The following is a 120,288-nucleotide window of genomic DNA, read 5'->3' on the forward strand; positions in this document are numbered from 1 at the left end:
CATACCCTTGATCGCAACTCATTTTTATGTAGGAAAAGTCAGGAATGAAACTTCACCAACGAGGAAGTTCGAGCTTGTTTCAGTAGTTGACATAGCGGAAATGTGTTTTCCGGCAGAAGCTCTTTTTTTTCGACTTTCCTGGAGTTAATAAGCGGAAGGTCATTATTAACACCAATAAAGTGGAGCACTACTAAAGATAATGAAGTGAAATTGGGAGAAATAAGAAATAATGACAATAATAATCATTATTTATTATTCACTGTGCTTCTATTATTTATTATCTTATTAATATTATTAGGAAATGGTGAATGAAGTGAAGACCAGAAGAAGAACCTAAAGCATTTTTCCGCTAGGTTACCTTAGCTGTTTGCTAATTATTTAAAAAAAATGATTTGAAAAGGTTTTACTCAGAAATAGAAAAGACTAACGAGCTCAAAACTGGCTGGATTTGATCAACCGAGAAAGACATTGGCCTAAAAAAGAGCTTATTTATATTCTCTCGTTCCCTGAACTTTTCAGGGATTTCTCAGTTTCTCTTCTGGAGATTTTCAGCGCGAAAAAAGGTTTTGAATTCTGAATTATCCACAGATTAGGTCCCAAATTTCACAGATTCTCATTCAGTGGTGCACATATTTCCGTGAAATGCTCACAGCTATTCTCACAGCTAGTTAAAATCCATGTTCAAGAATTTCTCCTTTCATTTCCTTGTTAAATTGAAAGGTGAAGTTGTTGATGGAAGATCATAGTTCGGATGTGATGTTCTCGAAGAAAACCAGAACACAAACACCATAATCGTGTAATCAAATTTTCCTGAAACCCACAAATTTCTCGTTGTTGTCACAGCATATTTATTGGATTCTAGGATACTATTATAGTTTTTTTTCTGCAAACGGTGAATAACTGCAAGGTTTAAGTTGTATGAATAAATTCTAGTCACCTATTTCCTGGAAATTTCCTTTAGTTGCTTTTTTTTTATATTTTGTCATTTTAAAAAAGAAGTGAAATATCACTAAAATAACTCGTAGAGGTAATTGTGAAGAGAATTTTTTTTCAATTACCGTATGACTACAATTTCTTGACTTTGGTGCACATGCGCGAAAGATTAGCAAAATAATTGGGTACTGATTTGCTTCTAATGATTTTTCCATCAATTTTTTTAAACGATTTTCTCTATATTTGGTTTTTACTTGTTTCATCCGGTATATAATTATAGATTACTTTTCTCCTGTCTTACATCAACTGTTACTTCAACTAATCCTTCCTTTGCCTAGAAATTTCGGGAGAAGACGCGATTAAAAATTTCTGGGACAATTTTTTTTCGGATTATTCGATGGTTTCCCATGCTTTCCCAAATATTTCTCAACTTAGAATCTTTAGAAGGCATTCTCGGATAAGTAGAGAGGATCTGTCTGCGTAAGTAGATCACGTCATTATCCTTTGCCCTGATTTTGACATTTATCAGCTGTTTATCGAATTCTGGATCTTTTCCAGATAAATAATGGACTGTTTTTGAATATCGTTTTTCCTGACCTGTCCACTGATTTGCGTTTATGTAGATCACATCATTTGCCTACGTCGAGATTTTGACCTACATGGATCGGCCGCCAGTTTCTTAAGTAGATATCGATTGGAGTCCACCCGGTTATGTTTGATTGATCACAACCCCCTTAAAATCTAACACTTCAATCCATACTTACTTATTGAATTCAAAACAAACTTCTCAGAGTTATTATTGGATCATTTTTTGAATATCGATTTTTCTGATCCTATCTTCTATTTAAAATTCTTTTTTAAAGATGCACTATCTCGATCAAATTCTCTTGGATATTTCCATTATTCTAATGATATTAAATTATATTATTATTAATAATATTCTAATATTTCCAACATTTTGCATCATTCAATTGCTTCGCTTTTTCCAGATTTTATTTATTCCAAAATCTATTTATTTTTCCAAATAATTCACTATTTCCCGTTTCAAGACGTGTTGATTCTGCAAATGGTAGGATGACTTCGATTTTGGGCAACTGGGACCTCAAATATGGTAAATATAGTAATAGTAAATAAAATATAGATAAAAGAAAATAAAATATAAAATAGAGTGATTCTAATGGTGATTGCATCGATTTATCCGACAATTTCTTGGATTTCGCTTTATCGAAATGTGAATGAAAATTATTTATTTCGATTTTCGCACATTTCCAAGCAGTACGGATGGTTTCCATTAGGATTTGTTCAAAATCACATGCACGCAAAAACACACACACACACACGTTTTTAGTCAATCGAATAATATGTATATACAGTCAGGTGGTTACGGTAATGCAGTCGTATTTTTAGATTGATATGCGCGATAATATGAGGGGGATCTTAGAGAAAAATCAATCAATAAATGCTTTTCTCCGCTTCTAGCTCCTTTTTCCACTGGTATTATTATTTTTTCCTTTTCAAAAATCATTAACGTCCTATAATGTGAAAGATTGGTAACTGGCGAAAATATCTTGTAGACAGTAAGATTTATTTTCGATTTATTGTTGATCTACTTCTTCTAGAAATTTCTCTTATCGCCTTAGTGTATCATCGTTTAACCATAACCATAGCCTAATATTTTTAATTTTGAATGAGTTGATTCTTTTTCCCCTCAAGAATCTCTTTTCTTCTGTGTTTATGCGTTCGAGGCCTTTTTTTAAAGCCGCACATCTTCACCGTTCCTTTGTGGGACCCCGATTGGATTTTCCGCATGATTTCTCTTCAAAAGTCTGTTTCCGCAGGTTTTCTTCTCACAAATTCACGGCGCGTGATGTTGCTGTGCGTAATTTTCTGCCTGAATTTCACTCACCAATCACCAACCACATATTTGTTCTGAGGATTTTTTTTTCTATGCTCGAACTTACAAGCTCTGTTTATTTTTCTGGAATGATTTTTTCCCCACATTACAGGACCTACAGCTACTTTTTTTCCTTGTGGTCACTTGAATTTTCAATTTTTTATCTAACATATCACATCTTCCCACTAACAACGATGTCGCATAGACTGAGGTCAAAACCACATGAAACTAGCTGCAGTTGCGTAGGCGGCTGCGCCCGAAGCGGCGCGGTCGCGCGTAGTGGCTGGACCGAGGTTGAGTCATCGCGAACTACAGCGAGAAGTGAATGAATGAGGAAAAAATTAGAAAAGAATGAATGGAGCAAAGAGAAAAGGAAGACGGGGTTGTCGATTTCAAATAAGCACATATTAAGGCGTACAATAGTATAATTTAGGATACAACATTCAGCAGAAAAATAGAAAAGAGGTGAAAACTGCTTTTTTTCAAACGTAGTGCTGTAACTTGAAGGAGGATCAGCAGTGATGTGGTGTCAGCAAGGGTCCCACGTCGGACCCACCCAGTTAGCTGCACCGCACCGCTTCGTACGCTGCCACTTACGCAACTACACCGTGTTTCATGTCGTTTTGACCCTACTGTACTTATAGTTTTGTAAATCTGTCGTAAATTCTGTGATATTGTCTGCAATGTTGCACCATTCGTGTGGTACTCCTCTTCCAAATCCGGTATAACCGAGACAGTTTTTTTTTACGTTTTTCCTTGATTTTCCCCCAAGTGTCTCTGGATTTCTTTGTTATTTTCATTTTTTATTCTATTTGAATTGTTCATGGTCTTAATTGGTCGCAATTATTGCCGTCATTATAAAATTATCTCCGGAATTTCATCAGCATTCACATTCCCCTCTACATCCTTGCTCTGACCTTCGTTTCCTACTTTTCGCTGAGTTTTCCTCTTTCGTATCAGTGGTGAAAAATAGAAAGGATAATTTTTAAGGAAAAAATCTTCCAGATGGTTGAACCAACCGCATCGCCATTCAACTTTCGTCGTACACAATCGTGCCGCGTACCAAACAAAGGTGGGTTTTGTTATTTTTTTTTTTATTTCTTAACATATTCTTCTACATTAAAAGCAAAAGATGGATATTTAAACAAATTATTGAGGGCAAGTAGACGTTTTGTACGAAATTTTTAAGTTATTACTCTGTTTTGTTAACTTACTATGTGTACTTATGTTCATCAACAAAACCGTTCTTTGACGTGCAAACTCCATTCCTTGTGCTGTCTGCGTCTCCAGAAATGCACTTTCTCTAATGCACGGTCAATGTGCGGTCCATAAACGAATATAAGACTTTTTTTATAGAGCGAGTATCCCGAAATTCACTTTTTCCAGTCTTTAACGTGGTTTTCCCAGTTTAAAAGCATCACCCCACGAATCTGAGGTGATACGGATTTCAGGTGGATTATTCGTATATGGGGTCGTAGATCAAGGAGAAAGGGGTGATTCCGTCCAATTCTTCCTAACTGCCGTAAAAAATGGCCCGGAAGATGCGGCGTGTGCACACGGCTGGCGCGCTCCAATCGAACTCCTCGCGGAAAATTGCGCGCCGGAACGCTCGAAGCCGTAGCCGTTCCGGGCCGTGTTTTAAGGCAAATAGGAAGAAATGGACGGGATCACCTCCTTCTCCATAGTTTCCTATCCCGTATACGAATACGAAATCCACCTGAAATCCGTACCACCTCAGATTCGTGGGGTGATGCCTTTAAGGTTTCTTTTTAAAGATCTACAACAGTGATGAGATTGTTATAAGTACAATTCTACACCAAATCATTAGTTTATTTACTGTTTTATATTTGATTTTATAGCTTTTTGTTGAGAGCGTCATAATCTATGAGTAAGCTGTTGAAAAGTCTATGAAAAAAGGGAATTTCGACTACGGTAGTCCTTGAGGGAGCAAGGATGGGTCCACTAAGGCCAAATTTATTTATGCGTTTGATCTTCGTCTATTTTCCTCTTTACAGACTCTAAGGATCCTACTAATCAGTTTCATTTCGGTCACTCAACTCAAAAAGTGCGCCTTTTCTGCAAATGCAGACGAAAGCTAGTTACAGTCGGGTGAAAACGTCATGAAGCTCGGTGAAGTTGTGGTTAGGATCGAGAGGGGACCTCTGCTATCATGACTCATCGCTGTTGTTCACGATGATCTCACCTGGATCCTAGCTTCACCGCATCGCTTCGAGCGCAGCTGCTTACGCAACTGCACCGAGCTTCATGTGGTTTTGAACCGACTGTAACTGGCTTTTGTCTGCAAATGCAGAAAAGGCGCACTTGTTCGTTTAGCGTTCTTCCATAACATGACTGTGAAATTCGTAAAGATCCAGGTTTCACTGCTATTCCTGATAGCGCTTACAAACTCGCGGAATTAAAAATTTTTCAATTTGAAAACTGGGTGGGAGGAGTTGGTTTTGAAAACGAGAATGATGTCCCGAAGAGTTTCCAGATAATAATCTTATTTAATCCAGAATCTAATGAGTTATCTTAACAACATAGGAACCAGCTGTACCTGCTTTAACGAATGTGTGGGTGTTTTGAAAGTTTTAAAGGTGAAAATAGTGAAAATGGGAGAAAATGGGAACGACGGATGTTTCGTAGCCGCTAAGCACTCACTCAAAGTCAATTCAACTTTTTTTTTTGCTCACTTGGGACCCGGAAAAAGTAAGCGGGAGATATTTTTGTTATTTGTTATATTTATTATTTTATTTTATATTATTTATCATATTCATATTTGTTTAGTCATCGTCCATCATATCATATTTGTTTTGAGTGTTGAAGGGAGTTACAAGGTTTCCCGAGAGCTCATTCACGTAGCGCTCTTTACGACGAATTCCCCAATCCGAGAGCGCCGATTTATTATTTATTGGTAGCACTCCGGAGAATTGAATGTGTTGCGTATCTCATGAAAAAGCGCAAAGGATAAAACCACACCTCTCTCGTCTAATTTCTCGTTGACGAATTTTTTGCGTATTTCCTAACAAAAAAAAATGACAGTAAACTTTCGAGTTAGGTGGCAGTTACTGTCAATTTTTCTTTAGGAAATGCATACTATAAAATAAAATAAATAGATTACCATAAAATACCCATAACGATCGAATGATTACAGTATTTTCCCAAAAAAGACTCGGTTTCATTGTAAGTTCAAGTTTGCCGAGGAAGGTGTACAATTAATAGGCTACTAAAATACAGTAGGATCGCTAATTCTTCGACAAAAGACGAAAAAAGAACAGAAACAGAACCTAGCAAATTAGGTTTGCCATCTCTCCGCACAAAACGATGGAGGACAGTCTTTGTCCTATGAACTTTTCCGATTTCTTCTTTATTTATTTATTTATTTATTCAAACACCTGCAGGTGTGCCATAAAACAGAAAAAAGGACAAGATGGAACAGAGTTCACTAGAGTTCCGCCTCAATTTTACACAACAAGGCTGACCCTTTAAAGCATGAGGAGTGATGGGTTGGCTGGTCATTCTCCCACTACAGAGGGTGGGAAATCCTCACGCGAGATCCTTTTCCCAGACCCAGAACTCTACGGTAGATAAACGGATACTAGGGTTTGGGTGACCAACTTAACATCGAACGGAACTTTAATGTGTTTCAGCTGCAGTCAGTTTTGAACCTGCAACGATACAGAACTTTTCGTGTATTTTTACAGAAAGCTTATTTTTTTGGCGATTTATTGGAAGTTTCTTCAAATATCAAGTGGATGTGTTTAATTAGGAAGAAGAGATCTATTGAATGGTGCTAATTTCAATAAATTCTGTATCATTCGAATTTTCATCAGAAACTCCTTCAGCCTCTATGGGAGGGTTATTGTCATCCGGGCATGCCGAACCACCAGATACCTTAGGACACACCATGAGCTACGGCTGTGTTGCCGCATTGATTACTTCATTTGAAAAAAAAATAGAACAACTACAGAGAAGAATGTTACACCTGCCCAGCGATATTCTTCAGGGATTATCTGTTTTATCTTTTTTTTATTCACATTATTTCTTTTTGTTTTATCTGCATTCTTTGTTCTTCAAAATTAAAGTCATAAATAAAGTCAAGGAAATAATTATATTAAAACGAATATTTCTACGACGACTGGAATGGAGCAATCGAATGACGAAGAAAATAGAAGAATTAGTGAAGTACAAATCTGAATAGACCTACCAAAATGATGGATTCAAAATTACGTCAAGGATTAGCAGCTCAGAAAGCCTTTGCTCATCTCCGAGAAAATCTTTGCAATTTCCACAAATAAACCGGACTATCTCGAAAAATTTCGTTTTGTATTAAAAACCTTCTTCTCTGTAGTTGTTCTATTTTTTTCAAATGTAGTAATCAATGCGGCAGCATACAGCCGTAGCTCGATGTGTGTCCTAAGGTATCTGGTGGTTCGGCATGCCCGGATGACAATGATCCCCCATAGAGGCTGAAGGAGTTTGTGATGAAAATTCGAATGATACAGAATTTCTTGAAACTAGCACCATTCAATAGATCTCTACTTTCTGATTAAACAAATTCACTTGATATTTGAAGAAACTTTCAATAAATCGTAAAAAATAAGCTTTCTGTAAAAATACATGAAAAGTTCTACATCTTTGCAGATTCAAGACTGACTGCAGCTAAAACACATTAAAGAAGAACTCGGAAAAGTTCATAGGACAAAGACTGTCCTCCATCGTATTGTGACGAGAGATGGCAAACCTAATTTGTTAGCGATTTACAAACTGTCAAAAATCAGAGTAAAATATGCAAAATACCAAAGTTGTATATTTAGCTGCAAGAAACAGAAAATCCTGTTCAGCTGGAAAACTAAGAGATGAGCTCCTCCTACAACAAACAGTTTTCTTGCTTATTTTGTAAGAAAACAATTTTTATGCTGGTAATGTCGGTCGTTCCTGAAGTTCAGATATTTCACTTTAGTCAAATTTATAAAATCTTCAGAGTCATGGAATTCTAGCTGTGAGAGATATCAGATTGTTCGCAAAATTATGTAGATTACGAATATGTAACTATCATTTCACTTTTCGAAAAAAAATGTTCATCTCAAAATTCGTATATCCTTGGGGCGTAATTATCTCGGACTCAGCCCTGTTAATGTGTACCCGCAGGCAATTTTTTCTAAAAACTGTTTCCTTGATAGGTTTTGAAAGTTCTAATTACATTCAATCGGTAAAGCTCGCGCTCACGAATGTACTGATTTGTAGATCTTATAATACAGATCAAATTGAGGCGAGTTATGAAAAAAAAGACGAAAAAATAACGCGGATTCGCCTCTTTTTCGCCTTCTGTCGAAGAATTAGCGATCCTTGATAAAGATTAATGGAGGATCTGATGAAGGACTGTTTTCCGTCATTTTTTGGGTCACAAAATACGAAATAATACGAAATATAATACATATTAATAAATACGAAATAATACAAAATATAATACTGTGTATTAATAAATATAATACAAAATATCTATTAATATCCAGGAAAAAATAAAATCTACAGTGATCGTTGTTTTTCCCCCCGTTTGTTTATGCAAGTGGATGTGATTAGGAAATGAGTTGATTTTGCTATCAACGGATCAAGTGACTCTTCGTTTATTTACCATTTTCACGTTCGCCTGATAAACAACCTCTTTGCGGAGAATTTCTACAATCAAGCTCTTATTAGTCTATTATTGTGGGATTTTTCATTGACTGTGCAGCTCAGTTTTTCTGGATATTTTTCCTCTATGGGTGTTTGGGATCGTGTGGGTATATAAGTGAAGATTTATTGACTACCCCTGTGTTAGTTTTATAACGATTGTCTAGATTTTTCGCGAATGCTTGAGTCTTTTTTAGCTCTTCGTGCTCTGTCCTGACCCTGAAAACCTTTATTTCCTTACTTTAAAACTTTTTAACTTTAACTTAGAAAAGGAGAGACATTAAAATTGAGGAAAGGAGGATATTATTCGCAAAGGGGGAAATTATTGTAAACTGACGACTAAAATACTGCACAAAAAGTGTTCTTATTTATATTCTTGTTTTTTTTTTGTAAATTATTAGTATCGGTATTATTTATTGTGTAGTATTTTTCCAGTAGTACAGGTCAGCAAAAAAAAACGCATTGAATTCTCATTCTCATACCGGCTTGAGGGTTTGTGCTTTTATTTTGTAATCGCTCAGAAGAACCGTGGTGTTTGTTGTGGTTTTGAATATTGTTTCAAGAAAAAAAAAGTTCAGAAAAACATACAAGTCATAGTCAAGTCATTTGGTGAGTTACTGTAAGATACCCTGCTATGGTTCGAGCTGTTGTTTTTTTTATTTTTTTTTTTAAAAATAAATATGGATAACTGTATCCTAACTTGGTAGAGAGGAAAATGTGAGGGAAGAGTTCTAGCAGTTTTGTTTTGTTCTTCCTCCCTTTCCTCAACTGCCACGTGTTTTCCCCGTAAAGAAGATTTTTTGTGTTTGTTTGTGTTGTTTCTGTGTTCTCTAAATTTCTTGGTTTTTTTTTGTTTTTTCTTCATTTTTCACCCGTTAGATCAACAATCATTCGGATAACCATGGGATTCCTGAAATGAACAATGGGTAACCCTTTTGGGTTTGCTTCATTTAAAGGAATCACCCCACGAATCTGAGGTGGTACGGATTTCATCCGGAGTATTCGTATACGGGATAGTAGATTATGGAGAGGGGGTGATTCCGTTCATTTCTTCCTAATTGCCGAAAAGAACGGCTCGCAAGATGCGACGCGTGCACACGGCTGGCGCGCTCCAATCGAACTCGTTGTGGAAAATAGCGCGCCGGAACGCCTGAAGCCGTATCTTCTGGGCCGTTTTTTACGGCTGTTAGGAAGAAATGGACGGTATCACCCCCTCTCCACAATCTACGATCCCCTATACGAACACTCCACCTGTAATCCGTACCACCTCAAATTCGTGGGGTGATGTCTTTAACCCTTAACCGAAGCCACTAGAAGCACGTCCCTCATATGCTGTCGGTCATAACTCATGGATCAGTCAACCAACCAACCACACATGGACAGCCGGTGCACCTAGCAATTTCCCGTCGAGACAACACGACACACGCAGCGCGATCCTGGACAGCGCTGCCGAATTTGTCATAGCTGTCAAATCAACCGCTGTGGATTAATCCTTGCCATCGCGTTGACAAACGAAATTTTCCTCTAGATTCTTCGAATTAATATTTGCCTGAGAAATATATGAAAAGTCATTTTTTTCCTGATTATTCGCATGCTTTTGTGAATTAGATTTCCCCTGCGTTGACAGCTACCGTAACCCTATAGTTTTTCAAAAGTTTTTTGCTCGAAAATTTCATCGAAAACCGTCGGCACTGAGTAATTTCATCATCTAGTAATTTCATTCCTTTTTCTTGCAAAATTTCTGGACTGACGCCACCGAATTTTCCTGGAAAATGTAGCGGGGGATTTGCTAAATCAGCTCTACGATCTCAATTCGCTGTTCGCTGTATTTTTCTCTATTGTTTCTATTTTTATCACAAACATTTCGAAATAAAATCCTTGAAATACGTAGAACTTAGAATTCTGGTTTTTTTTTGAATTTTTAAAGGATTCTTGCTGCTTATTCTCTTTTCTTTCTAGATTCTTCATAACTTTTTTTTTAGCCGATACCAATGTCCGCTATTTTTATTTCTATAGAAACTTTTTCTGGAAGTATCTTCCAATGGCAGTGTACCACGAAATTTACGATGTTGCGATCTCTCTACGAAAAAATAGGGTCGCCGAAAATGACCGCGATCGCGTCCAACCCTCCTTAACTGTCCTGAAAAATCGCGTGGGAAATGGCCCCGTCGATCGAATTTTCCTACGTGGCACACAAAAACGTATCACGTATGCGAGCGCAGGTTCGTGCGCTGAATCTTCCATCAAGCCGGGTAAGCAGCGTCTGCGGTCAGCGCTTCACCGTCCGCTCGCTCGCAGACGTAGTACGTATGCGTGTAGTTGCATACATAGGTGATACGTTGTTAGGTGCACTGTAGGGAAATTCGAACATGAAGGCCGTTTCCCACGCTGTTTTTCGGACGAAGGTGAGAGGGAATTGGACGTTATCGTGTTCGTATGCGCAATCTACACTCCTAAACTGTTCATTCCATGGTCGGATCCGAACAGGTCGGTTATTTCGTGGGTTGTTTTGGATTTTTTCGTGGGTTAACCCATCTTCCATGTTGAGTTAAGTAACACAGGACCTCACAGCTACCAGGCAGGTGCTATGATGTTTATTTAGTGCATTTTTCTAGTGTAGCATCTTCATACGTGAAATGGTACCTAAATCTGTCATTTTGTCGGGAAGAGTAAAACGATATTGTGGAAAATTGGAGATTTTCTAGTGTTCGATCTTTCGATCGTCTTCCAGAAACAAGATTTTTGAATATTAAGCAGCTTTGGCTAGTCGACACGGACTAAATAATTCGAATATTCGGTTAATCATTTTATTTGGTCCCAGATATAGAAACTTTTTGAAGTATGAATCGGTCAAAATATTTCCATATAGCAAACGATGAATTAATAATGAGGTTTTTTGGCTTTTTTTAAAATCTTTTTTAAGTCTTTGAAAGCCACTGCCTACCCTTTCCTTCAACGCTATTCTTGACGGGACCGGACCTAAAGTATTCATTAGTGAATTTATAAAGGTTGAAAGGTTTTAAAGAAACTTGGCTATTATTGCTAGCTGCATCTCGCATAATTTCCAATAATGGTGAAAGAAAAGTACAAAAGTAATGGAAATTTCGTTTGTTAAACAGGTGATCGCTTGCTAACAATTACTAATTACGGTACTATTCCAATCACCACCTTCGGTAAGATTTCTACTCAAAAAAATATTGATAGGTGAGGTTTATCGATTGACTTTTTGCGCGTCCTCGTCGCATATCATGAGCACATTTGATCGGTACGATGCTCTAGATGGGACCATGTAACCACGGTGCACATATGAATAGTGCTCGAAAGAATCATTGATATCAAAAACAACTAAACGGATAATATACCGGAACTTAAGTTGTGGGACCTTCACCTTTGGAGGTCCCAGATTTCTATTTCCTTCAACAATGACATTACTGATTAAGAGAATAATTGTAATTTTCAAGAAGATCATTTTGAAACTACTACTTTTATTTTTCTCTTATTGATAATTTTGGTCCCAATACTGTTTTTGAGGAGGTCAAACTCAACCTTACTGCTATCGGAGCTCTAGAAGTTTTAAAGTTTTTTTTTAAATGTCGTTCATGTCTTTTTCAAAACTGACTAAACAGGGAAGTTGCATGGGTTTTGCAGCTTTTCTGCATGTAATCTGCATGGTTTGGAAATGGATGAAGGGACCCCGAAAGTACCCCATATAGTAGGCCACTACCGACCGTTTTTGGCAACGCTATTCTTGGCGGGACCTGATGTGTTCGTTACTGAACTTGTAGAAGTTTTAAACGACCAGGCCGAAACCTCTTTGGCTCACGTCACTCCCAAATTCTTTCGCACTCGTCAACAACAAGACAGGATAAGAATTGAGAACAGATTCGATTACATAGTCAACTGAGCTTCCTCTTCCTCCTTCATCCAGGATCATTCGAGCAAAACAAAAATAGGCATCACTATCCGAGAAAGCCCACAGAGGCTGAGAAATTATTTGTCATCCGCCGAGTTGAAGCCGACCGAATCCCGCTAAGCAGCCGTGGGACGAGATTGCTGTCCGGCGACGAGATAACTGGCGTATTGAGTTGTCCTCTCTCTCTCTCTCTCTCTCTCTCTCTCTTTTTTTTTTTTTTTTTTTGTTTGGCTTCTAATTATCAGCGAACTTTGGAGGTTGTCTGAGATTTTCCGTCGATGTATGTCGGCGTCAACACGAATAATTTGCCTTCAAGCTATTCTCAGGCTAAGCGCAACTCACTTTCTCTCCGTCGTCTCGGCTGAGAGCTTATTTCTCGGAATGTCGGAGCTTCCTTTATTGTGTAGAGCTAGTTAAAAACACTTTCTCTGAAATTCAGCTTTTCCTATTTTTAGAAATAGCCAGCTAGTACATCTTTTTTTCCCGCCCTCAGCCATATTCCTTAAAACTTTTCAATAATTCATGTAAACTTTCTCGCAATCTCTCTCCGAACTCCGGCGTTCTGGAGGAAATCGGCCAATTCCGCCTAATAGAATGAATCTATCCGCTAACATGTTTCTTTCTCGATGCTTTTATTGGGAAAATTTACTTGGTTTTTTAGAGCACTTTCCCACAGGATTTCTTGGGTACTTCACTGACCGCCTCCAGTTTTTTTGAGGCTCTAAAGATCCGTGAATCGTAATTTTTTTTTAAGAAGACCTCTTTTCAATGCCAGTCCTCTTCCACATCATTCTCTAAAATTCCCGGCTTTTGCGGATTTTTTATGGACTGAATTCGGACGAGTTATCGTCTGTGCTCGTGTAGTGATTGAGAAATCTGCAGTTTTGAATTTTTTGGAATTTTGCAGAAATCTTCGAAGAAAAATGTGAAAAGTTCTGATTATTAAAAAAAACTTTTTTTTTTAACTCACACGAATTCCACTGATTCAGGCCACAGGGTCTCTATCCGGTCTCTTCTCACAGAGTCTTCTTTATTTCGTCACTGAGGGAGGTTTTTTTGGCGAGGAGAAGCTTTTGACCAACCACTGACGGATACATATTCAGTGAGTCCTCGAAAATCCCGGGGAAACTCGAGAATAATAAGTTTCTCCCTCATTTCTTTCCTGACAATTGCTTGAGTAATTAGTCTGTCCTACCTATTCTCATCGCGCCATGTATTTCTCCTTTCTAATCAACTTTTCCCCACTTTTTCTTAAAAAATGTGCTTCTTTCAGGGGAATTTCTAGAAAATTATATATAACTAATTCAAGGATACGGTACTTTTCATGTTCTCATGATGGTTTGATGCATGTAAATGGAGTTTTTTCCATAATTTATTTGCAATTCAGTAATATACATGTGCACTATGATGAAACATAGGGAAATAACGTTGAAACATTTTCAAAATTAATTAGAAGGCTGGGAAAAGATCCTCGAAAAAAATTGTTCGAGTGAATCCTATCTTAGAAGTAATTAGCCTTTCTTTTTGTTAGGAACGTAGATATTAAATCTGAGAATGTTTTTAGAACAGTTCGCTTCCTTGAAGTGAACGTTCCAGAAATCTGTATGTGGAATATTCTCAGAAGAATTTCCATTTTTCTTCTGAATATTTCATTCTCTTCTTCATGGATTTTATGTCGATGGTTGAAATTTGTTGACCTTCGAATCAATCCACGATGAAAATTTATTCTATTATTGATTTATTCTATCTCTTAAATTCGTTTCATCTAATTATTTTTTTTGAAAATTAATTTTGTGTTACTATTGTGAAAATTAATTTTGTGTTTTATTATTCGAAGTAATCCTTTTTTTTCCAAAAATATCCTTTTTTTGAATCCTGATTTTCCTGAATGTTACGGGAAACAGATGAGGATTTTTTTCTCAAATCCAAAAAGAAATCTTCGATGTGTCACTATTTAATCCCGTCTGTAGTCGATTTTTCTCCTTTTTTTGATTCGCGTCGCTTTTAAGGAGAGCTCATAAAATTTTTCCTTAATTTTTTGGAGAAATCTTTTTTTATTTGAACAGCAAATACATACATGAAAGAAGAAACACTTGTTAAACAATAAACGGCAAAAAATAACTATTCTTTTTACTTTATAAGTCTGTTGAAAGAAGCGAAGAATGTGGAATGTGGATGATGTTTATAGAAAGCGTAGAACAAGACAACAACACATATGTTCATGGGGACCAGTTCTCGCACACTATTTGCTATGCCATCTCACTGTCAGTTTTGCATTGAAAATGCTCGCTGACCTTATTTCCACCCACAGAAAATAACGCAGACGCGAACTCATGTATTATTTATGCTGGTTTTGTGACGTGATTTTAGTTAGTTCGGGTTTCGATCACTTGTTTCACGCGAAGCGTTAAAGGGAGTAAACATATCCCAAAAATAACGTTCAGTGCTTTGCGATCATTCACGCAATATTACAGACTTCGTTCGACTATTGTTGTTGCATTATTTTGTTGATTTGTAGGAAAAAGATAAAAATAATTTTTTTTAACTGAAAAATAGTAAGGTAACAAAATAACAATGTAATAATTACGGCAAAGATACTATGAGATTTGTTCATATGCTGGAGCAACATGAAAAATGTAAGTATTTGTTTTGGGGCGGGTGTAGCGCAGCCGGCAAGACGTTCTGATGTCTACACGATCGATCAGAAGTTCGGATCCGCCCTGGTGCTCACCAAAGCTTTCATCACCAAAAAGCAGAAGTCTTACCAAAATCTCGTTGGGACAACAAGAAAACAGAATTCTACTTCAGAATGCTGGCATTTCCAGAAGAGAGGAGTTGGAGATTATCTTAACACTGTCAATTTACGGTGTAGCGCAGTTAGTAAGAGGTTCCGCTGTGACGTCACGATCGATCGGTGGTTCGAATCCTCCCTAGTGCAAACCAAACCTTTCATTCCTCTGGGATCGATAAATTGGCGCCAGACTTGTCTGGGAGGATAAAAACAGTGACTTGACTAGCCACCGCAAGTCATTGTGTAGGCTAGTTACACGTAAATTACGTTTGAGATTCATTCGTTTCGGAATCGTTTGAGATTTACGTAAATCGTGAATCTCAAACGATCCCTGAATTGAAGTGAACGTGGTGGCGCATCCGGAAGCGGACTGATTCGCCAGTGACTTTATCTCTTAACAATTATTTGTTTTGAAATAACTGTTTGTAAAATCTCATGCGTCATTTCCTTCGAGGATTTTTGAAATTTCATGACTTCAGTAACTCGGAGCAGTTTGCTCCTGTATTATTATTACTTATTGCGCTATTAGCGAAACTGAGTATGGCGGCAAATGCATGAGAGAAATCAGAGTTGAGGAAGCCAAGAAAAAACTGCTGGCTGCACCAATAAGACTTGATTAGATGTGAAGGAATCGCAGGAACAGCACCCCTATCCTCAGCCCCAGTCATCGACCACAATTGTTGCTGGCTTCCGGAAAGAAAAGAACACAGTGTGAACATTGCTGAGAACTGTAAATGTAATGTAAATGAAAATGTGGAGAAAAAAATGCATACGGAAATTGTTCCCATTCTCTTCCGTTCTCAATTGTTTAAAATAAATCATATTCTTATTGACCTAAAGATAATCCATATAAGGATTTAAATACGAAGTTTTATGGGAACCTGCAAAGAATATGGTATTCGACGATAAATATGGCTGATTTATTTGAATCCTTTTTTTTCTTTAAACTTCTCTACAGAAATATTGAGAAGATATTTTTCTGCGTTTCTGCGTTGTTCTCGAAATTCTCGAAAACACGTGGCTCGAGTAATTGCGTCAAAAGATTACTTTGTTGCGGTACTCTGTTTGTTAATTGGTTTTTTCGTGAGCGGTGAGGTGATGAAGTAAGCCTAAGGTTAGGCCCTCAATACAAAACCTTTAATTTTTTTTAAAATTTTGTTTATGAGCGTTTTTCGAACCGATTTTCAAGCTAGGAGTACGAAGTGAGGGTATTTATTTATTTGTTTATTTATTCGCAAGCATCAGTGACGTTACTATAGAAGAGATAACCATATTATATCCCAGTCAGAACAAAAAAAAACAAAAACAAAAAAAATTTTCACTTAGTTTGTTTGGTGGTGAAACTTGCCGAAGTCTTTTCGCAGGTAAAATTTTGCACCTATTTTTTTGGTTGTAAAAATTGACGCGGTTCTCTTCGAGGCAGGTGAACAGGTTGTTTTTTTTTGCAGAAGGTGAAGGATCCTCTCAGGAGATATGTTCCTTAAAAATCTAAAAAAAATAAATAATAATAAATAATGATAAAGAAATAAATCAATAATAATAAATAATAATCTAAAAAATAAAAAAATAGAACGGTTCAATCAATAAGTCAATATGCCAAGGCTTGGATGCAAAAATCTTTATTTTAATAATAATATTATTGTTATTACTTAATATTATTGAAATATGAAATATTAATATGTTTGTTAATTGCTTCTTGCATGAACCATCATTAAAATTTTATTTTGTTTGTTACTACTTAATTTATTTATTCTGTTATTTTGAATTATTAATTTTTTTAAAATCTAAACAGAAGTGAGTTTTTATTGAGAGTGTAGCCTTAAAATATGTCATGTAGATCGTATTAATGAGAATTAGATAGTTAGAAAATAAAATTATTAGATAATAAAAGATAGTTAGATCTGCTATTATAATAGAATAGAATTAGTAAATAGAAAGTAGGTAAATAATAATAAATAGAATGGTAAAAAATAAATTCCATGATAAGGATAGTATTGGTAATATGTGGTACTGTAATATCATAGAATAGAATTAGTAGATAGAAAGTAGGTAAATAATAATAAATAGAATGGTAAAAAATAAATCCCATGATAAGGATAGTATTGGGAATGTGTGGTACCGTAGTATCATAGAATAGAATTAGTAGATAGAAATTAAGTAAATAATAATTAAATGGAAAGGTAAAAAAAAATAAATTCCATAGTGGGGATGATATTGGCAGTGTGCGGGAATTCCCCTGAATTTTCGGGAATATTCTTCGGCTACCTCACATCCTGCTGCGTTCTTCTCCATTAGACCTTTCGTTCATAGTGCTCGTAACGTTCGCTTTCAATGGTTATTTGTGACTTCTTCAACTATGCATTAGCAGCCACGCCCGCCACGCCCACTACGATGCGATGAGACGCAAGTTTTTCTACTCGATGTTATGGATGTGTTCTCCATCCATTGCTCGGTCGGCTTTCTGCAAAATTATTGAACTAATTTTCTTTTCTTTTTGCAAAGAAAAAAAAAACTGGCAACATTCTGCTGGTTGTTTACTTTCGATGCGCTTCATTCAGCAACCAACGGCTCTTTTTAGCGGTTGACGCGTAACTCGTTTCTCGTTTGCGCTAAGGCCTGCGGTAGTTCTGTCGTGCGTCAGATCCTCTGTATCCATCCTAATCCATAATTTCCCTAACTTAACTCTATCCATTTTATACAAACCTCTCCTACCTCATGCTAATTACGCTTTGTTTACCTAAGGCCCCTGCATAGTTAACGAATATTGAAGTGTCATTGAAACAGGAATTTTCTTCTTAAGAAATTATTTCTATCAAAATTATTCTTCGAAATAATCAAAATAATATTGATTATCTTTTTATTTTACAGATCAAATCAATCATACTGCTACCAAAATTGAACCATTTACTTTTCTAAAACTTATCGTTGCAAAAAAATGTTGTTTACGGAAAAAATTTCGAGAAAATCCCACGTCTTCTAGCCTTTAAACAGCGAATATTTGGTGTAAGAGTGAGAACGGTTTCGAATATTCGAACGACTATTCGCTAATGTATTCGAATCAGATCACCAGGCTGAAAATTACTCATAGATGATTTTTAAGCGTTGAAACATGCGTTCGGAGCGCTTGTGACTAGGTCGCGAGACATGGCGAGTCTCCGTTCCGGAAAATATTACTCACCACCTTAATTAACTTTTTCAAAGTTCTAATTCATGGAAAATTCTCAAGAACAGGGGCTGATTATGTCTTTTGGGATTCCAGTCGTCAGTTTTACTCTTCGTTTTCTGGATTGACTGAATTTTAACGTCTTCTCCGTGATTTATTGATGATGTCCAAGGCTAGAGATAGTTTTACGTTGGAAAATACATCAATTAGCAAGTTCTCTAACAGATTTGGCGCGGATTTGCTCCCACTACATAATGCTTCCAGCGTTTCATTCTTCACTACCGTTTTTTCGATAGAATAGTAATTAAATAAATAAATAAATAAAATACTACCATTATTTTTTTACTCACTTATTTGCTTTTTACTGTACTATTTTTCTTTTAAAATAGATCCCAAAAGATTTCCGCAATGACGGTCCCAATGGAATGAAACGCTCTCAGTTTCCATTTTTCTCATCATTCTTCCCAATTTTGCTCCGAAATATTCGATTATAAAGATGTCTCGTGTTGCTCCTGCGAGACGAACTCTTTCCTTTTCTGCTCAGGATCTACACTGCTTTAAATATTGTACCATGAAAAAGTCCTTTCTTTTCTCAACACGAGACAGAGTTGTGATTTTTGAAGTAAAAAAACAGCACAAAGAATGTGTTTAGTAAGTATTTCTGATTTTTTGGTGAGATTCATCCCAGAAGGAGAACCAAATACTCACCTCGTTTCCCGGACCGCTTCTTTTTGAAAGGAAACCGAATCTGACTCCGAAAACGGGCGGAAAAAGGGTTCAAACCCTTTCAATCTATCATTTTATTCATTCATGGCGGGTCATTGTCATTTTGAAGGTCCGGAAGGGAATCTTACTTTCGGAATTTTTTCCCCAGAAATTTTCCGTAAATTCAACCAACATGCTGTGTGTTATTGAGAAGTGCACGACCCTAATGGCGTATATCATTTTCCTCAGCTTTTTTTTCTTCTTTTCAGATTAAAATACTAAGTATCGAATTACTAGCTGCTTAAAAGGTTGGGGTTTTTAGTCTACAATCTGCTACCGTAGTGAGTTAAGTGTACTGTAGGAACTACATATAATGACAAATCCTGGGCTAAATTAACGCAGCTACATAATTCAGATATGGCCACCTTTCTGAAGTAGCAGCTGACGAAGAAAAATTGAAATATTTCTCTAAAAACTAGAATATTCATTAGAATATAGAATAACGATGTATTATTACATAGTTGAACTGTGATTTTATGTATTATTAGCGGACACGTAGAATTTTAAAAATCATTAAAAATTTTGAAACTTCATTAATTAATTAATTAATTAAAGTTTTTAAAAATTAAAAATTGTAGCATTTTCAACGCGTCTCTGTTAAACTGCTCTATTTTTCTTCTACTTTTCTTTTCTATTTTGTAGTTATCCTAATTTCCAATCTATCAGACTAATTTTATATGCATGGCGGGGCCTTATACGTGAGAGAAAAATATGTTCATTTTATAAGTTAGCTTAGGTAAATATGAGAAGAAATATAAACATGTTTATGTTTGCGTTGCATTATTTATACTGTTTTTTTACCACTAAAAACTATTAGTAAAAAAATTACCGGGTCCTCGAGAAAATCTAACATTTTTTCAATATCAGAAACTTCAGTGATCTTCCTGTCGCGATTCGGCGGACCTATACATAAGAAATTCGGATAATTTTGCCTTTATTTCTGTAGGAACCCTTTATTTCTATAGGAATAGATATCAGTTAGTCTTGGAAGATACTGGACGTCTGGAGCACTTCTGTTTATTTATGTTTATGTTTATGTGACTCGTAACAATAGTTGTGCAGAAGAACGCATTATCAAAAAAAGAAGAAAAAAAAACAGGAAGAAACCAACGAAGTGAAACTCTGAAGAACTTAAAGAACTGGATAACTGGAAAAAGAACAAAAAAACTTTTTGAAAAACCATATCCAGAAGGAATTGCGGTGATCCCACGGAGAATCTGATGATGATGAAACTAAAGAGCTGAGAATAACGGTAAAATGAGGATTCCGAATTATTTTCGGCACAATTTTGAATACTGTAGAGATCAACTGAAAAAAAGTAAAAATTAAGTATTTATTCCATATTTTGCTGTGAAATAAAGAATGGAATAAATTTGAGACGAACGCATCCGACAACATCGCCAGATATGTAGGATCTAAAAGATCTAGGCCAGAATCCTATTCGCGATATTATGGGGAAAGAAATTGAGGCAAAAACTAGATGATTGTTAACAATAAAATCTTTTTGGCGGTTTTTCCAGCACTAAGAGTTCTTAGAAGAAAAACGATGACCATCGCCACCACCTCGAAATCCTCATTTTCTTGTAAACAACCGCCGTTCCCGGTGGGATTCGAGCAATTCATAAAAATGTAGAAAAACTGGCGTTGTTTATTCTAAAAGCCGTGTCATCGTCGTATAGCTGTCCGAAGATCTGAGTTGGAAATCGCTGGAAATCTTCTATGCTGGGATATTTCGGGAAGCGGATGGGTTTTCGAACCTTAGAGGGAACGGGGCGTGGTAAGGTTGAAGCTCTTAAGCAAGTCATCATTTTGATGTCTTGTTTGGAACAGATGGCTCTTGTGCTTTGAACTCTTTTTAACCTTAGTAGTGCCTCATTTTTACTGTAGTTTTTAGGACTTTTTTTTTTCAAAATTGGGTCGATTTCATCCAAATCGTTTAAGGAACCCATTTTTAACACTTTCTGTTCCGAAGAAATCGGAAATAAATTAAGTGTTAGCATAAAATATCCACATCCAAAGAATTATAGCTGCATCTCAGTAACCTTCCGCTGACTTAGCGGACAATAATCCTGGTAGCAACTTTATCTGCTCATTTCTAGATACTTCTTATTATTTCTTTTTTTATTTGTTTTATTTTGTTTTTTATCTTACATAGAATTTTGTAGAAATTAGAAAAATTAATAATAAGAGGTTTTCTCCACCGTTCATCGTGCAATTTGTTATTTTTGTTGCTTTTGTGGAGCATTCGGGAATATTTACAGAGCGCGCTGGGTCATTTTTGAGTCTCTTCATTGTGGAAACAAAATTAATCCGGGATCCAGGATCGTGTAGAATTATTTGGCCTAAATTAACAATCGAAAAGTTACTAGAAACATATATAATCATATTTTCATGGATTTTTTCTATTCTGGATTCAAATTGAGGTCGGATAAAAACCCTCAATTTCCCTTAAATTAACCCCCCATCAAATTAAAAAATTAAAAATCAATAAAAATTTCGCTGAGAAACACTTATCTCGGGTCAACAAAGTGTACGAGTTCACGGTGCTGCCCTTCCATGTCACCTTCACACGTTATGTCTATGTGTACGTGTTGAGACGTGTATTACAGGTAAAAATTACAGCTGGAAACTCGTCCACGTACTTTAGAATTAGTTCTTGATCCAGATTAGCTCAATCTACCAGGAATCACAGAAAATTTGGAGATTATTATCATTATTTTAATGGGACGTAGCGCAGTCGGTAAGAGGTCCGCTGTGACTGCCCGATCGATCGATGGTTCGAAACCGCCCCGGTGTCAACCAAGGGTTTCATCCCTCCGGGACGATAAATTGGTGCGAGACTTGCCTGAGAGGATAAAAACACTGACCTGACGCATCGGTTGGCTACCGTAAGTCATTGCATAGGCTAGACCCAGGTTAGTAAACCCCAAATGATCCTGAATTAAAGTGAAGGAGTTGGCGCATCCCGAGAGGATTCATACTCCATTGACTTTGTACTTTTTAGTATTATTAAAACTTGTTTTATTTTAATTCTTCATTTTATCGACCTGATGACTTTACTTATACTTTTTATTATTATTAAAATATTTGTTTTATTTTTATTATTTTTTTATGCATGGTAGACGCCTGTTTGAAGGAGAATCATGTAAGTCATGTAAAGTTCGTGAATTTTCTAGGAATTCTATCATTTCTGATGCACTTCCATCCCATATTCTGGAATTTTCTTTTTCTCCTACGGACGAAAACAGTCGCACTCGCATTCTCATCGCACCTTTAACTAACTAGAACTTTAACGCCGTATAATTTTAGCGCAGAGTACAAATCCGTATGCGAACGCATGGATCCCAGGCGCTACTCAAGCGGCAACTCGCTTTGTATGCATGAATGAGTGAGAATGACTCGAATCTCAGGAATTCCGGAAGAGATGCGCGCCGCTCGGCTGAAATTCACCGCACAACCTATCACCTTTCCGGAGTGGCTGTCAATTCCCATCCGATTTGGACCGCTATCGTATGCTAACGTTGCTCTCCTGAAGAAAATAACGATTCTAAGATCCTTAGTGGGTCCAAACACTGGATACTGTAGGATAGAACTACTTCTACGCCACATTCCTTTCCACACTGCTTTTAAATTCCGTTATGTTTCTTTTAAATTATTTTTTGTCTTCTTTTTTTTAAACTTGAATTTGTTTTTTTTTAATTTTGTCTTTCTTCAATTATATTCCTTTTTGGTATTTCCGTCATCGTCAACAACGCTTTCGGGAAACAAAAAATCACAGAAAACGTTAACGAACCGTCAACGCCTATTGCCTCTCCAATCCACAATTTGGCAATTCCCGTGAAATTTCCTTATTCAGCTATTTGAAAATGTAATTGAAATCCTCGTAAAATTTTCATAGTCTGTTACTCATATGTTTCCCAATAAGAAGATATTAATTATTAATTTCCCAATAAGAAAGGAGGAACTTTGTCAAGAAAAGGACTTGCTTGAGTACATTCCGAGAATTTTTCTGAGCAGGGATTTTTTTTTGTTTTCATGCTTTATTTTCTCTATCATCGTTTTTGAATAGCCTGAGTTTTTTTTAGTTAAAATACTGTATAGTCGCGGAAAATCAAATATTACTAGAAAATTAGTTGCTCTCTTAACAATGTCCCGTTCAAAAATTATCTAAATTCAAAATTCTGCTCTTTAGCAAAAAAAAAATATTATTATTACTTGTTGAATTTATCATTCTAGCCATTAAATTACAATTCCAACATCTTTATCGATTTTTCAAATTCCACCACCTCCTTTGGTCCAACTCGTTTCCCTCCTTTTTTATCGTTGTTTGGAGGAAAATTTAAGGACTACAGTCACTGAAAAACACCTACGAGAAAATCCTAGGAAAGAAAGAATAAAGGACAAACAGCATACGATGTTGGTCAATCCCAATGGGAATGCGCCTATGCGTTCGACTTCGATTCAGAATCGTTTGTGGTTTATGGACGCGTGTGGAGCCTCATAAGGTGTTGAGGAAGGTAATACGAAGCCAATGTTTGTGTCCCCCCCCCCCAGACAGGTTCGGTTAGGCACCAGTTTATCGATCCCGAAGGGATCAAAGAGTTTGGTTAGCACCAGGGCGGCTTCGAACCAACGATCGATTGCGCAGTGACAACGGAACCTCTTACCAACTGCGCTACTCCCACGCCGACGATCGTGACGAGATTGTGTTCGATTGGGTTGCGAAGGAAAAGAAATACAGACCTCTGCTCTCGCTGTTTTTGTGTCCCTCTTTTTAAGACCTCACCGAGTCGAACTGAAATTCTTTAGAGTTTTTAGAGTGCCCGCATACATCGCTTGGCCCAGGAAATAGTCAACATTTTGATTCGGTGGATTGCTGCTGTTTTTTGTTCTCCGCTGATGGATGTTTCCTCCATAAATTTGTCTCTTTTAATGTTTAATCTATATTAATATGATTCTTTTGAGTTTTCTCGGCTGTCAATACAAAAATCCGGGTCACATCCTCATCATCGTCGCAAATCACATCAATTTTCCATGAATATAAAATTAAATCCGGGTCACATCTTCATCATCGTCGCAAATCACACCAATTTTTCATGAATATAAAATTAATCGTGCGTTTAAAAATTCTAAAATTTCATTTTCAGCAAAAGAAATTTTTTTTTACCACGATCATGAGTGTAATTTTTGTGAGATTCTTGTTCATTGCAGTATGATCCCTTTAATAACGTTAATTTGGTGGTTACGTAGCGTTAGCGTTCCCCGCATACGTAACGAACGCTTCCGCGTAATTGTGACCATCAAAATTTTGGAAAATTTAGAGCACTTTTCAAAAATTTCAGAGCACTTTTCCCCTCAATCGATTGTGTCGTCATTCTTTTTTCTTTTCGATAACACATCTTAAATCTTAAAAATTATCTTAAAAATTTTAAAAATCCCAAAAGTTAAGTTTATCTTAAAAAATTTTAAAATAATTTCTCAATTATTTCTGCTACCAGGCTTATCAGCTTTCCTCGGGAACGCTTACAACATTTCAATAGACGTTCTCAGTGTACTTTTGACGGATTAGTGGAGCGATTTCGAAAAGTTCCTCTCTTTTTTGACGCATATGTCGTTCAGAAAGAGGGATAGACACTCGAAACTGCATTCGCAACATTTATCGCCTTCTTTTTTCCATGCGTTTTTGAATTTCGTTTCATTTCGAAGGATTTTCGAGGCTCCAGAGACACCTATTGATCTGGTTTAACGTCGTTTTTCTTTACAATGACATCTTCAAAGTGATAAATATCCTACGACATTATCTTTGCCCCAGGAGGATTTCATTTCTTTTTTTTTGAAAAAAAGGGGAAAAATTGGGAGCAATAAAGGGGGAAGCGGGGGGAATTTCCAGTGTTTTCCTCAATGATAAGTGATAAACATTATTAAGGCTCATTAACTAAACCTTCTCCTTAAACATTGGTTTTAACGCGGAATAGGAAGCAAAGATTTAACATTTTAAGATTTTAATCAAAGATTTTTTTAAAACTCTATTTTAAGTAAAGATCTTTTAGATTTAATTCATTTAGCTGATGTGATTTTTAAAAATATTCGCTTTCCTTCTAATATTATTAACAATAAAAATTACTAATAGTGTTGATAAATAAAAATACCTTAGATGTTAATATTATAATAATATTAATAACATCCAAATATTACCAAATTTTTAAATATTAACATTCTTAACGATCGTTATTAATTTCCACTGAAATAATATTCTTTCTTTTTCTCTGGATCTTTTTAATTGATGACAAATTATTACTTTTGCCACTTTTTCTCGAAAATCAATTTTTTTAATGAATTTATAGAAAAGGTGGATTTTTTTTCTCATTCATATTCACCCTACCCTGTATATATTCCACGAAATGATCCATTTTCACACGCACGAAGGGCGTGATGTGAAGTGTCATTGAGTGGCGCTTTCGAATCTCGGGGTTAAAATCAAATAGGTGGGAATTTTTTCGTCATTCTCCTTGAACTTTGCTTTGCGATTTTATAACTTATTTAGACGGACGGAAATATTTTTATTATCTCCAATTTTTAAGCTCTGATAGTCAGAACAGCAAAATTCGCTCAAATCTCAAACATAAGAGCATACAGTGTGGAGAAAATACCTCAGTAAATTAACATTTATGAAAATAAATTAAATATAAATTATGAAAATAGATTCTAGAAGTTTCTACATTGAACTAATGTCGAATAAATTGGCTCTTTTTCTTCTTTTTTTTCTCGAATTCATAGTTTTTCGTAAAGAAAAAAATTGAAGCTTCTTTATCAATTGTCCCTGAACTGGTTTCACTTCTCTGATTCACAGAAAATATCATGGATGGTTTCTGTTTTTGTTTGTTGGATGATTTGTTTACGCAAAGTGTTTACTTCGAAAAAAAATAGTATAGGTTTCTATAATCAGCGTTTGCCTCTTGGCAAGAAGTAGTCAACAACATTCCTCCAGAAAAAAAATACACTTTTCGTTTCGGGAGTAGATCTGCGTGTGTATGTATGGCTCAGTGGATTATACTTGAAAGCTTTTATTTCTTTTATTTAATTACACTTATTTTTATTTTATCTGTATTAATTTATTTCTGTCCTATTATTTTTTATTTATATTACTTTTTTTATTTGTTTACATTATTTTTATAGTTACGTTACTTATACTATATACACTTATATTTTCTTGTACCTCTTTTTTTTCTTTTTTCTTAACGTGACGATTTTCCGGAACATCTTCCTAATAGCGAACTCATATGACTTGAGGTATGTATTTCCATACAGTCTTCTACTTCTGCTGCAGTTCGGCTTAGGTACAGTATCTGTACCGTATCAATCGATAAACTGAGGTCAACTCTGACCGTGCGACTTTTGGGCTCTCATCCAATTTCGGTTATTGACCGGATAAACAGGCATGGATTGGGTCCAGTGCTGCCTAATCAAAATTTCTCGGCAGAGACATTTATCAATACATTTGGGACTGGATGAGCCCATCAGGATGAGAACGGTTGGGTCCGGCAAAGATTTATCACTCATCGAACTTGCGCTAAGAAATCGCTATCGGATTAGGATTAATAACGGTAGCACGGCTGGAAAAGAGAGAAAAACGGTTTCGTTACCGTCATATGTTTGTCCTTGCAGGGAAAAATATATTATTTATAAAAAAAACCGGGGAGTTAGAGGCGGAGGTCCGCCATTTGGAATCATGTGACCCTACGATCGTTGATTGACAATGATGCCATTTCTAAATAAATCTTGTTTCTTTTCTTTAAAGTTAATGGTAGAATTGGTTATCAACTGGAAGCCCCTCCCACTTTGTGACAAACCGCATGCGATTTCGTGACTTTGAGCATTTCCGTTTTTCTGAAATGTGTCATTATGTGTTATTTCGTGCCGGCATGATCAAATGCCCTTCGTTTCGGCGCATGTGGATATCCACAGGTCCTCTACATGTACAATGTAAAACACAAGCCACGCCTCCTCCATTTTCCTCCGGGATTAGTCATTCCCAGGCTATAAGCTTGAATTTTTCCGTTCGAATTTTTATGGGGATTTTTTTGTGTGTTTGTGATAAATACCTTTCGAATTTTTTACAAGAATCAATTACAACCACAGAAAAGCGTAATTACGCTGTAATGTAGTACGATTATAACTTTCCCACATATTCAAAATTTCTGGTCCAACACTTGTATCCAATTTTTCCCGAGATCACCCAAACAATCTAAATTCCTCTCTTCACTGACCGAATCTTCATAGTTGATGAGCGGAAATACGTGGACTTTGCACCGGGTCAGATATTTCTAATGGATCACGTTTTTTCTCCACCTTCCAGACCAGACCCATTTACAGTAGTATTCGTGAACAAAACAACATTATACGTCATTTATGTGTACGTCTTATTATTCGCATGAGTAGCCAAGCGGCACGGCCGTTCACCGCTGTTTCCGGAGAAAAAGCTGCCACTGGACGTTCATAAATATTTCCTTCCTTGTACTCCCGGGAATTTCCACAAGAATAGGATCTCTTAAAGGCATCACCCCACGAATCTGAGGTGGTGCTGATTTCAGGTGGAGTATTCGTATACGGGATGGGAGACTTTGGAGAGGGGGGTGATTCCGCCCATTTCTTCCTAATTGCCGTAAAAAATGGCCCGGAAGATACGGCTTCAGGCGTTCTGGCGCACTATTTTCTACGAGGAGTTCGACTGGAGCGCGCCAGCCTTGTGCGGCGCCGCATCTTCTGGGCCGTTTTTACGGCAATTAGGAAGAAATGGACGAGATCGCCCCCTCTCCATAGTCTCCCATCCTGTACACGAATACTCCACCTGAAATCTGCACCACCTCAGATTCGTGGGGTGATGCCTTTAAATCTCACGACGATTGAGATATCTTGACGATTGAACGAGGATCGAGATGCAGTTAATGGGTGACGAGTGCGGTTCCCCATAGCAATCCAGAAATGTAGGGTGTTCAGTAGTCTTATGTGACTTCGTCTGTCCAACGATGCAACTTATTACTCGATAGAACGCAGGCAACTATGTCCTCGTCTACCGTCTGCAACTCCCAACTGTATCACTTCTCGCATAAGCAGCAGAAGCTACATCATGCATACAAATGCGTACGTGTTGCGGATTGCGACTGTTTTGTTAGCCGTAATAATTTGTATCGTAGGTATTAATTATGCGGGAGAAGCAGCTTTTGCTGCTTTTTTGAGCCATATTGTTCGGAACAGTAGGAACATCTGAAGGAATTGTCCTCCTTTCATCGCGTAATAAGTTGCATCGTAGGAAGATGGGATCACACACGGCTGTTGTAGATGTGTTCTCCTGGATTGTTAGGGAAATTGAACGTGATCACGCTCACGCTCGAGAAATAAATCCGACTGCCATCTAATAATGGAGGAATACCAAAATCGGTAGGTGTGGATTTAAGAATCGCGGACGCATTGCGCATTGCTCGTAATCTACCGCGTAATATGTTGCATCGTTGGTCAGAAAGTATTGCAAGAGGCTGATTCACATGTTTTCTTATAAACCATACTACAGCATAATTGAGGATGATCAAGCTCATATTCGTGGACTACACCCCCATTCCTCTTTCTTCGCGTAGGAATCCCAATTTCCTGCGCCACCTTTGAGAACTGTAGCTGTTGACTGAGTAGGTCGAAAATTCTTGTTCTCGTGTGAATTTGACTATTTTCAGGATCGTCGCCGATCCTCGTAAAGTTTATGGTTTCATCCTCATGTAAGAACTTGGCGAAAAAAAAAATGGAGGTCACAAATCTTCTTTGGGAACTACGAGTTTATTTTTGGGAGCAGCGCTTCTGACTTCCCAGTTTTTCGCTGGGAATTTTTTGCTGTACGCGCGTGCTTGGTTTTTCTTCTTTTATCTGGTTCCATAACATAATTGTCTGGCAATGACGTGGATCAAAACGTCACAGCACGAAACGGTTTTCGTGAGAACTGCTATGCATTTTCTATTAACCTCTAAATACCAACTTTTACATTTTTCTTCATTTCTGACCGACATATCAGCCGTTCTCGAGCAATTCCCAGCTTTTTCCGACCTTAATTTATCTCTCAAGAAATACTGAGATACTTGAATGCATGCGTTTCTAATGATCGATACGGTAACTGCTCGAATCATACGGTAGCTTAAGTTTTCGGCTCTAACCATGTACTAATGCTTCTTTGCCGACGGTTCTCGTTTGCTTAATGTCCAATTTCGTAGAGAAACAACATTGGGACTTGCAGTTTTCCTGAATCCTTGCCCAGCACTCAAAGTCTCCAATTTCTAAGCGTTTTCTTTCTCTTTCGATAGGGTCTAATTTCTTTTTCTCGGGAGGCTCTAAATGGAGTAAGCTGGCTATGCCCGAATTGTCTCCGTCTCCGTCACTCCCGTTTCCTTTTCTTAATGTTCTGGAATTTTCCTTCAGCAATTTAGGCCGATTCCCCGAAGAAAACGCCCTGTAACTTTGATTTCTGCATAACTTTTCCTCATAACTATTAAAATAATCCTTTTTATTCTTTTTTCTGGAACCCTGGTGGTGGTTGTGCGGTTCTGCTCTATGGATCGCATGGAAATTTAGAAAACCTCAATTTTTCTGTGGTGAAGACTCATTTTCCCTTTCCAGGAATTGTTTTCTGGAAAGGGAAAATGAGTCTAATAGAATCAATTTGTCTGAGAAAATTTCCATGGTAAATTTGGCAGATTTGTTTTTTTTTTATTTTCAACTTAATGTCTTGAATAATTTTTCTAATTTCTTAAGGTATTTAATTTGAAATATTCAAATATTTAAGAACATTGGAGTATCTCGTTTTTCCAATCGAGGACATTTTTTCTCTACGATATTTACTGTTAGCAGCAGAATAAAAATCGACAAGGTGTTACGAAATCTGAAAGACTTTCCAAATGCTTTTCTGCTGCGGAACTACCGATAAAATGCTCGTGTTCAGTGAAATCGCTTCTTCTACTTTTTTTTTGGTGAAAAGACAATTTGTTTCGGACAGCAGTAGATCCGGGGCCAAGACACGCGGGGACACGCCCATTTCCTGGCTTAATGCTGTCTTGAGAACGACAGTGTGACGAACTGAATTGTTTTGTTCCAATCCTTATTTATTTGAATACATACGGAGTCACAGCGCTGTTTCTCGTTCAACAATTTCCAGCACCATCCAGAGAACCAGTCCAAAAATACCACGAGACCCGTCAACCGTTCGTGTGCGTGTTTTTTTCTACTGGTCCACAGTGAATTACCGTACACCATGGACATCCGACAGATCTTTGAAATCCTCAGTGTTCTCTAAATCATCCGTCTCCTATGTAGAAGTCATTTATTCGCTCGCTTCTAGACACTAACTTGAAATTTCTCGAAAATTTACGTATTTTTTCTTAGCGACGCAGCTTTTTTGCACTTTTCTCTTCGCCCGCTTAGTCCTTCAATTTTTACAGTTTTTCGATAATCCACCCAAAGGGAATTTTCCACCGTCTCCATAACCGATCTGGATGTAACCCAACCAAAGTCTACTGATCCCCTACTTTACCTTTGTTTCGTACTTACTAATTCCACCGTTACTCTGGTTTGTTTTCTCCTCAGGACCCGCTACAATTCGTCACATCATCCCGTTTGAATAAGGCTTGTTATCGGTTTGTACAGAGTGACTAACTGCTTCTCACTACGAATTTTCAATCGATTTTTCCCTCGTATTCTCTCGGATTTGTATTGTTATTTCGATCGTTGAATAAGGAATTGTTTCTTAGTTATGGAAACGACACCAGCGAATATTCGCCGATTGAAATTCGATCGAGCGTTTACTGTACAGGACGATTTGCCATCATGTTCGAAGAGGACAGGTGATACCTCATGAACGAGGGATTTATGAGCCTTTTCTTTTCCCGTTGAGCGCTCGTATCCACGAAAAATTCAGGAAACTCGTTCAGAGTTTTACTGTTTTCTGTTCAAAAATGGAAAGACAGCATTTTCAACTTAAATATAATTCACTATAATATAATTTGTCAAATATAATTTAATTCGAAAGAAAAAACCGTAGATTCGAGCTCTACATTTCTTCCTGGTTTTTTTTTGCACAACTATGAACTATTATAAATAAATTTTATTTTAATGGTTTTGCTCTGTACGTTTACCATAAATGCTATCAGCAATAGATGTACTTGTAGAACACTCGCGAGTTTCGTTAGTTCTTCGCCAGCGAGAACTAGTCCTCGCCGTAAGGTTTAACTCACTAAAAATTGTTCTTCACGTTTCATGCTAGTGGAATTTTTTGAAAAAGTGAAAGCGGGTAACAGAATGTTCCTGCAAAAAAAACCTGCGTGAGAAAAAATTTCCTGACCTTAGCAAGTCACCTCAGGATTTGAGAAAAAAGCCGGGTTGCCCATTGTGAGGGACGGATTGCAGGACTTACCTTATCTGTTCTTTATTAATTTAGAAAACTTTATTAATCTAGAACGGCAAGAAACTTTTTAGCGTTGATACCACTTGTTTACATGTAATTTTTCAACATTTTTACCACCACATATTTTTTTACCACTCACCTTCGATTATCGCAAAAGTTTTCACTGGCGAGGACCAGTTCTCGCCTTTCGAGTTATTCCCTTTCGGCTAGAAACAAGTTTAAAAACATTCATAATCTCTGACAATATAATTGTTTCCCTTCTATTGGCATTTTCCCCCGTCAGAAACAGTGTGGAATTGGGAACAAAACATTTTCCAGGTCTCGACTCTTGTATACTTGTTATATAAAAAATACATATTCAGCATTTGGGTTGTTTTCTAATATTAGAGACTTAACATTAGGCTTTAATATTTCTAATAAGGATCAGTTCTCGCCTAAACTCTTGGCAGATCTGATATTAAACCCGTATTTTTTTCTAACTCACTCCAATGCTAAATTGGTCTGGAAGCGCAAACATCGCATATTCCGATATGGGAACCGAATTCCTGGAATAAACTTCGGTCGACGGTTGGACCAGACTCTTTGCAGCATTTTTTTTTGTCGTCGCCGGAGTGCAACGATGGCGACAGCGGCACGACCGGCGCAACCGGATGTGCCGCATTTCCGTTGCCGACAAATTCAGTGGATTGAGTGGAAATTCGGAACGAAAACTCGTAGGAACGAATCTGAATGTAATTGATCGAGTTAGCAATCATGATCGACGAATATGAGTTTCAAGAGTGTATTCGAAATATTCGAATATTCGAATAATATTATATTTCTAGAAAAAAAACTTTTTTATGTGAGAGGTGTACGTATCCAGAGTTATTGGAAAGCGAAGGATCTCTTGCCCTCCTCATAATTTTCTGCGGACCACTGCTTTTATCGATTTGGCCGTGGTCCACTACCAAAAAGCACAAACTATTTTTCTTCTAAAATTTTCAAATTTGTAAAAATTAGTAGGTTGGGTTGACTAGCAAGAAAAAAAGCGATTCAAGCCATTTTTTTATTTTTTATATTATAACTATAAAGTCAACGCCAACAGTTTTTATTGACAGAATTAGTCGATCAAATGAAAATCTAAATAATCAATTAATTTTGGAGATTGACCTATTTCAGAAGGTGTTCACGGTACAAGCGCAGCACATTTTTCAATCGAACCGAGAGAAATTCTCTCAGGAAATCAATTTTTTTGTCAGAACGGATGAATTTTAACGATAAAAGAAAACTCCTTTAATCAGCTATCATATATGATCCTTAAGAGGGAGAGAGAGAAAATCTTGGATATTTTCTTGTAGATTCGTATCCTGGAAAATTCGACGACTAAACGAAAAAAAAATGTCTTTCCAATCTTTTTTCTATTTTCCTGAAAAACGTTTTTTTTTTTTGGAACTTAAGTAGAATACCGTCAAATGAAAATTCTACTTGTTTATTTCTTTTCTTATCCATCTGATGAAATTTCTCCCGGTTAAAATTGATCTATTGATTGAATTTTGCGCTAATTTTCAGGTCAAAATGGAAGTTTACGAAAACCGAATCGATTGACGGGAAGATCACGTTCGCAGCGACGAGGTACGTTTATGTTCTTATTCATTCACTTTATTTTAATTTGATTTGATGATCTGTAGGAGATGTTCGGCGGCTATTAGCGACAGTAGGATTTCCAAATAATTTTTGAACCGTATCAAGCTTTGTAATAGGGGCTCGTTGAAATGGGCCGGCTCTCTTCATACGAACTTATATTCACAGCGCTCATATTTCAACATATCGGTCCGTGAGATAAGATGAAAACCGCATTTTTCGGCGACCGAACATATCCGATTACCTGGTCGTGGCGGTCGAGTCCAAGGAGAACTTCCGGGCCTCTTGAAATACTGCAAAGAAGGGAGATTTCACACTTCATTGAGCAATATGTCTAAAATTGGTAACGACGTGGTGTTACGGGTGGGAAAATTCCTCTGGAATGAATATTATGTCCGTTTATTCGCTCACCACCAGGATCTTGTGGAATCTGGCACTCGTTATGCCGAATTTTTGCACTTTCATAGAGATTTCGTGCCATTTTCTCTTAGCGTCCTGGATTTGTGCTTTAGTTCATGTTTTCCTGAGTTATCCTAAATAATTTTTTTTTCTGGGAATTTTCTTTCAGGTCTCAATGTGCAAAGTGAACGTTAAACTTTGAGAGGACGAGTTTTATAATTTTAAATAAGATGATAATAGGATTTAAATAAGAATACAAAAAGAGTTTAAATAAAACAAAAACTTGTGGTTTCTTTTTACTTTTTATCCTCCCGTAGCCGTGGTTTTTGACAATTTTCTGCGTGTCAGATCTGTTTCAAATTTATTCAGAGCACACAGAAAAATCTGCTATGGCTAATTTTATTCCGAGTTTGGAAAGTTAGTTCCATTTCTCCGTGTACATCTTTTTTTTTACATATGACATTTGAGATCATTTCTCCATATTTAATATTTGTATATACAAAAACTCTTCGTTGACTCAGTATTTTTTAAAAATTATTTTCTAGAGATTTATATGAACTCTATGAAGAACTGGGATGTTTTATTCACTGCAAACCTTACATTTAAAGTATATTATATGCAGGATGGTCCACAACGCAAACGCAACGCACGACGTGACGCAAAAAAAAATAAATACAGCTATGTAATAATCAATCTAAATTGTAGATATTTTGTATTAGAAAATCCTACATAATATCTTACACATCAAATTCAAAATGACCCCTTTGGCATCAATATAAGCACCCAATCTATTCCGGAAATCACTGAGGATGCTAGCAATCATTTCTGGTAAGATTTGACATTTTCAGTCTCTTTGAAACGCTTTATAAGGCGATCTACTTGCTTCCGATGCAGTGTGACCGTATTTGAAAATTCCGAGACTAACAACCGAACAACGCGAAAAAAAAACCAAAATTTGATCAGGACTGTGCAGAATAGGTTAAAAAAATAAAAAAAAACTAATAACACCACAGCAAATCACAGAAAAGCGAAAAAAAAAGATGCCCACAAATGGATTTTCCGTAGCTCGTCACACTCCATATGGATCACCCTGTATATATTTTCTTAAAGTTTCTAAAATTACTTAAGCTGTAAAGAATCTGAATAAATTTATGGGTAGACGGTTCATACCGTCTACGGAAATTTCTATCTCTGTATATAAAAAATTCTACGATTTTTTATTACATGAAATGACGGTGAGGAAAAAGTGTGGATTTTCCTATTTCTTCCAATCAACGCAACTATCGTCCTTAAAATACAGATTTTTATCTGATTTTCATCTAATCCTAACGATGGAGCGGTCCCTAAGGAATAAAAATTTGAAAAATATCGATGAAATGCGAACTCACCGTAGAATCATATTTTTGTCCATAAGAAACGAAATTTTATGAACAGGGAATTTTATGGACAGGGGAAACTTTAGCAGCAAGATGGCAAAAGGTCTTGGGTAACGATTAAAATTACATAATCGACTAAAAATTAAATTAATTTAACTAAATTCGTTTTTTTCTCGTTACCACTGAAATAATTGATTACCCATGGGTACCCCCTAATATATTTGGTAAATTTAATTGCTACGATTGGAATATGTCTATGTTCGTCGTACTGTAAATGAGAAAACCAGTAATTTATGCAGAAATTTGCATCCTTCTGATTTTTCAAGGATTTTCTTACCGCTAATGTTTTTTTGCATCAATTAGGTTCGCTTGACTGAAAATATTTATGGAATTTGTTCTTTCTCTCCTGGGAATTTCCTGGCACTTAGTGCAACTTGAGGAATGTCCACATACTGCTTTTTTCGCCGGAAACATCTTTGATTCAAGCCGATGCAGAGAAGATGCAGCAGAGCTCATTAGTCCGAGTCGAAATGTCCGGTCGGAAGTGAAGAAGTCTTAGATGTGATCGTTGAAGTCCGATTTTTTGGACTCGGATGACTAACGCGAAGTTTTCGAATGTTTTCTCGGAGATTTCGGTCTGGAAATGTCTGGAAATCGAAATTGTGATGCGCAACTTTTGGGATACGTGAAAATGTTGGCTATTTTCTGTTTTTTTTTGCGAATCTTCAGTGTAGAACTAAAGAATTTTTTTTAATTGAATTCTACTTAAATGTAGAGAAAAACATCGTTAAATTCAGAAAAGAGCATTTTTCTATGCTTCAGCCCATTCTGCTGCACCTCATTTACCATTGTTCCGCTGTTTTGAAGAGAAAAAGCGTGAAATACTCGTTAGATTCGATCAATCTGAAAAAAAAAACTACCAGTATGAAGGTGCTCGGCAGAATTTTGCGATATTTCCGTTCTATATTCCTTTGAAACATGGATTAACCTCGATCAGTCTTCTTCTTTTCTCTAGAAATTATCCGAAAAAAAAAAGAAAAGAAAAAAGGAATAAGACCCGTCCTCTTCTGCAAATTTTCCCTAGTTTTTCTATTCAAATTTAGTGTTTCTTGGCTCTGTGAAAAACGTCTGAATTCGTTTTTAGATGAGTTCATTCGAATAAAATTTGATTTTATTCGGTTTTTTTTGACGATGCATGGCTCCAAAATGTGAACGGCAATGGGTTTAATTTCAAGAGAAAATTGAACACTAAATTCTTAAAAATTCCAACAAAAAGATGAGAAAACATCGCAATTTGCCGGAAGCAACCCCATAAAATACGTATTGAACTAGAATCCCGATTCCAGTTGATTTACTGCTTTCCAGCGTCTATTTTACCCTGAAATCGCTTCTTTTTTTTTCAATATATGCAGAACATCAAAATTAAGAAGCATGCGTAAATATGGTGAGCTCCGCAACACCCCTTTTATCCGCTATGGAAGTGACCGCACGAATTTTCTCTCAGTTTGGACCATACCATTCCCATTTGGATACTGTAGATCCCCCTGAAAATATTTCGCTTCAAAACTCTTACTTTAAAGGCATCACCCAAGAATCAGGGGTGGTGCGGGTTCCTGGTGGGTTATGCCTTTACGGGGTCGAAGATGAAGGGGAGGAGCGTGATTCCGTCTATTTCTTCCTAATAGCCGTAAAAACAGCCTGGAAGATGCGGTTTCGAGCGTTTTGGGGCGGTATTTTCCACAGCGAGTTCGATTGGAGCGCGCCAGCTTTCTGCACTCGCCGCTCCCCATAATCTACGACCCTGTACAGGCATAACCCACCTAAAACCCGTACCACCCCAGGATTCGTGGGGGGGGGGTGGTGATGCCTTTAAACGCTCTTAGGAGCGTTTATGTTATTATATTATCTTTTTATTATGAGATTTATTCATTTCCATTGGAAACCCAGATTAAATCCACAAAGTCCTCTATAAAATCCTTAGAATTTACTTCCTGGAAAGAATTCAACGAGAAAAAAAGTTGCACCAATAGAATAATTCAATAACTCAATGCAATGTTGTCTGTAATAGAATTTGTGGCGAATTTCTTCGACGAGAAAATTAACATAAGATAATTTTCTTTCTCGTCGAGGATAGTCTGAACAAGATGCAAGTTCCCGTTGCCCCCCCCCCCCCTACCCTCTCCCTCCCCCCTTCCCTCCTATTCGTTGGTATCTATTGGAAATATGCAGCGTTAAATTGCAGGACTTTTTTCTTTGGTTCCCGCTCCATCTCTTTGCTTCCTCATTTCACCGCTCAATTTTTCTTTGCAGAAATGAAATGCACTTATACCTAATTTGTCTAATCGAATAGTGAAAAGGGCCTCTAATAATCAATAAGTGGACTTTTTTTCCAAGAAATTTTTTGGAAAATTTTCTTAGGAAAAGAATTCCTGTTTCATGATGTATTGAAAAAAATCCGTAAACGAGCTGTGACTGATTTGCATGTTTGTGCTGCCGACGTTGGGTGGAGGACGTAGCGCTGCTTCCAGTGGTGGCTTTACTGATCCTCTTCATAGTTTTTTTTTTCCGAATTTTCTTTATTTTCTTTCGCTGGGATTCTTTTTATCGGATTTTTTTTCGTTTATTCATTTCGTGACTGATTTTTCTTTGTATAGTAGTGTTCGTTGCATAACGTAGTGATCGAATTACGAATGGTCGTCTGTAACGGATAGATTTTCGAATATTTCGAATATTCGACGGTACCAATTCGTATGTAGTGTGTTGATAATGTCGTAATAACACTCATCGGTACGCTTTTTTTAAATTACTGTATCTTGTGTATAATTTTAAAATTAGATTAAATTAAAGGTCAATTAACGAATTAAATATTTCTCAAACGCTTGATACAATAAGTAAATTTGGATACTCGAGGATTATTTATGTTTTTTTTTTCGAAAATTCATTGGTATTCGGAGGGGTTTCATGAATAAGAAATTACAAATTAGAAATTTTGTGAATCTGGTGCTAGAAAATAGAATTCCAGGAAAGAAAAAAAAAGATAAGGACCATAATTTTTATTAGCGTGTTCAGAAAGTTATGTTTGTTTAGATACGACAAATTCAAGCGGACACATTTCAGCTCAAACTAAATTTTAATTAGTCGAAGTAAGAACCATAACAATCAGAAGATTTTTACCAACGAGATAAAATCTTATTTGTACCAATAGCACAAAAATCAGGAGATCTAGAAGCGAAAAATTCACTGAAAGTCGTCTTGATGTCACCTTCGTTCTCGAAGCATTCGCCCCTTCAGAAGTTGTACAGGCCCTTGAAAAAATGCTAGTCCGTGGGTGGGGGAAGGTCCGGCGAAGACGGTGGGTGTGGAGGAGTCTCGTAGCCCAGATGGTTCAGTTTCTGCAGGTTTGATTGTGCAACGTGTGGGCGAGCTTTGTCGTATAAAACTCCTGGCAGTATTTCTCTGCGGTGGTGATTTCGCCGGGAATTACAGAAAGCTGTGGTGAATCAGGATATTTTCCAGTCCTCCCAAGGATTATATTGCTTCCTCGGCAGCTTCAGCTCTTAGCGTCTTCTTGCTGAATATCCTTACCTTATTATTCTATTCATTTTTTTCCGTTCGCTTTGTATCCGCACAATTAATGTCACCACAGGAGTCTTTGTGCAAGTAAAATACGGTAGTTTTATTACATGCTTATTTTAAGAAACATTTGTTCATGCATAGTTAAACTCCGGGCTGTCACTGCCAATTTTTTCTAATATTTCAAACGAGCGGACTGTCCCCAGTCATCTTACCTTTTTTTCGCGTCCATAACTTCACTTTTTCTGCGCTACCGTACCCCCCTAGGCTACTGCTAGTCTTTGGCCTCATCAATGAGCCTACTAAATGTGTTTGAGCAACTTCACATGATCGATACTTATATTTTATATGGTCCTACTTGGAATGTACTTTTCAGAGCAGTATATCTATATCGGGCTACTGTAGCGTACTGTACAGTATAACTAGATTTTATTATTTCTCAAAGAAAAACCATTTCGATTAAATTTTATAAAACTGCTTTTCGATTCGGCTGCATGAATAAATTGAAGATTAAAGATCAAACCTTCAATAGGGCGAAGAATTTCTGCAGAAGTGCCTGGGAAAATGGAATTAAACGAAGGTTGACACACCTGCTCCTGAATTACCTCTGATTTCCATTTTTCCGTGCATATCACGCTGTGAAATTGCTCTTTGAGTTACCCATTAACGTGGTGATTTCCTTTTTTTTCTCTGTTCATAGTAGTTGGAGCAGGTATATGCAATGGAGCGCATTTGGTCGCTTCCCTCCTGTTCCCCTCTTATAATTTGTTTCCGAGCTTTTACGAAGATTTCCTTCGAAGAAAAGAGAAAAGTTTTTGATAATGGAAAGGGAAAAGGCAATTAGTGAAGTCTCCTTCAGTCCATAATGTTCAGCTTTGCTATGAATGAATGGTATCCTGCGGTAGTTCCGCTCATTTTTTTTTCGCAAAGAACATACCGAGAGGAAATTTCTCAGACTATTTCAATTTTATTTTGTTACAACAAAGCAGATGTGTTTTCTTACGATGACAAGATAAATTGGAAATGAGGGTGCCGAGGTACATAGACAACGTTTTCATAAACAATCTCTGTCTGCAATTGCAGAAAGAAGCCTTTTACGGCATTAGAACTCTAGAATTCCTGGAATTATTAGGGCATCAGAACTCTAGAATCCCTCTAGAATTTTCTAAAATATGAATGGAATTTTGTTTTTGGTTTCAGTGTAACTTTTGCAAGATTATGTGAATTATTCGATGGAGTTTTGGCGTTATTTTCAATGAAGTGACGGAAAATTTTACACTACGATCGGAAGAAAATTCATCAATAATGTCCAATAAAAGCGTGTTTCTGGGATCATTTCAATATTTTTCCCGTTATCTTTCGGTAAATTCCTTTTTTTTCTCTACATATCTTTAGACCCTGTAGCCCTCCACTTTTTTCTGCTTCTTCTAAATATCTTGTCCTAGTTTTGCCTCAGAGGTGAATCCCCCCTCGCCCTCGGCTTATTCGAGCAAAGAATGTTGGTGGTAGGCCGAGTTGACTCGTTAATGAGTAACTTCTTAATAAGTTCGCTGAACGCACATGACATCTTCCAATTAGCGTTGATGCATGTGGAAATTACGATGAACTCGTCGTCGTCGAATGACATCATACGACGACGACGAGTAACGAGAAGAAATTATGCACGAAAAGAAATGAGAAATTCTTCGTGAAATCCATAAAAGGAGTTACGAGTTCTTCGTTTTTTTTTTTCAGCTTCGCTGCAATTTCTGGATATAAAACAAGAACTCTTATGTTTTTATGTTTTCTAGCTGTCCAAAATGAGGTTTTGATGAAGTTTTATTAGCTGCCCTGACTTTCTCATTTTTTTCACTTCATCTTTACCAAAGCCCAGTTTCAGGCCAGGACGTAGAGATTATTTCCTAAGTTTGTTTTCTTGCGACGCACCCATCAAATCAATTGGAAGTGGATCCGAGAAAAAAATCCAATTTATTCTTTATTTAAAATCTAATTTACTTTTTTATTTATTTCAAAAGGTCTGCTCACAACACATCTGCACAATCCAGAAATCTACATTTTGAATGGTTTTAGTTTTCGTTTTCTTTTCCAGAAATAGTAGGGTCAAGAGGCCCAAAGCGTTGCATAATTTACAGCGAAGCGGCTGCCTTGTCGGTCCATGATGGGCCCCTTACTCATTTCTGCGGTGCGATTGCAGAACGTGAGGGTCCCACCTCGACATTACGACATTTAGCTCCACCCTGCAGCCACACCAAGCTCCCAATCATTTGACGCCACCATATTGCATGCCGCATGCAAATGTTGCGTTTCCCGAGAATTTCGTCGTTTTTTCATCCGCGTAACCTTTCCAGTGTTTCTTCCAGAAATGAAAACACATTAAAACACTGAACCATGTCTTCATTCTTCTTCAAAGAATATAAATAGACCTCAGAAAAATCTATTTTTTATAAAAATCCGAGAGAAATTTATCGCTGAAACTCCTTTTCTTTGGTCACGCTCTCCCGTTACTCGGATGGAAGGAAAGTTCGTGGATTCACCCAGTCTTCTTTTTTGGCCTAGCAAAGTACGTAATAATGCGTATGCTGCTATGTGCTTTGCACAGTACTGTATTGGTTGTATGGATTCGGTTATTTTTCTAAAATTTTCTCCAAGAAGATATTAGCCCGGGGAAATGGCAAAAACTATTTCTCAGCCGTAATAATTGCCATAGTGCAGAATTCCGCACAGGATTCTTAAGGAATCGACACAGAGCCACCGTATTATGGTATTTTTCATCATTCAAGGCACGATCAGAACTCTATATTGGGTAAAATGATTTGAAATTTCGAATAATAGTAATGAAGAACTAAAAATAAAATGAAAATAATAGAAAAAATAGATAAATAAATAAAAATAAATAAATAGAATAATAAATAAATAAATAAATAATAATAGATAAATAGAAATAAGGAATAAAAAATAGTATTAACTTGTGGATTAACTATAGTGAGTAATATAATTGAAACAAAGAAAGAAACGAATAAGATAATAGAATATAATTATAGAAAGTATAATATAATCATAAATAATGTAATATAAAAGTACGATATAATAATATAGTAGGTGAAATTAATATGACATTATAAAATCAGAATAGGAAGGAACAGTCCTCGTCCAGCGAAAAATGTCGTTTTCTAAAAAAAAGCGTTTTTGTTTGGTGTTCGTGTCTTTTACATTCTCTATTGCTTTTTTTGAGATTTTTTCGGCCGTTTTTTCTTGGAGGTGTTTTTTTTCTCGTTACTCACACAATTTCTTAGCGAAGAATTTTCCGTAAATCATCAAAGCGACGATAATAAATAAATAAAATAATAACATCTGTGAGTTTTCCGTGGGGAACGTGGATTCCGTCGGGTTGACAGCGACAGCGTTCATGGACGAAATGGAAGCTCAGAGCAACTTTGTTGTTTATGCTCGTGCTTCATTAGCGACCGTCGCCGAAGCGCGAAGAAGAACTCGATAAACGCTTCGACATTGTCTTCACCGAGCCTCTTTCTATGACTGGATGAATTTTTCCCCTGTTTGAGAGAAATGGTCCCTTTTTTCGAATTGAATTATTCACTCCTTCACAATTTCTGGAAGTTATTACTTCTCATGAAAACGATAGCAAAGAGAATTTCTGTTCTTAAGACTTTTCTGACTCGAAAAACATCCTCTATTGAGGAATCGATGGTACATAAGATCATCTCCACTACTTATTTTCATTTCATATGAAAATATCCGGCCAATCGTTTGGGTACTGTCATAACATCGTTAACAGCTGATTATCGTCTGTTGATATGGTTTCTGAACCTCAATTCGTCGCATAAAAATGAAAAATTTCCGCCGGATCGCTATCAACTCGTTTATTATCACCGTACGAAGCGAAATCTTCAATTCATTTACTACAAATAGCAGGTCAATAATGAGCAATCCAGTACCGTATCCGGGATCCTTTACGGTTTCGACGAAATCCAGTTTGCTGAATGATGTATGATCTCAAATTATTTTCTTCCAGCTAATTTTGATCCTCACTCGTTTCTTTCATATCCGGATCTTTTCCGAAATTTATTTTATTTTTTGTTTGTAAGAATGAGAAATTGACACAGAATAAAATTTTTATTCTTTTTAATCCGAGTTTTCTTCTAGGATTTTGCAACTTTTCGAAAAAATGTTACTAGTTTGAGATTTCAAATTTTCATAGAAATGTCAGAAATGGATTTCTTCTTCTTTTTTTATAATAATAATTGTTATTATTATTCAAGAGAGGAGCAAATAATGTAGTAATGTATATTATTAATCAATAATAGTTTGTATTTATGAAGAAGAACACTAAAAAGTGATTTCATCGCTTCCGCTTCGTTGTGACTAATTTGTGTAATTTCCAGTAATTTCGCATAGTCGTAGAGAATCAGAAAACTAAACGAGCCAGCATTTTTATCCCGGCCAATTCTACTAATTATTTCATCGCATGTCATGTTTCCGATGTTTTTCCGATGTGAATGAAAGCTAGTTTTTGCGGATTTTTGCGTGGATTTCCCGCTAACTTCATATTTGCACGTGTTAGCGGACAATTTGCACATTTTTGCAACAACGCAGCCTAGCAGATCTACGGCTAAAAAAAAAAACGTTTTCAAGCATATGCTGACAAATACTCTATTAGACGTGTTTCGAGCTTAGCAAAACAACGATTTTCGTATGCATTTCTTGGAACAAGGCTGATTACAGGCTTTACGTCGTAAACCATAGCCTAATCCTCTCGATCTGTTTTTCTCCGACACGTTTTTGCATATTTCTTTTTGATGAATCATTTTTTTTCGGCTTTACCGGAATCCTTATAGTTAGAATCATGAAATTTTATTAATGACCATTACTGCCCTGCTAAAATAGTCAGTGAATCACTAAAACTAAAAATTATAGGAGTTCTCTCGGCTTTACTACCTTACGGTTACATTTTCGATGGAATATTTTTTCAAGATGTGTTGTGATACGTTTAAATATGCAATTAGATACATAATTAGTCATAAAATTGCGAAATCACCGCTTTCCGCTACTCAGCCAATCATGTAGGAGTTATGGTTGGGTCCCGGCACGAAAATATCCGTCTTTTTAAATGTTCCCTTAGTTCTGATAGCATTTTAGCGCCTATCAGTGTAATCTTCGAAACACTCAAAATAATTTTCATGCGGAGTGCCGAACACTAGGAAATGTTCAGATCGATATGTTCAATTGGATGCGCAGCTTTTTTTTTCTTAATTTCACAAAATTTAGTTTTTAGACTGCGACCAAATGTGGCGGCACCAATAAAATCCGGTTTTTTTTTCTCATGAACTTGTGTAGTTTCTCGTATTTGACCACCATAATGCGTAAAATACGGTTCCTTCGAGTAACGTTCTTTGAATGATATTCTCCTTAAGGCTACCTGCAATCCGCGACCCACGGCTAACATTGTGACCCAGTGCCAATTGCAGTTTAATCCGCGTTGACCGAATTACGAGCTCGAATTTTCGCGACTTTTTTGGCAGAAAACCACGTTATTCTAAGAACGGCCATAACTAGGAACATTCGTACCTGGATGTCACCAAATTAATCCGGAATTGTTATGCGCATTTCCAACGAGGATTTGTGACGAGGGGAGCGCCGCGTGCGCGAACGTCGCGTGTCGCGCGCGCACACGCTACAAATCCCACTCTAATTATAATGTTAAGCCAAACACGACGCATAATTACACACACACACACACATACATACACACACAGATCCAACGGCATGCATCAAACCGCCCATTTTGTCGCCAAAGGTACGATTTCGTTCCCCGGCTACACACACACACACACAGTATCGTCTACAGTATCGTTTCCGTAACTCAACCCCATACATAGGATGCGTATCGATTTCTTTTCCCGAGATTTCCTAACCGTGCAATCGATGTCCTCTCTTTTTTCCGCTCTTTTTATGGAGAGCTGCTTTTGTTCCATGGAATTCGTTAAAGAACATCGTTTAGAACAAATTTTTTAAATTAAAATAAGGGTGAAAAAAACTAGAAGTAATTAAGTTTTAAGTAATTTAATTACGTTCCTACCATCACTCGAAAATAAGGCAAAAGCTTGACTTTTCGTGAAGATGCTATGCTTCAAATAAACAAAACGAGTAGTAAATATAAACAGATGGAAACAATAAACAATGCCGGGCTGAGTATACAAATACTTGGTAGCGTAGCTGGTAATAAATGGAAAAATTTCTTTTTTTTTCAAATCCATCTATGCTGATAGAACGTAATATCAGATTTTCTAGAAGATTCCAAAAGTGTCTTTAATTGCCTAATTACAGCACTTCATAATTTCACTTAAAAATCTTGATGTCGACAGAATTTTTGAGTTTTATCGATAGAAAATTTAGAGAGATCTCTTCTTCTTCCTACTCACCAAAAAATCATTTCAAAGGAATTAGTGGAAATTTCCCTGCTTCACTGGGAATTTATATCCACTCAAAAACGATGTGCGGATGCTTTCATTTTGTCGTGCGTAGTTTGTTACTTTCCTCCGGATGATCCTATGTACCTATCATCTATCAGCGGAACTCGTCCTGATTGGAATTCTTTCGTGATATCTCGTCCAAACCTGCTGTCTTACAAAATGTTCTTGTCCAAGCTAACATCCGTTGATAGGAATCGATGCCGATGTTTTCCATAAAAATTGTTTTGGGAAATGATAACAAATAGAATTAGGATGCTACGCAGAGGTGGCGAATTTACATTAATTGCTATTGGTTAAAACGTAGATGGAGAGATTGCAAAGCCACGCCCCCTTGCCATGGATCACCGCGATTTTTTCACTGCTAGTATAAACTGTATAAAACTGTCGCAACGAATTTTTCTATTTTATAATGACCATTTAATTTATTCAATGGTTTAATTATTTAACTTAATGGCTATAATTGTTATAGCCCAATTACAATTCCACTATGCTTTCATTTACGTTTACAACCTTTCTTCTTTGTTTTTTGTTTTTCAAAATTTTGTTGCTTCAACGCTCCACATCTTCACAATTCAGTAACGTATGTCTCGTGAAGTTACCGCAAGTTAACTACAGTGCCTGACATCAAGGAAATCCTATTAGTTCCTATTCCAGTGGGGTTGGTTTCGTATGCAATGTATGTAAATTGAGTAATTGGGTCTGTTTGACTTTTAATTCCTAAAAATTCAACCTTACCTTCGCTACTCCAGGGATTCGGGCTGAAAACTTCTCCACTAAGAATTTTTTATACATTGTTGAGTACATCTCTGCTGAGCAATTTTCGAATAATAATTCAATTTCGTTGGTTTTTTTCGGCTTTAATGGCACACATGGATTAACGGATGAAGCGGTAGAAGTCATGATCAATGGTTTATTTTTCGCCACAGACCAATCTATTCTAGTCTGCGCCGGACTAGTATACTCCCTTAAATAGGAATCGCTCTATTTTCGCTAATTTTGCTATAATTTAGAAAATTTTTAAAGTTATTTATTGGTCTCAGTCAACGAGTTTTTTTTCCATTTTAGCTTTAGGAAATACTTTCTATTTCAATAAATTTCAATGATTCTAATATTTTTTCGAAAGAAAATCGTGGAAAAAGCCAAAAGTTCATCATAAATAATAAATTTATTTATTTCCAAGCAAATATTTGTGATGAGAATTTGTGAGGTTTGGAAAATAAGTTTACAGTGAGAATGTTCAGAAAATCTTAATTGAAAAAAAAATTGTTTCAATTTTCAAAAACTTCTTTCAAAACTAAAAAAACAAGAAAAAATAAACTTAAGTCGAGAACTAGGAAACAATAATTTGTGTTTTGTCCTCATTCCATGTCTTTTCATTATTTTTTGCTATAGGTTTCTTTTCCATCTTTAGTCTCCGAAAACTTCTTTCGAAGAACCCGATACCGAGACTTTTTGTTTCCTTCAAACGTAAAGACTAATGGATGAAACCGAGCTGAAACTTTATGCGAACGAAAATGCTGATAGATCTAAAAATTCGTTCGAAATTGTTTTTCACATTTGTTTCGAGCTTTTTTTTGTTGTTAGAACGTAATTGCTATCAAACGATGAAAATTCATCGTCTCCTAGGTAACATCAAATGATTTTGAATGCATCATTTCGACAATTTTCTCCTATCTTCACTGTGTTTCACTCACTGAATTCTTTTGACAGACTCTGGAATTCACCTGGATACCACTTTTCAGAAATCACGTCTACCCTTTCCATACATTCATTAGATAAACAAGTACATGGTGCGGTGCTGAGAAGTTATTTCGGAGCAAATTTGATTGACATCTCTTTTTTCCATGCATAAATACATGTAATTGAACTATAACTTACTGCTATTATCCTAGAAAATTGTGGAATTTGCCCTTTTAAGAAAACTATTCTTATTATTATGCACGTATAAAATCTCATTTTTCCATCTTCGTTAGTGTTTTTTTTTTTCGAAAGCACGAAGCAAAAAAGAGTAAAACTTCGGAAAAGCACATTTTTCACGTATCATTTTACATTTTCGGACGCTGATTACATTCCGAGGCAACGGGATTCTCGTGTTTCTGTGTGCGGTTTTGAAAAAGTACGGAATAAGTTCATGTTTTCGACTTTAATTTTCAATAGTGTTCTCCAGTCACATCTTATGACGATGAGATTTCTATGTCTAGACAAGTTACTGCTCTGTTGGATGGAGTTTAGAGGATTTCTTACGAAAATCCCACTTAGCTATTAATTTATTTTATATCTCAGATTTATCGCATTATCTCTCGAAAAAAGCGTGCTTTTCACGGAAAAATTCCTCTGAGCCGTCATTAGGGTACGATTTTCTCGCCTACGTGAGTTGCTTTTTTGGAACGTCCTTGTTCCAGGATACTATTCTTTTTCTTCATTTTCCTCCTTCTTTTCCTAGTTATTGAAAAATTCTGGTCTCTTTAAACATTATTAAATAACAACTTTAAAAAAGCTTTAGGGATCATTCCAGAAAATTGCCCATGGAATCTTCAAATAATCGTCGAACTAAAATAAATAAATTATTTAACGCTAAAAAACGCCAACCAACGACTGTGAAGAAATCAATGAGAGCGAAAAAATGTATACATGAATGAAAATATGAAATATATGTATGAATCCATGAAATATACATATGTATGCATGGATAAGAACTTTTAAGTCTTTTTAATTTTCTTCTTCCTTTTCTTAATATATAAAGAAAATCTGGTTCTATTGAAGTAGTGTAGGGAATCAGTGGGTGATTCTCAATGTCAGGACTCGGTGAAAACGCTTGGTAAGTTTATTCTTGAGATTTTTTTCCTGGAATTTTTCTTGTAGATCCACCTTCCCAAAAGTGACCATTCACTTACATAAATAGTGCTCAAAATAAATGATAAAAAAGTCCTCAGCTGCAATTCGTCCAGAAAAATCGTTTAGAGAAATCAGAATTTTTTTATGCTTTTTTATATCGTGGAACTTCCGAGAATGTTTTTCTTTCACTCTGTTATCCTGAAATTGTCTCACTCATTTGCTAAAGCGTAGATCAGGGAAGTACGGAATTATTACCGTTACAAATCTTTTTTTTTCCAAAAACAATTATGCAGGATGGGAAATTTGAAAATTAAAGTGCTACGGTAGTCCCGAGTTTTTCGTTCGTTACTACAATTACTTTCTCATATTTCGCTTCTCACATAATTACAAATAATCCAAAAACCAAAAATGTCCTTAGCGGTTTCGCACAGTAAAATTACTTTCCTGCAGAAGAATTTTTATTTTATCATGCAAAGTAACTTCTTAAGCATATTTTATCTTTTTATTTTATGATTTGCAGTCATAGATGAAGCGAAATAAGCGTTCTACGAGAACTGTTCCCTATTCATTCCTAGCTTACGAGTAGCGTTCGGTTCCTTCTTTAAAAACTATTTTTTTTTCGATTTTTTTCTCCTTATGCTTTCTTCACAAACCTGGATGTTGATGAGGATGATTTTGTCGTCGAAATTCGTAGTAATTGGTTGATTTTCCACGCCGTTTGGTCCCAGCCCAACTTTCCAAGGCCCTGCCGTATTCGTTCTCTTCGAATTCCTATCTAATTCTGAATCCTTTGGTCTCAGTTATAGCCCTGGGTCTCTCATGTCTCTCTCGGGTTCAACCACAAGACGAAAATAAGCAATGCCTTCAAGAGCGATAAATTTGTAGTCCAACATTATCGATCCATTAAAATTCAAAATTAAAAGCATCACTCCACGAATCTGGGGTGGTACGGATTTCAGGTGGAGTATTTGTATACGGGATCGTAGAGTATGGAGAGAAGGGTGATTCCGTCCATTTCTTCCTAATTGCCGTAAAAAATGGCCCGGAAGATACGGCTTTGAGCGTCTCGGAGCGCTATTTTTTACGAAGAGTTCGACTGGAGCGCGCCAGCCTTGTGCGGCGCCGCATCTTCCGAGCCGTTTTATACGGCAGTTAGGAAGAAATGGACGGAATCACCCTCCTCTCCATAATCTACTATCCCTTGTAAGTATACTCCACCTCAAATCTGTACCACCTCAGATTCGTGTGGTGACGCCTTTAAAATAGCTGTTGCCTAGATGACATTGGTTGTGAAATGTGGTTCTTGAATTTCTCCTGGAATATTCCAGCTAAATTATGAAAATTTGAATTCTACAATGAATTGAATGAATAAATGGAGCTTGATGATTGATCTTTTCCTTTCCTTTCCCTCTCCTTTCCCTCTCCTTTCCCTCTCCTTTTCCTTTCCTTCCTCGTCTTTGTCGTCTTTCTGTCCTTTCTCAATATGATTCTTCTTTTAAAAAAATCACATAAGAACACGCGCATCTCGCTAATTATTTTAAAATATCATTCCTTAGAGAAAAAAGAACGCAATTTTATGAACTGGAGCTCCTAATATAGAGAAATCGCATTTATTTCTTCGCTTCGTTCTCAGAAGTTCTGCTGAAGAAAATGTTGAAATTTTCTAATTATCATGAGTGTCCCAGGAATGTACGTTCTGTGCAAGCTTAATGGATTCAAGCGAATACATCCTGGTTTTTTTTTCCCTAAACTAAAAGGAATAAGGACATAGCCAACGGGATCTTAAACTCTAGCGAGAGATTTGATGCCGTTTCCTTTCTCTGCCTACTTTCTCTTTGTTTCGGATGTCCTTGATGGCTTCGGTGTCCCATCTTTTCTGGGATCATCACGTCCAGAAGACGTCATTCTCATTTCTTTACCCAGTGCTAGGTCGCAGTATCAGATACGAAAATATCCGAGAATGCAGACTACGCGTATTGATCTGAAGTCAAAAATCTGAAGCTTTTCTTGCTACGATATTGTGCGTTTTTCGTTGTGGGAGCAATTTCTCCAATTCTGCAAACAACTGCACTTTTTCTACAATTCTTGAGAACATTACCCTCTGTTATGTGCATCTGTTATGGCACATGGAAAAATGTCCCGTACTTCTATTGATTCGTTTTTCCATGGCATTTTCCAAATCCATGTGTTTCAAGACACTCTCTGGCACAAAACTACCGAATCCTCCTATTTCAACGTTACAAAGTCTCATCTGATCTATAGCGGGACACGGAAGGAAAATCCCAGGAAAAAATCTAACCTTTGACCGAATTTGAATTAAGCGGCTACTGGCCTCAAAGTGGGATAAAGGAGTGAAAGGGGATTTTATTGTTGATGTTGAGCACTGGAATCTTAAAACGTGTAGAGATTGCATTTCATCTATAGATGTTTAGCGCTGCGATAGAGAAAATCGGGGATCAGTTCTCGCTATTTTCACTTTTTCGTAAAAGAGATGACCTTTCCTTTGTTTTGTTAGACACGTCCCATTTCTGAACTGTTTTATCTTTCTAGTATTTGCTTTTTTTAAATTGAGACGGAGACAAGGTAGTTATAATCCTTTAATCCTGGCTAAAGTCTCGGCAATATCGCCTTCTTCAGATCCTGAAAGAATGTTTTTATTTTGTTGATTGATTGAATTTCCCGTTTCAATTTTTCGTTGGAAAACATGAAAAATTATTAACTGGTCAAAAGTGTTCCGTTGATAATTTATAGAAATGTGATTTAAATATTAATAATGAATAATAAAAATAAACCAAAAACTTCCCTCTATTTCCAAAAAAGTTATAAATTATAAATTCTAAAATAATGTTACAAAAAAGTCACATTCTAAATCATGAGTTAATTTTTAGATTTTTTTTTAAATTTTTACAATCAATCGGTCTTCTTTAATCTTATGATTCTGAAATTAATTTATAATTTGAAACGTGAGTTTTTTTTTTCTTATAGGATTAACGTTGAGATTTTGGTAATAGAGAAAAGTTGCAAGATAAGTTTTTTAGTCCTTAAAAAATTCATAGAATTAGTTTGAGATTATTTTCAATGATAATTTTTCGTTCAATCCCAATCGGAACCCCGAAAAAAATAATAAAGTTGGCGTAATTTTTTTCTGAACTCCGTTCTTTAACCATTCCATTCTTTCGGATATGCAGCAAAGGCGGATGATGTCATTTTTACACTAGTTTTTCGTCCGACCCGTTTTTTTTTTTAATGACTAGAACACATTTTTCATCCACGTCATTTATTCCGCGGAATTTTCACATTTCTTGACTGATTTATTACACAGAGATCACAACGGAGATCATGTGGGAAGGCGTTAAGATGGTTTAAACCCTATTTATATGGGATCAACGAGTTTATAGTCGCGCGATTTTGCGGATCTCCTTAGCATATTTCTGAATATAGTGTGAAACGCTTTCATCTTCTGGATTTATGTTCTGGCTCGACTCGGTAGCTGTGACTCAACCAAATATGCTCCCGTTTTTGAATTCTTGAGCATTTTTATACGGATTTTTTTCCCATTTCTGAATGGATTCCGTTGTGATCTATCGCTGTGTGCATGTTTTCCTACCTGGGCCTAAGTTAATGTTGTTTATAACTTAAGATCCGTAATTAAATGAATAGTTTCCACGCAATCGACGCGTAAAATTATGAGTTACTAGTTGTTTACGTATGTACATAAATATTGTACGCGAGTCCATCCATATACGATGACATCAACTATAAGCTCCGCCCCTACGCGCGGTAGTTTTGTTATGATGTTTCAGTGAGCTCTGCATTAGTATTTTAGGTATTTTGAAAATTAACAGTAATAAACGAGAAATTTTTCGATTTTCACGATTTAAATTCTAGATTTTCTCTATTCCACTCGCTACGGTAGCGGTATTGTTACTTCTTGTTTGTCGACGGAGGGATTTGCTGCTTGGATGATACACATGTGCGAATTCCTTTAAATACGTTTCAGGAAATTGTTTCGGCTAACTTCTTCCTTAAATATATTCTGGGAAAATTATTTGTGCTTAGAATTCTTAGTTAATAGAATTCTCACTGGCTTCTTAAAGCGTTCCTTCACCGTTTCATCTTTTTCTGTGTACTTGTCGGCTCAAGAGGTTTGGATTAGGGCTTAAGAAATTCCATTTATTGAATTGTCCTATAAATAACGTAGTATTTTCATTTTTTATTCATTAAAGTAAAAAAAAAACTATTTCAAAAGTATACCCTCATTTATTTTGTACTATTTTTCCTTCATCTATCTGACGCAATTTCCCTATAACTCGTCCAAAATTTTCCTTCAGAATTTTAATTTCAAGAAAAAAAAATAGCGACATTACTTTTGTGGTATGTCCTAAGATGTTGGTTACTAACTGAGTGTACTGTAATTTCCCTTCAAATTCTCTTTAGCTGCTCTAGAATGAGGTGCTCTTTGATTGATTTGCCAATAAAAATTCGTATCTACACGGAATTATAGTTCTTCTCGTTATTTTGTTTTCATCATTCTCCATTTTTTTGGAAATTTTTTCTCAGCAAACTTTCAGCGTATTTTCTCACAAAATTGAAGTCGTTTTTTTTTTTTAAACAGCCTTCGAAAAAGCATCATATTGTAAAGATGTTCAGAAACTACAACAGGCCGTTGTGCTTTTTTTACAGAGATTATTTTTCAGCGGGTAGCCAGTTTTTTTTTTCTTCAAATAACTTTAACTTAACTTCTAACTTCAACTTTCTTAAAAATAACTTTAAATATAATAAAATTTGCATGTAATAAAGAAATATTATAATAATAACTTTTTAACTGTGATTTCTCGAAATGTAATTTCAACAAATAGCAGAAAATTTATGGTGCTAATAAAAACTAAAATAATAGAAAATAGAATTAGAAAATAAAAATAGAATTAATGCTAATTTAAAAAAAAATAGTAATAAGAATAGGAATAACGTGAATGCAGCAAGGTACATATGACAAAACAGGAGAATGATACGCTTCAAACAAAGTTTTTTTTCCGTCTGTTTATTAATGCCGGAGAACTTTTAAATTTTTTTCTAATCACTAATATTATATTCTCGTTGGAGCATCATATCCCGGGGACACGATCGCGTCGATTCGACGTCGAACACATATGACTTCCGCTTTTTTCTCAGGATTTCCTACCACCAAAAAAGTCATTCAATGCGCCTCATTGCGTTTCTAGACTAAATCAAGCCGACTGATTAGGCAACGCAGTTCCCCTACTGCCCCTCACTACACGCTTTTCCGTTCGCGATGTGTTCTTTCGCACGAGTTCCTGTGTTTTCCACGAGTCCACAATCGTTCCGTTAGGGACATCGGTGCATCAAAAAAATCAGAACTTTCTTTTTTTCACCAGTTACTGAATAGAAATCCACAGCGCATCACGCAATTCTCGCTATACGAAGCCATGTGAGAAGGTGTTAGCGAGTCAGTTGCCGGAGGGTTTTTTTTTTGTTTCTCGGATTGTATTTCTTTTCGAGGATGTGATCCTGTATTTTCCTTGAATGAGGATGGATCAGCATGTCATGTCAGAACCCCAGAATCATTAGCAGCGTGAAAATGAGATATATGTATGAGCGTTTGTAGCCGAAGATGGATGTGGTGCCTGGGAAACTGTTCTGCTAACATTGTGTACTGTAATTTTTTAGAATTGTATTTTATCATATTGCATAATTTGTATTGAATCTATATATCAATTGAAATATTTCAAGGGTAAATTTACTTGCCTCAGTTCAGTACTCGTTCATATACTTTTGATTGGTGTACATAGGATTTATCTCGTCTTTTTGACGAGAACAGGTCCCTCTTCCATGCGAGCCTTTCCTCTCCCTCAACTAAAACCTAGATTAATATGATTTTAAATTCTTACCTGGAGCTAAATCCACTACCCTTCCGATCATCTTCTCGCTTCCTGGAAATTAATTGAATTTTTCAGCTTTCAGGAAATTGATTGAATTTTTGTGAAGGATAGCGTGATCACGAGCACAGGAGAGAACTGGTCCCCGGATCCTTGCTTTTTTTTGATTTCGATCCGATCAACTTAGCACTTTAACAACTTCATTCTTCTTTTGTTTCTGGCTACTGTTAACGGGTTGCTGTACGAGGATCTCGCACTGCTTAGCACAAGAGAGCGCTATTCTCTGTTCTCCTGGAACTAGTAAACGTTCACGTTTTGTGATTTGAAGAATTTTATCGATTTTTCGTCCAACTAAGTCAAAAACTACGCGAAGTTTCGTTAAATAATGGAATTTTTTGAAACGTGGTTTTTAATTGATTTTCTTGAGCTGTAGCCAAGATTGGTATTGATCGTCAAGAAAATCAATTAAAAACTACGCCAAGATTCAAAGATAGTCGAACATGGGGAATTTTTTGACTTTTTCCTTGTTTTTCCGAACATCTCAGCCTGTATCTAACTCCATGACTTGTTTCACTCATTTCATTCACTCATTCACATTCGTTTCAGGCACACTGAGTTCCATCGCATCGTTGTCGTTCAGCCAAAAGCAGGCGCTTTCAGCCTCATGGCGCTTGCTGCGCCCACAAGCGCCAGGTCTTTTTCGAAAAGTGCTGTTGGAGTTGGAAATTGTGTCGAGCAAAGTGAAACAGGTCCGCTTTCTTTTTTCTTCAAGCACAGATAATCAGGCAACGAATGGTGCCCTTAAATAATCAGTTTCTTCACTCCACCTGAGATATCGTCACCTAATTTTACTTAAAGAATAAAAGCGGAATAATTGCTTTATTTCGAGTTAAAATTGAATATTAACTCACTAGGTGCACAAAATTTATTGCTAGTACATTCTAAGTGGACTAAAAATCTAATTATAGTTTGATGGATGTGCTAGCAATCCAAGCAATTTTAGCGAAATAATGGAACTTCAGAGATTTTCCATAGAAACGCAATTCCATCAAGAGAAATCCAAATTAAGAATGACATATGGAAGTTTGTAAATGGTTAGGGGAAATTTTCCAAGAATTCACGAAAATGCTGAAAAGTTCAATTATGTATTTTAATGGAATTTTTTATAACGATTAGGTTTAGGTTTTGTTTGTTTTTTGCTTCGGACACGTCTGTGATATAATGATGTAAGTTTATTATGTCCGCGCTAATAGCGACATATATTGGATATTTTTTTCTACCCTACGAACTTGATGCTGAGGTTATATGTAAAGAAGCTTGAAATTATTACATTACATATTACATTACAAAAAATTATTACAAATTAAATTATTGCATTACAAATTATTACAACTAAATTTCTATTTGTGTCCTCATCACTTCATTTTACTTGGGACTTCGAGGTCAGACATCAGCGCATGAAGCAGAAACGCGTGGCGTTGAACTGAACCGGACATTAGGCTGCTGCGCTGCGATTCTTTTAATGAAAACACTTCCATCCGACGATGCCGATGTTATGAGCACGTCAGCCTCTGTCGACAACAGGAGCATCGTCGTATCACAAAATTCACTATGGATCTTCCCATGATTAAAGGCATCACCCCACGAATCTGAGGTGGAGGACAAATTTCAGGTCGAGTATTCGTATAGGGGACAGTAGATTAAGGAGAGGGGGTGATTCCGTCCATTTCCTCTTAATTGCCGTAAAAAAAACGGCACGGAATATGCGACGCGTGCACAAGGCTGGCGCGCTCCAATCGAACTCGTTGTAGAAAATAGTGCGCCGGAACGCGCGAAGCCGTATCTTCCGGGTCGATTTCTGTGGCAATTAGTAAGAAATGGACGGGATCACCTCTCTCTCCATAATCTACGATCTCGTATACGAATACTCCACCGAAAATCCGTACCACTCCAGATTCGTGGAGTGATGCCTTTAGAGAGAAGTAAGGGTGTGGTTCATTTATGAGCATGGAAACGTTAATCGTGCATAATTGCGCTGAGAAGGAGAATGGGTCAGAAATCCATATCCATTCCTCTACAAGCTAAAATCGTAGAGGTCCCATACCAACAAAATTTAATACATGTACTGGAACAGGGCTTAGCTGCTCCTAATCACACACAGTTACACGAGAGCAAAAATGAAAAACTACGACGAGTATCTGCATGATCACGCTCGATTTTCCTTTGTAATCCAGAAAAAGATTGTAAAGACACTATTTGCCGCATCTTATTTATCAAATCACAAGAGATTTCCGTAAATTTTATTCTATTACGTAGATTATCTTGAAAATCTATTATATATAATATAAATACATTACTTATTTCTTTAAAAAGTGCAAAAGTTTCTGATTATCATCGATTTATATTTTAAAAAAATATGTGAATTCATCTGAAAAAAAAAACATTGGTTGTCTCAACAATGTGCGCATATAGCAAAATTAGGATAATATCAATAATGTCGAAAAGTATCTTGAAGCAGGGCCAACCGGGCATGTCCCTAACGATGCAACTTATTACGGGTAATAAAACGAGGGCAACCTGCAATGCTTCCGCAATTGTGCAGGTGGAGGAGCTTCTGCTGTTCTTTTAGCTATATCAGTTGGATCGTTAAAGTTGGACGACTACGGAACTGCCCGCCTTCCATTGCGTAACAAGTTGCATTGTAAAAAGAAATTTTCAACAAGTGAAGAAATATTCAGGATGAGTTCGTAAACTTTCTGCATGGATCGCGAGTTTTCCCTCCTTTTTTTCTTCTTTCCTTTTTTGTTTTCTTCTTTTTTTCCAGTGAGAAATTTCGCGAAATACAACCGCTAGCTATAGGTACACGAACATAAATAAAACTGCTCCCTTACGTCCTCAATTTCTTTATGCTTAAAATTAAAGAAGGAAAAATATTTTCAAAATTTTTGCAAACGCATTTATCCATCTTTGCTTATTTCCGCAAAAATTGCCGTATTTTCAGATTTTCTACAAAGCACTGTGTGTGGACGCGTTCAACAAAGACGATGAAAATAAAGCAACGATGGATGCACATGTCAGATTAATTGTGAAGTGAGGAGTTTTATTAGTGTTCAGCTACTCGGCACTGGTAACGTCCAGACAATGTGCTTACATTTTAGCGTCATTTACAGCCACGTAGTAAGGTACAAAAGTTCCGAACCCAGTCGCATTAGAAAAATTTCAAATATTTCAAATTGTCAACTGTTGTGTTCTAGTACAACTACATTTATAAATATTGAGAAAGAAAGAAAAGGGAAGAAAAAAATCGAAGAAAAATTTAACCTTTCCACTCTGTAGACAACTTTTCAAAAAGAAATGATATTCGTAGAATAAATGGGAACGTTTCCATTTTCCCGTGAAGAAAACGCGAAGTTTACCATCAATTACTTGAGTAATCACACACTTCTCCTTGGTTATATTTCAATTGTTTCTTCTTTTTTTTTCCCCGGAGGTGCATGCATATTTATTTCTTTTCAAACAGTTCACTAATTCCAATCATGAACACTTTATTATTAGAAGATTGCATAAGTTGGTTTTCAACCCAAAAAATCTTTCCATTGTGTGGACAACTTAATTGTTTTCTAAAAAGTGAAGTTAAAAAAAAAGTATCACCAATATCATACGAATCAATCAAAGTCTACGTATTCAACATGTCAGGATTCAAGAAGAGTCCAACATGGACAGTAAAAAAATATGATGGTTTTAATAGCAGAGATATCGTTTTCGTTGTTCATTAGAACTACAAGCTGTCAGGAATTTCTCACGGTGCATTTTACAAAGTGAAATCTCCCTTTCGAAGTCCACAAAAACCATTTTTTGACTGTCCGAAGAGCAAGAGCACAATCGAAATAAACGTTCGAAATGTTTTTTTTTTGCTCGGTCCGAACATTCATGGCTTTCCGAAATTCGTATAGTCATAATGTACAAAAGGAATATCCGAAATGGCGAGTTATGGTATGGTGGAGAAGATTTTTCTAAAAAAAAAACAGAAATTCGTATAGGATTAAATGCTGAAAATTCGCTTTTTCATTTTTGATTTCGAAAAAATTTCTTGAAGCACAGATGATTTATTGATGAGATGATACTTGGTAGTAAATTGATAGAGGACTTTAAAACGTTTTCGAAGAATCCAAAAAATGAACAAAAATATCAGAGGTTAAAGAAGTAGTACATTCTAAATATTTAAAAATCAGGCACGAGCTTATCTAACCATCCAATATGGCTACCTCAATTTCCCATGTGTTTCCCATGGGACCTCCTCGTGTATAAGGCCGTCTGGTCTCGGCAGGGAGATCTCTTTTTGGAAGTTTTTGACATGAAAATGAGAGTTTTTGTGGGTTTTGTTCCCTTTTTTTTATTATAGTATTGATCTCATGTTCTCTTTTTGTTTCGTCTCATGTTTATTAAACTATAAACTTATAAACTTACAACCATTACAGTAAAAAGTAGTTATGAAAACGAAATGACACAGGCGAAGCAACAGTTCTCTGTTTATTCTTTGTTTATTTTTCTGGGGCCGGTCTTCTACACGGGAAATTCGGGAATTTCCAATTCTGAGGGTCAAATACGAACATTTTCGAATTATAACTGAAATGAGGTTCCTCTTTTCGCTCCAAAGATTTGTGAGGATACGAAGAGAACTTCAACTATACATATCACCTTAATACTTTCCAGTAAAAGCAAGTTTCTTAATTTTTCTTAATAGCCTACCGGCGTACTTCACAGACCAACGAGAATTTCTTGACTTTCCCGTCACCAACATTTCAACCTTTATCGTACATAGCACTTTTTGTTGCATTGTTTTTTTTTCTATGCACATAAAAATTGCTCCAAAGGTTACTATCCAGTAATATTCATTGTATTTGATGATTTCCAAGAATTAAATCACCCAAGTTACTGCCTAAATCCATCTCCTAGCGACTACTTTTTTTCTTCAAATTTTCTAATGGCAAATCGGAATCGAAATTGAAGTCGACATGATGAAATCATTTCCGGTATTTTCATAGCATTATAAGATGAAAAATTCAGAGTCGGAAATCCGAGTACTTAAAGAATTTGCCGAAAGTGAAATGAAGTGTGAAAATTTGCGCTTCACTTCATCCATTACTAATCTTTTCTGAAAAAGAGAGGCGGCATAGATTAAGCAGCAAAGATTTTTCGAAACATCAATTTACGGGGAACTTAGCACTTTTTTTTTGAGGGTTTTTTTCTTTCAGAGTACCTTAATTGATATATGATATAGTTAATTAGTCGTTGGAAAATGTAATTAATTAAGATTTATTCGTTAATCGTTTAAAAATCCACGGGAAGAAACTTTGATTCTATCGAGGAAACAGGTATGATTAGTTGATTTTAATAAATTATTAATGTCTTTTTGTGGGAATTTTTGGACTTTACCACAAGGCGATTCCTGGTGAAGGCGGTTCCTAGTGTTTTATCCATGTCACCTATCAGCAATCAGAACAGCGATTTAGATTCTTCGATGATCTTCTGACGACGTTAGACGACGAAGCGGAATGTATCAATCGAATGAAGCAGATTGGCACATCGCATGCGATCCTTGCGAGGACGTGTGCGTTTTCGAGGTAAACATATCGATTAGTCGTACTAGTAGCATGTGCAGAAAATTAACTGACGATTATATTTATTTTATTTTTTTTTTGGTTTTTTTTACACATAAAAGATATAGGCGAGTAGAGGAGCGCAATAGTAAGAGTTTATCATACGTTTACCAAATTATCACAATCACTTACCATAGTTTACCGCCGATAAATGTAAAATGTTTGACTTGTGGTGCAATTGCGTAGACGGTTGCGCGTTCAGAGTGACGCGGTGGCGCGGTTCACTCAACTTCGGAACCTGAGCGAATTTTTAGCGAGGGTCCCGTTAGGGTCCCGTTACGTTTGCGATTACGAAAACTTGAAAAAGTATTACTAACCGTTATCCTTTTTCAAATTTCCTCCCGTGCTATGCATAGTACAGTTGCAAATTTCGTTAAAATACAGAAAAAAAGTGCTCTACTACGCAATTCCCTTTCTGTACCACTGATTGTTGATGTTTCAGTGACATTTGGGAGCAGCTGGGTGAAATAACCATGGAAAGGCTTTGTGCTCATGAACTTATTCAGGTATGTTTAGAAATATGTTCTTTTTTGCGGTTTATTTTACAGTTTACTTAAAATACATCTTATATTTTACTTAAAATCGTTGCTGAATTAAATAAAAGATAAAAAAGACTGACTTTATCCTTTTAAATGAAAAAATCAATGAATAATAGAATAATAGTGAAATAAGTAAAAAATTATATTAATATCAATAATAAATCAGATGTTACACCGATGACCGCAAGCGCAGAACATTCGCTTAGTTTAAAAATACTGAATGAGGTTACAAGAAGTAAAGCAAAGCTTCATGGGTTTAAGGTAGGACTTCTTTTTTCTTGGAAATAATTCCGTCTTTTCCCCAACAATGTTCAGCCAACTAACCGCACAGCACCAAAGCTGCACACCAGAAATGATGTGGAATGCTGGTTAAGGGTCAAAAGGTTGGGTCAAAAGGACATGAAGCACGAACAGCTCCGCTTCGAGCGGCTGCGCTCGAAGCGGAGCGGTTGGGATCGTGTAAGGATCCTCGCTACCGCCACTCATCTCTGCAGATCGCCATGGTCCCACGCCGATTTCAACCGTTGTTTTCACCTCATCGCTTCGAGCGCAGCTCAGCTTACGCAACAGTGTGGTAGAGCAGTCACCATTGTTCCGTCCAGAAACACCTTTGTCCTAAACAGGAAGTTGCTTGTTGCTTCTTCTCAAAAATTATAACTGGATTTGTCGTACCGGTACCGGATTTGCTAGCGCACAAACACCGGATGAGTTCATGGCAGAAGAACTAGCGTGAACTCTGGAAGTAATGGACAATGATGGGATCTGAGATAACCTTTGAAATTACAGGACCTAATTAATTCTTCGAAAAGGAAAAAACGCTGTTGGCTTCGGCATTTAAGCTTGCCGGCATGATAACGACATTTTTTTTTTTTTTTTTTTTTTTTTTTTTTTTTTTTTTTTTTTGTTTGAGAAAATACCTTCTTTTTTTTGGTGAGAGAGTAGTGTTGGTTTTTTTTGTTTTTTTTTTTTTTTTTTAAATTAGGGGGGGGGGGGGGGTAAGGGGGTGGGGGGGTGGGGGGGGGGGGGGGGGGGGGGGTGTGGGGGGGGGTGGGGGGGTTTTTTTTTTTTTTTTTTTCCCACCCCAAAAAAGGGTTTTTTTTTTTTTAAAACGGGGGTTTATTGGGGTTTTTGGCGCCCCCCCCCATTTTTCCCCCCTCCCCCCTTTTTTTTTCCCCCTTTTTTTTTTTTTTTTTTTTTCCAACCCCATAAAGTTCCCCTTTTTTTTATTATTTTAAATCTTCCAGTAATCAGCCGCTTTAAGGAATGAGAAACTGAATTCTAGATTTACTTACTTACTTAGATAACCCTTATTCACCTGTTCTTCTGGGCTCAGGATCGTCTCCAGTCGTTCTTTCTCCTTGCGGTCGTCGTCCAAGATCTCCGTTGATTCCAGGAGTGAAGACGAGGTCTCTGAGCCACATACACACGTGACATCACCGCTGCTTCATCCTCGTAGCGAACACGTCAAACCATCTCAATGGCAGTTTCCCTCGAGGGCATTTAGCATCTCTTGGAATGTTCCACTCTAATCGTTCTCTTAGTCATGGTGTAGTCAATTCTCGTCGCAGTGTGACCAGCCAATCCATGCTTGGCTTTTGATATGTATTTCACTGTATTCCATCCCTAAAACGGAACATTCTTCTTAAAGCCGTATCACGAAATTGACGTTGTGCGGACACCTTGGGAAAAACGTTGCGTTCGGATTCTAGATTACGGAAACTGGCGTTGCTGCGCTCATTTTCCCCTAATCGTCGTGAAAAACGGCATGGGAACCGGTTTAATTCCTTGGAGGTACGGGCCGTTTTCCACACCGTTTTTTTTTCGGTGATTAATAAAAGATGAGCGGAGCCAAGCTAGTTTCCGTAATCCAAAACCCGAACGCTACGCTTTTTCTTGTGATTTCCGTCAATTTCGTGACACGCAGCCTTTAAGTAGGAGTTGCGACCAAATGGAGATCGGCTAGGTGTTGTGCGCGTTGTTTGAACTCCATAAGATATCTCCGAAGCGATCCGTGAGCAGTGAGCGACTCCTTGGATGTGGCGGCGGTGCCATGATTCAGGTTGATGGTTCGATCAATGCCTCTAACAGGCTTTGATCAGGACATGGTTGAACAGAAACGTCAACTGCTGGAATACAGGGTGAAATGTGCCGGGTATCCCCACATCTGCACCGGTCTTCTTATTCAGTTCTCATCAACTCAAATCCATTTGGACGCCCCGACAGGCAATTCATTTCATTCGACGAATCGCAGGTGGGGGCGGAGCGCAAGGGTGTAGCCTTGCAATAAAGGACGTCGTAAAGAATCGCACTCCGAGGCCATCTGTTTACAGTGATGCAGGGAGAGATGAGCGAGGAAACCCCTGTATTCATAATCCATGACCAGATATAGGTGTACTTCAACGAAAATCCATACCACGCCAGATTCGTGGGGTGATGCCTTCAAGGCTGAGCAGGTTATGGGAAAATGATGCTTTAAACCATTTGCAGTCAATTTTTTTTTTCACCAAATACTTATCAGATTTGTTTTTTTTTTCCTACACTAAACATACGTTCCAAGCAATTTAACTTATCACATTAACTTAGAAGAATCGAGAAGCTGTTCGAGCATGGCGAATATTGCTAGCGTGTATCATCGACGAACTTCGTGGAGGTTTCGACGAAGAGACTCGCTATTACAAGTGAGTAATTCATACAAAAGTACAGGTACCATAATATACCTAAGTATATACATACCTTAGCACAGAATTTCTATTAAAATACATATTAGAACAGTTGAAAAGTTCGACTTTCAATGAACCTCGGCATAGTTGAGTGTAGTATCGAGTTTGATAAGCTGTACACGAGGTTGTTAAATAAATTTATTGACTAACGTTTCGGCTATATCGCCTTCTTCAGAGTCTGAAAAGGAGGGATTTTGAAATTAGGGTTCAAATCTTAGCGCACAAATCTAAAACATTGGCTCGAAAATCGCTGGAGGCATTTTGGATCCAAGCCAAAAATCCTAAAATGAACCGCAAGGGCGAATGTCTGACGATAACGTGGGAACTCGTGCCATATCTCGAATGGTTCTTCCGATCCGAATGTGACATTCGAACCATTCGCCCTCGTGATCGACCAGTCAGCGGTCCATGCTAGGTGTCTCCGATCTAAGGCGAGCATTCAGTGTAGTCGCTAAATTGGTGATTGAAAGTAGGCGTGGAGTTTATCAGTTTAGTTGTGGAGAGCTTGGTCGTTTAAATTGTAGATTGAATCCCTTCTTTTCAGGTTCTGAAGAAGGCGATATAGCCGAAACGTTAGCCAATAAATTTATTTAACAACCTCGTGTACAGCTTATCAAAATTAGAACATATTAGAACAGTCCATAGGACTAAGATTTCCCCTCTACCCATTTGATCACACTGGATGAATCAGTAATCAGTTTCCTGACATTCTTTATTCGTTCATTTATTTCTTTTCTTTTATTTATTCATTCCGTTCCAATCCATTTAAGGTTGAACAGAACATGCCGTGAAATAGGGAAAAAATAGACAATAAAGATATAATTATAGTCAGTGAAGATATAATTAGTAGTTTATCTTATCTTCATTCTATTTTTATCTAAGAGAAGAAACCCCTTTCAACAGTTTTTTTTTTGATAAATGAAGAAATTACGACGGGAGTAGAGAACCCTCTGTTTATCAGTCGAGTGGTTTAAGGTGATTGGGAGAGATAAGCGGAACCAGCTCGAATCCTACAATCTATCTCCAACTTTTCCTCTCCGGATCTGCTCACCACGTCAGATTCGTGGTATACTGCCTTCAGCAAACGAAAAAAACGTCCTTATCAGCACTCTAGTAGTGGTAACACCATTTTTTTCGAATAGAAACAGATTCTCTCCTACAGAGCTCACTCTTGAACCATATACCTACACTTCAAAAAATTAGAACCTTCAATTCGTCCAGAAAGTTGCTGAAAACACGATTTTATGTAGGGTTCCGTATGATTCTGATGTGCGCATGTTTTTTCCAGAAAAACCTCCTCTGCCGAGCATTTGGAAGATGTGGACAAGGGTGAAAATGACAAAACAACATCGAATGGAATCCAGGAGAAAATGCGTCAACTACGTTTGGAGTACGACTCAACAGTGCCTTACGAAAAGTAGGCCGCCTGCACGCGCACACAGTACCGCTACTAACTCTATCGTCTCTTTCATTGTTTCTTCTTTTCTACTTCCCCTGGTCCCGCTCTAGTCATTTTTCTCAATTCAGCGACTTCCCCACTTTTCTTCTGTTTTCACAGCTTTCGAGCGATATTTTCTCAAATGCTCACCAAAATAACCAGAAATTTAAATTCATCTTATTTACGGCTATTTACTAGGTATTTAGCGGCACATTCATTCTCTCATCTCCTCGTTTCCACCTCGCTTTTGTACTGCTTACACACGGTTTTTTTTCTTCTTGATTTTGGGTCCCATTATCATAATCGCGTTTTGCGTGTGATAAAAAATGTTCCATACCTGCACATGTTTGTAATTGTTTGTCATTGTATTAACTTGCATGTTAATAAATTTGTTTTTTTCATTATTATTATTGTACTAAGTAAAATAATTACTTTAGAAAAAAATTGTAGTTTCTTGACTGACCAATAGCGCACGGGGGATAAATGAATATATGAGGAAGGATGAAAGTTGTGTTTCGCAGAAAATCCAGCAATACCACCAGTACAATCCAGCAATACCACCAGTATCCAGCAATACCACCAGTACGGGTACATGTGAAGAGGGTCCCGGGAAGATTTTTGAGCATGCCTGAATCGTGCCTCGGCACAGCAATTAGCGATGATCCTAAAGGGATTTACTTACTACCTAAATACCTAAGTAGTTGTTTCTCCCTACCTCCAGCTATCACCGGCCTGGATATGATTCACGGACTACTAAACTGTTCCAGAGAAGAGAATCAGACACACCCATTGGAATTTTATAATGTGAGGAGAACTTCTAACCGTATCAGAAACAAGAGAAATCCTCACGTGAAATATGAGAGAAGGATGTATATAACAGCTTCAAATTACGTTACTGGCGATTTTCGTTAAAAACCGAACATTCCAGCTTTCAAAAGTAAAGTGAGAAAGGAATGAGAACTATCGTTATTCTGTGAGTTCCAAGCTTTTTTTATAGCCTAATTTGTTTCCGGACAGAAGAACCTTCTGTGTTCTTCGAAGGAAAACAGTTCATTTAGTAAGATTTGAACACTTCCTGAAGGCAACATTTGGACAACGCTCCCTCCCGTACTCTTAAAAAAAAAATTTTTTTTTTTTTTTTTTTTTTTTTTTTTTTTTTTTTTTTTTTTTTTTTTTTTTTATTTTCCCCAAAAATTTCCGTGTCCCCCCATACACATACCGAAGGGATTCCCGGAGAATCTGCCGGGACCTTCTTTACGCTCCGCAGGCAATCGCGAAAAGATCCACTTTTGGAAGACGGGCCATTTAGGGCCAAGTTTCAGAGGAGTTTTTGAGGATGGAGTCTCCTCACCATCAAGTTACAACTAGAGCGTAATTCATCAGCAACCACTTCATCACCAATTACAGGGAAGAAACATCCGGCTCTGCTTCACAAATCCGAGAATCTATGAGACGTTAGGAGCATTCAATGTCATCAAACCGCGTGAGACCTGGAAAAAACGTCCTGAAAAAATGGGTTAACCAGCTTGCCACAGACTATGCAGTGAACAGACGCCGACACTTACGCCCTCTAGGGTGACCACCGATGAGATGGGGTGACGTGTTCGCTACACGGATGGACCAGCTGAGAGCTCAACTGGATACGGCTCAAGGATCTCGTCAACGTCACTCACGAACTTGAAAACATTTTGGATGACAATGGCGAGGGAACGAAACGAGTGGAAGAGATGCTGGTGGCGCCGCACTTCCAGTGAAGACGGGCTATCTAAGTGTCTAAGTAAGTGTGTAGTGGACCACTAGTCTGCATATCAGATAGATTGGAGAAAGAATGCTCAACAGCACAGCATCGTCCTAGAAAATATACTTAAAATACTACATAAATAGGAGAGTTGAATGATTCGTAGAAGAACGAAGAACGAGCACACGACGTTGATCGATCTCCATAGGGATACGTCTACGCGTCCAACTTCAATTCAGAATCGTTTGCCGTTTATGAACGCCTCGTAATGACTTATGGAGGCGGACCGATTCAGTGTTTTTATCCTTCCAGACAAGTCTGGTACCAAGTTATAGACTCCGGAGAGGTGAAAGGCTTAGTTAACACTGGAGCGGTTTCGAACCGTCGATCGTGCAGTCACAGTCAAACCTCTTACCGACTACGCTACACTCGAGTTGTAGAATAGTGGGTTTCTGCCATGACGTAGAATTACGAGGATTTTTTTAGTCATTCTGCTGCCAGGCTTCGATCACTCGAACCGGAATGAGTCAGCAGTTCCGATAATTCGCACGGAATCGTGTGATTGTTGGCCTATAGGGGTTGGGGTTTTTTTTTTTGACCGTGTTCTTGAACAGCATCGAACGACGCCAGTGGGGACCACTTTCCACTACGCTGAACCCCATACATATTCGTTCACCAGAAGTTAATATTTGAAAACAAAAATGACTTGTTTTTAAGATAGTTGGAGAGAAATTTACTGGAAATTCGTAGCCATCAGCATGAAATATCCCAGAATGTCTCTAGATGCTATGATATTTACTGGTTAACTTACTAGTTATCTGTTTAGATTTCTCCTAAAGTCTAATTTTGTGGAATGAAACCTCTTCGAAACCAAATTTGTACTCAATTTGTATTTACCATAACAGGAAGAAAAGTAACAAAATTTAGGCTAATTTTAAGGTAGTAACGTAGTCAAGTTCTCATAAACAGCTCGGCAAATCTTCCAGAGTATTGTTCATCAGAGCATGTTTTACTTTTGTTTCTAGGGAGATGTAAAAAACGACCAGCCGTGGCCCTGTGGCCTAATGGATAAGGCGTCGGTCTCCTAAACCGAAGATTCAAGGTTCGAGTCCTTGCTGGGTCGAAACATCTTTTCGTAAAATTACCCTCATCCTTATCTTCTTCTCAACCATGTACTTGCTGGAATTATTCCTCATTTTTGCAGCAGGTCTCGCTTTCTATCGATTCCATCGATCTTGTTCTGCGTTATTTTCAGCAGTATTGGGATTGATCTGGGCATTACTATTGCTGAATTATTTGGCTGTATAACTTTAACGAGGACCAATTCTCGTAAAATATTACCTCTCATCCCTTGTGGATTCTTCTAAATGGATTTTTTCCGAGTAAAACAATCCATCACCTAGAAATTTCGGATGTTCCGTCGTTGGTACTCATGACGTGCGCTGTGTAGTGCTAAATAGTGATCTTGCAAATTGCCACTGTATATTTCCTGAATTTAAGAAGGGTCCCACGGTTTTTTTCTGTTAAGCATCTTCTTGAACTGCAGCCAAGATTTGTTTTGATCCTCCTCTACTAACAGCTATAGTTTCACTGTTATCGACCTCACCAGAGATTTTAAAAAAATCAAATTAATCAGTGTGATTTATCACTCTACAAAAGAAATTCAAGCGATTTTTCAAACTCAAAGAAAAAATCATTGGCAAGTGCTTACTCTTCGTGCTAAATCTATATTATATTATTTGTAAGCCGAATAAACTACTCGCTCTTTACAATATACATATGTATGTGCAATAAGGATTGTGAGTATATTTGAACACCGTTTGATCATAGTTATCGATTTGATCTAAGGCTGACTACCTTTTCTGTTTGTTGTCTACGTCTCAATTGTGGCTAATATTTCTATAGGAAACACTTCCCGCCTTCTGAATTCCAATAGTTCGATATTCGACTGTATAGGATGGTGAACTATTTTCCCCTTGTTGTTGTTTTCTTTCGTCACAAAAATAGGAGCATGAGTATTTATGTTTTCTTGTTTTGTCCACCGAGATTTTAGTAAGACTTTATTTTTGTTCTGACGTTTGACAACTTTGTATTTTTCGAAGGACGAACTTTGCATGACTGCAAAGACCCCGAAAATGATTCGGGGTCTTTGAAGTCATGCATGCCCCATTTAACTCCTCCTCTCCATTTCTTTTCTATTTTCTGCAGCGAGTTCGATTGGAGCGCGCCAACCCTGTGCACGCGCCGCATCTTCCAGGCCATTTTTTACGGGAATTAGGAAGAAATGGACGGAATCACCCTTCTCGCCATAATCTACGACCCCATATAGGTATAACTCACCTGAAACTCGTACCACTTCAGATTCCTGGGGTGATGCCTTTAAGCACTGGTGCAAGAGCATAAGCCATTCCTTTATTCCATACATAATCGTATTTTCGTAAATATTGTATTTACAAACATGGATATACAACAATGTTCTCATGTCTGAGGAACGTTATATAGGAATCTCCTTAGTTCTGATACAGTACCTATCGAAATATCGATGCGAGATAGACAGAAGTTAATAAATTGGTTCAACCAAACCCGGTGAAAAACAGATGCGAAAAGTGGTCCTCATAGGGAAGGTTGCGCACCCAAATCATTCAAAAATGTCCAGATCCATACTAATATGGTTGAAAATAAGAAAGAACACGATATATCAAGCACAGACAAGCTGCAAAGGCTGCAGTGGATGAGAGAAATAAGTTCAGTAACTACATAGCTCAGAATAAGAGAAGAAGGTTCAGTGAAGTTTTACGAAAACAACTATCGACCCAGCAAGGACTCGAACCTTGAATCTTCGGTTTAGGAGACCGACGCCTTATCCATTAGGCCACAGGGCCGCGAGTTTTACTCTTGTAATCGTATATAGATACAAGAGCGTGGCTTAGTTTAACGAATAATAATTGTGAACAGCTGTTCATGAGATCGGAAGGTTATTATATCAGCGATAACCTCAACGTTGCTGCTTTTTTTTCTCCCTGTAAGGATAAATACGAAGTGCACGTCGTGTGCGCCAACGATGGAACGTTCTGTTAGTACCGCCCATGTTCGACTGTCTTTGAATCTCGGCATGTTGAAACGTAGTTTTAAATTGATTTTCCTTAGCTGTAGCCAAGATTGTTATTGATCGTCTTTATCAAACAACGGCTAACGTTTCGGCGCTATCGCCTTCGTCAGAGCCTGGGGAAAAAAATCAAAGCCATTAGTGATTCATGCTCTCAAGCGCCTCATCACCCTACAGAAAGCATCCAAACGATAGGCAAACTCAAACAGCAACAAATTGATTAGTGCTTTTTTAGTAACATATGTATTTTATGTAGAATGTTATGTCTACTTAATGCATTTCTTACTGTAAGTCTTCGCTTTATCACGTCTGCCTCATCGACTTTCTAAGTTTGAACTTGAATTCTACTTAGCAGTGATGTGCGTTGCAGTCACGTGATATCACACGTGAGTTCACCGCCTTGAAGGAATCATCTCAAGAATTTGAGGTGGTACGGATTTCAAATGGGTTATGCCTATACTGGGTCATAGAATGTGTGGAAGAGAGTGATTCTATCCGTTTCTTCCTGTATCAGTGGAAACGGACGGCCTCGGAATGCTGTTTCTTATGACGGCTTATGTTGCAATGCGCAACGTTTGCGCTCCGCCCAACTTCGCCCCGCCTGTGATTCGTCGAAAGCACATCCGGACGAATCGCCAGCGGCGGGCGGCGCAAGAGTGCCGCGCTGCAATCGAGGACGTCGTAAGAACAGCGTTCCGGGGTTGTCCGTATCCTCTGATACAGGGAGAAATGGACGGAATCACCGCCCTCTCCGTAATCTACGACCCCGTATACGAATACTCCACCTGAAATCCGTATCACCACAGATTCGTGTGGAGCTTGCGAGTTCGTGTAGTCTCGTGCGACACCTCGTCGAGAAAAGACGATGTTCGACTGAGAGAGACTGCTCATCTCGTACGACCTGACGGTATGTCCCAAGGCACTGATGCAGTGTGATGGAGGTGGTAGCGTCCCATACGGGCTTTCCCGGAAGTGGAGACGGTTGTATTCATAGTAAGTGAGGGGTCGTGGAGAAGTCTCAGGGCTCCCTTGAAGTCTCCTCGTCAGAGCCCAAGCATAAGACTTTGAGGAGGTAGGAGTGACGCCGGGACGATTGGTACAGAGCTATCCTCGACGTAGAGCGTAGAGTAGAACTATCTGCATGCTGCATCAGACGAATCGCTCGGAGGAAAAGCCAAAGGGGTGAGGTTGCGCGTGATTCCCAATTTTTGCTTCCGATGTTGCCCTCTAACATCGGAAGGGCGGGGGTGGGGGTGGGGGTGAAACTCCCCATCTGAAAATTCTGAATTACGAGTTAATTCACTCGGAAAAATCTGATTAGAAGAAATCACAAGAGGTAAACTGCATCAAATGTTCATAGGATGTTATGAGAAAACTGGTCTCCGTTATAGTTGTGCAACCATATCTATCAGAAATTTATTGTAAAATTTATCAAATCCACCAAAGTGGACCTAAAACTAGCGGGAAAAAATTGCATGTCAAGCAGATCGAAAGCAAGAATTGCTGCGTAAGAAAATAAATTGAGTAACTATATAGTTCAGAAGAGAAGGATAAGTGAAATTTTCCCAAAAAGCTTTTCGACCCAGCAAGGACTCGAACCTTGAATCTTCGGTTTAGGAGACCGACGCCTTATCCATTAGGCCACAGGGCCACGTTTACACATTTTAGAATAATCTCTAAAAACCAGAGCACAGCTCAAATTTATGAAAAATACTCTGCATGATAAGGGCAAATATTTATGGGACGTTATTATTTAAATATTTGATTAAATTTTACTTAATTATGCAGTTTTCTATTCTTATTTTGTAGTTATATGTTAGATATAAACTGCATATCTGCTTTTCAAAGTTGGTTTGTCTTTTTAGGCTAACTTTTTAGAATCTGAACAAATAACTAATAAAGGTGTATTGTAGTGGAAAATGATCACCGTCACATTGGTGCTGCTGTCGGCAGTTCGATAGGTAAGATCTATGGGCGGTGGGTTAGGACCACTATAAAAGCCCTTGGGCTTCATAGTTGTGATACGTAGGGGTCTGTAGCGTTACCAGATTTAGCAAATGAAGTAAGCACTAGCCGATGTGTTGTTGTTTGAGTTTATCGATCGTTTGAATGCTTTTCTGCAGGATAATGAGACACTTGAGAAGATCAATCACTGATGGATTTGATTTTTTCCAGGCTCTAACGAAAGCGATAACGGGGAAACGTTAGCTGTTAATAGAGGTCAGTACAAATCTTGGCTATAGCTCAAGCAAATCCATAAAAGAGTCTTCGAGAATTTCTGTCCTCCATGTTAAATATTTAAATATTAAAATAAAAAATAAAATAAATAAATAAAATAAATAAATGAAATAAAATAAAATAAATATAATATTTAAATATGGTTCCGAGTGAGTTAGCAAAAACCTCCCTGAACATTTAAAACTCCTCTTCATAATTACCATGAAAAACAATTTTTGAGTGTTGATGTGGAAATGACACCGCTTATTGCTTGAAATTGTACGACAAACGAGTTCTATTTTTGATTTTTTAAATTTTTTCCCCGCAATATTAGACGCTGATATTTTATGTAATAAATTGAAACTAAGAAGGAAAACACAAGCGCAAATGTATCCTTATTTCAACATTTTAAAACGTGATCTAAAAGTGTGGGAATATCCTGTGATTTTCTTACCATTCACATTTCATTCTTCATATCATTAAACGTGTTGCTGTGGTTCTAATTCCTTAGAGCCAACGTATCACGTAGTTGACGATATTGGGATCTCCAGTGGTATAATATAGGGTTCAGGGTGTTGATTAAGATTATTGGCGTGGCCACGCTCAACTTACCCAAATCGTCCTGAAAAACGGCGTGGGAAACCTACGCATTACCTCTTAACGCACCGCGTACGGCTAGCCGTCTCTTATGCCGTTCTTCACTTGGAATTAGACATCAACTCAAGGCTCCTACTCATAATCTACATCCCAAACCCTTCATTGTCCAGGAGAGATCCCAACATCGTCAATTTTGTGATATGTTGTCTTTAAATCTCCCTCAAATCATGTTATAGTCTGGTCAAAACCACATTGAGAACGGTACAATTGCGACAGTTTAAACAGCTGTTGGAACCGAGGTGGGACCATCGCGAACAGCAGCAATAGGTGGTGCCAGCACGGATTCCACCACGACCTCAACCACTACGCTACACCATGCCGAATCGAGCGCAGCTGCTTACGTAACCGTCATTTCGTTTTGAACCCTACTACACATGTCTGCTATTTTCTTTTCTGGGCTTTCTTGAATTTTATGGAACTTTGAGACATCTAAAATAGAAGTTTGAAAAGGTAATTTTGAACCGTTAATTCTGTCAGTCCAATGTTCACAATGTGATTATTACGATTTTTGCAGATCTAGCAGACTCTCACAATTTATCCGGTTCTCTTGTTTTTGGAAAGGAATTTGAAAGTCACTTGTAAAATAAATCTTGCAAACTGTAAACTGTAAAAAAAATGTTCAAAAAAATTATTCTGAATCTGGTCCGCACTAAAAGGCTGTGATTATCAATGCCAGTTTTTAGTAATGGGTGAAAATATAAACGCTCATTAGTAGAACCTTAGAGAATTTGCCCAACGTTCTCAGAAAAGCTCAAGGGGACAGGAAATTTTAAGAAAGAGGAGTTAACTCCGTACTAGTTCTAAATTGTCGATTTATTCCACAACAAATAAAATTGAAAAGGTTCATTAGATACCTCTGCAATATTCTCATCTTTGCAAATTTACATAACTAAACGACCTAACATCGAGAGAATGCACATGACAAGATAAAATTAAATCATAACAAGAGAATTATTATAATTTTGGCCTTGGTCGAGTTCCAGACTTCCCTAGCTCCGGATTCCCCAGAAGTGTATTGAAACGCATAACCAAGTCCATAGCAGGCATATTGTCAGTCTTAAAGTGAAGCTTCTTTCCATCTTCTGAAACCAGAGATCATGCAAAATGTTCCTATAAGCTCCAACTACAAATTCCTTACCTAACAGTGCTACAAAGAAGGGCGGTTGTCGATCATTTCGTATCTCTGCCGTGACTTTGACAGCTGGATTTGTCATACGGACCTTTGGACTTAGAATGCTATGCCAAAACGTCCTACAAATTAATAGGTCTTAGAAATTTAGCCAAAGAACGGTGTAAAAAGGAGCGAATAAATCAACTAAAAATATTGGGCTGAGGAATAAGTTGTGAGTATTTCTTTCTTTCAAAGTTAAGAAGGCAAATAAAATTGGAAGTTAAAAAGAAAAAAAAGCAAAATTGTTATATAACTTCTGATTGTCTTTTGTTGTCTTCTAACTTTTTAGTTTTGTTGGTTCTTTTTCATATTTCTTTCAAACAACTAAAGTGGAGGGTCAGGTGGAAAAAAAACCTGCTTTGCTTTTGCATTCTATCGAGGACAAGGACGCTGAAGCTAAGATTGGTGATCTGTATAAAAAGGAAGAAATGCTTGAAAAAAAGTGAAATTTGTCTTCGCACATCATGAATAGGTATTTTGAACACGAATTGAAAAACGGAGCACGCAGCGGTCGCCCACTAGGGAAGATTTTTTTAACAAGTAATTACTGCAAATTAGTCAAAAGTACTTTCATTGTTGTTGTTGTTGTTGTTTCTCTTGCCATTACCAATTTCTTCGTCAGTCTGTACCTCTTTCCATACCGCATGGACTTTTCAGGTTTTTCCTTCAGGCTTTTATGGTTATTTCGATGCCCTTTCCTCCCTTTCCTTTCCCATAACTCACGGCTTTAGCATCTCGCTCAAATGCAAAAAGCAGGTGTCGAAAACGCTCCGTTTTGTTCGCTTGATGCTCCATTTTATTGAGCTGAGGGATTAGAAATCAATAATATCTTTCTAAAAAAAAAAGCCACTTCCATCTAGAGCAGAAGATTCTCTATCAGATTATGTATTTCGCCGTGTTTTTCGTTTCTATTTCCATTTTCAAAAAACATAAAAAATACTCACGACCTATTCCTCAACGCTATACTAGTCATTGTAAAAAAACCAACAACAGTCAAAAGCATCTATGAAAGTTGCGAGAAGAAAGTAATGAAATTTGTGATTTGATAGGTAGCATCATCACATCACGATAGCTCCTCTATTCGAATTCCGAAAACCACTTCAGAATTCACGTGGATTGAATAAATGAAAGCATAGGTGCAATAGGAAGAAGCCGGACCCTCCTCAAGTGAAGGGGGTTCAGCTCATGGGTTGCAGCTCAAGTGAAGGGGGTCCTTTCGCCAACCGTTTAAAAGTGAAGGAGGTCCTTTACTTAAAAAATGAAGGGGGTCAGAGCACCCGCTTCGACTATCGCATCTATGAATGTAAGTAGTTTTTTTTTTTCAGATACTAACTACTGCAAGTGAAGAAATGGTTCACCAAAACAAATCTATGAAAGTATTCCACAGATTTGTTTCGATTCGGTTCAAGTACTGGAAGTGAACTATTCTTCACTTCCAGTGCTTGAACCTGTTTTCCTTTTAAGGAAAAGAAATACAAACACTGAAGGTAACGAGTGGTTCAAAGGAAAACAAAAAAAAACTGCAAGCTCACCTGATTGATAGATTCCCTGGATAGAGAGGATCAAGCGAAATATTGACTGATTTCACAGACTTCAAATCAAGCGCTCTTATAGCGAGAGCAAGCCGTTCCTGAGGTCTCCATCGGACCCCGTAACGAATACGTTGCCACATTTGGCACATCTGAAATCTCATTAATTGCGCTGGCTACAAAGCCTTTACAGATAAGATATAGATTATCCTCGCGCTGCACATGGTAGAGAAAAAAAAAGAAACAAAGAAAGAAACAAAGCAAGAAAAAAAGAAAAGAACTAAGAAAAGTCTTCGTGTTCTTATTTATGTAAATACATCGAACAATATGTACATATGGGCCGATCACATTGTAAGAGTACTCGACGATATATGGATAAGGAAAACGTTAGAGTGGATCCAAGATATGCTAAATGGTGTCGAACGAGAGACTGATAACGAGATGGGATGATGTGTTCGCAGCACAGAAAGATCAGCTGAGAGCTCGGAGGGGAACAGCTCAATCGGTGATGAAAGGCCATCTGAATGAATAATTAAGTCAGGATTTCAATTTCTCCTTCCTTAAAGCAGTTGATTATCTAAAGGTGAGCAAAATTATCAAAAATTGCACCTCTCATAAGGATAACACGACATGACATATAGTCATTCCAAAAAGAGGTAACGAAAACTGGCCATCTGAATAAGAATTGGTAGAGAACATAGCTCGCCCATACCTCTGGGGATTTGTCACTCATATTGAACTCCATCTCTAATTTCAGTATCAGCAGAGTTTTCTGGTCCGAGGCATAGCGCAGCAACATTTTTATCCTCTATCTATATCTTTCTTTATCGTAGCTACAATAGAAGTACGTTTGAAGCACAGAATTATTGTTTCACTAATTATTGTCCTTATGTCATTCCCAACGTGGTCTAGTTCTAGCATGTCCCCAGTGGACGAACTCAACGAGAGCAACTGTAAGTCACCGAACGCCAAATACCCATAAAAGATAGCTTCAGCAGAAAATTTACACGAACTAATTCACTACTCACCAATTTTGTCAAACCAAAAAAGGAGTGGGTTAGAAAAAAGGACGTGAACATAGCCGGAAATCTTGGATTTGTCGTATTTTAGTGATTACGGGTAAATTTGGACACCTACATATTTACGAGATGACCACAAAACCTACTAAACCTTAATGAACAGTAATCACTGCAGAGCTTTATCATCTTCATTATTTCCTCTGCACATGTTTACTTTCCAAGAACAGTTGTTCTTCATGATGGTTGAGTTAACGAATAGCGCATAAAACAAGAATGTTCAAAGAAATGTTCTTAAAATGCATACAAAAAATAGTATGGTTCTAGCAGCGAAAACAAATGGAAATAATAGCTAGGTTACAACCTTCAAAAAATTACCTCAAAATTTCGAAGTATTGAAGTGAATATTTATACTAACCATAAATTCTCTATAAACTCGCAAAGATTTCCAAAATCATGCAAAGGCACAAACAGTACAAGAAAACAACTCTGTCAATAACAAGAAAAACAAACCATGAACGATGAAGCAGTATGTGAGAAATACAAGCGGTGTCCATGTTGGTGATTAGCTTGTGCATGCGTATCATTTCAATGTTTTTGGTGAAACTTATCCACGCTTGATTTAAAAGTTTTAATCGAAAAATATCAGGTGTTATCCAGCAATTGACAGAGAAACAAACCAATCACCAATCCATCAGCTTAGCAAAAGTTTTTCCACACAATGATCCTATCCAAATATGGTCTATTTCGTTCGTAAACAACATAACCATGAATGGTTAACAAGAAATTGGTCAGAAAATCTGAACACAGTGAGCTACCTAGACGGCTGCCATTCCGATGCTAGCCGACATACAAAATCTACATTTGCATGCATTTGATCCACTGTTTCCGATTGCAACTCATGGATTATCTCTTCTTTATACGAATCTTTTGCCTCCTCTAGTAGGGATCCAAATATTTCGCATTCGATATTTTCTCTGATCTGAAAAATGGCGCACATATTTCGAGAAATAGATGAACCTTTCGGCAAAAAAGCCGCTCTTGACAAAAAATATAGATGAGTGTTCTAAAAACACACCTTATTCGACTCATATCCTCTCTGCGCTAAACGATCATATAACAATGTGTTAGAGCAGCGTAAAACAATCACGAAATCGAACCATCTTTCCGGGAAGAAGTCCACCCCATGATAATCAACAATAACACCACCGGCGTCGCTGTTCATTCGATCCTAATGAAAAAATGACTTCTATTCTCGAGGCGCAAATCCTTGAGACTTTGAGATTAAATACCTCTAAGTGGTCCAGCAGCTTCTCTTCGTCAAGTACGTGACAGTTGAGCCTTGGGTCAAACTCCTCGACTAAGCCATGTTCTCGAACTTCCTTTCCTACCTATACAATGTCAACCATAACTTTCATAAGCATCATTTCTACTAGTTTGAAATCATAACACTGATATTCTCGAAAAAGTCAATGAAACAGATTAGAGTCAAGATGATAAATGGTCCACAACAGATATGGTAAATTATACTCAACATTCAAAACAAGTATTAATTAATTAACATTCGTGACTGTCATTCCTACAGAATTCAAGCGTAAAACGTACGAACCAAATAATCGGTGCTAGTCTTCCAAAAAGAACTACTTTTTTGATTCATGGATTTTAGCTGCAATCATGTTTCTCACCATTTTCATATTTCTTTATGCCCCTGAGCAAATATAGTTAAATAAGCCAGAAAAAATCAAAACTGGTTGAAAAAAAAAACAGTACCAACCTCTATAAAATCGAATTGAAGACGGCTTGCAATCTCTTGTCCTAATGTGGACTTCCCTGTTCCAGGTGTCCCTGTGATCAAAATGTTTGGACGATGCCGAGTTTCTGCTGACATTGTCCTACATCAATAACTCTCCACAGCTGCTCAGTCATTCAAACAGTCAAAAAATTTTAATACAAGATATGACAAAGTGATGACATATCACTCAAATAATACATCTAGAATTGGACATTTATTTCATAGAATTTAAAATTAGGCAAGTAACAAGATGAAACACATGATTGCAAAGCAATTTTATACCGGTTTTCAACATGCAAGTGTACAGTAGATTCAACAACAATATCAAAAGATGTTAGCTCGCATCCAATATGACTGGGAGATGAAAGAAATACGGCCTTAGAACCCGTACTTAACCTGTTTTGTCGCTGGCTTCTTTGTCTGATCGATTGTCAAGTTTTGAATAGCCACAAGTGTTTCATTTACCTGAACGTGGGAGTTGAAATCAAAAATCCAGAAATGATTCTCAAGCTCTTGACTCACACTTGTCTGAGTATCCCTTATAGTCTCAATGTTGAGCAACCGCAATATCCGACCAGCAGCATTCACAGCACCATCTTTCTGGTCAGGTAAATCAATAGGGAATGAACGGAGATCAAATGTGTTCTAGACAGTGCATATAAAATGTCAGAGGTACGAATCGCATCCACGATCAAAAACCCACCGGAACTTTACCAGACTTACGCTCAGCGTTCCTTTCTTTCACAATGTTTTCATTCAAGTTCTCAGAAATAAAAATACAAGCGGCCTGAAACTGTGTTAATGAAAAGCCGCCATTCCAAAGAAAAAAAGGTCTCCCCTTAAAACTTCGAAAGAAAAAATGGATACATTCTCAAAAGGACAATCTACCTTCAACAATACGACGGGATCAGGATGATCCGTAATCCCTAACAACTTACACAAATCCTTTACTTTTGTGGCAAACTCGGGAGAAGAATCTGAAACCGATTTCGTGATGAAACGGCAGAAGATAAGTGTAAAAATGGGCTGAAAATGTAACAATAAACTATAACCTACAATCGATGAGATTCAATGGATTCTGTTTATTTTGAGACTGCGCCACACGAGCTTCTTCCTTTTCAAGGTAGGTCACACTAGTTAGATTATGTGCGTCTTCTATGAGAATAACTATTTGGTAGAATTAAAGAAAAATAGGAGAAATTATTTGAAAAAAGTTTCATCAATGACACCACAATAAAGATTTTTTTGGAAGAAATGAATAAAAATATTAGTGTGTGTGTGTTCGTGTTTGAATTGGTTTTACAGTTTCAGATAAAAGTGGAAAAAATGCTCCATGCAAGAACATCACTTCATTTGTTACGATCCAAAACATATTTCTTTGAATTTGAAACAAAATGCTCGAGTAAACAACTAGCCAAAACAAAAGGTAAGAAGACAAACTTGTTTCATCGTATTTCTTGGCAATCATCACATCCAGAACCGCATTAGCAACCGTTTTGCGAGATTTTGTCGTATCAACCCCAACTTTGCACTCCGTCAAGTACTGAAGAAATGTACTGCATAAAAACTAAAAGTTGTGTCACGGTCCAGCAAACCAATGTTTGCCGGAAAAATGGAACGAAAGAATACTAACTTTGCCCAGTTCTTCAGTCCATTTCTGTTCATCCTCTTCCTCTTTGAACGCGGTCCACCATTCTTTAGACTTCTTTTTGAAAAACATGTTGTCAGCAACACAAAAGAAGTCTTTGTAGTCAGCAATATCTGTAAAAAGAAAAAAAAACATAGATGTGATGTGATGATCTTTGAGGAAAATCCAGCATACCGTCGTAATCGATATAAGCCTTCTTGAACCCAGCGACTTTCAGCTTTCGAGCAGACATCTAGAGTAATGATATCGTGAATATTTTAATTCATAACGATCTACACAAATGACAGAAGAGGGACTATGTATGGATCAGGCAGAAACCTTGTTCCAAATAATTCTAGCACTTAAACAGGATATTTTATTTCAAAAAAAAAACAGCGAAACATAGAAATCATAGGACTGTCACTTTGCACTCGAACAATAACAGCAACACAAGTTAACAAATCAGGGGAAAAATATAACATGTAGGAACAACAAAACCACTGTAAACACATCTATAACAATTGATACCGCAATAAAAACGCCATAGAAAAAACTCATTTTTCCAAAGTGTTATCAAGTCCCAGAAGAAGCGTAACTAGCCTTAAAAAACAAGTGATAAGAAATATTACATTCATTCTCAACATCAGTGGCATAAAAACTCAAATTCTTGAAGTCTTACCAGAACCATTATTTGAGATTTTCTTTCTTTCGAGTTTTGCCCGCTTTTGTTCCACACTATCACATGTTTTTCTATCAGCAAACTTGATGTATCGTGTGGAAATAGGACGACCCTTTAAAAAAATATCAAGAGACGTCAAATTAGATTGGCAATTGCAAAGAAAACATCATTTGTCTCAAGTAGTCACGTTTTCAACATTACTTTTTCATCACTCCACTTTCTAATGAAAACATTAACTCTTGATGGACTTTTAGAAACAACGGAATTGCACGCAGATGTTCCAAAACACGATGATCCTCTCGTGTGCAATCCCTATACCATTTTGAAAGAGATGAAAGCATCGAAAGTAAGCTACCTGAGTGAATTCTAAAAGGCCCTTATCCAGGTCAACACCAGATCCAATAGGCGTGTCAGCTAAATCTTGAAGCATATTTTCAATAGTGCGGGCCCTGAACGGTTTGAAATCAAAAATTCACATAACCATAGTGTACTCCACTACTCGATTCAAGCTGAAGTTCGCTTACTTCGTTTGTAAATCCGCCCAATCAGATTGTAGAGAAGCCATTGTTCTTTTCAAAGCAAAGTCGTCGTAAATCCACTCGAGATTTGAAGAGTCGAACCTGATTTTTGAGCAAGCAGTTAGAAAAAAGGAGCATAGCTTAAAAAAAAGATTATAAGGGACGGGAGACTAAACAAAAAAAAACAACCATCACACCTGCACTCATAAAGACATAGTGGAGTGCCAGTAGCTAATGTGTATTGTGGACGACACGGTGTTTTCTCTATATTCAGGAGATCGGAGACTAACTGAAAAAAAACGAAGATTTTTCACATCAATGAAATTGTGTAGAAAAATCACTGTGACGCACTTCCGGCTCTTCATTTTTTTGACCAATTTCATGTAGTACGGTAACAATGTAACGAATCATATGCCAAAGAAACCCGCTTCCTTTAATAGTCAATTCTATCAGATCGTTGCGTGATGGAAGGTTAGTTGGTGATCTGGAAGAAGAAAACTAGAGACAAATTGAGTGCAGGGAATGAAAAGGAAGTGAAACTAATAGTCAAGACACACCTCGTGGGCAGAACCTCCAAAGATACATCGAAAATTTCGCGTACAAAAGACGTATTAACACGTTTCTCATTCATATCAACCTGGAATGAAAGTATGCGACGTTAGATGTGATAAAGTGAACATATACAGGCTGAGGGTGGAAGCAATGAGATTTAGAAAAAAAGAAGCTTTGAGAAGATTTATGAAAGAGCAAGGAAATTCGGCGAGAACAACATAGGATTCTAATCTCTAAGATGAAATGTAATTCGGCACCTGACAAAAGTTTCGAAAATCATGCACTCCCACGAACAAGGCACAAGCACGACGCATACGCTTCAAAAAAGTTAATAATTACCAATGAAAGAATAAACATTTGAAAAAATCAGAATAACACCATACCTCCAAATCCAGATTTGCTCTCGGCATACTGTACTTATATATTCGCATATTACAAGCATGCCTAGCGGAGAATTCCTGAGGTACTGGTGCCCAACTGAAAAATCAAGTTAGGAAAATGGACCTAATACAATAAATAGAGGATAGTAAGGTGAGAGGAAAGAATTAAGAAGTTTACTTACGCAATAACGCTAATATTTTTCGGTAACACTCCATTCAACATCTTTAGATAAGATAACTCCTCCTTTTTGGGATAGTTATCGATCACAGACTGATCAGTTGATTCTGGCCAAAATACAAATTTCCCTGATTTATCGGCTGATCTAAAATGAATTTCTTAGGATATAAAAAGGAAAAAAAGTACTTGCAAGACGGTATAATAGATGATTCTTATGATAAAATTAACAAATAAAGAAGATACCTCACCAAAAGTGCAGCTACTTGTTTAAAAGCAGACACTCCTCTGTCTGTTCGTCCACATCGTGAGAAATCGCAGTCTTTTTCATTAGAAATCAGCTTTGTCTTTAGAAGAGCATCCATCAGGTGCTAAAAAAATACCATGACATTATGGTAACTAGCACAACAACAACAAAAAAAAAAACTCATGCAAAAGATGACTCACTCTCTCTACCGTATTCTCTGTGGTTGTCTGTTGAACCAAGCCTTCAAAATCCCAACCCTCGTAAAGAAACTGTAGAGCAATCTTACGTTTGGGATGAGCATCAAAGTCGAATTGTCGTTTCCGTTTAGGACCTGAACACGTAGCATAAAAACTTGCTCATAACTTGCATTCTTCATCCTTCCGCCATAGATTTTCCAGTTTCCTCTCTCCTCATCCAAAAAATACAATAATCTTTTCACGTAGAGTTAATCAAAATAAATAGATCTTGGAAAAAATATAAAATATGAGAACTTTTGAATGATAGTAATGGATTGGAGAGACATTAATCAGATATTAGATCTAAAGCCGATACATTCATTTCCATGGATATCGGGAGCCTAGGTGAAAACTGCTGCCCACAATAAAAACGTTGAAACTGCAAGGAATAGGAACATCCGTCATACAAAGAACGAACAATACCAATCTATTCTACTGATGATTGGGTATTTTCGCCATCTCTCTGGATTTTAGTCCTTAGATAAACAACTAAGTCTACAATTATCCTTCTATTAGTCCTAACCACTAGAAACTTGAAAAGTACTATAAAATATCAGGTAAAATGAGTTGCGGGGGCACTCAGTGGCGCCCTTATTTCTCGAAGTAAGTAATCAAATCCCCCCTCAGGCCTAAGCATTAGTCCTTCAGGATCTATGATATGTAAACTGAAGTTACTAAGAGGAAAAAGTGAGTTAGAGCGTTGCGAGAAAAAGGTGCCACTGATTTGCCCCCAACTACATTTTTTCCTAAAATATCTGTGTAGGATACCACCCACAAGGTTCTGTCCCGCTGTTCTCATTTCCATTCACTGACGTTCCCATTTGTAACTCAGACTCTTCGTGAGGTCTCTTCTGACTGCCCGGTTTCGCTGGAAACACCATCAACTGAAAAAAAAATAGAAAATCCAAGAGATACAGCACAATTTCGATAAAGACCAAATAAAAACAAAAACTACCAGAAGCGAAGAGATTGAGAGAAACTGTTGCCTGGTGCGCTCCAGCGCCAGAACTGTGCTCGAACACGGATACTTTGGTAGAGCACCTTATTGCTTCAGTCATCTCTCCTGACTTAAGCCATTTGTTATAATTCTATTAAGAATTAGTATGGATATCAAGTACCATATTTAAATTAGTTCAACTTATGCTTTGATCCCTCCAGGATCTGATTGAGTGCGCATTTACTCTGCTAACAATTTTGTCTTAGGTTTGTTGGATCTTGGATGCTCTGGAATGGCCAACCAACAATTGGGTATCTTTGTAAGAACGCAGCAGGATATCAAACGTGATCTCAAGTATGTTGCGTATTTTTCCGTTGTACCAGTTTGTTTTGCACCATTCCTGTTCAATTTTTGTCCGGTTTTACAATTTCTTGGTTATTTATTCATAAGACTGAACTTTGTTCCATTAATCTCGATCACGTTGATATGTGATGGATGGTGTCGGATGTGATCTATTTGGTGAAAATAGTGTGTCATCGCTTGGGACTGAGCGGATGGAAGGGGTAATATCCGTCAGGCAGGGGAACAGCGTCAGTTGCGGCAGACGCGACGCGATGACGAGGTTGAACTCATTCAGCGCCAACTGTGTGTAAGAGTTACAAACTGGATTGACCCTTGGCTCAGAAGGCGAGGTATTGGAGGCTTATTTCCTACACCCTAATTTCCCATATTCTGTCTTCTTGTTCTCGTGTCATGACCGTTTGAAGGTGGGTAGGACCAATGTAGAGGGAGAAGAGCGTGGGGAAGAGGGAGTTTTTATGGTTGATGGTAGTTCCTTCTAGAGGATTATAGTCTGAGCATCCAGTGAAATTTGACTTCTACATATGACTTGGAAGGTTGTTATAGGTACTTAGTCACACACACATACAGGTTGAAGACTTGATCCATCCTCTTCACTGCTTCCACTTGTTTTCAGGTTTTTGCATGGTTTGGTTTTGTTGTGATGGAGCGATGTAACAAAACAAAGAAATGTCCTCATGCCTCTCTTATTGTCCATTTCATACCTGAAATTTTGCTAGAAAACCAAATAAAACTGCTATAAATTGATATCCTTCTGATTCCTCCAGGCTTCAAGGACATGTTTCACTCAGTGGATTACGGGTCTCCAACGGCCATATGCTTGCCGTCATTGATGATCGAACACTGCTTCATCAGCCGCTTTCAACAAATAATAAACACACAGGTAAAAATGTTCGTTGAGTTGCTTCAAACTCTAAAATTCATTGGCAAGTGAATCACCATTCATTCATCAGCAAATGAATGAATGGTTTTCAGAAATTAAACTGCCTATTGGAACTTCTGACGCTATTTCAAACATATTTCTGTCTCCTCTTGGACAGCATTGTATAGCAACAACTAAACAAGGAGAAAACTTTTACATTCAGATGAAGGCCAATACGGTGTTTCCTTTGAAGAAAATTAAGGTTAGAGCTGTTTTACATATTGTATGCAAGCATACCGCAGTGCCTCGCTCCGGGTTAAACACGCAAATATTTAGGGTGTGTTGAGTTGCGTAGCTTGGAATCCAGAGTGCATAAAGGAAGGCGAAACTGGCAACATCCTTCTGGGCTCTACGAAAGGTGAGTCGCTCTTTGTTCAGTGTGGTTTATTCTTCGTACGACCTAGATAGCGTAGTGTTAGAGGAATCTGCGGAGCTTTCATGCGATTTGGAGATAAAGTGTCGTTGGGGGGGTGGGAGGGGGGCACTCAGTGGGGCCTTTATTTCTCGAAGTGAATAATCAAATCAATCGGGGCCCTAAGGCCTAAGCATCAGTCTTAGAGGATCTATGGCATGCAAACTTAAGCTACTAAGAGAAAAAAAGTAAGTTAGAGCTTCGGAAAATAAACACGCCCCTTCCCCCCTCCCCAACGACACCTTACCCAATTTGGTTGTTTGTATGCATTACTTAGTTAATGCTCTTTCAGGTGCAATTATGGAGACTGTCATCACTGCCAATGGTGTAGTTAATTTCGTAAAAGAGCACACGCCAAGTTTTGGTGGTGAGAAAGACCTCGCGATTTCTTCCATGTACATTTATCTGATCAACGACGATAATGTAAAGGCGACGAAGTGTGTTTTACTCTTACTTTTGAATGGTCCTTCTTTATTTTCTTTTGAATCGTTCAATACTATCCAAAAGAATGTTGGCTATTCCACTATATCCAGGTGGTTATTGTTGGTATGCCAACCCGGCCGTCTATACTCTGTATATGCCTCAATTGATATGTCACCTCCACCCAAAAGCAACTATATGAGTGCTGCAAATTTACAAGCTGGATGGATCACTATGCCTGAGACGCCTTTGCATATATTTCATCCATTTTTCTCAATAAAAGGTGAGTTCTAGATATTCTACTGTCTCATCTACTATCTATCTTCCAGATATTCTACTGTCTACTACTAATGTTTTTTGTTAATTATTTTTGTCTTTAAGATTCCCAACAAACCTGTATGTCCATGCAAAGCTCGAATTCCCCACAGACTTTGCCAGATTTGAGCACTCTTGTGATGCATCCGCCACATGGAGAACCGAGTAAATTCCTATGGCTTGGTCCTACAGGCATCACTACCGGAAAAGTCAATCTTTCAGCTGATAAGCCAAGGGATATAATGGAAGAAGTGGATCATATAGAGTGAGTGCATTTAATATGACTCTGCTGAAATAAACAGCTAAGATTCTTTAGGTTTTCTTGCTTCTCAGCTGTTTTTCATTGTTAACGTGTTTTTTTTCGTCGGGACATAGTGGAGAAATTCTGAATCTATGAGAAAATCCTACTGCAATAATGAGTAGCAGTTATTTAAATATAGTCAAGATTGATGCCCTATCTATGAGATGTATAGTAGGGTCAAAACGAAATGAAGCATCGTGTAGTTGCGTAAGCGGCTGCGCTTGGAGCGGTGCGGTAGAGCGTAGCGGTAATGATTGAGTGGGGACCCACCTCTCATCGCTAAAGTTCTCAGTGGTCTGACCTCGATTCCAACCGCTACCTCCACCGCGTCGCGTGGAGTGCAGCCGCTTACTCAATTACACGGTGCTTCACGTCGTTTTGACCCAACTATAATTCACTATTTCATGAACAGCCACTGTTCGACAGAAATTTTGTAGAAACATCGATTATGTTCTATTTGTTGCTTGATTGTGTTAATTGATTTCACAGGTTCACTGAAATATGTAAATGTTTCAATGTTTGTTTGTAAAAGAGTTGCTTTCAGTCATCGACGTGTCGAAGGTCGTCTCGAATGTCCACTTGGAGTGTGCTTAAGCGAATATCATATGCTGTTGGCGTATCCTCATAAACTGAATGCACTATCCATCTACACGAAAACAGTTGTGTATGAAGATATTTGGCCACAGGTTAGTTCTAGTGGAGAGTTCGATCTTACCATGTTGTAAATGATCCATCCTAAGGAGTTCGGAAATGCTGTCGGTCTCGTGAATGATCCAACCTCAGAGTTTCAATGGCTTTTCACAAAACATACAATAATGAAATACAAGCCCATGGATGAAAGCAGGTATTCGTATAGTTTCTTCGTTACCAGCAGATTGTTAAAGAAAATGCTGTTCGAAGATATGTGTGGCGTGTTTTCCTCGAGCGTGGCGATTATGCAAAAGCGCTTACAATAGCAAGAAGTAGGCTGCAGATCGATCCTGAAGCTCATGAGTTGGTGCTAAAGAAACAAGCCGATAAGTATCTAGCCGATGGAAAGTGGGTCCTTTTTGTAAATATTTTGATTCTCCAGTATTCTTTGCTAATTCAGAAGACTGAATATTCATCAATTTCTTTTCCAGTTACACTGCTGCAGCAGAAATACTTGCACAGTCCACTGAAGCTTTCGAAGCAGTTGTTCTGAAATTTATGGCAAATGATGACGCTCGTCGTCTCGGATTGAAAACATTGCTAGAAAAGAAACTGGACTCTATGCAACGTCCTGAGGTGCAGAATTTTACTCACTAACGGGAAATCTGTGTAGAAACCTGAATTCCTTTAAAGGACAGAATACGTCGAGATGTCTTGGTAGTGTGGCTTCTAGACGTGCAACTATGCGAATTAGCGGATTTACGAAGAGAAGGAAAAGAACAGGAAAATGCAGAATGTGCTGCACGTCTTCAAAGATTTTTGATGAGAAAGAATGTTCACGTAAGTAGTCCTATGTCTGGTTATTTACGTGGAATCTCAGTGTTTTTCGACGCGTTCGGTTTAGGATGCCGTTGTTGTCAATAAGGATGCAGTTTATAAGTTAATGGAATCACATGCAGATTTTGACTCGCAGCTGTTTCTGAGTAAACAAATTGGAGGTTTGCTGTCTTTGAATCGACAAGTACTAAATATTTCAGTTGCAAAGCTGTAATTGCAGATTTTGAGAAGGTTATAGAGATCCATATGATGAGAGAACATTATAGAGAAGCTCTGGAGATAATGAAAAACCAGGTTATTTTATGTTTGCAGAGAAAGAGAAGTCATGCAGCACGAAACTACTTCGCCTCTCGTTTAGAATGTACCTGACTTTTACTACAAATACTCGCCGAAACTAGTAAAGTACATTTCAATGGAGCTGCTAGTAAGCCTCATCGGAAATGATCGAGTTCGGCCACAGAAGATGATCCCAACTCTTTGTCTTTGTCAAGAATCCACTGAAATGGTAATGTCATATTGGTGTTCAACATAATATAAATAATTGTTGTTGAAACGATAAAGAATTTGAGTTTTTAAGGCCACCCATGCTCTCAAGTACCTCGAGTGGGCTGTGACGACCCCTAACGGAGCTCATGATGTGGAATTGCACAATTTGCTGGTTGTCTTGTATGCGAAATTCCGACCGAAGAGACTGCATGAGTACTTAATCAAATGTGGTTTGGATAAGACTTCTTTGCCATATGATCTGGATTTTGCCGTAAGAACATGCGTACAGCATAGTGAGTTTGCTTCCGAACAATTCCCAGCGTAATAATGGATGCAGTTACTACGGATTCTGTTTAGAATTAGAAAAATCAACTGTATTCCTGTATTGTGTCTCTGAGATGTTCAACGATGCGGTGGACTTAGCACTAAAGGTATTAAGGAACTTCACAACTTTGCGTCTACCTTATGAAAGATGTTTTATGTGAATTGTTCTATTATCAATCTGCAGGCTTTCGATGAAGACGGTATCAATATGGCCAAAGAATGTGCTCACATGATGGATCCCGACGAAGAAGATGTGATCATGGGGCTCGAACCGAAATATCCTGTGGAACAAAGGAGGAGAATATGGCTAAAGATAGGTATAAAATTGAGTATTCATGAGTTCTGAAGTTCATATAGGGGAAGTAGTGATTTTTATTAACCACAGTGGATCAAGTGGGTGCTACCTATTATATTTGTGAAAGCCCAAGTTTTACAAATTGCTTTCAGCTTTCTTTTTCCTCTAAACTGTTTCAACTTTGGCCAAAAGAAGGAGATGAATAGAGATGGTTAGAGTTTTTTTCAGCGGAATTTGTCATCAGCAAAGATGCCAATGCCAGCAAATCTATCGGGTTACTAAAGGAGTCCGGTGATGTTATATCAATACAGGTGGAATCTTCACAAAATCTTAGATTTGAACAGGATATTTTTTCTTTTTGTTTTACTGATGAAATAAATAAATCAGGATATCCTACCGTTCTTCCCTGAATTTACAAAAATTGAAGACTTCAAGGAGCCTTTATGTGAATGTCTTCGAGAGCACTCGATCAAAATTAAGGTAAGTGCTGCGGTTGATTATTTAGGTATTATTTTTCTTTTTTTTTGTACAGATGTAGTTAGTTCAGAAAAGCTTCTACGCTCCTTTTACTTTGTTTTTGAAGCCAGAAATTTTTTAGGATCTCCAACAGTCTATGAAAGATGCTACCGCTATTGCGAAAGAGATCAGGGAAAAGACTCAAAAACTAAAGAATCGGTGTGATTTTTCTTCTCATACTATTGTCATATTTATTTATGTGTTGGTGTTAATCTTTATTCATTAACCACGGTGACGAAAATGCAACCCATCGATAAGTCGTATGCACAATTACGTATGTGACAATACATATTTACGTGACGTGGGTTAGCGCAGCCGTTAACTGTCGTCGCACGGTCGATAGTTCGAAACCGCCCTGGTGCCAACCAAGCCTTTCGTGCTTAAGAAGTCAATAAATTGATACCGGACTTGTCTGGAAGGATAAAAACACTGAATTGATCATTGTCTGACCCCTGTAAGTCATTGTAATGGCCAATACGCGTTCCAAAAAAAAAAAAACTCAACGATTACGAACTGCAGTAAAACGTGTTGGCGCATCTCAAGTGGATTGATAGATTGATGGAGATTTTATCCTTTTAATCATTCACGTAGTCCTACCCATACGTCATCATCAGAAAAAAAAGGTGAAAATTGTTAAAAATAAAAGGAAAAGAATAGACGCGAAAATACTACCACTAGGAACAATACGGCGCACGGGTGATCATAGATGAGAGAGATGAGAGATCGAAGGTAACGCCTCAGTCCCATGTGGTACGAAAATTGAAAAGCGTGTGATCCTCAGAATGTTGACTTGTTGCTAACCATTTCCTTAAAGCCTTTCATGAAACAACACCTAGCTAATAGTTTTCAGAGTAACTGTTATCAAAGCTGGTGACGTATGTGCTGGATGTGAGCGATCTCTATTTGGAAGGCCTTTCTTTGCACACGCCTGTCGTCATTTTTTCCATCGTGAATGCCTGGAAGAAGCTATGATGCCATTCTTGACTGAGGTTTGATTATTCCTTATGTTATTTGGAATGTCTCAATGCAAACGTCGCTTCATAGCTAGCGATTATAAATACCTTTTTGCCTGTCGGGTAAGTTTCTAGACCTGCAAAGCTTTAATAGAAGTGTCAATGTAAGTAGTGACAGTGACCTGATAGTGACTGCAGCAGCGCTGATCAATGGTATTACCTTTTGTTTGTGAAAGAGTGCTAAATCATATAGTTCAGGAAGCAAAAGCTCGTCTCGACGAACTAGTCTTAAGAGAAAAGCGTCTGCTTTCACAACTACAAGCAGAGGAACGGGTTTCATCTTCAAATGAGGCTTTTATACATGGTCAGTGTAGCTTACGCTTTCTTACTTTGACCTTAGAAATTCTTTAAAACAGTTGGATTCAGATCGAGAGGCAAGATTCGCTAACGTAAGCAGCGATATAAACGCGATACTTGGCTCAGATTGCCCGTTGTGTGGGTGGAATGCCATTGAGTGAGTACGATTCTATAGGATATTCTCCTAGAAATTAGCACCGTTTTCTTTTGAACACTTTGCAGACTCATTGACAAACCGTTTTTCACGGATGAAGAATATGAAGCGGACAAGGAATCATGGCAAACTTCTTTGTTATTTGAAAATTTTAGGAACATTATATGAGGATTTATTTTGTTACGAAGAAATTGTGATATGTAGATACGGTGTCACTCTGTAATAATGGCCTAATAAATCAGTTATTAGTATTGGTTAGTTATTATGTTTCACGGAAACAGTCCTTGGTTCTCGATCATCCTTATTTCGTTCACTTGACCGAGTTCATTATATACACGTGCTGAGTACACTCTTCGTAAAGTTGAAGCATTTTACTGGAGTACCGTACTTAGAAATCCATTAAGTTGTTCTGAGGCTGGCCTAAGAATTAGCGGAAGTGATTTCTTTGCGATCGGTTGGTGATTATCGACCGAGCGCTACGGCTGGCTTAGTTCAGTCATTTCCAACGTAATTACCATCTTTGAGGGATGAATTTTAAGAGACCAGGTCTCTTCTGCATGATTCTGCATGAGTTATTTTCAATGAGAAGCAAAATAAGGTTGTATTTTCATGTAAAAGTAGGCTAATATTAAGTTTAGCAATGTATATTGTTTACTTCTGAGAACGGAATAGATACCCCTTCCTAGACTTAGTAGTAAGTTGGGTTCCCATCACATTTTATTATTTTTTTTTGTAACATAAGGATTACAAGAGAGACCTGTTGAAAAAGGTTTTGCTGTTCAAGATTTATCCCTTTCGGAAATGGATCAGATTGGAGCTAATCAAAGCCATTGGAAGGGAGTGTGGTCATGTGCACAATATTTAGGTAATCTAGAATGCATAGTCGGGTCAAAGCGACATGAAGCTCGGTACAGTTGCGTAAGCGGCTGTCGAAACGATGCGGTGGAGCTAGCGGTTGGAGTCGGCGTGGGTCCACCGCGAACTGCAGTGATGAGTGGTGCTAGCAAGGGTCTCCTCGACCTACAGAGGGCTACAGTCCGTCGCATCGCTTCGAGAACAGTCGCTTATGCAATTGCGTCTAGTTTCAGCTTGTTTCTGCCGCACTGTTACGGCACTTCGATGACTGGCAGAAGAAGAATGTTCAGGAAATTTTCTCTGTGCGAACGAGCACGTATTCCAAAACAGTACGTGTCTCGAATTAGGCTCTGGCACTGGCGTTGTTGGTCTTGTTTTGGGAAAACTCGCTGTGAAGAAAGTGATACTCACTGATTATCCAAGCGAAGAGGTATTTCTTCGTAGGGGTTCATAATTTTGCAAAAGAGTTTGTAGCGAGACACTTGCAGATTTTGTCTTTGTTGAGAAAAAATGTCGAGAAGAATCTTCTGACAGCCAAGTGTGAAGTTAGAGTGAGTTTTTGCTCTTTAACCGATTGAAACACAATTAATGTGAGCGTGAATAAAACGAACTTAAGGCAATCTGCTGTTTTAGGGTTTGGACTGGCAAAACACGGATAACATTGCTGCAGTTGTGGACAGCCTCACTGACCTCGACTTCCTCGTAGCAGCTGACGTATTCTACGATGTTTGCACATTCCGCCCACTGATAGCGACGATTACTGCATTCTTCGATAAATTCCCTAAATTACGATTCTATTTTAGCTATGAAGAACGAGAGTAAGTGGTATTCATTCATTTTTCTTTTCCCTTGTTCCCCCAACAGTGATCAATATCGGTTCACCTCTAGAGCTGATAAGGTGTTCCGAATGAGCATCGCATATGGAAAAAAGAGCGTTCAACTTCTCCCACCGCATGAAAATGGTTGATAACGGTCCCGCAGGATAAGCTTAGGACTGCTGCACGTCCACTTCACATTTCGTTAGGGTCAGCTTCCATTATCTACCTAATTCTCTTTAGAAGATGATATTTTTCCGTCGAAGAACAAGAAATCAGTGGATTTCTTCACTAAATCACGATAGAAGCAGCAAGCGAATGCTGTACAGTATGTATTTTTCGTGTGAATAATTATACAATGAGTCACGATCGATGCTCCGTAGATTAGAATTTCTGATAGAGGATTGGTAGAAATGTCTGTCATTTGCTGGAAGCCTTACATCCGCGAACAATTTACGGTTAGATCATGTTTGACTTCGATCAAACGTGGTTTATCACATGGAGCAACGTGCTGTTGTTTCTCTTCCATTAGTACCTGGATTTCCACAGTTGCGGTTCCAAAATATAATTATAATCACTCGAGGCAAATCCCGTCTTAATTCAGGATTTTGCTGAGTACGAGATAAGTGCGATCTTCTGTCGTTTTTCTTCATTCTGTCCCTCTTGAACATTCTGGTTTTTCGCTCTGAAAAGGATTTCTCCAGCAATAGAGTGCAACGTTCTGTATTTGTTTTCTTGTAATGAAGACCTAACCTTTTTGTAATGGCCGTAAGGTACACATCATAGTACGTTCACTACAAGCCTCGATTATTAATCAATTCCACACGCACCCTGTCAACACTCACGTGGTCTCTGTACAGCAAACTTTTTCCAGTTTTTCCCGTAAACTTTAGTTCTCCGATGAACACACGTGATATTATAGTAGGTGTTTCAGTGACAACTGGTCAATCGAAGATCTTCTAACCTTCAACAATCTCCAAGCACGTCTTATCCAATCGAGAGATTACGACGGTGCAAACGTACAAATCGGAGTGATCTACCGTAAGAGAATGACGGGAGCGATTTTCTGTGGTATTGAAGGGTGAGTGTATTCTTTGTTAGCTCATATAACTTCTTTCGAAGTATTGTTTCTCGTGTAGATGAGATTGCTGATAGCTTCGGCGAAAGGAAAAAATCAAGAATCTCTCATATTATTGCATTTACTTCATATTAAAGAACAGTCAGACCATTTTCGTAACAAATCTACGATTTTCATTGTCGTTTTCAGTGTCTGAGCTCTGCTTCTAAAATTTTTGTTGAAAACGTGAAGCACCTTAATAGTATTAGTATTTAGAATTCGTTTATATGTCCTTGACGGATATTGTACATTTTGTATCACAGGTTCTCCTTGATATAACGTAGAAACGGTCTTTGCAGTGTAAATAGATAAATAAATAAATAAATAAATATGTTCATATTACACTATAATAGCACATCCAGTCTACTAATTGTTCTACACATCGTTTGTAGTTATCCTTAATTATAACATTGAGTATTTGCGCCAGAAACTGGTTTCCAGCAAAAAAGTACATGCGTACATCATAATTTATTCCATTTCTGTCTCAATCACGATTTTTTAACGGGAACATGTGATACTAGGACCATTTCTTGTTTGATATATTTGCCATAGAGCGACTGTAGAGCGCCGACTGCAGCGCTAATGTATCTTGGGATTTTGCCGTTATAAAATATTTCAGACATGAATCACTCAGTCGTGATAACGGAGCTAAAAATGATTTATTCCAGTGGGGCGACAGAATCGCATTTGGTGTTTGTGAATGCGAGCGGTGAAACGCTCGGCAGTTCATCCTCCGGCGGAACAAATTACATTTTGGATGGTATTGAGAAGATTGTGAACAATATTGCAACGTGGATACGAGAAGCGGCCACCAAAAACAATATCCAGTTACCAGTGAAAGGCTTGGTGAGTAGTTCTCAAATAGATGTTTGCTCTTAGCCACTTGTCGACATTTTTGATTGTAATTTGATCTATTGTTTGTATCACGACGAACTGTTTGAGTTTGTTTATTTTGCTTTGGCAATCATATAAGCTCTGATGCACTTTATCTCACTTTTGATTCTAGGGACTCGGTTTATCTGGAGCTGAAGGAGAACGCGATAACGCTTTGTTCGTCGAATATCTTCAAACTCACCATGGTGACATAGCAGAGGAAGCGTTTTTGACTTCTGATTCTGTTGCAACTGTAGCAGCTGCATTTGAACATGGTATGGTATTATCTAAGAAAGTAATATAGAATCAGATATATAATAAAGCAGGATGTCGTCAGCTGGGTTTATTTTGTGTGTTTCAAGCAGAGAAAGGTGTAAATTGCGGCTGACATACTGCGGTAATTCCGCTGAAGGCATTCGGTGCTGGCTGTGGCTTTTCCTTATCTGTAACTGTGAATGACATCACCAAAAACACTAAAGAAGTGTTCAGAATGGATTAACAGAATCAAAGTTTTTAAAGCTTTGGTGTTTTACTCAGAAGTATTTGTTGGGGTCAATGTTCAGCACTAAGAAATATTTGTACTGTGATGTTTCAGAAATGACCAAACCCGTAGATTTTGTGAAACGAAGACAGTTTGTTCAGGTGGGATAGTCCTGATTGCTGGCACTGGATCATCGTGTCGTGTTCTTCTTGAGGACGGTCGTGTTTTTGGTGTTGGTGGATGGGGACACGTAATCGGCGATGGAGGAAGTGCCTTTTGGATAGCCATCAAGTTAGTTAACATTCTATAATTCAAAACTTACTTCAAGTCAAGAAAATTTCTGCTTATTCTGAGTTAGGTCGTATTCGCTTTGAAATAGTCATTAAAGAGCGATTCGCTTGTTGTTTGATGAAGACGACGGCATGGAAACTCCGCATGAATCCACCGAGTTGATTCGTAGGTTGCTTCTCCAGGTACGTAGCTCTTGCACGCCCTATAATGCGTAAAAATGTTTTATTATAAAGTTTCAGCACTTCAATCTTCAAAACAAAGTAGACATTTTGGAGCTTCTTTACAACAAGTTTAAGAAATCAAAGATTGCATCATTCACGAAAGTCATGGCACAACGTAAGCATGATAGATTCGTAAAGTCAAGACAGCTCTATGCTGCAATTATGCTTTTGCAGATCCCGAAGATCCGGCAATACATAAACTCTTCTTCGAGGCTGGTGAGGTTCTGGGCAAACACCTCTTGGTGGCAGCTGGTCATCTGCCAAGCGTAAGGCCATTTAAAATTCTGCTTTTTCATCGTTTATTGGCAGAGCTTAGGAGGATTCATTTTCAGGAAAACCGTTCCGAAGTCAATTTAGTGCTGGTCGGATCAGTCTTCAAATCATGGCCAGTCATCAAAGATGGTTAGAATGCTACGTTTTTCCAAAGAGAACATTCCAGTACATATAACCTCTTTAGAAAATCTAGGAAGCTGTTCTTTTTACTTTTCCTAGGAAGAACATTTTGAAGTCCGATTCTAACAAGCGAAGTGTTTTTCTGAATTCTAATAATCTTATTGGATTGAAGTTTGCTCATTGATTCTGGGGGTAATAGTGAATTTTAGCAAGGAATCGTAACTTTAGCTGAATATAATACGTAAATATGTGCAAAGTGTAGGACAGAAAGAATAAAAGTACATCTTGTACATTTCAGGATTTGTCTACGCCATCCAGGGATCGTGGATACCTCGAATAAACCTATATCGTCCAGCTAAATCGAAGGCGTTAGGTGCAGCTGTACTGGTAGCGATGAGAAGTGACGTCCGTATCCCACACCCTAATAATGCTGAGCTTTTTGAAACTCTTGATTTCCCTTCGTGAAGCTGATATGTGGCGTTCTTTTTAACTTATTGCTTTGTAACCACTGACAGGAACTCAGAGGGTTTTTTTTTAAAATACAATGTGTGACTTTGAGGCATTCTTTAATCATAATTACTTTATTCGTTGCTTTTTTAAGATTATTACAACATCTTTGAAACAAAAACCAATAGTTAATGCCGGCATCGAATGGGTTCAACCGTTTTAACGCGACACACCTGTGATTCGTGCGAGCGCTGGTTCTCCGCAAAGACTAAAGCCGAACGAAATTGACCTGAAATTCAGTTCAGTTATGTAAGCGGCTCGAAGCCGGGAGCTGAAGTTGACTGCGGTAGTCGAAGTGGGACTCTAGCTAGCTCCAATCATCTGTGGAGTCCGAGCCACTCGCAAGACCCAGCTCAACCACGCCGCTTCTACCTCGGCCGCTTTCACGACTGAACCGAACTTCAGGTCGTTTTGACCCTATTATAATTACTAGATGGGTGTTTCTATTTTTGTTTTGTTTTTCTAAGGTTGAAATGAGGCACCATCGTTTTGGTGGTCACTCGTTTTTACGTCGCAGACGCGTCGCGTTGGACGGGTTCGACGTCGTAGGCGTCTAGTACCTACAAACCCATTTCATGTTCTTCGCTAGTAAGTACATCATATGTGTCATTCTTTTTATTTATCGATGCAAATTATGTTGCTATTTCTTCCTTGTTTTCTCAGTACTAATATTCGGATTGCATGCTTTTCTACTTTCTTTTGATAGACCTCCACAACTTCTACCTGCACAACGAAACCGGTCTCTTTCAATGTCTGTGCATGATTATGGAATAAAGTTTACTACTGCATATTGCAAACCAGTGCGAATTCCTTATAAGGATAATTAATAGCAAGTACCTGCTTGTTTCCTCAGTGTAACCTCAGTTACACCGGACCTTTAAAGAAGTAAATGAAGTGTGATGAAAATGTACTTGAAAGAAGTGAGGGTACCTTGTAAAATTTGCTTACCTTTCAAAGTTGAAACTGTTCTATGATGCGCTGAGAAATTCCCTCCATGTGCGGTAGTAGTGTTTAGACTATTTCCGACGAAAAAGGATTTTTTTTTCCTGGAAGGTAATCAATAAATTGCAGCCATCAGATTTTCATTTTCAGAGACCACATCTTCAGCTGTTTGCTTCAGTTTGCAAACACAAGAAAAGAGCATTCTTACTAGATGTAAGGAAATAAAATAAAGAGAAACGCTGCAAAAACAATCTTACTAGATATAAGAAAATAAAATAGAGAGAAACGAAAAGTACTGAGTACTTGCTGGTTCAAAAAAGTGTAACCAAACTGGAAAGAAACCATGGCATGGAAACTACGTCAATTATAGTCGGTGCCGCACGTGTTGCATCGTTTCAACGCATTGCGTCCTCAGGAAAGATGGCCACCAGTAGCGTGTCGCGCCGCATTCGCCGCTCGAGAGGACTACCCATGAAACGACGGATTTGACAGGCTCGTCGGATAGTCCTTTTGGTGAAAAGGCGCAGAGTACCGGGGATTGCCTCCGAGGACCCAATGAATATAGTAGGGTCAAAACGACACGTAGCACGATGCGGCTGCGTAAGCGGTTACACTCGGTGCGACGTGGTGGAGATAGCAGTTAGGATCGAGTTGGGACCATCGCGAACCGCAGCAATGAATGGTGGTAGTTGGGGTCCTCACTCGATCACAACTGCTGCGCTCCACCGCACCTCTTCAAGCGCAACCTCTTACGCAACTACATCGTACTTCATGTCGTTTTGACTCTACTCTACACATGGATCTGCACACGCCTATAGTCAGGTCAAAACAACACGAATCACGAGTGTAGTTGCGGTGCATTTGCGTACGCGCTCGAAACGGTGCGGTGGAAGCAGCAGTTGGAACCGAGGTGGTACTGCAAAACGCAAACTGCAGCGGTGGTATGGTATGGGTGGTGGCAGCAAGGGTTTCACCACGCTCCATCGGTTCAAGCCGCTACGCTCCACCGAAGTGCCTCAAGAGAAGCCGCGTACGCAATTGCGTACGTGCTTCATGTCGTTTTGACCCTAGTATATCAATACAATCGGCGTAATGCGTGTTGTAACATAGCGACGCGGCACGCTCGGTTAGGCATGCACACAGCTCCTTTTAATATAGTAATTTTTGTGATAATAATTGTAATTGGAGTCACAGTAACAATAGTTATAAACGGACTCATAACATAATCCCAGAATCCGTCCTAGAAGAAGGCTAAGTATGCACAGCTACACAAAAATAGGGACAGAAATCCAATGCTGCAAACTGAGGTCTTTGATGAGATGCACTGCAAAAAAAAAACGACAAGAATCAAATATGTGCGAAAATCGTTGAGACATCATAGGAGCAAAACAAACGACAAATATAAAGAAATGGCTTAACTAAAACAATGTAATTCATAATGTAATTCACCCTATTCATGCAGTACAGTACGGAGTTTCTCACGAAAGATACTAAAAGCCTGAAAATAGCACAAAAAAGGAGGTCCGAAAAGTACTCCATACCGTAGAGGCTACCGTAGAGGCTCTTACGCAGACTGCACATCACTTTAATCCTAAGGAACAATTTAGTTATAAAGAAGATGAAAGAATTTATTTCTCACTACAGAGCTTTATAGTGTGATCTGTAACTAGTGAAAAATACATGGTCTAATCCACAAGAAGATTTCAAACGCTAACTCTCTTCAATTCTCACCTGGTTTATAGTCGGGTAAAAAGAATGTGAAGCACGATGCGGTAGCGTAAGCGGCTGCCCTCGAAGGTGATGACAACGGTTGGAATCGAGGTGGGACCATCGCGAAATGCAGCAAAGCGTGGTACCAGCGAAGGTCCCACCGCGATCCTAACCGCTACGCTGCACTCCGTTTTCGGTGCCGCTTCGAACGTAGACGCTTACGCAACTGTACCGTGCTTCACGTCGTTTTGATCCTACTACACTACCCTAGGCTCAAAACGGGCTGACTTGTGCAATTGCGTAAGCGGCTCCGCTCCGAATAGGGCGGTAGATCACTCGCTCGGTTCCGAACCCGATTGGAGCTGGCATGGGTCCTGCCACAAGCGTGACTGCTAACGCAAATGCACCACAAGTAGGTTGCTTTAGCTTTATTGTACCGTAGTAGGCGGAACTTCCCCTCATGCATTCGGTTCTGCGCCGTCTCGGCCTTTGAAAGTGAAAAAAGCCCTATATTGATAGCAAGTTTTGTTTTTCTCTGACACAATCGCAGTGTGTTGTTGCTGTTGTAAATCTGTTGTTTAATTAGACTACTTTCGCAAAAAACCACGGTTATTTGCAAACGGCCATTACTGTGTTTTTTGCTTTATTACTTTGATATGGTATGGTATGTTCTTGTAGGGGTGGATGTTGTGTAGCGGTTAGAGGTTCCGCTTCCTGCACGATCGATCGGAGGTTCGAATCCGACCTAGTGCTCACCAAGCAGCCTTTCATCCCCTCGGGGTCGATAAATTGGTACCAGACTTATCTGGGAGGATAAAAACACTGACTTGACAGATCGGCTAGCCACCGCAAGTCATTGCATAGACCAGTTACACATTCGTGACCTCAAACGATTCTAAATTGAACAGAACGTGATGGCGTGGATCCCAAGCGGATTGATCAACGCCAAACACTTTATTCTTTTATGTTTTTGTAGGAAAAATGAGAAATTAACCATAAAATGAGGGTGAGGGTCCGGGAATTTACCAAAACACTGCTACGAGTCCGATAGTCCGGGAAAATTCCCGGTGCATGGAGGGATTTCTATCTGTTCTTTGCTGTTGTTCGTATCGATTCCTCACTGCACCGCCCTCTAGTAGTTTCGGCACGGCCTGCAAACGTGAGTTCGCTGTCGTGTCGACCGCGTTCCTACTATCTTTTCTACTTATTTTACTTTGATTTGCTTTATATGAACATTTGATTTCTGATTTTCTGATTTTTCCCTTTTTTCTCACGACAAATATTCATGAAACGTGAAATGGTCGCGATTGAATTCTTTAGTAGAAGGAACATTATCGAAATTTGTTGAAATACACTTTAAAGGTTGGTAGTTGACACCTAAATCCCTTAATACTGATCAATTTGAAACAAAAAAGTGAAATTCTGGATAACTTTCAATTCTTTAAAGTTACTTCTCGTTAGCCTTGTATCTTCCAATCGTCTTTAACCAAGTTTTTTTGTTTTTAGTCCAGAAAAACTGCAATATTCAACATGCACTTCAGGAAAACTGCTTGATTTTTCGTTGAATGATCCTGAGTGCAAGACATGGGTTCTAGGAAAAGAAAAAAGAACTGATACCTTGACGTGTGCCGACGCCTCATTCTTACACTAATTTATACGCAATCGAAGTAATTTCGCGGCAGTCAGTTATTTCGCGTTCTAACCTGTCACTTTATTTTAAAATTGTATTCGCTAGTTATGTATGACCGAGAAAAACATTGTTTTAAACTCGATAACAAATTTTTTGTTGGTGGAAAAGCTTGGAAATCACATAAAATAACTCTAAGTGTTGAGTATTCCGATCATTTCTACCTGTGATTGATTAACCTATTAATGAGTGGCAGAGGGAAAAAAATGAGAAGTAGGGATTGCACAAAATACTTGTACTAGAAAAAAAGAATCGTTAGGAAAACGGAAACAAACAGAAAGAGGTATGTATGTAGTCACAATCGATAGCCAACGAATGATTCGGCGCCTCATCCTGCATCGATCGTTTTCGGTAACGGTTTTGCTCTATCCGTTCAATCTTATGGTAATTTTTTTTTTCTAAAAATCTTCATCGAAATGTGCACAGTACTACTTTTTTGAATCAAAAGATTTCTAAATGGATAAAATTGTCATTAGCGAGCACATCTCAAGAAAAAAAAGAGGCTTTCTACAAGTACATTGTAGATCACCAAAAATATTAAGAGTTCCGGATTTTTTCTGTGGAAATCAACGGTTTGTAGGTCACGTTTTTTTTGTTGCGCTCAATGTGACGTCACTGAAAATCGCCGAACGCTTTCATTATGCATGAACACACTATCCAAACCACAAAAGAGCGCTCACTCGTTTGTCCACAGCATCTTTTCCATAAAATTTTCATTCGAATCGATTTTGTTCTTGCATACCATACCCGTTTTGTTGACTCGAACTCGTGATATTCGTCAATACACTGCAGAGAACGAAAACAACTAAGGAGTTGGTTGTTTATTGAAATACATGGTCGATCACGTACGAATCGTTTGTTAATTACAAAGGGAATGGTTCATTTTACATTTAGACCATGACGCGCAAGTTCTTCGTCGGTGGAAATTGGAAAATGAACGGCGACAAGCCATCTATTGACGGAATCTGTGTGTTTCTCAATCAGAGCGCAGGTACAAGAGTATTCGAAGTTCTACAGAATTTCTTCTCTCATAATTCAAATAAGAAAACCTCTTCACATTTGTGGATTTGAGAGAAGTGTTGGGTTTTCACGTGTTCGTCACGTAATCGGAAGAAAATTGTGGGTAAGAGGAGAACTTCTCACTTGCTGTACTAAGTCTTACTTTTTCTGCATGCTGTAAAATTACATATAGTCCAGTCAAAACGACCCGAAGCTCGGTACAGTTGCGTAAGCGCCTGCGTTCGATGCGGCGCGGTGAAGCGCAGCGGTTGGAATGGAGTGGAGACCCTCGCTAGCACTACGAATGAAGCTAGTAATGGTCCCAGTTCGATCTCAACCACGCCGCTTCAAACGTAGTCATTATGCTGCTGTACTGAACTGTTTTGAGCCGACTATATGAACTGAATGAAACTAAAGTATCGATGTGAAAAACTTGCACTTTTCATGCTAACAACATTCTATTCACTTATCCTATAAAGCTAATGGATCGCGTGAAAAACTGTAGTTAACTTCTTATTTAGAATGTAATGTTTAGGTGTCCCCGATGTCGATGTCATTGTCGCTCCTCCCGCTCCTTACCTTACTTATGTTAAGGACCACTTGAAGAATTCCGTCAAAGTTTCTGCGCAGAACTGCTATAAGGTAAGTATAGTTAAAAGGAGACAGTTTTATTGTCGCTTTTCGAATTCTTAGACTTCTCTGCGAATTAATCCTTTCTGCAAACCTTCAGGTCCCAAAAGGAGCCTTTACCGGTGAAGTCTCGCCAGCCATGCTCAAAGATTTGGGCATTGAATGGGTTATTCTAGGCCACTCCGAGAGACGTCACATCTTCGGCGAGTCGGATCAGGTAACATTCATTCATTTATACGCCTTATCCACCTTTATTCTATTCACTTCTGCACTTTCATACCCAAGTTCTTGGGTGTTTCTTTCTATACCAACTGGAAGATTGATAAATTCGTGTAAATAGCATTTTTCTTCTAAGTTTAGACATTTGCAGTTAATTGCTGAGAAGACCGTGCATGCTCTCGAAGCTAAAATCAATGTTATTTTCTGCATAGGAGAAAAACTCGAGGAGAGAGAAGCTGGGAAGACGAAAGAAGTAAGTATTAGGTGTCCTCTTTAAGTTTTTTCTGTATAAAAGTGAATAGTCGTAAGAAGCGCTTAGGTGAATTTCCGTCAAATGCAAGCCTTGGTTGACAAGAAGGTTGACTGGACAAACATTGTTATTGCATACGAACCTGTGTGGGCTATAGGCACTGGAAAAACTGCTACACCTGAACAAGCTCAAGAGGTTGTCTAGATTTTCGTGTTTCTATCGTTTAGTGAGGATGTTTTTCAGTTTTAAATCCTCCTTTTCAGGTGCATCTATGGATCCGTGAGTTTTTGAAGGAAAAGGTCTCTGCTGATGTAGCTGAGAAGACCCGCATCATTTATGGAGGCAAGTTTTCTTCTTCTGTTTAAATAAGTGTTTTACTTACTTATGATGATTTGTTCCTTATTGGACGTCAGTAAATAAGGTTCTTATCTTTACCAGAACACATAAAAGATTCTGAACTTTTCTTAGTACATTTCTCTTTTCTAGTCTGTTAAACATAGAACAAAAATCGCCTGTTCTTTAATATGGTTTTTTGTTTCACATTGGTTTAAGACTGGCTTTTTTCCAGGATCAGTAACGGCTGATAACTGCAAAGAGCTTGGAAAGAAGCCTGACATTGATGGTTTTCTAGTTGGAGGTGCATCTTTGAAGCCTGATTTCATCAAGATCATCAATGCACGCAAATGAATCCAGTTAGGGTTGTGTTTATCTCGGTCTTGACCCCGGTTAGTAGCTTGCCTAGTTTTTTGTATGTTTATCTCTAAGAGATGATTTGTAGGATCTGTCCCTTTGTTGTATAATATGCACTGCAATGCATCTCATTGGTTAAATAAATGTTCTTACTTCTCCATTCTTTGTTCACATTACTGTAAAAGTCCAAAGAAATATCTTGGAAACTTGCAATTGCCATCTTAAGATCAAAAGTGGAAGTTGTTCAGATAACAAAAGATGAGTACACAGTACATAAATGAACCTCCTACGACGGGCAAGGTTGGTTTTTTTTGAGGATTTGGAAAGACAGCATTAACATGTGGTTGAGTTCCTCAACCTTTTCTTGAATCACAATTAACGTCGAGAACGAACACTGTCCACAATTTATCTGAGCGTTGAGGCTTTTACTTTCACTTTTATTTGAAAAAAAGTTTGTTTTCTTCTAATTTTATGAGAATATTAACGATGGGATCGGATTTTGCAGGCCATAGTTTTAGACCTGAAATCGCTGGCTATACCTGTGAGTCTTGAGATAAAGTCGCGTCAAAGCGACATGAAGCTCGGTGCAGTTACGTAAGCGACTGTGCTCGGAACGAATCGGTCGAGCTAGCGGCAGGGATGGGACAGCCATATCAGCTGCAGCAATGAGTGGTGCTAGTAAGGGTCTTTTCTCGACCATAACCGCTACGCTCCACGGTGCCGCTTCGAGCGCACCCACTTACGCAGCTACACCATGCTTCGTGCTGTTTCGACGAACGAATTCGAACGTGAAGCGAATGATGGTGAAGAAAAAAAAAACTTGTTTACTTGCTGCATCTAACTCATCTGCTCATCTCTGTTTACATGCTGCATTTAACCACGCTTGCATCAATCGTCGTTGGAAGTAAAAGCATGATTAATAATTCCTTCATTGATTTCGAGTACAATCTTATGGCGATGCTTTGCATCTTTGGCCAATGATTTCCTCTATCACGAATTTCGGCCCCTCTTTTCACTAACATGGATGACAGTGATTTTTCTGTGATTGTCCAGCTTTAATTGATCGCATTTGTTTAGGTGATTTTGCACTCCACTGCCGGTGACATTGAGATTGAACTTTGGACAAAAGAGTGTCCTTTAGCATGTCGTAACTTCATCCAACTATGCATGGAGAAATACTACAATGGGACAATTTTTCATAGATTGGTGAAGGGTGAGGGTTTTTTCATGTTTTCCTCACATTTATTCGGATTCTCATTTGTCCTTCTTACAAATTCTCGATCAATCGAGCATGAGTAGGAACTGCGCAAGAAAATCCCGATTACCCATAGTTGAATTTTTCATTTATCCTAAGAAGGCTAGTAGACAAATGAATGTAAATCCTAGGCTTTTTCTCGTGGATTGAGCGGAGGTGAATTACTCTGACGTGAGTTCTCAACCGTTAATTCTTGGGTCAAACTCCGGAAAGGGGTTCCAGTTCTCAACTCTTTTTCGCATTATCTTACCAACTTTTTCTGTGAACGCAAAAATCAGCTATAACGAGTGACCAGTTCTTATTTATTAGTCTTACTATTAGTTCTAATAGTCTTGACTAAATCCGCACATTTCAACCTCACATTATGGAGCTACTTTTGAAGTATTATAGAAATATACGCCATCTATGAACTACGTTTAGTCATACAGTGTGTGATTACTTTTGACACTGGACCTAAGTGTTTTCAAGAAGAACTCTGGTAATCAATGAAAAAGTAGACGTAGATGAGTTCAAACACAATTATCGATTCTTTATAGATTACATCATCCAAGGAGGAGATCCTACCGGTACTGGACGAGGCGGGGAAAGTATATATGGGAAACCGTTCAAGGTATGCCTTCTAATGAAGTAATCGCCTTTACTTGCCGAAATATTCAGAGTATAGATGTAGTCCAACTTGAATTCAGGATGAGTTTCATCAACGCCTTCGGTTCAACCGTAGGGGTCTTGTTGGAATGGCTAATGCTGGCAGAGATGATAACGGTAGTCAGTTTTTCTTCACAGTTGGAAACGATGTACGCGACCTGGATAAGAAACATACGCTTTTTGGAAAGGTATAATTGTGCTCCGATTTCAAGAAAAACGTAAAGTAACAGTGCCTATCAAATTTGAAAGAAGTGGAAGTTTCGTAGCAGTTATTTTAAAACTCGTTTATGTGGATGACCTTATCGTATACATTGTTGAGCACAGATTGTTGGCAATACGGTGTTCAATATGCTTAAAATGACTGAATGTGACGTGGACGATAACGAAAGGCCAAGGACGATCCACAAGATCACAGGAGTAGAGATACTCACAAACCCTTTCAATGATATCAAACCCAGGTATCGTCTAGTTGATTATTATGAAGAACGTTGATATGACGGTTCTAGAGAACGAGTGAAAGAGAAGAAAGAAAAGAAAAAAGAAAAGAAGCCAGTCGAGACGAAAAAACTGAATCTACTCTCATTTGGAGACGAAGCAGAAGAAGACGAAATGGAAGTAGAGGAAGTGAACAAGGTTCTTTGTTGTGAATCATCTCGTGAGAAGGACTTTCTTGTCGTAGATATACTGCGTTTACAGAAACTAAACAAGAAAGGGAAATCAGCTCACGATGTTCTAACTGACGATGCAAAACTCAGCAAACAAGTTGCTGTTACTGCTGATGAGATGGCAGATTATGATCCTGTAAGCTTTGTTTGGATTTTTCTCTTGACTTTTAATTTTTCTCACAGTTTTGTTTTCGTGGCTTTACATGGCCGAGTTGCAGTTAGTTAGTTGCAGCTGTGATAGAATTCTAAAGAATTAACATGTTTTGTTTATGTTGCGACTCTTTGTCGCATTTAAATTATTTTTTATTTGTCTTATTTTCTATTTTTATTTTATTTCTGGTCATGTGCTGTTAATTTTTATGCTTATTCAAGCAGTAGTGCTAGGGCATCGTTGATTTTCTTTTCGTAGGATGAAGATGGTGAACGTGATGCCTCCACAGTATCAAGTATTAGAGCCAAATTTGCTGCCAAACGGAAGGTAAGGTCTGATACTTTGCGGTTCTATGGTATTCTAGTAACATAATTATGTATTTTTCCGTTGAAGAAATAGAAATGATTCGAGGACTTCTTGTGTTCAGATCGAAGAAGTCGACGATGACGGAAAGGACGAAGACTTCGAGAAAATGATCGACGATGAACGAAAAAAGCAGGAGAAGGAGAGGATGTAAGTTTTTTCGTTGCAGTTATAGTATTTTATAGTAATTAGTTTTCAATTATTTTTAATTTACTTTTTTCTACCATGTGTTAGGGAAGCATTACAAGCAGAGCTAAAGGCCATGCAAAAAGAGCACATCAAAGCTCTAAGGAAACCGAAAGAGAAGAATGATAACGAGGAAGGTGAGACGTATGATAGCATAGTCCTTGAAAACCTAACGCCGTCGATTTTCCAGAAGAGCCACAATCGGAAGCCATGCAGATGTATAACGGGCTTAAGTTGAAGTTTAAATCAAAATCGAAGAATATTGTGAAGACGAAAGATCCCAACCGAGAAGGTCAGGTAAGAGTACAACTTTTTTTGAGGAGATAACTCCGAGTTTTCCCGGTTAGGATATTTGTTAGGATAATCCCCAATAAGGTATAATTGTGAATAACTATAGTTTTCACAATTATTTGCAACTCTGGAAAACTTATGACTTCGTTTTTTTTTTGTTCTATAGTCATATGTCTAGAGGAAACCACTTGGATAATGAACAAATGAGGCTCTCAAAAACCTACTGTTACTCTTTACAACCTAATAATTTTTAGTCTTATACCCCCAATTTAGAAGTTTCCATTTCTTTGCAGTATCTGTTGTTTATAGTTTGCTAATGAATTTCATGCTTTTCAGACAATGAGCATGTTGGAGCGATTCCAAAAACGTTTGGCTGCGTCTAATCAGTCTGCCATTTTACATGACAAAAAGATCGAAATTAAAGAAGAAAAGAAAAAAGAAAAGGAAGAAGATGACGATGAGAAGAAGTTTGGAATAGATTTAGATGCAGAGGATACCGTAGGAGATGACTGGTGAGCGTACCTGTTATTCTTCATTATACATGTTCATGCGTAAAATGTGCCATACATATATGATGGTCCATTTTTTTTCTTTTTTTCATTTTCCTATTGCACTCTTTCTCTCCTTAAGGATCAGAACTTTCAGTAGAAGTCTTATTTAAAGGCATCACCCCACGAATCTTGGGTGGTGCGGGTTTCGGGTGGGTTATGCTTATATGGAGATGTAGATTATGGAGCGGAATGTGATTCCGTCCATTTCTTCCTAATTGCCGTAAAAAAACGGCCCGCAAGATACGGCTCGAGCGAACCGGCGTGCTATTTTCCACGAGTTCGATTGGAGCGCGTCAGCCTTTGTGCACGCGCCGCATCTTCCGGGCCGTTTTTTACGTCAATTAAGAAGAAATGGATAGAATCACCCTCCTCTCCATAATCTACTATCCTTTATAAAAATACTCCACCTGAAACCAGCACCACCCCAGATTCGTGGGGTGATACCTTTGATAGAAAAAGAGAAATTGACCAGAATATCTTTAGAGTTGAGTAGAATTTGATAGAATTGCTGTACCTATTTTTAAAATTACTCTGTACCTGTGATCTACTAGAAGAGTAATCTAAAAGGTGATGATACTCAACAGTTTAACAGCGTTTCCTATAAGGTTGTATACATCCCTTCAGAACACGTGAAGGATCTAGAAAGTTGTCAATTTCGCAGGGAACAATTTAACTAGTGGGGAAGTCCAAAGTAAGGTAGATTTGAGAAGAAATTTACCCATATTTTGGATCTCTTACGTAATGTTGGGCCTTCTGGTGAGAGTAAACGCTATTTTTTTTTGTGATCTTTGTGGAATAATTTCTAGTAGTAGTAGTAGTTCCTGCTGTAATTTTCTGGATTACTTCCTTCTAATCTCCCTTCCTTCGCTCTCCAGTCGTAATTTTGATAGTTTTTGGGATTTTGTGACATTTATCTCGTATAACTAATCCCTTCTATAGATACAACGAAATGTTTCTTTATTGCAACATACGTATATGTGTAAGGTCCCTCACTTTCCTACTATCTATGTTCAGACATCCGTACAGATTTAATGCGGATTTCAGACGTTGAGAATAGTTTGCAATAGTAGCTAGTTTGTGGGGTCAGCTGCTGCTATCGCACTTTCCAGCACGTGCAAATCTAGTTTGCTGGAGGATTTTTTTTATGAGGTGGAGGCCTCTTTCTCTCCTTTATGGAGTTTTCGGCAAAGTGCAGTCAGACGTGCACACGAAAAATTTCCAATACCGACAACCGGTAATCAAGTCAAGAGTCAAGAGCCTAGAACTTGTTTCTGACATTGACTTGATTACCGGTTGTCAATAATGTCCTTGTATTTTTAAGGAGTGAACCTTATGGATTTCAGCGCTTAGCATCAAAAACTGATGAAGCTGAATGAATAAATTCAACTTTGGGTCCCACTTGAGCTTTTAGGGGTTTTCACTTCATGATTTTTATAGTCTCCTTAACAGAATAGTCATGAAAAACAGTTACTTGCAGGATGGGTCACAAGTTCCTCGCTGAAGATGATGATCCAAAAGTATCAAAAGCCAAAGATGCAAACTTAAGGGAGGAGAGCGAGGATTGGTACAATATCAACGATCCGAGAAATAAGATGAACCAACGGAGACGGGGAGCGATTTGATAGTTCTACTTCATTCATATGTTTTTTTTTTATTTTTATGATCTCTGGTACTTAAATTCTCTTCCAATGATGAGATTTATGCAATTTGAATCAATCTACCGTTCGTGCACCACGTTACAACATTTTGGTGGTTAAGATTTAAGTCGTTAGTTCTAAAAATGGAGCTGTATGACTATGCGTAAGATCACCATAAACCGCGATTACCACAAACCACGTACGTGTAATTAATAGCAATTTTGAGCGATTTTATTGGTTATCAACGGAGAGGGAAACAAAGTACGCACTTTTTTCTTTTTTTTTTGTCGTGGGGGGGACGAAGAAAAGGGAGGGATGGGCAGCCTGAGTAATATTCTTAGAAGGAAGAGGAGGGAAGGAAGGAAGGAAGGGGGGGGGGGGGGATCAGTGATATTGGCCTTACAGTCGCTCGAATTAGCACTGCACTCAGTAAATTCCACAATGTGTTACTCCTTATCAACATTTATTATGCGGTATGGATGAGATGTGTCCCCCTACTCTTTCCCTTTGGATGAGCACGGGTAATGGAAAAGGAGGGGGATGGGGGGATGTTACATTTCCTTCCGCACACTAAGACTATGCCATAAAAGGCGATGCTTTGTGGTATTTGGTTGAGTAATTAATTAACTCCCGTTTTGTTTTTCATACATTTGATGTGATGATGACTGATTGTGGTTGGTATTGAGCTCCTCTGCTCATTTTCTTGTTGTCTGATGTGGATTTCGTTCCACATATTGACTTCAAAATATCGTTATTGAAGTCTAAATGGCGTCCACCCTCCTCCCCCTCCCCCATTTGGTTCGCTGGTTCGTCTTTCAAGGTTACATCTGCAGAACGGAATTTAGCAAGACAATTTCCAACCGACCCATGAACGATCCTTCACCACACACTGCATATTTTTTGAGCCGTGGTCGCAAAACCTTTGCATCTCATGGCGTGTGTTTTTTTTTATTCTCTTATTCTTATTTTTTAAGGTGAACAAAAAAAAAGAATCAAACATAACGTGCACATCACTAGACCGCTTAATAATGAACAATTGAATTGACTGCGTCGCGACAACAAAAATCCCTTATTTTGGTAATCCATCTTATGCGTAAACAATAACAATAAATAACATCTACTTCTTCGGCAGAAGGTATTTATGACTCAACCTAATAATTACCGATTAGGGTGGTTTTAGTGGAATACATTCGAGATCGGCTCCTTTTCTGATTTCAATATGTACTCGTACCATTCCCCCCACCCCTCCCCACCTCTTCCATCCATCCCCCCCCCCTGATTTCCTCCCTTATCCTTCGTATTTGCGCAAATCTACCGCAACCAACTGGTCCCGTTGTCTCTTTTTTTTCTAGTTTTCATATATGTTTACAACTGTAATTTGTTTAAAGCATTTCTGTTGGATTGAGTTTTGTTTACTTGTTTGTTTACTACCTATATAAATATATGAATCATTTCTAGTACGAAACTCAACTCAGTTCCCTTTTAATTTCTGCTCTGAATATTTTAAAATGATGCTGCAATTAAAAGAATTAAAATTAAACATTATGTAAGAGAGGATTTCTATTCATGGTTGTGCCTAAAACAGATTATTTCATAATTTTTTTGTATTTCAATATTCTATTCTCTAAAAATGTCTACTGTTGTATGCGTTGTATTTTGTTGCACCAAAAATCTCTTAAAATATAGGATTTTTATTAAATATAAGCGCCATTATGCTCAATACACTTCTCCCAACGTGAAACAAGTGCTTTCATCCCATCTGCATAGAAATCAGTATCTAGAGAATCAAGAAATTGTTTAAAAGCCTCTTTAGGCTCATCTTCATCCCGGAAGCGTTTTTCTTTAATAAATTTGTCCAAAGCATGAAAAAAATGAAATTCTGTGGGCAAGAGATCAGGTGAATGTGACGGATGAGGCAGCACCTCGACACCAAGCTCGTACAATTTTTTCAAAGTCGTGCTATCAACGTGTGCCCTGGATGCATCGTATAGAAAAATAGGATTTTTCCTATTTGATGGTGCCGGTTGTTGTGTTTGCATTTTTTGATGAGCTAGTTCCAATTCGCTGTTGAATGACTCTGTAGTGATTCCTTGACCAGGATTCAGGAATCGATAGTGGATTAGACCGCCTGGAGACCACCAAACAGTGACCATAATCCTGTTCTGGGGATGTACGTTCGACTCTGATGTGGACTGGGATGGTTCATCTGGATCCAACCATTCTGATGCCCTTTTTCTGCTATCGTACGAGAGCCATTTTTCGCCACAGGTGAAAATCCTTTCCGTGAACGGTTCGTCTTTATTTCTTAGAAGTAACGATGAGCATAACTCAAGACGAGTTATCAAGTAACGCTCAGTTGACTCCTGAGGTGAAGGTTGATCGGATTTTTTCCTTCTCGTACTTGTATGATTCCACATACTATTATACATGGAGCCGACCTCTTTCACAACATCTGACCAGGATTTTCCTGGTTGCGGTTCCATCAACTTTTTAACGAAATCGTCTAATCGTACAGGAATAGAACCTGGACTTGAGGATCTCGAAGTGCGTTTCGCATCTTCGGGCTTATCATCACCGGCAAGAAATCTCGTGAACCATTCCCGTACGGTCTTCTCTTGCGGTGCGGTTTCACCGAAAATTCGTTGTAAACTGCGAGCAGCATCCGCTGCTTCGTGGCCTAACTTGAATTCGTAGAGTGCTAGAAGATGGAAGTCGCGTGGATCCATGTTTGACTTTCTCACCTAAAATAAGCATATCATGTTGTTGTTTAAGTGTTTTGAATTCTCTGGAAAAAAAAATTCAGAAAAAAAAAATTTCCAGAATTTTCTTCCCCGCGATACATGGAGAGTGGTGAAGCAAATAGTTCGTAGAAAGATGTTGATAGCGTGCTACTTGTGATCATAGCCTAATCATAATCCTAAGCATCATCTTAGAATTTTTGACTGTGCAGTAGATGCGAATTATTCCCATTTAGCTAAACTACACTTAGAAGACGGATTCAGATGGAGAATTCAAAAATTGGGGCACAATCGCAAGTGAAGTTTCCGTAACGTAAAAACTCTGTTCTGGAGGTGACCACCATCATTGCAACTTTGCTAAAAGTTGGTTGGTGGCGCTACACCAGGAAAGGATGCACTTTACCAACATTTGAAGAAAGATTTGAGGATAAGGGAACATTGATCGCGCTCTCGGTCACGGAAAATTCTTGGCAGACTTCGATCAAGGGGAAAACAAAGATCACCGTCGAATATTTAGCGAAAGACGAGGAGCGAATGTCGAGTGTTAATGATAACCAATAACCCGTCATTTCGGACGGTTCCACTTAATTCAATTTAATTAAGGTTAAGAACGCTGACTGCACGCTAGAAGTGTTGTCGATGGTCAGATAAATCCAAGAGCCGACTCGTACACCTTCAGAATCAACGCCGATCTAGAACGCCTCCTTCCTAGTAAATAGAGATGATCGGCGGGTGTAGCAGGATCGGTAAAAGGTTAGGCTGTGAAAGCGCGATAAATGTTTCGAAACCGTACTGGTGCCAATAAAGCCGTTGAGGTCGATAAGTTGGTACTAGACCTGTATGGGATGGTAAAATCACTAACTATAGATGTTTGCTCGCCCCCTCAGGTCACCTTGAAGGCTGCACACGCGTTCATAAACCTCAAAAGATTCCGAATTGAACACGGGATCAAGCACACCCCATAGGGATTGGTCAACGCCCTGGATTTTATCCGTTACCCTTTAAAGAGAGATGGAAGTTGAAGAGAAAAATACGTTCCAAACTCCTAAAAGATCTAAAACAGAGGATGCAAGGAACTGGCGGAGAATCGATCAGGCAGAGAACATAAAATATGCTATGCTTCACTGGTTTTTTAGGTGGAACTTCTATCTTTGCTGCCTGGGAGGTCCGTAGGTGAGGCGATGACAAATTTCATTCGGAATTCCAGTACTCTAGACAGGGTGGATTCCCTTGATGAGCAGAGGACAGCCATCAGTACCTACGAGAATAGATGAGATAGTCGAAGCCGGTGCTCCGATCCCCTTCACTTTTGCACGGTTATCATCCCCATCATCTGAGCTGCACCCCGGGGAAGGCATCCCCATCACCTGAGCTGCATCCTATGGGTTAGACCCCTTTTACCTGAGCAAGGTTCGGTTCCTCCCTATCGCACCAATGCCTACGAGTCAGTTCAACGGGGATTACACCATTCATTGATGGAAATGTGACAGACAAATGTGCATCGTTGAGTTCTCTTCCACTATGGGGCCACGCATTACTGTAGAGTATGTAGCCTTCCGAGAACTCCTCGTAGGAACTTCCATCTGATCAATCGTACATCCTCTATCTTCGTCATGCGTCGAAAATTCTATTTCATATTGGAGAATTTGAAGGGAATCGATTCCTTGGTCAAGGTTGTAGTTCTTGACTGGTCTGAATTCGTTGGATCCGTCTTTTTACCGGAAGGGGTTAAGACAACGACGAAATAACGAAGTAGTATGAGAGTTGTAAAGCTCTAGCTTGACTTAAAAATAGAAAAAAATACGGGTCAGCAAAAACATTATGTGAATATTTATAGTTTGCGTACTGGGCGTGTTGGCGCCGTTTTTGCCGCGCGCTGACATTTCGCGGGACAACAAACATGACAAGAACTATGATGTACATGGAAATTGAGGTTGGTGCTGCGGAACGGAAAGTGTTTTCGAGTCTTTTTTTTTTGTTGGAGACACATAAACACGGGTCAATCAAAACTATTCTAGGAGGATGTCCACAGTGCGTTAATCGTAGTCGAAAAAAAATTACATGTGTTTTTAAACAGCAATTAAGTGAATCGAAAGCATAGACAAACGAAATGCGAATATCATAAAGAGGCATGGATTCTGGAAAGATGCACCAGAATTTGTCACGATTATTTCTTTACATAATGAAACTGTTGTTGTTGTTTTTTAAACAAAATCCTGGCAATGCAGAAAAAATCCCAAAATTGAGGTGTGATTGAGCATAAAGCATAATTTTTTAGTGGGTTACATAATCTTTTTTGGAAAGCTTCGCTGAAAAAGACTACCTTAACAAGTCCGAAACATAAAAAAAGGAATCTTTCAAGAAAATTTCCGGGAGACGGGTGGATTTTTCAACGTTTAATTGTAACGTGAATTGTAAATTGTGTAATTAGTGTGTTTATTACTATTTCTTTTTGAATAGGAAAAAATAAGAATAATAACATAATAACAAAAAATTGTAAAAAAAAAATTACAAAGACTAACATACCTACATACACTATATAATATACCAAAGTATGGACATGAATATTACATAGAAAATGGACGAACCTCAGAATTTTATTCTGTATGAAGGGAAGACGATGAAATGCGCCCTGCTTCTCAACCCCCGAAGCTCAGGCTGAAGGAATAGCTCAACAACGTCAAAGTACAGCCTCTTCCATTATGGATTTGAGTTAATAGGTGTTCCAGTGATCTGAAAATAAAAGGAATAGTAGGAATAGTTCTCATTCTTCCCAACCGTTGTAATCCTGGATTCATTGGTCAACGTTAATCAATACGTACTACCCATTCGTTAACCAATCTCCAAATCATCAAATAGTAGATGCTCTGATAAAAATGACAGAGAAAATTTCCGCCGAAGCAGTCACATCATCAAAAACTCATTCACTCAACGGAAAATGGACATTATAGTTTTCGAAAATTTGTGAGAAAAAAAAACTCGAAAACTAAAAATTTAAACGAATTTAAACGTTCAGAAATCAGCAACCAAAGAAACTAGATAAAAAATAAAGAACAGGACGCATCTCAGGTAAAATGTTTCTTGAAGTATTTGCTTGAAAACACATTTACAACCGAAAAAATTCTTGCGTACCAATCCTACCTCCTATTCTATCCACTTTCTGAAGTTAAAACATTCACAACTAAACGGTTTTTTTTCTTTTTTTCCAGCGCGTGGGACTACTTTTTTTTCGGCGCGTCAATTGTTCTTCTTCGTCGAACAATGCTCCCCCCTCCCCCCACCCAAAAAAAAGGATTATTATACCATTAAATATCTGTTAACTCTGGATAAAGTATTTTTTAATGCTCTTTCCCAACTTGATCTCGGATTGTCCCACGCAGCATCGCCGCACTTTGCCATTAGAGTACTAATTTCGTTGAACACTTAACCCTACGACTAATGATGACATTTGATAAATTTTCAAATGCAGCATACTGTTTCAGGGGCGTATATAGTGTTGTCGGTAGGAGGTTTCACTGCGAATTTACGATCGATATTTGGTTCAAAACTATGTATCCCAGCGCCAACTAAGGGCCGATAAATTCAATCGATAAATAAATTCTTCGTCGATAAATTGGTGTCAGAGATTTGTCTGGGAGGATGAAAAGCACGGACCTGACATATCAACTCGTCCCCGCAACACATTGTATGGGCTGGACGCATCCATAAACCTCAAACGGGTCTGAATTAAAGGCATCACCCCACGAATCTGAAGTGGAGCGGGTTTCAGGTGGGTTATGGTCCTATACGGAGTCGTAGATTGCGGGGAGGAGATTGATTCTAACCATTTCTTCCTAATTGACACGGAAGATGTGGCACGTGCACAAGGATGGCGCGCTCCAATCGAACTCGTTGAAGAAAGTAGCGCGCCGGCACGCTCGAAACTACATCTTCCGGGCCGTTTTTTACGGCAATTAGGAAGAAATAGGCGGAATCATCCTTCTCTCCATAATCTACGATCCCGTATACGAATACTCCACCTGAAATCCGTACCACCTCAGATTTGTGAGGTGATGCCTTTAAAGTCGAACGCGTGGGCGCATACCCTTAGGGATTGATCAACGTCGTGCAATTCATCCTTAATCCTTCAAAATATTGCTTCATTTCGGAGGAAAACACCGTTTTTAGCTGTCTGTTGAGCGAATTCAGGACGACATCAATATGAAATGTAATTCTATGGATGTAGCTACTGTAGAATGAAGCAGTTAGCATAGAAAAAACCAGTTAGGAAAGGTACAATATATCGCGTCATAGTGTTTTGTACTTATTTCGAGGCGCTACTTGTTGAAAACACATTCTCTACAGCTAGTTGACAAACAAATATTGAATATGGGACCTAGAAAGTGTACGCTTAAATTCTACGGAACCAGACAGATCGTGGTCATCTAAATGATCGATTTGCAAAACACCAAAACGTTTCTTCTGCCCACATTTGGGGCGAAAGTATGTGAAAGTAAATTTCTAGGTAAGAACTGGATTGGATGTGTGGAAGGAAAAGCCGTGGTCGTAAAGGAGTGTAGCGATACGGGTACCACAGCTGTATTCACTTATGTTAATGCGTGGCAGAAGAACTGCTCCGATTACGCCCCTTCGGACATGTGCCAATGCACTTGAGGTCATTAGGCGGTGATCCTCGATGATAAAAGGTAATAAGTTCGACCAAATAAAAAAAGGCAATCTATAGATTAACACACGCGAACTTCGTTAGAAAATTCTCTTTCGGTAAATTAAATTGCTGTGCACTTTGCTGAACAACCAAATTATGGATTTCGGCCCGCAATAAAGAGTATTTATGTAATTCATCTAAGGACAAGCTGCTGTGCAAAACAGAGAAATGATTGCCGTTAAGGACTTAGTGATTTAAATTTAAATTTAAAAAAAAACTTAAGAAATTTAAATAATAATATAATATAATATAATATATAATAATAAGTAATATAATAATATAATATAATAATAAATTTAAAAATTTAAATCTAGTTGTGGATACGAAGTCAGCGATCACTCAACTGCATATGTAAGAATTGTACCCTCGGCTTCGGAAAATTATTTCTGATCGTCGCTGAAGTTTTTAGATCTGAATTGATCCGATTAATCCTAGTTATTTAAGTTGATCTACAAATATTTCTAATGCCCTAGTAATTTTCCTTCAAAATAAAGCCAACATAATTATCGTATCCAATAATTATGTGATAAAGATAAAGTTTCTGGCGTTAATCAATCCGCTCGGGTTGCGCCCCCACGTTCACTTCAATTCAGGGATCGTTTGAGGTTTACGAACATGCAACTGGCCCTGCAATGACGTGCAGTTGCTAGCCGATGTGTCAAGTCAGTGCTTTTATCCTCCCAGACAATTCTGGTACCAATTTATCGACCCCAGAGGGATGAAAGGCTTGGTGAGCACCGGGGCGGATTCGAACCTCCGATCGCTCGTGCAGGAAGCGGAACCTCTAACCGCTACACCACACCCGGCCAAATTATATGATATTTTCAAGTAATTGTAATATAGCAATGCTATAAGAACTAAAGAATGGATTTTAGGATACAAATTGAAGATATACTGTAATGTTCTCACACAGTATAGCTACAATGAGTGAGTGAATCAGTGTTGTTTTTGCCAATCGTACTGCCTTCTCGAATATTCTAAAATAGAACTAAAATACACTAGAAATTACAATCTTTTCATTTCTTTCTGTCTTCCTATCCAGGCGAAATTCTCGAGAGGGAATTTAATCAGAATTTCCTAGCTCGATAGCGTGTAGTCATAGAACGATGACATGGAAAAAACCATTATGCACTTTGTCATACGAGACGCAGCTGTTCTTTCTTATGATGATTTTTTTCACAACTTCACTTCGGCACACGTCTATTCCTATACGTTAACATAATGAAGTTAACGCTGTGTTTTACAGTACATTGATTTGATCGCTACTTAATACATGTGCTGGTGAAAAAAGGAGAACTTTCAGAATAGTGTGGATGAAGAGGTCGGCGAAAAAATCGATTCCCAACATATCGTCGTCTGGTACGCAGGCAATGTATGAGATTATGCAAAAATCATTCTGATCATCCTGATAGTACGATGTCTGTTAAAATAAGATGACTGGAAAGATCATAAAACAATTAATTGTGATATCTTGGGGAATGATCCACAGCCTACGTGCTGGATCAATTTTAAAATCTCGAAGGGGCTTGATCTAAATCCTTTAAAAAGGTCCACTACCACCCGAGTACAATGTCTATTTTCAATAAGTGAAAATAAGGAAAGTAATGAAAAATAGTAATAATAAATAATTATTATTACTGGTTACTACTATTGTTATTATTACTTATTATTATTATCACTTAGGTGTGAAAGATAATAATAATAAGTAATAATAACAGTAGTAAAAAGTAATAATAATAATTAGTAATATGTGATAATAATAGTTAGCAACTGAATAGTTTTCTCGAATATTCGAATAAACAAATACGTGATTCGAAGTTATTGTTTGGCATTTTTTTTTACTGCTCACGTCGTTTCGAAGACTTGAGTATTCGAACATTCAGAGCAACAGATCCATAGCAAGGACTTAAATGGTATTCAAAGGTTTGAATAAACGAATATTAAATTAGGTGGAAAAGCCGAAGATCGAAGTGTCAAATCACTCAAATATTCTAGTTTCATGGAGAAAAAACGCGGATTATTTCAATAAAGGACAAGTTGAACATTTGAACAGTAATCGATTCGATCAACACCATGTTATATATCTCATCACGAAAAATCCATAACCATCTCACGCGTGATCCGCAGTGATCTGCCCATGATGTCACACACGTTACACGGAATTGATAGATGCAATGAATTTTTGAGAAAAGCAGAAGAAAACTGGATTTCTTTTTTGATATCGAAGAGTGCAGCTATTGCTGTACTTTTAAAGTAACTAGTAACTATCAATTTTCAAGTAAAATCGTTAAAGAAACAGACAAATAAAAGATTGATTTATTGGAATTAAAAAAACAGACAAATAAAGGATTGATTTATTGGAATTACATAGCTAAGGTTCAGATCGCTAATCGAATTGCTAAATCGAAAAACTCGAGCTTTTCTTGTATTTTTTAAGTAATTAGTAAGTATCAACTTTTCAAGTAAAGTCGCCAACGAAACAGTTAATTATGATCAAGAAAGGATTGATTCATTGGAATTACATACATAGCTAAGGCTCAGACCGCTAATCGAATTGCTAACTCTAAATCTCACTCGAAATTTTGATGTTAATCCACGTATATGCTTTTATTTACATATTTCATGTATCATTATAATTGATCAATAAAATCAAATTCGATTACGAACGAAAATTAGCCGAATGTAAAAGGTCGTAGAACGTTGAAAAGAAGGAAATCGATTAGTTTCGCAAAGCACAAGTGCATCCATCCATCCATCCATACATACATACACATGTGGGATTATATCAGACATACATAAACAGACAAATAAATAGAATATTAAATAATAAATAAACAAAAGCCAAAGTGTACAGTATGACAGGGGAGGGAAGTGTTTTGATTTCACAAGGCGGAGCGAATTGAAAGGACAGAAGGGGGAAGGGAGTGGAGATCAGAGAGAAGTCTAGGACAACTACAACCAATTCGACGGATTCTTTCATTATGTTTACGAACCTACACTTCTCCTTCCAGCTCTAGAATACCGTAGGCTCCTTGTTGTTGTGTGGGTATTGTTATTTATTGTTTTTTTCTTCTCAAAATTGATTTTAATATAGGTTCATTTGTGCATGGAGAAAGTGTGAGCTAGAACAACTCATATTGTCTTCATATTTCACAAATTATCTATCTATTTTTATATTTTACTCTTTATTTCCAATTCAGATAAATTATGCCTTAACAAAGTAATAGACTTGCATAATTTTTTAAACCGTAACGAAAAAGTGTTTCTAGCGAATAAACTTTAAAAAAAAAACATATGTGTACTGTATGATGCCACAGAACTACTAGAGATCGTATGTATGAAGAGGCCGAGTTTTCGAGGAATAGTTTGAAAAAAAAATTAAATGGATGATTTCAAATATAGCATAATGAAATGATATGTAATACATGGTACAAAATATGCTAACTTGATGTAAAAAAAGAAAATAATACAATTTATTATACTAAAAAAGACTATTGTTGACCAATTATGAACTAACTAAAAAAGTTTAAAGTAGGATAAAAGATTAAAAAAAAATCAAAATAAAATTGAATGAGATAAAATATGTACATAAAAAAGTAGAATAGCAATTAAAGAGATCATACACAAATTTCTAATGGGTTTGCAAAAAATCCCCGACATATTCTCAGACTATGTATGTTTCTGGAAGAGAATGAAAACTTCTTCGCTCCGCGCATAGTAATTTCGTAGACGAGTAAGCTAGTAAAATATTTAAATATACAAATATTTAATAAACAAACAATAAAACTAGTTCAGAAAACATTTAACCAACAAACACAGTAAACAAATAAATGATAAGAATTAATTACAGGTATCTCATGAATAAATAACAAAACTTTTATATTAATATTTAATAGAAAGTATTCGGACACTACAGTAAACGATGCCCGAGCGCCAGTTTACACTTACTGCCCTCACGTTGTGCAAATTAGAAACGTTGTGAAGAGGAGGAGGCGGAAGTGAGTCATTGCACGCATAGTGCATTTATCCGTAAAAATAAAATAAGATAAAGTGCACCACGGCGTTGATTCCCGACGGGAATGCGCCCCCACGTTCACATCAATTCAGAATCGTTTGAGGTTTACGAAAGTGTAACTGGCATATAAAATGACTTGTGGGGGCTAAATTCAGTGTTTTTTGTCCTCCTAGACGAGTCTGGTACCAATTTTTCGGCTCCAGACGGATGAAGGGATGAAACGGTTGGTTGACGATGAGGCAATTCCGAAAGAACGATCCTGTAGTTACAGCGAAACCGCTTACCAACTATGCTACGCTCGACCTAGGCTTTAAAGACATCACCCCACGAATCTGAGGTGGTACGGATTTCAGGTGGAGTATACGGGACAGTAGATTATGGAGAGAAGGGTGATCCCGTCCATTTCTTCCTAACTGCCGTAAAAAACGGCACGG

The 120,288-nt window shown here is 37.9% G+C and overlaps 9 protein-coding genes across 18 annotated transcripts; 5 read left to right on the plus strand and 4 right to left on the minus strand.

The window, feature by feature from the left end:
- Positions 1 to 3,832: 3,832 nt before the first annotated feature.
- On the plus strand, positions 3,833 to 64,096 carry RB195_017028 (uncharacterized protein; the record flags this gene model as incomplete). 2 transcript variants are annotated; one of them, XM_064183833.1, is made up of 9 exons in its annotated part: positions 3,833 to 3,899; positions 30,916 to 31,008; positions 33,117 to 33,179; positions 54,363 to 54,505; positions 56,758 to 56,846; positions 59,270 to 59,380; positions 59,859 to 59,922; positions 62,542 to 62,633; positions 63,964 to 64,096. In XM_064183833.1, 9 exons carry the CDS (start codon positions 3,833 to 3,835, stop codon positions 64,094 to 64,096), a joined length of 855 nt encoding a protein of 284 aa, XP_064039714.1. The 2 variants fall into 2 exon arrangements, with proteins under 2 accessions (XP_064039714.1, XP_064039715.1); XM_064183834.1 differs by lacking the exon at positions 30,916 to 31,008 and having other exon boundaries at positions 62,539 to 62,633.
- Positions 64,097 to 72,785: 8,689 nt separating this feature from the next.
- Positions 72,786 to 75,330, minus strand: RB195_017029 (uncharacterized protein; the record flags this gene model as incomplete). 3 transcript variants are annotated; one of them, XM_064183836.1, is made up of 5 exons in its annotated part: positions 72,786 to 72,913; positions 72,970 to 73,082; positions 74,535 to 74,683; positions 74,956 to 75,051; positions 75,244 to 75,330. In XM_064183836.1, 5 exons carry the CDS (start codon positions 75,328 to 75,330, stop codon positions 72,786 to 72,788), a joined length of 573 nt encoding a protein of 190 aa, XP_064039716.1. The 3 variants fall into 3 exon arrangements, with proteins under 3 accessions (XP_064039716.1, XP_013291960.2, XP_064039717.1); XM_013436506.2 differs by lacking the exons at positions 74,956 to 75,051; positions 75,244 to 75,330 and having other exon boundaries at positions 74,535 to 74,674; XM_064183835.1 differs by lacking the exons at positions 72,786 to 72,913; positions 72,970 to 73,082; positions 74,535 to 74,683 and having other exon boundaries at positions 74,833 to 75,051.
- A 1,031-nt stretch (positions 75,331 to 76,361) lies between these two features.
- RB195_017030 (uncharacterized protein) lies at positions 76,362 to 79,219 on the minus strand (the record flags this gene model as incomplete). 3 transcript variants are annotated; one of them, XM_064183838.1, is made up of 12 exons in its annotated part: positions 76,362 to 76,529; positions 76,626 to 76,778; positions 76,840 to 76,938; positions 77,322 to 77,439; positions 77,725 to 77,804; positions 77,862 to 77,984; positions 78,043 to 78,126; positions 78,228 to 78,316; positions 78,396 to 78,494; positions 78,780 to 78,882; positions 78,973 to 79,100; positions 79,162 to 79,219. In XM_064183838.1, the coding sequence occupies 12 exons, from the start codon at positions 79,217 to 79,219 to the stop codon at positions 76,362 to 76,364; spliced, it is 1,302 nt and encodes a 433-aa protein (XP_064039718.1). The 3 variants fall into 3 exon arrangements, with proteins under 3 accessions (XP_064039718.1, XP_013291961.2, XP_064039719.1); XM_064183837.1 differs by lacking the exons at positions 76,362 to 76,529; positions 76,626 to 76,778; positions 76,840 to 76,938; positions 77,322 to 77,439 and having other exon boundaries at positions 77,718 to 77,804; XM_013436507.2 differs by lacking the exons at positions 77,725 to 77,804; positions 77,862 to 77,984; positions 78,043 to 78,126; ... (3 more) ...; positions 78,973 to 79,100; positions 79,162 to 79,219 and having other exon boundaries at positions 77,322 to 77,435.
- Positions 79,220 to 79,561: 342 nt separating this feature from the next.
- Positions 79,562 to 82,634, minus strand: RB195_017031 (uncharacterized protein; the record flags this gene model as incomplete). Its single annotated transcript, XM_064183839.1, has 13 exons — positions 79,562 to 79,566; positions 79,646 to 79,757; positions 80,001 to 80,094; positions 80,170 to 80,265; positions 80,361 to 80,452; positions 80,515 to 80,647; positions 80,721 to 80,800; positions 80,973 to 81,032; positions 81,099 to 81,192; positions 81,278 to 81,418; positions 81,517 to 81,641; positions 81,718 to 81,848; positions 82,529 to 82,634. The coding sequence occupies 13 exons, from the start codon at positions 82,632 to 82,634 to the stop codon at positions 79,562 to 79,564; spliced, it is 1,269 nt and encodes a 422-aa protein (XP_064039720.1).
- Positions 82,635 to 82,982: 348 nt separating this feature from the next.
- Positions 82,983 to 90,140, plus strand: RB195_017032 (uncharacterized protein; the record flags this gene model as incomplete). 2 transcript variants are annotated; one of them, XM_064183841.1, is made up of 26 exons in its annotated part: positions 82,983 to 83,044; positions 83,818 to 83,933; positions 84,026 to 84,174; positions 84,249 to 84,330; positions 84,677 to 84,821; positions 84,918 to 85,087; positions 85,186 to 85,284; positions 85,342 to 85,384; positions 85,965 to 86,106; positions 86,161 to 86,264; positions 86,321 to 86,458; positions 86,542 to 86,686; positions 86,744 to 86,890; positions 86,955 to 87,048; positions 87,108 to 87,181; positions 87,246 to 87,392; positions 87,465 to 87,666; positions 87,731 to 87,804; positions 87,882 to 88,014; positions 88,221 to 88,303; positions 88,380 to 88,472; positions 88,591 to 88,667; positions 89,359 to 89,497; positions 89,720 to 89,825; positions 89,888 to 89,975; positions 90,041 to 90,140. In XM_064183841.1, the coding sequence occupies 26 exons, from the start codon at positions 82,983 to 82,985 to the stop codon at positions 90,138 to 90,140; spliced, it is 2,952 nt and encodes a 983-aa protein (XP_064039722.1). The 2 variants fall into 2 exon arrangements, with proteins under 2 accessions (XP_064039722.1, XP_064039721.1); XM_064183840.1 differs by having other exon boundaries at positions 85,186 to 85,384.
- Positions 90,141 to 90,773: 633 nt separating this feature from the next.
- RB195_017033 (uncharacterized protein) lies at positions 90,774 to 95,483 on the plus strand (the record flags this gene model as incomplete). Of its 3 annotated transcripts, XM_064183844.1 has the most annotated exons (13): positions 90,774 to 90,837; positions 91,118 to 91,257; positions 91,316 to 91,378; positions 91,461 to 91,645; positions 92,577 to 92,723; positions 93,428 to 93,605; positions 93,766 to 93,907; positions 94,275 to 94,404; positions 94,502 to 94,586; positions 94,644 to 94,740; positions 94,800 to 94,891; positions 94,958 to 95,027; positions 95,317 to 95,483. In XM_064183844.1, 13 exons carry the CDS (start codon positions 90,774 to 90,776, stop codon positions 95,481 to 95,483), a joined length of 1,560 nt encoding a protein of 519 aa, XP_064039723.1. The 3 variants fall into 3 exon arrangements, with proteins under 3 accessions (XP_064039723.1, XP_064039724.1, XP_064039725.1); XM_064183843.1 differs by lacking the exons at positions 90,774 to 90,837; positions 91,118 to 91,257; positions 91,316 to 91,378; positions 91,461 to 91,645 and adding an exon at positions 92,405 to 92,415; XM_064183842.1 differs by lacking the exons at positions 92,577 to 92,723; positions 93,428 to 93,605; positions 93,766 to 93,907; ... (4 more) ...; positions 94,958 to 95,027; positions 95,317 to 95,483 and adding an exon at positions 91,716 to 91,794.
- A 791-nt stretch (positions 95,484 to 96,274) lies between these two features.
- RB195_017034 (uncharacterized protein) lies at positions 96,275 to 102,649 on the plus strand (the record flags this gene model as incomplete). 2 transcript variants are annotated; one of them, XM_064183845.1, is made up of 8 exons in its annotated part: positions 96,275 to 96,325; positions 100,759 to 100,855; positions 101,399 to 101,505; positions 101,594 to 101,710; positions 101,864 to 101,965; positions 102,032 to 102,157; positions 102,226 to 102,304; positions 102,531 to 102,649. In XM_064183845.1, 8 exons carry the CDS (start codon positions 96,275 to 96,277, stop codon positions 102,647 to 102,649), a joined length of 798 nt encoding a protein of 265 aa, XP_064039726.1. The 2 variants fall into 2 exon arrangements, with proteins under 2 accessions (XP_064039726.1, XP_064039727.1); XM_064183846.1 differs by lacking the exon at positions 96,275 to 96,325 and adding an exon at positions 98,545 to 98,589.
- Positions 102,650 to 102,910: 261 nt separating this feature from the next.
- On the plus strand, positions 102,911 to 108,381 carry RB195_017035 (uncharacterized protein; the record flags this gene model as incomplete). Its single annotated transcript, XM_064183847.1, has 13 exons — positions 102,911 to 102,952; positions 103,730 to 103,865; positions 104,444 to 104,517; positions 104,594 to 104,740; positions 104,877 to 105,010; positions 105,059 to 105,185; positions 105,249 to 105,353; positions 105,627 to 105,695; positions 105,796 to 105,881; positions 105,966 to 106,054; positions 106,108 to 106,214; positions 106,545 to 106,720; positions 108,237 to 108,381. The coding sequence occupies 13 exons, from the start codon at positions 102,911 to 102,913 to the stop codon at positions 108,379 to 108,381; spliced, it is 1,437 nt and encodes a 478-aa protein (XP_064039728.1).
- A 1,709-nt stretch (positions 108,382 to 110,090) lies between these two features.
- On the minus strand, positions 110,091 to 111,122 carry RB195_017036 (uncharacterized protein; the record flags this gene model as incomplete). Its single annotated transcript, XM_064183848.1, has 1 exon — positions 110,091 to 111,122. One exon carries the CDS (start codon positions 111,120 to 111,122, stop codon positions 110,091 to 110,093), a length of 1,032 nt encoding a protein of 343 aa, XP_064039729.1.
- Between the last annotated feature and the right edge of the window lie 9,166 nt (positions 111,123 to 120,288).

The sequence above is a fragment of the Necator americanus genome, chromosome II (assembly GCF_031761385.1).
Source record: "Necator americanus strain Aroian chromosome II, whole genome shotgun sequence".
In the NCBI taxonomy this organism is placed as follows: Eukaryota; Metazoa; Nematoda; class Chromadorea; order Rhabditida; family Ancylostomatidae; genus Necator; species Necator americanus.